Source organism: Callithrix jacchus, chromosome 1 (assembly GCF_049354715.1).
Source record: "Callithrix jacchus isolate 240 chromosome 1, calJac240_pri, whole genome shotgun sequence".
NCBI classification, from domain to species: Eukaryota; Metazoa; Chordata; class Mammalia; order Primates; family Cebidae; genus Callithrix; species Callithrix jacchus.
The window spans coordinates 102,953,681-103,097,859 of NC_133502.1; the positions used below are offsets into that span (position 1 = coordinate 102,953,681).

At 38.1% G+C, this 144,179-nt stretch overlaps 1 long non-coding RNA gene across 2 annotated transcripts; it reads right to left on the minus strand.

The window, feature by feature from the left end:
* Window positions 1–46,220: 46,220 nt before the first annotated feature.
* On the minus strand, window positions 46,221–109,988 carry LOC118154521 (uncharacterized). 2 transcript variants are annotated; one of them, XR_004744516.3, is made up of 10 exons: window positions 109,849–109,988; window positions 101,643–101,818; window positions 99,835–100,111; window positions 87,291–87,607; window positions 85,690–85,847; window positions 79,467–79,664; window positions 73,019–73,138; window positions 50,866–51,013; window positions 49,872–49,996; window positions 46,221–47,206 (listed from the first exon to the last, which is right to left on the minus strand). It is a non-coding gene; the product is annotated as an uncharacterized LOC118154521 (long non-coding RNA). The 2 variants fall into 2 exon arrangements; XR_004744515.3 differs by having other exon boundaries at window positions 85,690–87,607.
* Between the last annotated feature and the right edge of the window lie 34,191 nt (window positions 109,989–144,179).

Below are 144,179 nucleotides of genomic sequence, written 5' to 3' on the forward strand. Positions count from 1 at the left end.
TGTGTTACATTCCTTTCCCACCTCTGCCCTTTACAGGGTCTGAATTTAGGTGTATGATCTTTAAAGCAGTAAATACCTAGAGAAAAGTGGGAAAGAGTCAGCTCACAAAGGTAGCAGCAATTCTGGCTATCTGTATTATGCCCTGAATGGAACCACTGAATGGTAATTTATCAAAATGTTGTAATGCTTCTTCTTTGTACAAATACAGGCCATCAGAGTGGAAGGGAGAAGTCTGCCAGCAAAATCATTCCATTTGGATTTTTTGTCCTCTCTTGGGCACAGATACCCAAGTGGGTAATTTACTAATTCATTTATTTCATACTACCTTAGTGAGATGATTAGAAATGGAATTGAATCATGTGTATGAGTCCATGGTAATAAGGAAAATAGTATATTTTCACTCTTTTTATAATTTAGAAAGCACTTCTATACACATATGTTTCCTAGTATCAAAATTGTGCTTGAAACTAGACAGGGAAAATATTACTATACTCACTGTATGGGTAAAAACAACTGAAGTCCAGAGAGACCACATGCTTTGTCTGAAGTTACATGATTAGTAAAAAGATAGAGTATCGAAACTCAAATTCGGACTCTAAATACTGTTCTTCTTCACTTCACCTGCAGTTCTCAACCCCAGTTGGCTGTTAGAATGACTCAGAGATTCTTATTCCATTGCTCTGGGATTAGGTCCAGGCAACATTTTAAAAACAAAGCCAGATATATGTGCAGCCAGGGCTGAGCAGCAAGTGCACTACGTGATTCTGTCTGTTAATGAATGGCACCATTGGCCAGGCACACACTGGGATTAACTGTTTTGTTACCCTAACAGAAGCATCTCAATTATCACCTAATACTTCTGGAATTATTGATATAAGATATTAGCTTCACAAGGGCTATTGATTTTTAAAGACATCTTACAGGTACTTTGCCATTCTCTTGCATTTGCAAAACTGAAAATTTAATTATTGAGTTTATGACCATTCTCTCCATTACTAACTACACACAGAAAATTTCCCGAGGCTAGAAACCATGTCTAATTAACCTAAGGGTTATTTCGACTAAAGAAAAGAAGACTGAAAAGCAACTTAATGAGTCCAATTATTTCCTTCAAGCCTAGGGAGGGCATTGGCAACATGCCTCCCTTGGATACAGAGCAGATGGGCCTCCTCCCCGGCCTCCTTGTAGTCGTTCCCCCAACAAACTGAGGCTTGGCTCAAGGGGGACTGATTGAATAGCTACCAATAGTTTGTTATTATTTTACATGACTTCCAAAAAGTAAAAAGGATATGCAGAATCGGAATCATTGAATACAGAGAATAGTCAAGATTTGTGAAGATTGTATTAGATTCACAGTTGATCACAGTGTTAGTTAATTGTGTTTGTCAAGAAAACTAGCCTGTGCTGCAGAAGCAACCAGACAAAATCCTCAATGGTTTGCTATTTCTCCAGGACAGTATATGGCCCACGTTAGTTAGTGAAGAGCAGTGGGAGGGACTCTGCCCCAGTCTCCCTGACACACAGAGGCCCTACCTTCTTGCGGTTGGCCATCTGTAACAGGTAGCCTTCTCAGTCACCATGTTAGTGGAAGAGAGAATGAGACAAAATTGTTCATGGGCTTTTCATTCCTTCACTATGCAATTGACACACATGTATTAATGTTTTCCTGACCAAGGCTAGTTCCGTGGCCCTTTTCTTATTGCAAACACACTGGGAAATATAGGGCAATTAATACAGAACTTGGTGAGCAATATTCTCTTGGCCACAAATGCCATATATATATATATGATTCTTCCCAATATTTGACCTAGATTACTCCCCAGGACACCCCAGAGTAGAGCTCTTCTGCCTTTTCTTATTAAAAGGACCAAGTTCTTCCCCCCTGTTTATGCTGTAGATGGAAGCCATCGATGAGCTATTGAGAAGATACTGTTTATTTTCAGAGAATAGGATGAGTAAGGAAATACTCATTCATGTGGAAAAGCTGACTACATAGTGGTCCTGGTGCCTTTCACATCTATTTGTTCATTCATTTATTCCTTTATCAATCATGGATTATTTCCCATGATTCAAAATATAGAATAAACTTGTATTGTATGACTTATGCACAATCATGCCTAAATTTGGTAGCTTCTTGAGTGCCCTTCTAATTCCACTAAAGAACTGGAATTAGAAGAGTCTTTAATTGAGCCAGGTTTTGCACAGTTGAAGAAAATCCATAACAAAGAATAAACTAGACAATTTTGAAAAGAGCATTACAATAGTTTCTCCAGAATGCTAAAGGCTGAGTTCTCAGGAAGCTATCTGCTTAATGAGGTGCCCTTAGGAGAAAATAAGAGCTCCTTTTCATAGTATCTCCATTTGGCAACACTTGTTCCCAGCATCCAAATTTCTCTTCATAGAAGTCATCAGGCCAACAGAAAGTAAGCAAGCCAATTTCACAACTTAAGGATGGTTTTTGAAATAGTCTACCATTATAACGTACAAGTTTTAGGACAGCTCCTCTTCAAAAACTCTTTATGGTAGCTTTTCTACTATGAAAATTAGGCCTAAGACCTGTGTTAAGAGCAGAGGATTCCATATGGAAGAAAAAGTAAAACTGAAAAGAATTCAAACAATATTGATCAATTTTTAGAGTATTGAAGAAATATTAAAACTTTGCCTCTTTACAAATTCACATTCAAAAGCAGATAAAATCTGTATCCATTATAAATGAGAATTTTTTTACCTTCTGTTTCAATGTGCTAATTAATGTTATTTTGCCTGCAGTGCCTTATAGGAACCAAGGTTCCTATAAAAAACAAATTAATATAATTTGTTAAAATATACAATGAAACAATCTCACAAACTAAAACACTTGTTTAATGAAATCTTTTAAATAAATTGATTCATATCAACTCTGAGAATATATAAAATCTATGTAGGATATTCCATCAAGACATTTTCTTTTTAATTTAAAATATGATGTCTTACACATATTTACACTTAAAATTCTTACACTTAAAAACTTTCAAAACCATCCAGTTCATATTGACAAGTATTTAGAAGATGAGTTTTCATCCCCGGATGCACATTAAAAGTCACAGAGAGTTTTTAAAACATGGTGATAATGGAGCCCCAGCTAAACTACTTGAGTCAGAGTCTCTGAGGGTGAGGCCCAAACACTGATTTTTTTTTTTTTTTTTTTTTGGTGCTCCCCCGTGATTCTGATCTGCAGTTCAAGGCTGGCAACCACTGATACGGAATACTTCTTTGTCTCACAAGCTGGGAACAATATTCAGTTCTGCAAAATCTCCATATTTACACTTTCTACCCTTTATACAAAGTAGATGTGTAAATACCACCTCTCCTCTATTAAAGAGTAAGTTCCTGGAGGGCAGAGTCCCTGTCTCACATCTTTATATGCTCAGTTTCTAGCAAGGCACATGGCAGGGATCATGTTGAATAAGTATTAACTGATTGAGTGGCACACTGATCATCTGAGTAAATCTTATTACAGATTTTTAATTTTATAAACTCTAAAAAGCCCCTTTCAATGGAGCAGCAAAGTAAGGATGTATGAGGAAGTGAAAAGTGAAACATCAAGATTAATAATTTGGTGATTCTTGTTTAGATGACACCTAAAATCTAATTATAGGGGATTTTCCTGGAATGTTCTTGGAGGCAAAGAAATAAATGATACAATGGATTTCTTCTAAGACATTCTGTCTTAGAGTTCTGCTATAAGTTTGCAGTTGTCCTCAAGGCAATAATATGAGGAGTAGAAAGGCAGTATTTAGCAGCTAGAGAAAAACCTACCTTTATGTCCTTTGGGAAATATAATAAAAAGGTGATTAATATATAATTGTGTTTGCTATGGGAAGCTAAAATGAATGAATGAATGAATCAAAATTAACATAAATAAAAGAAACTGCTTGTTTTTTAGTTCTCTTCCATGTATACATCCAATAATCTCTTCTTTGTTGTTATCAGCTTGATCTTGTCAAGGCAGCTGACTTGCAACACAGCTCAATACTGATGTCTTAGTCAGTTCTGGCTGCTATGACAAAACACTTCAGACTGAGGTGGTTTAAACACAACACAAAAGTTATTTTTCAAGTTCTGGAAGCTGGGAAGTCCAAGGTCAGGGGACCAGCATAGTTAGGTTCTGTTGAAGGCCCTTTTCCAGTTTGCAGATGGCCAACTTCTTGCTATGTCCTCACATGAAGAAGAGAAGACTAGGGAGCTCTCTCGGATATCTTTTACAAAGGCAGTAGTCTCATTTATGAGGGCACCAACCTTATGACCTAATTAGTTCCCAAAGGCCCCCACTTCCTAATATCAAATGTGCATTAGGATTTCAATGTATAAATTTTGATGGGACACAAACATTCAGTCTATTGCAACGGGTAACTCTAATCAAACTCTAACAGCATGTTACCTGATGGACCAGCTTACCCAACCAAGGTATCTGTATGTGTCTACAGAAAGTGCAACGATTCTTTCCTTCACAGTTATGACTGGAGAATTACCAATTTTTACTGACAGCGACAGGAGGCAATCAAATGCATAGGCAGACAGGAGCTGGTCCCTGGCAAAACCCCACCTCCAAACCAAGACAGTTTAATGCCTGAAAGCCAAGGTACAAGTTAAATCCTCCAACTGGTTTGAGAACCCACCTTCCCATTTGGTGCACTTTCCTCTGATTTATCTCCATCCTTTACCTACTTTTGCATACTCTACCTTTTCCTAATTGGTTTTCTACACTGTCATATCCACCTTTGAGTGGCATCTTCACTTTGACCTTTTTTGCATACTCACAAACCATTCAGCACACACTCCCTATTCTGAGCCCATAAAAAGCCCCAGGCGCACCCATATTGAGAACTCTCCTGCCTTGCCTTTAGGTAGAGGACCACCCCCTTGTCCCCTTCCTGCTAACATGTTTTATCACTCAATAAAAATTCCTGTCTTGCTCACTCTTTGAGTGGCCTCGAGCCTACTTTTTCCTGGTCCTGAGACAAGAACCCAAACCTACCCAAGCTAAGGAACAAATCCTGCATCATCACTATTTTATAAAAAAGAAAAACTATATTTTTGCAGTGTAGTTGCTCATATACTAAGAAATCCAAGTACCATACTCAATATTTTTGCCATACATTTACAGCTTCTATACCATTCATAACTCACTTAATATTTCTAAGACAAATCACTGTCTTTAGTTAAGTGAATTTGAAAGAAACTTCAAATTATTGTCATAAATAGAAGGTATCTATAATAGGGCATATATAAAGATTAAAGCAAAATGTGTTTATCTCACATCCCACCAATATTATAAGAACCACCACACAACAGAAAACACTGTAAGTAAAATCATATTATTTAATTATCAGTTGCACTGTGTCTACATGATGTTGCCAGCACTCATAGCATTAGAAATACCTCTAAACTTTAATTAACAAGGGGTAAACTTAGATGGGTAAAGAAAGAGTGCAACTCTGGCTATTTCCAGCTGATTATACACCCCTTGAGGAAGTGAATAAACTGTGATAAATTACATGAAAAGGAGGATCATTGCACTGTCAGCAAGCCTCCTTGGAGGTCATTTTACCAATGACCAAGCTGAATTTACAACATCCAGGCAAAGAGCTATAAGGATATGGACCGCAGCTCTTTAGAATTTATTAGAGTGTGTAATTGTTTGTTTTGTGCCTAGTTTTTCTTTGTTTATTGGTTTACTGTGTCTAGGCCACCACTCTAAGTTCTATGGGAGTGAGAACCACAGTCACTGGTAGGGGACCACATTCACTGTTGGAATCCCACTGTTGAAATCAATATTTATTGATTGCTAAATTAACACCTGTTACATAAATGACTAAACATTCTCTTTCGCTCTGTAGAAATCTACCCTTCCAAAGTGACAGTACCCCTGATTGATGTTCTACACCAACTGTATTTCAGCTGTGTCTAAAATACACAGCTTTAACTCTACTCAGTAACATTTCTATATACCTCTTATAGCACCCCCAAACCCACACTTTCTCCTACTCCCAAAATCCCCCATGACCATTTTCTTCCCTACCTATGAAATCCTCACCTGCTAGCCTCGCCACTCTATGGCAGCTTACCTTTCTACTCAGGCAAGCTTGTATCAATATCTGGGGACCTGGATCTTAGACTCTCAGGAGGCCATGATACGGGAGGGGTGATGACTGTAAGATAAATTTTGTCATCTTACTTTATAATCCACAGTGGTACAAAGGACAGGATTGGCTTCACTTTCTGACGTCAGGGAATAAAAATGATAGAAGACCTGGCAAGTATCCTAAGTGATTTAGCAAGGAGCTTCCACTGCGAAACAGTACCTTAAATGTTTCTTCGCCCACCCTCTTTCCATTCATCCTGTCCTGTCATCACTAGTATCACCCTAACAAAGAATCTAAGGAAACAAGGGCAAGGAAAAAGCTCTGTGAGAGAGAGAGGGAGAGGGGGGAGAGAGAGAGAGAGAGAGAGAGAGAGAGAGAGAGAGAGAGAGAGAGAGAGAGAGAGAGAGGCTGGTGGGTGGGGGATGTGGTTAGGAACACCCTGCTATCCAATACCCATAAAAAATTTGTTTTTAATTTCCTGGCTATCACAGATAGCGGCTGCTGCTAGCATTTAAGATAAGATTAGTTGGTGTTGTGCTATCAGCACCTCCACATTTTCCCTGCAGGGATTCCTTCTGGCAGGCTGAAGCTGGAGGCATGTCTCAGGATTAACACAAGCTAATGATTATACACTAAAGCTTTGGAACTGTCGGACTAATAGGATTAAGCAATAGCAGATGCAGGTCCCCGTTCAGGTTAAAAATGCACTTTTTACATTACAAAGTCAGACAGATCCCTTTGAACATGCAATGAATATGGATGTTTTCAATTATCACAGTCTTCCAGGGCTATACGATATGGTAAATTAATCCCTTTAGAACATCGGAAACAGGACAAAATAGCCTTCTTGAAGCTGAAATCCCTCGTTTTAGATTTTCTTTCATGGGGATAAGCAGCAGTGCACCTCACATAATTAATCTTATTACAAACAGAGAGAAAGGGGAAATTTTTTTTAAAGTGTGTAGAAATTGTTTAAATATTTGAGAAACTTAGAAAAAACACTTTGAAATCAACATCTCTTAATTAATTTTCAAACAGTCAAAAATACAAACAGAGAGAAAATGTCTGGATGTGTTTTGGGATGGTTTGTATTTCTGATGCCTCAGGCTGTTAGTGCAACAAGGAGAGAAAAAAAAATTAAGGTAACTTTAAAAATGAACAAAATAATAACTGCCAGTAGAAAGCACTATTTCTAAGAGATTTGAGTTGATCTGATCTCAAGCTCTGGGCCCTGGGAGGAAAGGAGAATGAAAAGGGTATATTGGGATATTTATATTTTGCTGCTGCATGAAAGGGTCTCTGCTGCCCAGTAGATAAAACCATCCCTCAGAATAGCTCAAAAGTAAATCTCCATTACTGCAATTAGATAGGGCTGGACTTGGACATTGGTAGGGAATGAACCTAAGAAGTTTCATGTGTTTGATTGAATTAGGGTTGGTGTGGGGAAGGGGGGAAATGAGATTTAACAGGAGGACGTCCCAGAGAAAGCTGTTTTAGCGGCCAGCAGGGAATGGAAGTAGTTTTGTTACAATCAGAATAAAACGGGTTTAACACCAATGGTTTGTTTGATTCTCTGAAAATTCTGAAGCCAAATATCTTTACATTTGGACCCAGCAATTGGTATTTACCTTCATTAACAGGCCCTAGAATCATACTGCCTAGTATTGCTCCTCACTTCACAATACAGACAAATAAAGCACATGGAAGTTTCTCCAACAAAGACTCTCATTTTTTTAAAAAATGCAAAATGAAAGAGAGAAAGCAAAAAAGTAGGTTATGCCAGGTTTCATTACTGAGTCTACACTTTGGTTTTTATTATGTCTAACATCGTTATTGTATAGAAAACTGCATGAATACTTATAACCTAGAATCTGAATAAAATTTGAATGAAACTAACAGTTACAACAATAGAAGAAAAACATAATCTAACTGTGGACCATTCACTCAGGTAGCCTTACCAGTCAATCAAAAACACCCAGATGTCAACGTGACATTTAAGTCCTGGTGTTTCCCTGATAATCCAGTACATTTGTATACCCCTTGAACAGGATTTTCTATGCATATCACAAGTCTGAAGTACCTGCTCTGTAAATACTGTTTGGGCAGACTAAAATATAATACCTAAATTAAGGATGCTAGCTAGCAAACTTTCATAAATATTCCTACTTTTTTAAACTTTTGGTTGCAAATGTCACTTCTTGACAGAATGAAATAAAAAAATTGTTATTTTAACTGGACTACTTTGTATTCTGTACAATAAATTCCAGAAGATATGAAATGATTTTCAGATAAAAACTACTATTCTCGTAAAAGGTATCCAGAAAGCTGTTGTGTTAAATATGTATGTCCTTCTTTTTCTTGGAAGACAATCGCAATTGATTATTTGTTCTAATGGCCTTAATCTTCCATGATCATCATGCTTATTTCAATGGCATACATTAAGACAGTGCTACTCAGTTTTAATGTACATGAGAATCACCTGGGACTTTTGTTAAAATGAAGCTACTGATGCAAAGGTCTGGAGAGGTGCTCTGGGGTCTGTGTTTCCAACAAACTCCCAGGGGTACAAATGCTGGTGGTCCAGGAGAACACACTGAGCATCAGCACATCATTAAGCTAACAAAGTTGCTTCATGAATGATGTGTTATAGAGTTTAGACTTGAGGAAATTAAGCAAGCCAACTCCATGCATTGCTTTTCTAACAAAGTATTACAGTTATCAACATAAGAGTGAATTTAATGATAACCAAAACACCCTATTTCTTGGGCTTTTTTCTACATAGCAATTCCTTACCCATTCTACTAGGTTTATTTTTAATAGGTTTAGTTTTTCATCCTCTAAAACTATCTTATGATAGGTTTGTCATACAAGTAGCTTCTAAGCCAACATCTGAAATTCTTACAAGTTCATTACAATTGTTGTTACTCCTCAACCATCCTGAAAACTGGCAATATTAATTATATCATTTTGCAGTGAAATTTATTAAAATAGTATTACATTTAGAGGCATTTTATATATTATGTTAGTTTATCCACAATAATCACATTACAACTTCCCATTAACTGTGAGATTATTTTCAACAGAAAATAAACTACAATTTTGGTATCAATGCTGAATCATGTTTCCTCTGAAATTTTTAAAGAAACTCTTTTTTTTTTTTTCCCAAATTCAGTACACATTACAATGCTTATTGAATATTGTGTGGCTCTGTATATATCCTTGGCAGCGAGAAGGAAGAGAATAGAGAAGGAAGCATTGATACAATGACAATTACAGACTTCATTTTTGCCATTCAACAGTTCATATACTTGTAAAAGAAGCACACATTTACAAATCAATAATACATTTACAATAGCCAGCCAAAACCAAAGTTTTATTAGAACTAAGGCAGGTAAATTAACAAATGTTGATTAGAAAACTGGGGAAACATATTGCAATGAAAATAAAGTATGAGAAAAGTTTTGAAGGATGTATAGAAGTCCTTATGTCATAATTTGGTTTCTGGTGGGTGGGAGAGAAGAGAAAAAGATGAATAGAAGTCCAGAGAAAAGAAAATTGAAAACATCCTGTTAACACACTTAATAAAACATAGAAATACATTAAACATCATTGCATCATAAGCTCAGGGTGACATCAAAAGATACAGGATTCTACATTTACCACAGCACAGAATCCCTGCTGCACCAAAGAAGGAACAAAATAAATGAGGAAATTATCTGCTTTCCTAGGATAAAACGAGGGCTCTAGATCCACGTTCCTTTGACTTCCCTACGTCTAAAGCACTCATTTTGTACAACATTTAGCTCACAAAATTTTTATACCAGTTTATGAATTCTCAAAAACTTAAGAATACAGAAGACTGCCAAAACATGGCACGCTGGGAACTCTCAGGGCACACGCTTTCTGTACCAATGCCTTGTGTTCATAAATAGGAGGGGTGGAGGTTGAGAAGAATCGTAGTCTCTCCTCCTGCCTTAAACTTAGGGCTGTGTGGCAAATAGCAATAATAGTCATGACAATAGTTTAATCCTATGTCCAAAGGAACTCAAAAGTGACTTTAAAAATTCATTCATCAGCCACCGACCATGTTCTCAGCATGTGTGTGCCGGGTGTGAGGGTGTATAAAGGTAAGAAAAGAAATGTGCTCTGCCTTCCAAGGAAGTACAGATTAGCTATGATGGTAAGACTGGAAACACATAAAACAGGATACATAACAAGATTTGAAAGATCATAATTTAGAAATATTAAACGTAAATCAACTGCACAGGTGAAACTTTGCACACTTTGCACTAACATCAGCACAAAGTTTAATATAAAATAAGAAACAAGTTATTAAGTTTTTGCAATAGGCATGCCTTAGATATAATGGCAATCACCAAACAGTGAAAAGAAATGTTATTTCGCAAAAAGTGTTTTAGAGTCCTGGATGTAAATGCAGGCACACGGTTAGAAGAGCTATGCTCGAAGACTAGAAACTCTGCAGTTAAGAGTATGTTCTTCTGTCATAGCCACTTTAAATGCATGCAGTTTTTAAGCAAAGTTTCATTCTTAACCAATGTGTCGTATTCCATTTCCCTAATTGCCATCCCATTCTACTCTCATGCTTTCTGTTGCAATTTGCTTAGGCTGTTTTCTTTGAACTATGTGCATTTTCAACATGAATTTTATGAAGCTGGAAATTACTGAGTCCTTGGTGATTTAAAACCTCTGAACCTTATCTTTTCTAGTGCCTAAATCACTCCTTAGGTGGCTGGCAGACACTTATTTCTAATCAGAGATGTTCATTAAATAAGCAATTGAAAAGCATGGCAGACGTGGCTAATTGTTGAAGGCCCAAGGACAGGACATTAAATGTATCCTCTCTGAAGGTTCAGTCGATTGTTGGTAATGCATTAAACGGTGCCCTGGTGTCTTGAACTAGTTAATGGTATTAAGCTTGTAAGTAGAGTGACTCTGACCCTGGGGAGAAACTAACTCAATATTATTTTTCCACAGGGCTCAAAACCTTTACACAAAAGCCAGCCAAATGTTCCTAATTCTAGGGAACACATTGTTTTAGACTTGGTGATGATGACTCAACACAGCCTTACTGCTGTAAGATTCCAACAGAGATGACATTTTGCAATCCACAGCAGCAACATGTCCCCTGTCTGGAAGCGAACTGAGAAATAGTTCACTTCAAATGGGCCTCTAAACAGCTGTCAGGTCAGAATAACTTTAAGTCATTACCTATCTGAGCCATGTTGAGCCAGTGACTTCTAAGTGGTGAAAATCTCTGTATCATGTTACTAATCTCATTGGCCAGCAGTGGCTGTGTCAACAACCAGTATTCCCTCTTAGTAAGCAGGCAAAAATAATACACTGCTTATTATTTGGAAGTTAAGGGAGCAGTTGAGAGGTTGAGAAGTTCAGGAAGTGAGGAAGTTGAAAGTAGGCCTCCTCAGAGCTTTGTCTCCAGAATGATGACAGCCTTTAAATCACAGTGTGCCAGAAAAGAATTCACTCTGACTTCTGATCTGCTAATAGTTACCAGTGCAGACCTTCCCACAAAGACCCCTAAGCCGCCTTCCTCTAGTCACCACTCTAGAGCTTAGACCCAATTTCCTGACCAATTAGCAGCTCAAGAGGCTAAAATTAAAGAAGGAGGGAGCAGCTGTAAGTCTCTATGATTACTTATAAACCCTTCAAATCTAGACTCAAATAGCTTCCCTGTAGCTTTGCTCAATTGATTAACTCTGACTGGTTTATCACTAAACCATTCATTTACTTTAACAATCCACTAAAGCCTCAGATAAAATGCATTTCATGTCCCTTCTTGGGCCTTTAATAATTAGCTGTGTCTACCATGTCTTTTAATCTCTTATTTAATGAGTGCCTCCAATTTTAATAATTTAAAAGGATATCAAGCCAAGTATCAATTAAAGAAAACTGTTCTAGGCAGCATAAACAATAAGTATTAAGTCTGAGAAAAGCATATAGAGCCCTGTTGCTTTCTATTGCTCAAGAGCACTTGAAAACTATGGGATTATTTCAAAACATTACATTTCACTGCTATTTATTTTACCTAGCTTGCAGGCAAAATTAAATACAAAAAACCGAGCATGAATCATTTTGTACAGATTCAAAAGAGAATCATACATGGCAATATCCAGCCCAACTCTTATTTCTGAATACATTATGACTTGCTCAGCTCATCCCCACTGCCCAAGAACACCAGCTGGCTTCAGCTACAATTTAACTATTTGTTTTTTATCCTTCCAATTTCTGGATCCATCTTAAAACTCTTGATTGTTCCAAAATATCCAACTCATGGAACTGTTTTATACCACCTCAGAGGACATGACCTCTACACCCATTAATGGATTTTGTTAGAGATAAATATTAGACCACTAGTATTTCCCCATTCCTGGGAGATCATTAGAATAAAGTTAGGTAGGCTGGGTGCAGTGGCTCACACCTGTAATCCTCACATTTTGGGAGGCTGAGGCGGGCAGAATGCTTGAATCCAGGGAATTGAGACCAATCTGGGCAACATGGCAAAAAGCTATCTCTATAAAACATACAAAAAGTTTGTCTGGGCATTGTGGTACATATTTATAGTTCCAGCTACTGGAGAAGCTGAGGTGGGAGGATGGCCTAAGCATAGTAGGTCGAGGCTGCAGTAAGCCGAGGTCACACAACTGCATTCCAGCCTGGATGACAGAGCAAGACTGACCCAGTAATAATAAAGTTAGCTCAAAAGGTTGGTTGTCTTTTTGGTAGACCTGAAAGAGCCTGGGTAATACAGACCAACCTAAACTTCAGTCACCTGAAGGAGGCCTATGGTAGGCTCTAAAAATGGCCACAATATTTTCCTTTCTAAGCCACAGTCTTTATAATGTGACTTTGTGGTATTTTCCATTTTGAGTTCGAGTCTAGTTTCACACTCCTTGAATCTGGGTAGACTTGTGATTTTCTCTGGTGAATAACATGGGGTAGAAGTGACATTGTGCCTCTTCCAACCCAAGACCACAATGTGTCTCATACATGTCTGCTTGCCCACCTGCCTTGTGAGAAACCTGAGGTGCCCTGCTGGAGGATGAGAAACTGTAGAGGAGTTAACTGTCACAGCTGAAGGCCATCCTCAGGAGTCAACTCAGCTAACCTAGCAGCTGAATATAGACGTGTGATAGAACTGACCCCAAAAGCAGAAGAACCACCCAGTGAAGCCCAGTTCAAACTTTTGGCCCACAGATTTATGAGACAAATAATTAGTTGTTATTGTCTTAAGCATTTAAGTTTTTGGGTACTCTTATCTAGTAAAAGCTATTTGACATAATGCCCAAATTTTACTACTTAACTTGCTGGTAGCTTTCGGTATAAACCTAGGCCCTGTATTCCCTAGCACTAACAAAATAAAATCAGATTTTCAAAGCTAGACTCAATTTTCCAAGTTACCCTTGACTTAGGGGATCACTAAATCAGTGCTTGAACAATTTCTCAACTACTTCCAAATGCGATTGTCATACCCATTTCTATGTTCCCAAGATAGATGCACAATAATTATCCATATTACTAAAAATCTGAAATCCTAACATTTCCCATACATGAGTTTCCTCCATTAATTGATAAGTACATGGGTTAGATTAAAAATTTTGATTAAAAATGTCACCATCTTTGTCAATAATGTTAATACCCCACATGTATTCCTTTGGATATCTTGGTAGCAGTCAGAGGATGCTTCTGGAACTTTCAGAGCAGCAGCCTGTTTAGCATTATTTAAGTACACATGCAGATCACGCCATCAACGTTTTCATAAGCAATTGATTTGCAAGATAATAGTAGGAGTAACTCATACGCCTCTTCCTTAATGCTTCAACAAATAACTACCGCATAGTTCTGACACTTTCCGATGACACTAGGAGATACAGCCCCATAGCTCTGGGTGAAGCCACACCACCACATCATCTGGCTTTGCTTGCTGGTGAAGATAACAATGTTCAGATGTCAGTCTTGATGTCTGTATCTTAATATGTTTAAGCACTGATATCCTTGGGCACAGGTCAGAAAGAAGAACGTGAAACAGGAGGGAAAGGTGAAAAAAAATATCCTTTCTTTGTTCCACCCAGCCCCATGAGTTCGGTTGAAGACAGACCCATTTGTTTCTCTATCTCTTAATCAGCAACTATGGTGGCAGCGCTACCACTGCAAACACAGGCTCCTCTATATCTTCTCCCTCATCTGCATATCATGCCATCACTTCCAAAAGATTAATTCAGATAATATACAGCCTGGATTCATATTTTTTACTGTAAGTCACTTAGAATATAAATTTCCAAAACTGTCAAGAATCCCTAAACACTATTTTGTTTGGAAGGCTAGTCACTATTCAAAGAATCCGAAATACCAATCTCTTTTGAACATGGATATTAAATTGCACAGTCCAATTTTGTTTTGATTCCTTGTTGTATTGTTGTATTTTCTAAGAAATAAATAGCAATTTTCTATTTGTTTAGAAAATTAGCAACTCTTAATAGCTTATTTTTTTCTAAAACAGAATTATCACTCTTGATATTTCCACAGTAATGTAAAAAACAAGGCATTATTAATATCATTGTGAAGATGAGAACACAGAAGGATGCCAGTGGTCATGTGTAAATCGAATAAACTACGATGCAGATTGTTTTGAAATTTGGTCTTACAGTGATCATTAGCTATTCAATAAGCCAAACTAAGACAAGGAAAATGCCAAATTTACTACTTACAATAATATGTGAGCCTATATTTGAAACAGGAAAAAGACTAATATCTTCTTAAAATCGCATACTCTTTTTCCAGTTTTGTAAAAATGGATGTATTTTTACAATAGAAGCTATGATTTAAAAAAAAAGGCTGTGTGTGGTGGCTCACACCTGTAATCCTAACCCTTTGGGAGGAAGAGGAAGGAAGATTACTTGAGGCCAGAGGTTCAAGACCAACCTGGGGGACATAGTGAGAACCCCATTTCTACACACACACAAAATTACCCAGGCATGGTGGCACACACCTGTAATCTTAGATACTCCAGAGGCTAAGGAAGGAGGATGGGGTAAGCCTAGCACTTTGAGCTTGCAGTGAGTTGTGATTGTGCTACTGCACTCCATTTTGATCAACAGAGTGAGATCACATCTTAAAAACAAAAATAAAAATAATTCAGTGAACACTTGCTAGGACATATTCAAGCACTATATTGTACCCATCAAGGACACTATCTCATTTAATTTTTATAACAACCCTGTGATATAACAAACATTATTTCTGTTTTTTAAGCAAGTAGTAGTAAAAGTAACCCAGAATTTGCTCACTGTCACACACTCAGTTCTTTGGACCCCAAACATGCCTTCTTAATAGTGAGGACGCTGAGCACATAAGAACATTTGTGCTTTTGAGACTAGATAATATAAATGTGGTTGATTTATTTTGCTTCCCCTGATGTTGATATATTATTTTCTAAAAAGAATAATTTCTAAAATCCAGCTTTCTAATATATATACGGAATAAAATGAGTCAACTGATTTCCTTCTATACACCAAAGTCTTTAGCTATGTTGGGATTGGTTATAGTGCAACTTTTCATAATGCCACACAACAAGCTACTCACTGGCCCAGAATGACTGGGGAATGGATATGTCATGTGTTGTTGTTTTTTTTAATAAACTCAAGACATCTATCACAAATATCTTTGAAAGTCAGGGGACATTATATATATATTAATGTGATGTGTTGATATATGTATACATTGTGAAAGTGTTACCACTATTAAGCTAATTAACATATCCATCACCTAATATGATTACCATTTGTTGGTGTGGTAACAGCATTTAAGATTAACTCTCTTAACAGATTTTAGTATGCAACATAATATTATTAATTATAGTCACCATTCTACACATTGGATTGCCAGGGCTTATTTATCCCACATAACTGAAACCCTTTGACCAACATCTCCTCATTTCCCCACCCCTCAGTCCTTGGCAACCACCATTCTACCCTTTTCTTCTATGTGCTTTACTCTTTTCGATTCTATGTATAAGTGTGGTCATGCAGTCTTCCTGTGCCTGGCTTCTTTTGCTTAGCAAAATGTCCTCTAGATTATTTCATGTTGTCACAAATGACAGGATTTCTTTCATTTTTTGAGGCTGAATAATATTCTATTGTGTATGTACCACATTGTCTTTCTCCGTTCATCTATTGACTGGCATATAGATTGATTCCATATTTTGGCTATTATGAAGAATGCTGCAATGAATGTGAGAGTGTAGATATTTCTTTTTCATACTGATTTCATTGGCTTTAAATATATACCCAGAAGTGAGATTGTTGAATCATAAGATAGGTTTATTTTTAATTTTTTGTGGACCCTCCATACAGTTTTTCATAATGGTTACCTCAACTTATATTCTAGGATTTCCCTTTTCCCTTTTCTCTACACCCTCACTGCTACCTTGTAATCTTTTGTCTTTCTTATTATAGCCATCCTAACAGGTGTAAGACAATATCTCATTGTGGCTTTTCTTTGCATTTTCCTGATGATTAGTAATGTTGGGCATTTTTTCATATACCTACCTGTTAGCCATTTGGGTGTCTTTTTTTGAGAGATATCTATTCAGGCCCTTTTGCCCATCAGGCTTAAGAGTGGGGCTTTTGCAGGGTAAACTCCCTCTTTATTCAGTATTTCCCTATCTCCTGTTTGTATCAGTGTAATTCAATTTGTCTATTTTTACTTTTTTTGTAGGTGCTTTTAAGGTTACAGCCAAGGAATCTTTGTCCAAACCAATGTCATGGATCTTTTCCCCAGATTTTCTTGCAAAGTTTCAGTTTCAGGTCCTACATTCAAGTATTTGATCCATTTTGAGTTTTTATATCTAGGTATGACAAAGTGCTCAGGTTTATTATTTTGTATGTGGATACCCAGTTTTCCTGGCACCATTAATTGAGCACTTATCCTGGCCCCATAGTGTATTCTTGGTACTTTTGTCAAATATCAATTGACTGTCTAAGTACATGGGTTTATTTTTGGGCTCTTTATTGTGTTTCATTGGTTACATAACTGCTTTTATGTTAGTACCATGTTATTTTGATTATTTTAATTTTGTACTATATTTTGAAATCAGGTAGTGTGTTGCCTCTAGCTTTGTTCTTTTCACTTAAGATTTCTTTGTATATTTGGGGTCTTTGTGGTTTCATTCAGATTTTAGAATATTTTTCTATTTCTTTGGAAAATGTCATTGAAATTTTGATATGAATTCCATCAAATCTTTAGATTTCTTTGGATAGTATGAACATTTTAACCATATTAATTCTTCCAGTTCTTGAAGATAGAATATCTTTACATTCATTTATGTCTTCTTCAAATTTTTCATCAATGTATAATTTTTATTGTGCAGATCTTTCACTTCCTTGGTTAAACTTATTTCTAAGTATCTTTATGCTACTCGAAATGGAACTGTTTTCTTTATTTTTTGGATAATTTCTTGGTAATATATGAAAACACAGCTAATTTTCCTGTTGGTTTGGTATCTTGCAGTTTTACTGAGTTCACGTATTCTGACAGAGTTTTGGTGGTGTCTTTACGGTTTCTAGATAAAAAATTATGCTATTTGCAAAAAGAGACAATTTTACTTCTTTCTTTCCTATTTGAATGACTCTTGTCTTTTTCTTCCCTAACTATTCTGTCTAAGACTTCCAGTACTATATTGACTAGAAATGACAAGGGCATCCTTGTCTGGTTCCTGTTTTCAGAAGCAAAGCTTTCAACTTTTGCCAGTGAGTATGTTAACTGTGCGTTTGTCATGCAAAAGCCTTTATTATATGGAGGTGCCTGTCTTCTATGCCGAGTTCATTGAGATTGTTTTTTATTATTAAATAATGTTGAGCTTTGTCAAGTGCCCTTTCTGTATTTATTGAGATGATTCTGTTAATGCAGTGTGTCACATTTATTTCTTTGCCTATTTTAATCATCCGTGCAGCCTAAGGTTAAATTTCACTTGATCATGGCATATAATCCTTTAAATTTCATGGTATATAATTATTTAAATTTGACTTGATCATGGTGTATAATCCTTTTAATTTATATTTTGTTGGGTATTTTTGCAGCTATGCTCTTCAGGGATATTGTCCTGTAAGTGTTTGCTTTTGTGGTATTCATGTCTGGCTTTGGTTTCAGGGTAATGCTGCCTCATAAAATGAGTATGAAAGTATTCCTTTCTCTTCAATTTTTTTGGAAGAGTTTTGGAAAAATTGGTATTTATTCTTTAAATGCTTTTTAGATTCACCAGTGAAGCCAGGTCCTTTCATTCTTGTGAGTTTTTTTATTATGGATTCAATCTCCTTACTCTTATTGGTCTGTTCAGATTTTCTATTTCTTCATTATTCAATTTTTATATGTTCCTAGGAATTCTTCAATTTCTTCTAGGCTATATAGTTTGTTGGCATATTATTGTTCATAGCAGTCTCTTATAATACTTTGTATTTTTGTATTACTGTGGTATTAGTTGCAATGTCTCCTCTTCCATTATATTTTGTTTGAATATTTGCTTTTTTTTCCAAAAAAAACTCAGTTTTATTAATCTTTTTAATTGTTTTTCAAGTCTCCAATTCATGTATTCTTTCCCTAATTATTATTTTCTTCCTTCTGGTAATATAGGGCTTAATTTGTTCCTTTTGTTTTTAGTTCTTTGAGGTATAATGTTAGGTTGTTTATCTGAGATCTTTCTATTTTCTTAATGTGCCTGTTTATCATCAATATAAACTTCCCTCACAAAACTGAGTTTGCTGCATCCCATAAGATTTGGCAAGCTGTGTTTCTATTTTTGCTTGTCAAAACATATTTTAAAAATTTTCCTTTTAGTTTCCTGTTTGATTCATTGGTTGTTCAGGTGTGTCAGGTTAAATTTTTGCATATTTGTAAATTTTCTAATTTTCCTCTTGTTATTGGTTTTTAGTTTTATATCATTGTGTTTGCAAAAGATACTTGATGTAATTTCAATCTTCTTAAATATATCAAGACTTGTTTGTCACCGAAGATATAAACTATCTTGGAGAATATTCCATGTACACTTGAAAAGAATGTGCATTCTGCCCCTGTTGGGTGGAATGGCCCACACACGTGCATTAGGTACATTTGTTCCATAATGTTGTTCTAGTCTACTACTCCTTATTGATTTTCTGTCAGATGATATATCTATTGTTGAAAATAAGGTACAATCAATCTATTGTCAAAAACATTGCTGTTCACTTTTTATTTTTTTTTTCAAATTGATTTTTCTCGATGTTAGTAGAATCACCCCTGCTCTGTTTTGGTTGTCATTTGCATGGGTATCTTTCTTCATCAGTATGTTCTTAAAGGTAATATATTATTAAAGGTAAAGGAGGTTTTATAGGCAGAGTATACTTAGATCTTGCCTTTTATCCATTCAGTCACTATCTTTTGATTGGAGAATTTAATTCATTTACTGTTTAATTACAGAGGGGTAAGTACTATTGCTACTTTGTTTATTTTTTCTTACTGTTTTGTCATTCCTTTGTTCCTGTCTTCTACTCTTGCTGTCCTTTTTTGTGATTTGATGAATTTTTGTAGTGGTATCTTTGATACATCTTTGATGTATCTACTACAGGCTTTTTCATTGTGGTTACCATAAGGTTTACATAAAACACCTTATAGTTATAGCAGTCTATTTTAAGCTGATAACAACCAAACTTCAACCACATTAAAAAAAAATTCTACATGTTAACTTTTCCTCCCTTCTCATTTCATATGATTGATATCACAAGTTATATCTTTTTATATTGTGTATCTATTCAGAAACTATTGTGGCTATAGTTATTTTTTATTCTTTTGGTTTTTCAACTTTTATGCTACAGTTAAAGTGATTTATATACCATCATTACAGTATTACACCATTCTAAATTTTACTATATCCTTAACTTTACAGTGAGTTTTGTACTTTCATATGTTTTTATGCTGTTAGTTAGCATCCTTTCTTTCCATATAAAGAACTCCATTTAGTATTTTTTGTAAGATAGTTCAAATGGTAATGAACTCCATCAGCTTTTCTTTTGGGAAAGCCCTTATGTCTCCTTTATGTCTGGAGGAAAATTTTGCTGGGTAGAGTGTTCTTAGTTGGCAATTTCTTTTTCCTTCAGCACTTTGAATATCACATCCTATTCTCTTTTGTCCTGCAAAGTTTCTGCTGAGAAATTCACTTACAATCTTACAGAGCTTCCTTTGTGTGTGATGAGTTGCTGTTCTTTTGATGCTTTTGAAATTCTCACTTTGTCTTTGATTTTTGAGAATTTATGTTTCTAATTTAAAACCTGCTTATGATACATTTATTTGAGGCTCTTTTGGCTTCATAAACTTGGGTGTTCATTTCCTTCTGTAATCTTGAGTAGTTTTCTGGCATGGTATTTTAAAATAAACTTTCTCTTTTTTTTCTGCTCTTTTGAAAATTTCATAGTGTCTATGTTGGTTTGCTTTATGGTATCCTATAAGCCCCTTAGACTTCCTTCACTCCTTTTTATTCTTTATTCCCCTTTGACTAGGTAATTTTTAATGACCTGCCTTTGAGCTCACTGATTCTCTTCTTCTTGAGTCAGCGGTTGAACTTCTGGAAAGTTTAGTTCAGCCATTGGTTACTTAGCTCCAGAATTTCTGTTTGGTTCTTTTTTTATGGTTTCTCTTTGTTGAACTTCTGATTTTGTTTATATATTATTTTTCAGATTCCATTTGCCTATTTATATTTTCTTGTAGCTCATGAGCTTCTTTAAAATTATTATTTTTAATTTTTTGTGAGGCAGTTTCTCTTTAAGGTAAGTTACTGGTGGTTTATTTTGTTTCTTTGATCATGTCATGTTTTCCTTGGTGATTCTTTTGGTCTTGCATTGGTGTCTGTGCCTTTAAAGAAGTAGACACCTTTTTCAGTCTTTACAGGGAAAGCCCTGCACTAGTTGTCTCCAACAGATTCTGAGCAGACTGGCTAGCAGGATCTATGATGAGTTTGTTGCTGGAGTCTGAGAGTGGGATGACCTGGTTCCTTGATCAGTGGTCTGATGGGCTGGGCCTGGCACCTAGGCCCACAGAGGCTGGTCTGGAAACTGGGGCTGCAAAGACCAGTCTGACTCTGGAGTTCACTGAGGCAGGCCTGGCACTGGGGTACATGGTAAAGTCAGGTTCTCATTTCACTATCCTTTCCTTATGCAGATGGTATCTCTCTCGATGCTGCACTGTGTGACTTTGAGAGCGAAATCTCATAAGTAATCTGAAACTGTTCTTCTTACTCTCTTAAATGTACCTTTTATTATTTGTGCACTTCCAGGTGCAGTGATCTCTCACATGAATCCTTTAATTTTTCTGAAGGTAGTTTGTGCAGGGATGATTGTTCAAATTAATGTTTCTGTGAGAAGGCAAGTGCTGGAAACTTTTATTCAGCAATCTTTCTGACATTAGTCTCTCCTAGAGATTATTAAGATAAAATGGTCAAACAACCCAGAACACAAATGGAGTACATGATATCAGGATGTGTCCCTATTCCTCACCTCACATAACTATTATACTTTTAACTTGCAGGATTCTACAGCTTATTTTATCAAAATATAGAGAAGGTTTTTCAAAAAATGCTTTCTTTAAGAATGATATTTTCATCCAGTTGAATAGTTACTATTACAAAGGTAATCATGTACCATCATAATAAGGAGATATGAGAGTCACCAACTTAGTCAAATGATAATATGTGTCAACATCAATAGAGGAACAACCTGACATTAAAAGTCCCTGGTTGTAAAGCAGTACAAAACACTTACAAGAACTGAAGATTGTTCTTACCGAAAGCTTTTACATAAATCTAAGCATGAAGAAACACCAATATAGCATATGGAATGCTCTGCAATGCAACCTACTCGGACCGTTTTTAAAAAGTTAATTTTATTAAAAACAAATTAAAAGTTTAGTAAATAATATTCTAGATTTAAACAGACTAAAGGCAAATATAATCAAAGCAAAGAGTAAATATTGATTAGTTTCAGAGCTTAAAATAAGTGGTTATGCTTAAAGTTTTTTCTTCAGGCAAATGAAAATTATGCAAGACTGTGTATTAAATGATATCAGTGAATTAATAATTTTTAATATGTAAAAAATAGTGTTTTGGTAAATAAATGTTTTTATCCTTAGCATATATTGAAATATGTTGTGTAATGTTATGTTTATCACTTAATTACATATGGAGCAGGAAAAAATCTGTACCTAGAGAGACATGTATATATAGAGATAAACATATGCATAAGCAAATATGGCAAAATAATAACAGTTGGTGAATTCTCCTCTCCAGTTATCTCCTTAAAGCTATCGCATGCAAAACTCCCAATGAAAAATATTAATTAATGTTAGAGTAACCATCCAAAAGGGGATTCTGTGCCTAGCCATGCTATACTTCACTCCCTCATTTAAAAAATAATAAAATGATAATAAACTGTGTTAAAATGTAAGGAAGAAAATATATGACAATTTGGTATTTTATTGTTATATACTCAGGCTGCTAGTACTTGAAATACTGGAACATGTGTGGGTTCTGGAAGGCATTTATATCCTTGTAGGTTTATAAAGTCCCAGCTGGTAAGTCATGAAGACCACAGGAGGCAGCAAAATTGGTCTCCTTAGTGGTCTCCTTAGTTCATGTGCTCTACCTCAGACAGAGAGGGAAAGTGAGTCCTCTGTCTTTTAACTTCTCTGGGATGAGGGAGATCTCCAGACCAAAAGGGGTCAAAGCTGCCCTTCCTCTCCGCAACACCTGAGAACCACGGACTCAGATCTCTGTGACTAGCCTGTAGGCTTACTGCTATTCCAAAGGGGAATAGGGTTCTGGAGGTCTGCTCTCTTTCTCCTTCTTTCCCTCAAAGGCATTTACTATGTGAGCTAGAGGATTCTCACAATCAGCTCATGAATGGCTGTTGATCAGATTGAAGCTTAGAAGGGAGGATCATTGCGGTGATCCTCAAGAAGAGTGTGTTCTCAAATTCCCCAACAGTTGGTGTGGGCTTGAATTTATACTGTCCTATATTTTTGTCATTTCTGCAACATTCCCACCCTGCACAAGTATTACGTGGCTTGTATCCATAGAATGCTTTAAGTGAATTAAATTCTCTCTAATGCAGATCCCTGGGGATCACTGGGGTAAGGAATCAGTTTAAGAATTAGGCACAAGCCTTCTGATGTTCTCTAAAACAAAATGAAACAAAAGTGCCCATAATGTTAGGGTACTAGACAGTGATTTCCAGGAGCACCTTCCTGTGAATTTCAATTGAATATAAACAAATCGCAGTTTCACCCCTTCCAAAGCCTTCAGACAAATGGCTGTTTATTTCTTAGATTAACCTGATTGATTATACTCATCCCATTTTAGAAACAGGAAACTAAATATCACATCCAAAAATCCACCCTCCCTTCCCAGCACTCACACATGGTATTACCAGAAAGGCAGGAAGATATGGATCACAGTTGCCTTCAAAGCTTTGAGAAATCTGTGGAAATTCATAGCCATGGTTTCCAGATCATATTTTTAACCTGATTCTGAGAACTTTAAGTCACTGTTATTCAGAAGAGTGTGGGAACAAAAACACTTCTAACTTTCTAAACTTGGAAAAGTTTTTTTTTTTAAATAATCCAACTTTCTTCCAGCTTGGAAGGGCCTAATTTACATAAATCCCCTCACCCCCACCTTACCTCTGACAGTGGAATTCTAAACAAAGCAATCAAGCTGGCAGATGAGTCAGATTTGCTTATTGTATTGTATGCACGCCTGTTAAAGAATGGTACTAGCTCTCTCTTGTTATTTATTGATGTCAAGAGGTACAATTTTAAAATTCTGCTCTTTAATTTTCTTTCTTTCCTATGACAGGCATATTGCTTCCCCCTACTCCTCCTTGAGAGCTTGCTAAATATTTGAGCATTAAGAAACCCTAATTTCTCCTCTTAATACTAACTAGAAATATTTATTTTGATTTGACTTTTTAGACAAAGAGAACCCTTTGATTTGGGGGCTTTTAGGTTTTGGAATAAAATGATTTTTGGTAAATTAACTGCTTAAATTACTGTTATTATGTGTATGAAAAGTTGCTAAAAATAGTCAGTTCATTGGGCAAAAAAATTCATATCTATATTTTCTTCCTGACAGATATTTCAGAAATTTGGCCTATAATAGATGTGATTTTTTTTTAACTTGCAACAGAATTAAATTACCAAGAAAATGACTGTTGCATCTATAAATCTTGCATAGCACTGGTATTTACATAAGCTGGGCTTTTCAAGCACTTAAAATGATAAATGCCCAAAGACAATTTGAGCCATGACTGTCTGCCTTTGTTTCTGATCCAACTCAAGAAATATAGGGAGGCAATAACAAACACCACATTACAAATTGCTTTGCTTTTACTCTTAGGCATTTTTTGTTTTGTTGAGCAAATGTGTCCACTGGATAGTGGCTGTCCCCCATCTCTTCTCAGTCCCCATTAGAGCAGGAGCTATTTGAACATGAGAAATAGAGCTCTTCCAATTAACAAATCTTTGCTCATATTTTCAAGCATGGAAGCAAACATTGGCAGCAAACATGAACAGCAATGAAAAAAAGTCATTTGAAATTTATTTTTCCTCTATTTAGAATCAGCAGCACGTTGACTGGTGCAATCACCACAGCAAAGGGCATCCTGGTGACTAACGCAGATGATCTTGACCCTGAAAAGGATTCGCAGAGGTTGTTCTCCTCTCTCTCTCACCCCTGGAAGTAGAGTGGCCCATATGCTCTTCCTTTTCAAAACATCAGCTATCTGCCTTTTCCTGTTAAATATACAAAACCTAAGACAATGAAATCTTGCTTTATACTTAATGTCAACAATTCCTAATCCAGAGATTGAAGAAACTCTAATACCTTACCTAAATTCCATTTTTGACAATTCTAGCCTTTTTCCTCCTGTCTGCTGAGTAAAAACATAAACTTGGGCTATGTGACACTCTAAAATTATTTTTTCAAGAAACAATAGTCTAAGTTAAATGTGATTCTTTTGAATTATTAAAGATTGCCTTATATTTGAATATTTCATAGCTTATAAAAATTATTTTGTATAGACTCTCATCTGACTTGAGTAATACCCTCCCAAGTAAGGCAGAAGAGATACTGTACCCAAGTGCTAATAGAGAACCTAAAGTGTCGGCCGGGTGTGGTGGCTCACGCCTGTAATCTCAGCACTTTGGGAGGCCGAGGCGGGGGTATCACGAGGTTAGGAGATCGAGACCAGCCTGGCCAACATGGTGAAACTGCATCTCTACTAAAAATGCAAAAAATTAGCCAGGCATGGTGGCACTGCCTATAATCCCAAATACTCAGGAGGCTAAGGCAGGAGACTCACTTGAACCTGAGAGGCAGAGGTTACAGTGAGCCGAGATCAGATCACACATTTTGAGACTCCATCTCAAAAAAGAAAAAAAAACTGAGACTCTGAGAAATTTAATAACTTACCTCAAGAAAGTAACCATGTACATTCAGAGTCAAGACTAGTATTGACTCATCCCATTCCCAATCTAGTGCTATCCACTATAGCAAATTGTCTTTCCCCGTTGCATTTGGTGTTTATTTCCCTTGAATCTTCTGAAACTTCTTTCACTTCAGATAGAAAAACTGGAACAGAATATGGTGGGGTTTTGTATTTCTTGTTTTTTGTTTTTGAGACTGGATCTCATTCTTTCACACAGGTTGGAGTAAAGTGGCTCAATCACAGCTCACTGCAGCCTCGACCTGCTGGGCTCAAGTGATCCTCCTGCCTCAGCCTCCCAAGTAGGTGAGACCACAGGTGTGTGCCACCATGCCTAGTTAATTTGTTTATTTGTTGTAGTGATGAGGTCTCCCTGTGTTTTCCAAGCTGTTCTCAAATTCCTGTACTCAAGCAATCCTCCACTTCACCCTCCCAAAGTGCTGGGATTACAGGTGAGAACCACCACGCCCAGCCTAGTGGCTTCATATAAAGGGCATTTATATATAAGAATTAACATACTTTTGAATAATGACTTTATATTTTAGTATATCAATGGTGATGTCAATATAGTTTGAAAATCATGATGCTTGTAGATATTTTTCTAATGTATTTATAAAATATTAGTCCTTGAGCGATCAACAATCCCTAAATTTTGTTGTTGTTTTATTTGTAAATAGTGTTGATGTTGATCTGAATGGCAATATCAGGAGAATGCAAGAGCTGACAATGAGAGGGCTAGTTTTGATACAGTTTCATCATAAGTGATTAGAAAACATTTATGTGAATAGTGATGCCTTTCTGAAGGTATATGTTTTTACATAGTCCCCTTGCAATGCCCTACAAAGAGAAGGGATCCTTTTATGAAATGAAGATTCATCCTGTACCTTTGAAGCTGCCTTTCCATTTGGTGTGCAGTCAACTGTGTATTTAATACAAATATTGCTTCAGGATTTCCACAGCAGATAAGAAGGCTGCTGATGTCAGAATGCAGTACAGAGAGAATCTGCACACAGGTAGCCCTGTGAAATTTAGCTTGGTGAATAGTTACCATGATGATCATAATTAATAATTATCTTGTGCCAGTGGAGATTTGTACTAATTGGTAATTTCTTCTCTTAAAAGTCCTAATATTTTATTTCTGCTTATTGCTAACTATCAAGTGGAATGCTAATGGAAGTGTGGATGACTGCTATTGTAATAATTATAACTGTAATCACATTCAGTAGCTAACCTCTAATTAAAATAAATCAGATGATGTAGAAAATTGGCTACATAGACTTGTGTTTCCAATAATATATCTTATTGGGAAAAATTATTTTTTCCCACAGAAAGCCTTTGAAGATCAGATTAAAAATTATGTGGATGTGTTGTATTTTTAAGGAGATGTTTTCTGTGGTAATAAGTAGGTTAATTGTGTATTCATCAGGTGGTGGAATTTCAGGACAAACACAAGTTAGCATGTAATAAATACGACTGTTTCTAATGGAATTATAATATTGTGATCTTGCAATTATATGCAGGTCACTCTTAGATGTTCAGCCAGTAATGAATATATGTATGCAAACCTCAAATTTCTTGACTGAATTCTGAAAAGCAGTCAGATTAAACTATTCATGTGATTTTTAAAATTTTGAATTATGTGATTGGGGGTAATCATATTTTTTTTATATCTGAGCATTTACCAAAGAGGCAAAAATTAACAATAGTATATGTCATATATATGTATACATATGTATGTGCATATATGTGTGTGTTTGTGTGTATGTGGGTGTGTATACATGGATGGATGGATAAATGGATGGATGGATGACTAGATATCCCAAATATCAGTTCAAGCTATCTTGGACTGATCACTATTATCATCCACCATCAAATAAAGACAAGAAAGCTGACAATAAATGCACATATTCCTATCTTCATGTGGACGGATGGAGGACAGGTAAAATCTGAAATGACAAATGTGAGTAATAACTAAATACTTTTGGAAACATTTTATGCTGCCCTCTGATCTTGCATCTCCCTGCTACACACCCCATTTTCATTCATCTGATCAGAAAATTTTCTGTGGAAAGTGCCATATAGTAAATATTTAGGCTTTGTGGGTCATACAGTCTCTATCTACTCAACTCTGCCATATAAAGAAAGCATCCATAAACAATGTGTAGAGAAATATTTGGCTGTTGGCCAGGAGTGATGGCTTATGCCTGTAATCTTAGTACTTTGGGAGGCCAGGGTGGGCAGATCATTTGAGCCCAGGAGTTTGAGACTTGGGCAACATAGCAGAACCTCATTTCTACTAAAAATACAAAACTTATCTGGGTGTGGTGGTATGTATCTGTTGGCCCAGCTACTCGGGGGTACTGAGTCAGGAAGGCCAATGCTTCAGTGAACCATAATTGTGCCACTGCACTCCAGCCTGGGTGACAGAGTGAGACCCTGCCTCAAAAAAAAAAAAAAATATATATATATATATATATATATATATATGTAGTTATGTTTTATTAAGTCTTTATTCATAAAAATGAGTCTCAAGCTGGATTTTATTTATAAACCATAGTTTACCAACCCTTGATATATTAAAAATATTTACAAGCATTTCTAGGTCAAATGCTCTTCTAAGTTCAAGAGATACAGAGATAATTTTAAGAGATATAAGCCAATTCTTATCTGGCTTCCATGCTACCAAATGAATGCCAACTATATTCATGGTAGTATTTTAGGGATATCTAATAGGGAATGAGATACATTTTCTCTGCCTGTAGCAAAGTGAGAATTTTAAGGAGTTAGATACATACCCCAATGGCAATATTTGTGGAGTAAATAGCATATGATTATAAAAGTGTTTAGAAAGTGTCCTAACACTTTCTTGAACCCTAACACAGGGTTCAAGAAAGGAAGATATAAACTGCTATTGCATAAGTAAACTTCATGAAGATGTTGTCTTTTGAAGATTTGCAGCCATAGTCATATCACAGGCAAAGGACTACAAAAGACGAGGGCATGTTTGAGACCCAATACGTGTCCAAGGACAACACTAGTTAGTAAGAATCAATGATGATGGGCCTGGAAACTTAATTTGGACTGGATTGTGGATGCCCTCAGTCTTTATATTAAAGACTTTAGACTTTACCTGTGGTGATTGGTGTGGAGAAAGTAGAGCATCATAAAATGTTTCTAAGCATTAAAGGGCATGATTCAATCTGAGTATCAGAAGAATGAGTGTGGAAGAACAGGGAAAGTAGATTCGGAGGAGAGCTTTGTGGAACTACGAGTTAACACTACAATTCAAGAGTGTAATATAATAGCCTTACAAAATACAATGAGGGCCTGAGGTCATTTGCTATCCAGGGTTATGGAAAAAGAGATGGCTTCTAGAGGCTTCTTCTAAAAGGGGGTTAGAAGATCTGGGCCTAAATCAACTCATCTTGCTCTAATCACAGCCTACCTAATGCTTACACTTGAGTTCAGCTGTCTTATTACACTTATTGTTAGTTTTCAATGAAAGAAAATGAGGAGCCAGTAAGTGATGACAAACAGCTCTTAGAGACAGGTGCAAAGCTTAATGTACTTTTTTTTCAAGTCTGAGTGGGAACAGGGGAAGAGGGTCACAAAAGCCAGTAAATACCATCCATTTTTAATATGTTTGCTTTCTTTCTAAATATGCCTGAGTTCATCTTCACTGCCTTTCCTTTACTAAAAAAAAAAAATATTCTGGGTATTCTTGCCTGTCAAGGAGAAAGCCACATGATCTAAGGTAGTTAGATCCTAGGATTAGTTTAAAGAAAGACCCTGGCACCTGGACTTGCAGACACTGTGATTTTAAATGTCTACAGTTTTAAGTGGTTTCTGGGTTCTAGAAATATGATAAAGATGTCTGAGATTCACTGATAAAATGTATCACTCCAAAAAGTAACCCAATGGAATGATAAAATATGGAAAACTATTTGAGTGATGCAATATTTCACTTCCATAGATTTGAATTCAGGTATTGTGTATTGATCACATCTATTCACATTATCAGGTTACTTTTATTTCTCTACTTTTCTATGGGAGCCAAAAAACCCAAAGTGTTACATGAACATGAAAAACTTGCCAAAATGGTTGTAATTCACATTCTACAACTACATGAGGAAACTCACTCCCAGGTACACACATGCATGAATATTCATACAAACTGTTCAAGAGAAAAATTAGAAACTCCCCACTTTTAATCAATGGAATAACAAAGAAACAAAATGGAATAATATATAGTAATCGAAAGAAATGAAACAGATATATATCAACATGGCTCGATTTCAAAAAGTATAGCGTTAAGCAAAACAAGACAAATTACAGAATGGCATATTTTATTTGACACCATTTATATGTAACTCTCAGGACACAGTAACAATATTATTGTCCAGACATACAGATTAATTTATGTATGTAATTATGTAATTTATTTAAAATGTATTAAAGCAATTGTCTGTGGAATGAGAGATGGTAATGAAACTATTGAGGACTTCAAATTCATCTGTAATATTTTATAACTTTTTATTCTAAAAAGATTTGAAGGAAATGTTACAAATTAGCAGTTCTGTGTGGGATTATTCTTTGATCACAGTCAGATTTCCTGGAGGCAAGAAATACATTTTCAATCATTTTAAAAATAGTTATGTTTTAAGGGCATACAAGCTTATTTCAAGCTAATTTTTGTCAAATATATATTTTCTTTGTATTTATTCAGTTTGTGACATGTTCACACATTTTACATAAATATTGCTGATTAAATAGCAATTTTTTTCAATTAAATGCTGTTTTTCAATTATAACTTTTAAGATCAAATTTTGATTAGCAGTAAACTTTTGACCAGCAATCACCTATAAACTTGCATTTGACTCAATAACATGGACAATGCTTTGGAATCTATAGAGGTGATGGTTCACCAGTAAAATCAAGGTATGTTTGCATCTAATTGAAAAACACACACCAGAGCTAGGACAGCAAAAATGAAAAGGCTAAGTATATGTAAAGCACAGGCCAAAGAAAACCACTGAAGCACTAACGTCTGTGAAAAAGTTTTATACAGATATGTATATTTCCATATATATTTACATATATGCTATATATGTGTTTGTGTACATGTATATGTAGGGGAATGGGGAATATGATACATATGAGAAGACATCAAAAAATTTGTGGAAAAATTGAATTAAAACATAAAAATTAAAAATATAAACCTTATTTCTCAACATAAACCCCATCAAGTTCAAGACACTTTGGTATGCAATGATATCAGCTGTTTAGTTCATCCCTAAAGATCTGAAAGTCTTGGGAATTTAATTATGTCAATGCAACTTTTTTACATTATTAATGGAAGAAAAATGGGTGCGCTTTAAAAAATTAAAAATAATAATAATAAAAAAATTAAAAAAAAATTTAAGAATAAGAAACAGCAATGTCAATAAAACCAGAAGGAGCCAAATCTTATATTCTTATAGCAGAGACTAAAGCCTAATGCTTTCCCTTTGAAACTCAAACAAAATTACCCTCGATTATAAGAGGAATGAGAAGGAGCATTTTCATGGTGAAAGAGTCCCTAGTGAAGCTTTCCTGGGCATTTTTCTGCTAAAGCTTTGGTTAGCTTTCTGAAAACACTCTCATAATAAGCAGATCAGATCATTCTTTGGGCTTCCATAAAGTCAACAAGCAAAATGCCTTGAGCATCCCAAAAAACTGTTGCCATGACCTTTGCCTTTGATTGGTCTGCTTTTGCTATGATGAACCACTTTCCACCTCTTGGTAGCAATTGTTCTGACTCTGTTTTGTCTTTAGAATAACATTGGTAAAGCCACGTTTCATCTCCTGTTACAGTTCTTCAAAGAAATGCTTCAGGATCTCAATTCTACTTGTTTAAAATTTCCATTGAAAATGCAGCTGATCTGGGCACAATTGAATCAAAAGTTTGCTCAACTTTAATTTTTCTGTCAGAAATGTGTAAGTTGAACTAACTGAGATATTTGTGGTATTGACTATTGTTTCTGCTGTTAGTCAACCATCTTCTTCAATTAGGTCACAAACAACGGGGGGCACAGTGGCTAATGCCTGTAATCCCAGCACTTTGGGAGGCCAAGGCAAAAGGATTGCTTGATCCCAGGAGTTCAAAACCAGGCTGGACAACATAACAAGACCTTGTCTCTATGAAATTATTTTTTGAAAAATTAGCTGGCTGTGGTGGTATGCAGCTGTAGTCTCAGCTACTTGGGAGGCTTAGGTGAGAGGATCACTTGAGTAGAGGAGGTTGAGGCTGAAGTGAGCCATGATCATGCCACTGCACTCCAGCTTGGGTGACTAAGTAAGACATGATCTAAAGAAAATAAATTAAGAGCACAAACAAGATTAACGTTTTTCTGGCAAATTGATGCAGATGTCATCTTCAACATCATCATGTCCCTTCTTAAAACAAGTTATCCATTTGTGAACTATTGATTTCATTAAGGCCTTGTTTCCATAAACTTCATAAAACATCAGTCATTTCAGCATTCTACCACCCAAGCTTTACCACAAATTTGATGTTTGTTCTTACTTCAATTTTAGCAGAATTTATATTGCTATGACAGGGGCTCTTTTTAAACTGATACGTTATCCTTCTTAGTGTCTCAAACTAGATCCTGTTGAGACATGTTGTTTCAAGTTAGTATGAGTTTGTTTTGGGGGAAATAATTGAAATTTATGCCTGATTTTTTTATAATATGCATTTTCCATGAACATTTTGAAGGCCTCCATATATATATACACACACATACACATTTGGAAAGAATTAGAACACTGTTTGACTTCTTCATATATATTTTACTATTTAGATTTTTTAAAAATTTGACATCATACGATTGGTTGTTTTCCATCTTTTCAGTATTTTGAGCATCTTAATCTAGTTCCACATATGCTTTTTGTCTCTTCAGCTTTACCTAGGGAGAGACTCTTCTGAACTTTTCCAAATCTCATTGCAAAATGGTCTCTTATCAGGGATCAACTAGCTTTCTTTCATATCAATTTGAACTTTCAGAGTCCAAAGTGAATGCAGAAACATGGGGCAGGCTGCGCCCACAGACTCCACAGAAGTGACCTCTAATTCACAAAGCTGAAGGAGGGTCTGCTCCCTAAAGCGAAGGGGATTGTGGGAAAGATGAACACAGTCCAGTTGGCCCATGCAGATGCCAATCAAAAGGCAAAAAAGCTCTTCACCAAATGCTGCAACCTGGGAAAACAAGCAGACACTTGAGAGGTTTGACTCCAGCACGTCTGTTTTCCACTTTGCCTGAGATCTCATGGAGGCTGCTCTTTGTTTTTCCCTTGGAGATCATGCAGACATCAACTGCCAAGCATGCCTTACACCTCCATGCCATCTAATTATAGCCTGTAACACTCCGGAGTGCTGACAGTGCTGAGCTATTGACTCTTGACACTCTCTAAAGCTCTTAATTATCTTTTCACATAAGCCCCTTTCAGACCTGTCAACTTCTTTGTATTGTTTATGGAGGAAAAAAAGTAGCATATTAAGATTTGAGGTCTATGCACTCAGATGCAAACTTGCAGTTACACTTGCGAGTGCTCTTGAAGGTCTGTGCACTCACACACACACAGACCAGCAAAAAGTGCGGAATACACCTGCCGGATACAATTCAGATTCCAATTTGCAATAGGGAAAAGTAAACGTAATCAGGCAAAATAAAATTAACTCAAACTTTACTTCATATATTTGAAGTCATTTTAACCTTTTGAAAAATTCAAATATATATGGATATAAATATAGATATACCCATACACACACCTTACAATGACTAAAAACGTTTTTAAAAGTTTATTCAAAGCCTCACAAAGTTTTTTAGCTCATCATGGGATCAGGCAATTTCAAAAAGATACTCATGCTGTACACTGTTTTAGAAATTATTTTTATTTTTCTAAATAAAATAAAATGTTTTCTATTTTATTTAGAAAAATATTTTGTAATGTTTTAAGTACTTCCTGAATGTTTAAGTACTTAAAAATATGTACACATTGCCTTAGGCAAAAGGGAGAATTAACTGACTCATGTGACCAAAATGAAGACAGGGCAGGAGTCAAGCTATCTTTCAGGATGAGCACAGGGATTTGAAGCCATCAGGCTCTGTGTGTTCATCTCTACACTTCTCATGTTTGTTTCCTCTGTACATTGGCTTTGTTCTTCCAGCTAAAGATGGGCTTTTTCCACAGGGCAAGTCCCATGCTTACTAAAAGCATCCAGTAAAAAGTTCCAATTTGGAAAACCCGAGAAAGAAAGTTCCTTTTTTTTTTCTGTTTTTAGATGGAGTCTCACTCTTGTTGCTTAGGCTGGAATGCAGTGGCACGATCTTGGTTCACTGCAACTTCTGCCTCCTGGGTTCAAACGATTCTCCTGAAGGCAATTTGAGATGGATTCCCGTCACTCACAACCAAGGGTCTTGTATTGGGAAATCTGTCTTCAGTTAGACTAATAGCTAATTAATATGGTTCAAATATTAACAAGAAATAATGTCTAGACACTCAGCTACCTTGGAGAGATCTATCACTACTGAGCCTGGCCTACCTGGACTGGGCTAGGCTCTACAAAGTAGTAGTGATGGAGGTGATGCTGGATGTGACCTCATACGCCAGCCAATGCCAGTGATCACAATATGCAGAATGTGCTCGCGGCTGTGGACTTAATGATAGGCAGTGCTAAAGACATTGGCAACACCCTCTAGAAACAGGATACTCAAGTAGCCCTTTCTTTTTAAAAGAGCAAAATAATTAGTAATATAATAATTGAATTACTTTTACCAGTAATGTAATTACTTCATGATAATCTACTTCCTACAAATTATTCAGCAGTCCTCAAAGGGCAGTGTTCCAGAGTCTACTATAAAAAAAGGATCATCAAGAAATCAAAGGTATAGGTCAGGTGTGGTGGCTCACGCCTGTAATCCCAAAGCTTTGGGAGGCCAAGGCAGGGTGGATCACTTGAGGTCAGGAGTTCGAGACCAGCCTGGCCAAAATGATGAAACCCTGTCTCTACTAAAAATATAAATATTAGCTGGGCATGGTGGTGCGTACCTGTAATCCGAGTTACTCGGGAGGCTGAGGCATGAGGATTACTTGAACTCAGGAAGCGGGGGTTGCAGTGAGCTGAGATCACACCACTGCACTCCAGCCTGGGCATTAGAGCAAGTCTCAAAAAAAAAGTTAAAGGTGTAAAGAGAACAGAAATCCACATAAGTTTTTTATGCTTTTGATAATCATCCAGTGAAATTTGTGATATGTGCTATTAGAGAATAGCATCAAAGGAACAAGATAAAGTTTGAAATCAGAAAAAAAATGTTAAAAAGCCAAGAACGATTGCCAGCCCTGGGCAGATGGGTAGGAGCTGCCCTGATCTGATGCCAGTGTTAATGCCTGCACTTTGCAGGGATGGCCACTATCATCAGATCAGAAGTATAGGGCATGTTTGGTTCCAAGAACCACAATGTACTAGATTACGTACTCCTCTTAAAGGTATAAGGAGACCCTGTTCCACAGAGAAGGGATGGGAAATCCTTAGAACCCATATGTGGGCTTGTTAAGAAACTCTAGGAGCCACAGACTCTTCAAAATTACATGCCTTTTATATTAGGGCTCAAGGCATCTAAGGGTAACCTAGGAGCCTTTAACTCTAAGGGCCAGAATACCAATGTATAATTCATTTTGAAATGCTCTCTAACAAGACTATACATACTTCAGCTACTGATAACTTCATACTCCTCCATTGTAATATTGTCACATCATCCTTATGTCAGATGAGAATGAATTTTATTATTAAAAATATGTCCAGAGAAAGAGATTCTACCACTTTCCTCAGTTATCCATCCAATAAATTGGAAGAGAAAGTGGAAAATAATTGTAAATAAACATAAAGAAACAGAGGCTTACAGGGCAACAAATGAGGGCATAGCAAGTTCCTAACTTGCTGCTCTACTCCACAGTTCATTGCGTCTATAAAGGCTTTTCATTTTCCTTTATTGCAAGTTCTATCCACAGATTAAATAAAAATGCTTGTAGAAAAAAAATGCACACATATTTTCTCTTATTAAATATTCAAAAACTCTGAAAGACACAGAAATTTGGGCATTACTACTAACTGAAGATTTCAAATAAATTGTAGCTCAAAGATCTAAAGTGATTTGACCCAAATGGAAAAATGAAACTACATTTTGGCTGGGCATGGTGACTCACATCTGTAATCCCAGCACTTTGGGAGGGTGAGGCAGGTGGATCACCTGAGGTCAGGAGTTCAAGACCAGCCTAGTCAACATGGTGAAACCCCATCTTTACTAAAAATACAAAAAGCAGCTAGGCATGGTTGCATGTGCCTATAATCTCAGCAACTCAGGAGGCTGAGACCGGATGATTGCTTGATCCTGAGAGGCTGAGGTTGTAATGACCTCAGATCACACCACTGCACTCCAGCCTGAGCAACAAAGTGAGACTCCATCTCAAAATAAATAAATAAATAAATAAATAAATAAATACTTCATTTTGGCTGCTTTGCCTGTTGAGTAGCCACTCTTAATTCCTTTCCTTTCTTAATAAACTTGCTTTCTAGAAAACAAAAACAAACAAAAAAGACTACATTTCAACTTAAAAGAGTTTATGTCCTAAAGTAGCATGTATGGTAAAAATTGTAAATATTAAAGTTACCTTTGAAAAATATCATTTACACCATTTATAAATAGAAGGCACTGATGCACTGTGCTCCAGTTAGCTGGCTGGTGTTGTCTTGGATGTTGCTGCCACTGCTATCTGTTTCTCTCACCACTGGAATTGACTCCTGCCTCCTTAGCAGAGAATTCGGTAATGTCATTGGTTGGCATTTAGATACCATGTTGAATAGAAAATATATCTGCAAACCCCAGAATTCCCGTCCAGATGTGGGGATGCTCACATCATGAAAGGTAACAGGAAGTAAGGCCATTTTGAAAGGTCAGGGGATTTACATTCCATAGCACACCCTCCTTCTGGGGCATACCAGCACCCTCCAGCATCATTGGAATTATTCTGTTCCCCTAACTTTCTTGCTATTTCCTTACTGATGTATATAATTGAAGCCAAGTAAGTTAAATAGATGTATTGTGTCCCTCTGCCAGATGAGGCTTTGGGGACCCTGACTTCAGTCCTTTCCTCATATGCTCTTTCATTCATCTCTAACTTGCTAAGCTGTGGAAGCAAATGGAATAAAGTCTGACACTAAAAGAACACGAGGCTGAGCAACATAGTGAGACTCCATCTCTACAAAAAAATTAATTTAAAGAAAATTAGCCTGGCATGGTAATGCACCTACTCAGTAGTCGCACCTACTCAGGATGCTGAGATGGGAGGATTGCTTAAACCCAGGAGGTCAAGGCTGTAGTGAACTGTGATCATCCCACTGCACTCCAGCCTGGGAAACAGGGTGAGATCCTGTCTCAAAAACATAAAATAAAATAACACAAACTTCCTGGTTTTCCAAGAAGTTTTATTGAACAGAATAAGAGTGAAACTTGCCACTTTCAGCAGTGACCCTAACAAATGCTTCAGGCCTGAAAGTAGAAGTGAGCAAAGACACCATTGACCATGAAATGGGAAAGAAACGCTCATTTAAATCTCAGGATTATGCTTTCTTAAAGGGTCATTTTTCATTTGATGGTTTAATGCCCCAGAGACGATATAAATGAAGAGCAAGTAGCTTCAGCTAAGACAGCAATGTTAATAACACACCTAGAATGAAGTCCAGGTCCTTAGCTAAACTGTGGCACTTTGGACTAAGATAGTGAAGGATTCCCAGCAGACCTAGGTGTAAGCAAATCTCAGACTCCCATCATGAGCAGTTAAATGAATTATCTAACTCCTTGGGTATCAGTTTTCTAATCTGTAAACTTAGAATCATGATACTTAGTTCACAATGTTGCTGCAAAGATCAAAGGTGGAAATATGTATAAAGTATCTGTAACAAGAGGTTTGTCATGTCAAGTGTCAGCTTTCACCAAAATCTTGCGAAGGCAAAAGGGACACAGAAATTCACAATAAAGTGACCAAACTATGGTTTGGTCAAATGCATCAATTCTAATCTCACAATTGCATTTAATATTGATTGAGAATAAAATTCAAAAATCACTGTTAGGTACAACTTTATATTCTGGGTTAGAAGAGGAGGCCTCCAGGCAGGAGTCAGTAGTAGGGAGGTAAAGAAGAGAGGTAGCAAAGCTCCAAAGATCAAATCGCTGAGCAGAACATGCAAAGCTCAGCTTTAATTTGTATCTACCACTCAGACTTTAGCTCCCACGCAATCTCATTGGATATTAAATGAAACATTTTCCAGAACCACTTCCTAGCAGGGGTATGGAATCTCCAATAGTCCCACATTCCACAAGTTGCTTTCATATAACATCAGGTAATTTGGCTTTATGGAACATTTGATATAGAAAGATATAAGATAATATGTGTGATATTCAGAAAAAGTGACAAGAGCAAACGTACCAGTTAGGATGATTATTAACACTGGTAAACAGTGGCTACCCTTCATTTCACAAGGGTGTTAAAAATAATTCTGTAAATCAATATTTAAAAATTTAGAATATATTTTTCTCATAGACAGCAGATCACCAATAATAGTCATTGTTGAAAGTAGCTAGTCTCCACAGCCTATATTACCCACATTCTAACACATATTTTGCAATGTGCATGGTAGAGGGGACACTATAAGAAAATAGAATATGGCCTTTCTCAGAGAAGATTGCGCTGTAGGACCAACTCAGGATTGCAGCTCCCAGCAAAACCACAGATGGTGAGTGGATGCCGCATTTCCAGAGAGATCTTTATTGCCCACAGACCAGAAGATTCCCAGGTGTAGGAGCCCCACGGGCCTCCAGCACGGCTGTTTGGGCCAGCATGGCTGTTTGGGCTGGCGCAGCTGTTTGGGCTGGGGCTGCAGTGCAGCGGCACTCCGTACAAAATACACTGGTTTGGTTGCCCCGTTAAACTGGCAATTGGAGATTTTGGAAGGCAGATTAGCACATTTATCTGATTCAACGGGACTTAAACAGAAAGCCAGGCCAGGAGATTCCCAGTCAGCAATGTGGGTCCAGCCAGCGCAGTGGGTCACTGCACTGAAAATCACACAGATCCCAGTGCTCTTGCAGCAGGTGACTGGAATACCTGGGAGAGAGTCAACCATTCAACTTAAAAAAAAAAAAAAAAGGGCTCTGAGGCAGGGAGCCAGGTGATCAGGCTCGGCGCGTCCCACCCCCACAAAAACAAACAAAACAGCAATTGGAAATGCTCGGGATTGAGAGTTTCATGGCAAGCACAGCAGAACCCAGGATGGTGCAGCTCTGAGAGGGAGGGGTGTCCACCATTACCGAGGCACTTAACCCTTACGGAGGTACACTGCTGTTGCTGACGCAGCCTGCTGTTGCCAAGGCAACCCGCCATTGCTGAGGCAACCCGCCATAATAGAGAGGGTCCGCCACTACAGAGGCAGGCCATCATCACCACGACAGCTCTAACCACACCCATATAAACAGGAATACAAGGAATTACACATGGCAGCTGGTGGAGCCCATGGCATCAGGGCGGAGCCCATGGAACAGGGCAGAGCCCACGACAGCTCACCATAGCCACTACAGGCAGGCAGAGATTAGACTGCCTCCTTGCTGGGCAGGACAGTGCAACAGATACTCATAAATAAAGCCCTAACTCCCTGGGACAGAGCACCTGAGGGAAAAAAAAGGGGCTTTATGAGTTATGCTACAGCAGACTTAAACGTACCTGCCTAGCAGCCCTGAATGAACAACGGAGCTCACAGTTCAGCACTTGACCTCCTATAAAGTACAGACTGTCTCCTCAAGTATAAAGTACAGACAGTCTCCTCAAGCAGCTCCCTGACCCCTGTATATCCAGAGAGTCACCTCACAATGGACTGATCAGACTAACATTTGGTGGGAATCATTCAGGGACAAAGATAGCAGAAGAAGAAATGGGTAGCAACCCTCACGGTTCCACAGCTGCTACAGGAGTGGAACACAGCTGCTACAGGAGTTCCCCAGGCAAGCAGGGCCTGGAGTGGACCTCAGTAGTCCTACAGCAGAGGGACCAGACGGTTAGAAGGAAAATTAAGAAACAGAAATACTTCATCATCAACAATCTGGAAGTCCACTCAGAGACCCAATCAGAAAATCAACAACTACTCAAATGACAGGTGGATAAATCCACAAAGATGGGAAGAAACCAGCTCAAAAAGGAGGAAAACACCTGAAACAAGAACACCTTGCCTCCTACAAGGGACCACAATTCCTCACCAGCAAGGGAACAAAGCTGGACGGAGAATGAGTGTGATGAAATGACAGAATCAGACTTGAGAAGGTGGGTAATGAGAAACTTCCGTGAGCTAAAAGAACATGTTCTAACTCAATGCAAAGAAACTAAGAACCTTGAAAAAAGATTAGAGGAAACGAAAACAACAATCGACAACTTAGAGAAGAATGTGAGTAAATTGAAGGAGCTGAAAAACAAAACACTAGAACTTCGTGAAGCATGCACAAATTTCAATAGCCGAATTGACCAAGCAGAAGACAGGATATCAGAAGTCGAAGATCAACTCAATGAAATAAAACAAGAAGCCAAGATTAGAGAAAAAAAGCGCAAAAAGGAATGAACAAAGTCTCCAAGAAATGTGGGACTATGTGAAGAGACCTAATCTATGTTTAATAAGTATACCTGAATGTGATGAAGAGAATTAATCCAAGCTGGAAAACAGTCTTCAGGATATTATCCAGAAAAATTTCCCCAACCGAGCAAGGCAGGCCAGTATTCAAGTCCAGGAAATCTAGAGAACACCACAAAGATATTCCACAAAAAGAGCAACCCCAAGGCATATAATCATCAGATTCACCAGGGTTGAAATGAAGGAGAAAATACTAGGGGCAGCCAGAGAGAAAGGTTGGGTCACCCACAAAGGGAAGCCCATCAGACTCACAGCAGATCTCTCGGCAGAAACCCTACAAGCCAGAAGAGAGTGGGGGCCAATATTCAACATCCTTAAAAAAAGAACTTTCAAACCAGAATTTCATATCCCGCCAAACTGAGCTTCAGAAGTGAAGGAAAAATAAAATCCTTTGCAAACAAGCAAGTACTCAGAAATTTTGTCACCACCAGGCCTGCTTTACAAGAGCTCCTGAAAGAGGCACTACACATAGAAAGGAACAACCAGCACCAGCCATTCCAAAAACATACAAAATGCTAAAGAGCATCAACAAAATGAAGAATATGCAGCAACTAATGGGCAAAACAGTCAGCTAGCATCAAAATGGCAGTATCGAATTCACACATAACAATATTAACCCTAAATGTAAATGGGCTAAATGCACCAATCAAAAGACACAGACTGGCAAATTGGATAAAAAGCCAAATCCCATTGGTGTGCCGTATCCAGGAAACGCATCTCACATGCAAGGATACACAAAGGCTCAAAATAAAGGGATGGAGAAAGATTTACCAAGCAAATGGAGAGCAAAAAAAAAGCAGGAGTTGCAATCCTCATCTCTGATAAAATAGACTTTAAAGCAACAAAGATAAAAAGAGACAAAGAAGGACATTACATAATGGTAAAAGGATCAATACAACAAGAAGAGTTAATGATCCTAAATATATATGGACCCAATACCAGAGCACCCAGATATAGAAGGCAAGTTCTTAATTACTTACAAAGAGACTTAAACTCCCACACAATCATAGTGGGAGACTTTAACACTCCACTGTCAATATTAGACAGATCAACCAGACAGAAAATTACCAGTGATATTCAAGACTTGAACTCAGACCTGGAACAAGCATACCTGATGGACATTTACAGAACTCTCCACCCCAAATCCACAGAATATACATTCTTCTCAGCACCACATCACACCTACTCTAAAATTGACCACATAATTGGAAGTAAAGCACTCCTCAGCAAATGCAAAACAACTGAAATCATAACAAACAGTCTCTCAGACCATAGTGCAATCAAGTTAGAACTCAGAATTCATAAACTAACTCAGAACCACACAGATTCATGGCAACTGAACAACTGGCTCTTGAATTTTGAATGGATAAACAATGAAATGATGGCAGAAATAAAGAAGTTCTTTGAAACCACCGAGAACGAAGACACAACATACCAGAATCTCTGGGACACATTTAAAGCAGTCTCTAGAGGAAAATATATAGCTATAAGTGCCCACATGAGAAGAGTGGAGAGATACAAAATTGACACCCTATTGTCAAAATTGAAAGAGTTAGAGGAGCAAGATCAAAAAAACTCAAAACCTAGCAGAAGACAAGAAATAACTAAGACCAGAGCAGAACTGAAGGAGACAGAGACAAGAAAAACCCTTCAAAAAATCAATAAATCCAAGAGCTGGTTTTTTGAAAAGATCAACAAAATAGACAGACCACTAGCCAGATTGATTAAAAAGAAAAGAGAGAACAACCAAATAGATGCAATAAAAAGTGATAAAGGAGAAATCACCACAGATTCCACAGAAATTCAGACCATCATCAGAGAATATTACAAACAACTTTATGCACATTAACTAGTAAACCTGGAAGAAATGGATAAATTCCTGGACACTTGTGTCCTCCAAATCGTAAACCAGGAGGAAGTTGAAACTGTGAATAGATCAATAACAAGGTCTGAAGTTGAGGCAGAAATTAAGAGCCTACCACACAAAAAAAGCCCAGGTCCAGATGGGTTCACAGCCGAATTCTACCAGACACACAAAGAGGAACTGTTACCATTCCTTCTGAAACTATTCCAAATAATCCAAAAAGAGGGAATCCTTCCCAAATCATTTTATGAGACCAACATCATCCTGATACCAAAACCCGGCAGAGACTCAACAAGAAAAGAAAACTTCAGGCCAATATCCATGATGAACATAGATGCAAAAATCTTCAATAAAATACTGGCAAGCCGATTGCAACGGCACATCAAAAAGTTTATCCACCATGATCAAGTAGGATTCATCCCAGGGATGCAAGGCTGGTTCAACACATGCAAGTCTATAAAAGTAATTCACCACATAAACAGAACCAAAAACAAAAACCACGATTATCTGAATTGACGCAGAAAGGCCTTTGAAAAAATTCAACAGCCCTTTATGCTAAAAACCCTCAATAAACTCAGTATTAATGGAACATATCTCAAAATAATAAAAGCTATTTATGACAAACCAACAGCCAATATCATACTGAATGGGCAAAAACTGGAAGCATTCCCTTTGAAATCTGGCACTAGACAAGGATGCCCTCTCTCACCACTCCTATTCAATATAGTACTGGAAGTTCTAGCCAGAGCAATCAGGCAAGAAAAAGAAATAACGGGTATTCAAATAGGAAAGGAGGAAGCCAGATTGTCTCTATTTGCAGACGACATGATAGTATATCTAGAAGACCCCATCATCTCAGCCCAAAAACTCCTGAAACTGATAAGCAACTTCAGCAAAGTCTCAGGATATAAAATCAATGTGCAAAAATCACAAGCATTCCTATACACGAATAACAGGCTTAAAGAGAGCCAAATCAAGAACGAACTGCCATTCACAGTTGCTACAAAGAGAATAAAATACCTAGGAATACAACTAACAAGGAAAGTAAGGGACCTCTTTAAGGAGAACTACAAACCACTGCTCAACGAAATAAGAGAGGACGCAAACAGATGGAGAAGCATTCCATGTTCATGGTTAGGAAGAATCAATATCGTGAAAATGGCCATACTGCCCAAGTAATTTACAGACTCAACACTTTCCCCATCAAGCTACCATTGACTTTCATCACAGAACTGGAAAAATCCACGTTGAACTTCATATGGAACCAAAAGAGAGCCCACATAGCCAAATCAATTCTAAGCAAAAAGAACACAGCAGGAGGCATCACATTACCAGACTTCAAACTATACTACAAGGCTACAATAATCAAAACAGCATGGTACTGGTACCAAAACAGAGATATAGACCAATGGAACAGAACAGAGGCATTGGAGGCAACACAACATATCTACAACCATACAATCTTTGATAAACCTGACAAAAACAAGCAATGGGGAAAGGATTCCCTGTTTAATAAATGGTGTTGCGAAAACTGGCTAGCCATGTGCAGAAAGCAGAAACTGGACCCCTTCCTGACACCTTACACTAAAATTAACTCCAGATGGATTAAAGACTTAAACATAAGACCTGGCACCATAAAAACTCTAGAAGAAAATCTAGGCAAAATCATTCAGGACATAGGAGTAGGCAAGGACTTCATGACCAAAACACCAAATGCATTGGCAACAAAAGCCAAAATAGACAAATGGGACATAATCAAACTCCACAGCTTCTGCACTGCAAAAAAAAACAGTCACTTGAGTGAATCGGCAACCAATAGAATGGGAAAAAATTTTTGCAGTTTACCCATCTGACAAAGGGCTGATATCCAGAATTTACAAAGAACTCAAACAGATTTACAAGAAAAAAACAAACAAGCCCATTCAAAAATGGGCAAAGGATATGAACAGACACTTTACAAAAGAAGACATACATGAAGCCAACAAACATATGAAAAAACGCTCATCATCACTGGTCATCAGAGAACTGCAAATCAAAACTACATTGAGATACCATCTCACGCCAGTTAGAATGGCGATCATTAATAAATCAGGAGACAACAGATGCTGGAGAGGATGTGGAGAAATAGGAACACTTTTACACTGTTGGTGGGAGTGTAAATTAGTTCAACCATTGTGGAAGACAGTGTCGCGATTCCTCAAGGACCTAGAAATAGAAATTCCATTTGACCCAGCAATCCCATTACTGGGTATATATCCAAAGGACTATAAATCGTTCTACTATAAGGACACATGCACACGAATGTTCATTGCAGTGCTGTTTACAATAGCAAAGACCTGGAACCAACCCAAATGCCCATCAATGATAGACTGGACAGGGAAAATGTGGCACATATACACCATGGAATATTATGCAACAATCAAAAACGATGAGTTCGTGTCGTTTGTAGGGACATGGATGAATCTGGAAAACATCATTCTTAGCAAACTGACACAAGAACAGAAAATTAAATACCGCATATTCTCACTCATAGGTGGGTGATGAATAATGAGAACACACAGACACAGGGAGAGGAGCACTACACACTAGGGTATTGGGGGGAATAGGGGAGGGACAGCAGTGGGGGGAACTGGGGAGGGATAATATGAGGAGAAATGCCAGATGTGGGTGAAGGGGAGGAAGACAGCAAATCACACTGCCACGTGTGTACCTGTGCAACTACCTTGCATGTTCTGTACATGTACCCCAAAACCCAAAATGCAATTTAAAAAAAAGAAAAGAAAATATTATATGAGGATAGCTTTGGGTTAATTTAATTTTTTGTTAGATCTTATTACAAGATAAGTCAAACTTGTTAGATGGCACATTTGAACTTTGTGCAATTTACTATATGTCAGTTTAAATCCAGTGAAACCGTGTTTACTTTTTAAATGTCCGGCCGGGCACAGTGGCTCAAGCCTGTAATCCCAGCACTTTGGGAGGCCAAGGCAGGTAGATCACGAGGTCAAGAGATCGAGACCATCCTGGTCAACATGGTGAAACCCTTTCTCTACTAAAAATACAAAAAGTTAGCTGAGTACGGTGGCGCGTGCCTGTAATCCCAGCTACTCAGGAGGCTGAGGCAGGAGAATTGCCTGAACCCAGGAGGCGGAGGTTGCGGTGAGCCGAGATCGCGCCATTGCACTCCAGCCTGGGTAACAAGAGCGAAACTCCGTCTCAAAAAAAAAAAAGTCCAAGAAGAGTTAAAGGATCCCTTTCCTTTTCCTGCCTTAGACATCACATAATAAGAGAAAAGAAGACAAGGAATTTCAGTTTCTCTTATCAGTGCTGAAGCTAAACTAAATGAAAGTTTCAGAGGTCTTTGTGAGCTGACCTCAAATCAAAATAGAATTTAAATTGTCATTTTTATCTAAAAACTTGGTCTTATCTACAATCAACATATTTGCCAATGAATTAGGCTTATTCAGAATTTGGGAATTGGCTGTATCTTTTTATCAACAATTATCTCCTTTAATTTGTTTACTAATCTGTGTTAATTGTAGAACAATCAGGAAATAACAATGTACAGACAAAAATCACATTTAATCTTATCTCTGGAGATCCTCTTACAATCAACTTTTGATTCTTTTAATTCTAATTAAAGGCTATGGATAGAAATTATCTGAGGTGCTACAAAAGCCAAAAATAATATATATTTGGCTTTAGGAATTCCCTTGGATTTGATTTTTATATATTGGGAAATCATTCACCTATCAAATTACTACTATCTTTATGCCTTGAAAAAGTAATTATTTCATTATAAAGGACTTCTTTGCCAGCTCCTTATGAACTAGAATAAGTAGTAAGATTTATGCCCTTATTATTAATTCACATAAATTAGATACAGTTATAATATGATTTTCTCAATTCAGAATTTACTTCCTGTATTCATACTGATAGGTAGAGATGACACCACAAAGATCCCCTGCCTGCCCACTCATGCACAGACACACACTTAAACAGAATATCTTACAGTCTAGTTTGCTAACATTGTACTACTTGTGGCATTAAAAACAGATTATTGAATTCTGGTTATGCCTTTATTTATAAAAAATACAAATATTTGGAAGCAAGTTTTATCAATATTTCTTCAAAAAGTTACTACCATGATTTTTTAAATCTTCTGATGCCTAAGAATGGTGGTGGTAATAAAGCAAAATGTAACGGATGATCTGTTTTTCCTTTCACTTTGCTTTGGCTTCCACTATTGTCTTTTCCTTGCCTTATCCATTTCTTTTTCCTCATTATTTTCTCTTTTCCTTATCTTCACAAGGACACAGCCTGTTAGCCAAAATCTCAGTTGCTTCACATATTCAATTACATGGTCTTTTCTGAGTCTTGCCTTCAATTCACCACCAACAAGAACTTTTATTGCAGGTTATACTCTAATTTCACTTTTATTAATCTCACAGAATAAACAAATTTGGAAAACACTGGTATGGATTGTACTAGGGAAAGAGCATTTGTGAATCAGAAAGATTGGTCTCTGAGATCAAACACACTTGGGTTGTAATCCCAACTCTTTCCTTAACTAATTAGGTAACTCAGTTAATAGCTTAAATGCACTGATTCTCATCTATAGAAAACCATGACAATGTATACTTCATAGGCTTCTTCTTTTCTCTATCATTCATAGAAACAGAAGTAGAATCAAAAACCTAAAATCAAAATCTCTCAGAAGGATTTTCCCTTTGACCAAGAGTAACCTCAGAACTTCTGGGTAAATCACTTGTCTTCTCATCTGTAGGCTGCTCTGCTCCTCTTGCTGTCTCCTACCTTTTCAGCTGCCTCTACAATCTCCTCAGCTCCAGCACATATTTCCTGCCCTTGACTTGCTTGAGATACCACTCCCAGCCAGAAGTTCTGGTTTGATCTAGAGCAAATGAAAAGTCAGAGAACTGGAATCAAGCAGTGGGTTACAAATCTAGACTCTGCCACTTACTATCAAACTTTAGCAAGTGATATAGTTTGGAGGTTTGTCCCCTCCAAATTCATGTTGAAGTATGATTCCCATTGCTGGTGGGAGGGCCCAGTAGGAGGTGATTGGGTTGTGAAGGCAGATCACTCGTGAATCACTTAGCACCATCCCCTTGGTAATAAGTGACTTTTTGCTCAGTTAGTTCACATGAGATCTGGTTGTTTAGAAGTCTGGGACCTCCCCATTCCTCACTCTCTTGTTCTTGCTCTCACCACATGATGCTTCTGCTCCCTCTTCACTTTCTGCCATGATTGTAAGCTTCCTGAACCTCTCGCCAGAAGCTTGCTGGCACCATGTTTCCTGTGCACTCCTCAGGACCCTGAGCCTGTTAAACCTATTTTCTTTATAAGTTACCCAATCTCATGTGCTCCTTTGAAGTAGCATAAACAAACTAATTACAGAACATTGGTACCAAGAAGTGTGATATTGCTATATAGATACCTGAAAATGTGGAAGCAGATTTTGAACTGGGTAATGAGAAACGATTGGAAATTTGAAGAGCTCAAAAGAAGACAGGAAGATGAGAGAAAGTTAACCCTTCTGAGAGACTTGTTAAGTGGTTGTGACCAAAATGCTATTGGAAATTTGGACAGTGAAGGCCAAGCTGATGAGGTGTCAGATAAAAATGAGGAATTTATTCATACTCATTTCCATCTGGGACCTCGTCAGCTTGACCTTCATTGTAAAGATTACCCATGCTATACCTTAGCAAAGAATTTGGCTGCATTGTGTGTATGACCTAGGGATCCGTGGAAGTTTGAACTTAAGAGTAATGACTTGGAGTATCTTGCAGAAGAAATTTCTAAGCAGCAGATCATTCAAGGTGTGGCAAGTCTGCTTCTAACAGTCTATGACTAAATAATAAAGCAAAAAAAAAATGACTTAAAGTAGGAGCTTATATTTAAAAGGAAAGCAGAGAAGAAAAGTTTGGAAAATTCACAGCCTGGCCATGTGGCAGAGGAGAAAACAGCAATTTAGAAGAGAAATTCAAATAAGCTATGGAGCAACCACTTGCTAGAGAGATTAGCATGACTAAAAGGGAACCAAGTGCTAATAGTAAAGGCAATGGGAGTAAGTTCTCGAAAGAAGTGCACACAGATCTTGGAGACAGCCCCTCCCATTACAGGGCCAGAGGTCTCAGAGGAAAGAATGATTTCAGGGATCAAACACAGGGTACTGCTGCCCCATGAAGACAGGACACTGCTCCCAGCATCCAGGTTGCTCTGGCTCCAGCCTGGCTCAAAGTGCCCCAAGTACAGCTCAAGCTGCTGGTTTGGAGAGTCAACCCACCACAAGCCTTCGTGGTTTCCATGTGGTTTTAAGTCTGGGGCACACAGAATGTAATTGTGAAAGAGGCTTGGCAGATTCTCCCTAGATTTCATAGGATGTATGGAAAAGCCTGGGTGCCCCGGCAGAAGTCTGACACAGAGGCAGGGATTCCCAGGGAAATTCTACTAGGCCAATGTCAAGGGAAAATGAGTTAGAGCCCCACACAGAATTCCCACCACAGCACTGCCTAGTGGAGCTCTGGGAAGGGGGCTACTACCCCCCAAACCCCAAAATAGTAGATTCACTAGCAGCTTGCATCCTGAGCCTAGAAAATCTGTAAGCACCCAACTACAACCATGAGACCAGCTGCAGAGGGTGTACACTACAAGGCCACAGGGGTGAAGTTGCTCAATACCTTGGGAGCCCACCCCCTCGCACCAGTGTGCCCAGGATATGGGAGATGGAGTCTAAAGGGATTATTTTGGTGCTTTCAGATTTAATGACTGCCCTGATGGGTTTTAGACTTGCATGGGGCCTGTAGCCCCTTTCTCCTGGCCAATTTCTCCCTTTTAGAATGGAAATGTATACCCAATGCCAGTACCACCATTGTCTCTTGGGAGTAAATAACTTGTTATTATCTCACAGACTTATATATGGAAGGAACTTATCTCCAGGTGAGACTTTGGAATTGTAATTAGGGAATTAGGACTTTTGAGTTAATGCTGGAACAAGTTAAGACCTCAGGGAACTTTTGTGAAGGCATGATTGTATTTTGAAATGCGAGGAGGATATGAGATTTAGGGGGACAGGAATGGATGAAATGTGACTCCCAGTGTTACAGGTGGGGCCTAGTGGGAGGTGAGTGGATAATGGGAGTGGATCTCTTATGAATGGCCTAGCCCCATCCCTTTGATAATGAGTGAGTTATTTCTCATTAAATTCAAGTGAGATCTGGTTGCTTAAATGTTTGGGACCTCACCGCTCTCACTCTGTCTCCCACTCTCAACATGTGATGTGCCCACTCCACTTTGCCCTCTACAAATTTTAAGTTTCCTGAGGCTTCAGCAGAAGCAGATGCCGGTGTCACACTTCCTGTACACCCTGCAGGACCCTGAGCCAATTAAACCTTTTTTCTTTATTAATTACCTAGTCTTTGGTATTCCTTTATTGCAATGCAAATGGACTAATACCATTTAACCCCTTTTCATTGTGGTTTTCTCAACTATAAAACTGAGTGAATGATAACCACCTCTCTTGGTTATTTTGAGATTTAGACATGAATATAAGGTACCTTGTGCAGCACACTTTAGTGGAAATAGTAGGTGCTAAATAGTTGGAGTGGTGTCAGCATATCTCTTCCAATACCCACAAGTGATATTATCCATTTAATCCGTCTGTTGTATGCTCGCTGACTTCCTAAAATTAATAAAAGGAGCAAATATTCACTCGACAATGATAATCATGAGACAGTGTGTCATGTTAAGGTTTACAGAAAATTTTTTGTGCATACTTTTGCACAAATATGAGCAAATCATATTAAATCACCAAATATATATTTTCTAAAGTAGAAGGACTAGCTGCATTGGAACTATTTTGTATGAGGTTTGTATTAAAATTGACATTCCCAGATCCCATACTTACTGATTCAGAATTTTGTCTAAGGCCCATGGAGCTAGAAATATGGAATTTTCAGGTGCTTACATGTTGATTTTAATTTTTTCTGAGGTTTACATACTGCTGCTAAGTGAAGGTCACTCACTAAGCATGAGTATTAAATTTATTTGAAAAGTTCCCAGTGCATAGAATTATTCTCTGACCACATATATGGAGGTTTCTTTTCTTTTGAAAAATAAAATAGTCATGGGGAGTAAAAATGTGTGGAAGCCTGAAACTAACAAATCCATAGCCAACAGTGTCATATTTGTTTACAAAAATCCTGGTTGAAATGCAATTATGTGGTACTTGGAGGTGCTTGTAATTCAATGCCGGAATGCCTTTCTTTCTTGTCCCCACCACCAACCCAACGGGGTCAGTTTCCCTCAGTTCATGGTCCTTTCACATCATGAGTTCTTATATCCACATACCTTTAGGAACCATAGAATTATTTATTCATTAACAAGGCTTATTTTCTGAGGCTAGCCCTTGACCATGAAATCCCTTCTGCTTGAATGTTAGACCAGGAGATTTCTGTCCATACATAAATGGTTTTATGGTTCACATTATTTTCAGAAGAACTAGAAAAGCTTGCAAAGACAACCCAGTCAACAGAGCCTGTGCTCTCTTACAGATTTTTTGTCACATTCCTGGAGCAGCAATTTTCCAGAGAGTGTTTCAAGGTAAAACAAGCTCAGGTGATCATTGAAGCATTTTTGTGTTGAGCACTAGGGATCAGGGTCTTCCTCCTATGTAGAACTAAGCCAACTCAGCGAGCTCCTATGAAAAGACAAAAGGGAAAACACTACAGCTGAATTGGGACTACCCTCTCTGCCCATGCTTCACACAAGCATACACGTGTCCACTACTGCTGAACACGGCATTTCTGAATGTCTTCTGAGATTCATGAAAAGCCTGGTCTTACTGTTCTTATTCACTGACACTTCAATCAAAACGATCAACTTACCTGTATTGCAGTCCAGATACTGCATGAGTTGTTCTGACCCAAAATTTTAGCAGATGTCTACCAATCCCATTTTATCTTCTCCTTAGGTGCAAAAATCAACTGTATTCTCTAGCCTTCCTAGCAAAGAGACATGGCTGTAAGCCTGAGTCTTAGCCAATAGAATTAAACAGAAGGGATGTGTGTCACTGAGCTGGCTCATAAACAGCCTTCTATACCATATTCTCTATATTCTTTCTCTATCCAGTGGCTTCACACATAGCTGTATAGGAAGCTATGTGTTAAAGATAATGAAGCCAAAAAAAACCCTACCAAGTTCTTGAATCACCACTTGAAGAACAGCGCACTGAACAATAATATCTATTTTATATGTGCAAGAAATACACTTCTATTCTACTAAAGAATTGCAATTTTAGCTTTATTTGGTATGGTGGTAGCACTACCCTAATACATAAACCTACCATAGGAGTATATTGTATGTTAGAAAGAAACCAGTTATAGCCACCAATGAATCCTCCAAAACACACTTCCAACTCAAATGCACACAAAAAAGTTTTACATAGTTCTCACATTAAGAATTCTTTTTCCCATAGTTTACTTATCACTGAGAAAGGAATTCAGTTTTAAAATAATAATAATCCTTGATAAGAGTTTACAAAACCTTTGCACACTGTCCTCAGATAAAGATGACAGAAAACATTATCTCCAAGAGGAGATAAAATGACATTTCCAAAATAACCCTGGTTAAGTGAAGAAACTAGAAATCAGACCTTGGTCTTCTGACTCCAGATGAGACCAATATTGTAGAATTCAGACTTTGGTCTTTTGATTCTTTCCCTCAAACCAACTTTGTCCTTTGCACTCTTGATGAAAACTTGTAGCCACTTCTCATAGAGAGCAAAATCAGTTCAAGCCTGTTTGCCATAAGGCAAATATATACACAAAACACTCCTATTTAGTGTTGGGGTCTATTTGTAACTTGAATAGAAACCAGGCATTGAGAATTCCTTGCCTCCTCCTAAAAGTCGATGAGGTCCTATTTCTAACTCCTAAGTGCCTTTTTGAGTTTCTAGTGTTGTCTTAAAAATCATCTGGTCTGATTTCAGGCTCCTAATTCCAAACTCTGACTCCCAAATCATATTGTACTTGCCTCAAGCCAACATCCTGTTTCTAAAGCGATTTCATTTCATTTAACCAAGTTTTCTCAGTTGAAATTACCTGATTTTGAATCTTTTCTCATGTAAGCGGTCAGAACAAATGTAAGCAACCCAGTCTGTTTTGCTGAGATCCAGTAGAATGACCACAGCTGTATTTGTTCTGATTCTAGACTCAGAAGAACATTTCTGTCTGTCACTAATTTTTCACTTCCCTTAAAACTTCTGCTGGCAAAGGATGAGATGTTAGTTTGTGTTGTTCCACAGACATTTTTCTTAAGCCCAACAAATTTTCTCTCCATGAGTTGCATTGACTTCTTAGCAGACTCTAGGATAATCCATCCCACTGGAACACCCACTCTGCATGTCAGTGTGAGAGCAGCCCTAGCATGCCAGCGCGATCATGATAATTTACAGCTGAGGTTGCTGCATTCTGGCCCTTTTAATGTAACTGTGCGTGTACAAGTATAAATATGCCCAGAGATGAGGAAAATGTGCTCATTATTTTATTGCATTATTCTACAATGTACATCTTGTCTCTCCAGGCACTGAAAATAGCCTAAGTAAACCACAAATAAGATAAGTCCTGTGATCATCAAAATGAGGACACAATCTAGAATATGACTTTGGTTTGTGGTTGAGTATGTTTGAGTGGAAGATCTGTTTCATCTTGAGACTGTTTCTTTTATGTTTTATTTAAATTAATTACACATGGAAATACTTCTACAATGAGATATGGTGATGATTTCCTAAGAACAAAGTGGGGTGGAAATCCCTGGCTTTATCTGGGGGGCATTTGATGTGAAATTACTTCACTTTTTATTTAGTTATAACTCTGAAATCCAGCAACAACAATGAAATGCTGCATGTGACAATTCTCACTGTCAATCTTGTTTTCTCTTGTTCAAAAAGAAGAAAAGAAAGAAGAAAATGAACAAAAATCAGTACTGGAATGATAGAAAGGTCAATTTAAAAATATATATTGTATGATCCAGGTAATTGGGCTTGCCAATCATAGTTTCCTTTCTCATTTATTACATTATTTAGTGTCTATTAAGCATCCTTAACTCACAATATGTTATTTACCACATAAGAAAGGCATGGATAGTTTACACACTAAGTGGAATACAAGTTCCTATTTTATGCTTTGTAAATATAGTTTCTAAAAGCATTAGGTCCCACTTTGAAATGCCTATGTGAGCCATATATGGGGTGAATGTTTCATGTCTAAGATAAAGAGACAAAGCATTGAACCGCACAAAGCTTGAAGGGAAAAGATGTTCAGAGAACCAGACTGGACACCCAGTAAGAAGAAAATAGCCAAATTATTTCATTAATATATTTCCTTAATTATCATAAACAATAAAAAGACTAAAGAGAATTGCTAGGCTTAAACAGGGCATAGGTGTACCATAATTAATTGTTGAATGAATGCATGGAGGGATGAATTGATGAATAATTGGATGAAAAGAGACAGATTACTGCTGCTGGGTAGGTCCATGTCTGAGCTGATGTCAAATGTGGTGATAGAGCTATGAGGAAATTTCCTATGGAGACCTTGCTGAGGCGGAAGGGGACCAACGTGATGGTTATCATCAGTATTGAGCTCTCACAAATCTAAATAAATTTCTTTCCATGAAAAATATCTACTATTTTTCCTTACATGACCCTTTACAATGACATTCTGGGAGAAGAAGACTTCATAGAGGAAAGTGTTGACATCTTCTTCCATAAAAAAGTAAATGTCTGAAGGAATGAGGTTTGGTGAGTGTCACCATCAGAAATATCCATGGTGACACAATGAGAGACTACTCTATACTGGTTAGGATGATTATCTTAAATAGAAAAAGAAAGAAAATAGTAAGTGTTGGTGAAGGTGTGGAGGACTTTGAATTTATGTGCATTGATCATGAAAATATAAACAATGTGCCCATTTGAAAAAAGGATGGTGATTCTTTAAAAACTTTAAACCTATAATTACTGTACAATATAGGAATTCTATTTCCGGGTATATACCTAAAAGAACTGAAAGCAAGGACTCGGGTATTTACACACTGATGTTCACAGCCACATAATTCACAATAGTTAAAAAGTAGAAGCAACCTAAATGTTCATTAATAGATGAATGGATAAGCAAAATGTGGCAGATAAATATAGGGAATATTATTCAGCCATAAAAAAGAAGAAAATTTTGACACACAATACAACATGGGAAAATCTTGAAGACATTATTTTACATGAAATAAGCCAGTCACACAAAAAGACAAATACTGCATGATTCTACTTACATGAAATAACTACAGTAGTCAAATTCAGAGACAGAAATTAGAAGGGTGGTTTCTTGGGGTTGGAAAGTGTGGGATAGGGAGGGAGGAATGTGGAGTTAGTGTTTAGTGGGCACAGATCTTTGTTTGGGAAAGATAAGGTTCTAGAAAAAGATGGTGGTGAGGGTTCACAATGTAAATGTACTTAATGCCACAAAATGAAACACTGAAAAGTTATGTGTATTTTACCATTATAAAAATAAATATTCATTAGAGCAAAAGTACAATTATGCTATTAAGTACTCTACCTGAAGAAATCCACAAACTATGAGAAAAAGACTAAGATTTAATGACCTTTGTAAGAGTCACTGGATCTTTGCGTTTTCTTCTTAACACTTTTTCTCTTTGACCTCACATATTATTAATCACAGAAAAAAACTGAAAATTCTAATGCATTGTTTGTTGATCTTTAGAAGGAAGAAAACTGCCAGACTCTCTTTAACACTGAAACAAGCAAAAAAAGGCAGAAAATGCTGAAGGAATTCGTAACTGTTCTTATAGACAAAAAGGAAAAGAAAACTAACACTAGAACACTATGACAAGAACGTAACAGTACTGGACGACATCATGTTTTACATGACTTTTCAATAACAGTTCAGATAGAGCCTATAAGAGACCAAAGCCTCATGATCAGGAGAAATAGGAGCAGAAGGAAGAAAAAGGGCACGGAAGAAGCACAACATATAACTGAGCTCTGGCAGATCCACCAGCTCTTTGCTGTATCTCAGTTGTATCATTCTTCCACACTAAATTCTATTTAGAAGTGTTTGTGCCCATCTTGCCTACTAGGCTTGGAATTCCCTCAGTTGGCATGTAGTAGACATTCAATAAACATATGCTGAGGAAATGCATGATGAATAAATAAATATGTGAATATGCTAACATCAGTTGGAATTCAATTCAATCCATAAAACCTTTTAAGTGCCTTTGATGTGCAGTGAATGTTCTTCTCCAGGAATTACAGTGTATCAGGCAAGCCAAATACATAAATAATTAATAGTAGTGGACTCTGATAAATGTATAATAGAGTTGAAAAGAAGTTAAAAAAAAAGGAAGACCACAGGAAGGCTGTTCAGAGGAGGTTAGATTTTAATGGGCCTTTGAAAAATGGGAAGATTCTGGATGGTAGCTAAGAAGCAATTCGAATCCTGGAAAGGAGGAAAGACCAGTGTGCTTTAGGACACAGAAGCAGGAAATATACAAGCTGTCATTGGAGAACTGCAAATACATTTTGTAGTCTCATAGAATTAAGAATGTATTAATGAAGGTCTCTCTGGAATTTGTGGAAAATTGTAAAAATTGAGTTAGAAGCATGAGAAACTATGTTATTTTTCACATAGTAGGAAACTATTGGAAAATTTGAGATAGGAAATAAACTTAGCTCCTGTGATGGTTAATATTGAGTGTCAACTTGATTGGATGGAAGGATATAAAGTATTGTTCCTGGGTGTGTCTGTGAGGGTCTTGCCAAACGAGATTAATATTTAAATCAGTGGACGGGAAAAGGCAGATCCACCTTCAATCTGGGTGGGTACCATCTAATCAGCTGCCAGTGTGGCCAGAATAAAGCAGGCAGAAGAATGTGAAAAAAACAGACTGGCTTAGCCTCCCAGCCTACATCTTTCTCCCATGCTGGATGCTTCCTACTCTCAATCACTAGACTCCAAGTTTTGAGCTTTGGGACTCAAACTGGCTTCCTTGCTCCTCAGCTTGCAGACAGCCTATTGTGTGACCTTGTGATCATGTGAGTTAATACTATTTGTTCTGTCCCTCTAGAAAACCTTGACTAATACAGTCCCTTTAAATTTATAAAGGATAGAGCTGGAAGCAATGTGGATTATGAATCTGCAAGAGGGAGTAATTAGAGTGATTATGAACAATGAAGAGGATATTTCAAACAGCCAGGGTAAGCATCAAGGATCCAGCTAGGGTAATGGCAATGGAGATGGGGATGCACATGGGAAATGCCTACAATTCTATCTTCTGAATGGTTTTGAAACTTTGTGAAATGGAAATATAATGGGCATGAACACCTTTGTAAGAAAAGATGGAAAATAACGCATGCAAGAGAAAAAGGTTGAAATAATATTTTTTATTATGTAGCAATTTCATCCTCAGAAAATTCCTTTAATTAGCCCCCTCCAGTGTTCTCTTGATTTTTTTCACTATTCATGGTTTCTCCTCTGATCTTACTTGCACAATCATCAGTTTATCAGCACAACCTTTCTCAGACAGCATAATCCACCTGTACTGATCAAAAATAAGTGCAGTCCCTAGTTTCAGTTTTGAGTACTGTGAATATTATCACAAGCTGGAACAGGGACTGAGATACTGAGTGGACATTGGCACAGGCTTATAGGAGGAACAACTGGCAAAAAATGGGAACAGTTCACCTAGAAATGGAGGGAGACGTGGAGAAAAGAGTCCTAACAAATGGGCCAGAAGAATCTTGGTTTTGACTCCTTTATTTTAGCTGAATCTCATTTTCCTTGCCTGCAAACAATTTTCCTTACCTTGCATATCAAACAAGATTTGTAAGTGGTCCATAAAATTATTTTTAAAAACAAAGAAATGAGGTTTGTTTTTATTGTGATAGGTAATGTCATGAGGGTTTCTGAAAGCTCTATGTGAAAGAAACAGGAGACATTTTCATATCCTCTTGGAAGGTACAGGTAGGATCAGAAGCTTTGCACTCAACAAAGGAACAAGTTTGGTCTGATGGGAAATGCCATGAAGATAGAGTAGCTTGTTTCAGGCTATGGAGAGTGGTCTATTGTGTCTTCAGGAAAGTATGCCAGTCTTGTGGTTGGTGGGATTGAAGCATCAAATGGGGAAGTGAACTATGTGTTTCTTAGATGCCTCCCCATTCTACAATTCCAAGAGAAGTTTCTCTCTCATTATGACTGAGCAATGTTACATGGCACTTTAAAATGAGGTGCCAACAGATTTCAAACAAACTAAACAGTAATGTTGAAATGACTACTTTCTTAACAGTAAAACAAAGAAACAAATAAACTTCTCTGTGAGAAGCTGGAAGAAGAGGAAAGAACTCTAGTTTCTAGTGATTCTTGAATCTAGAGAGCTTGGATGCGACTCTGTTTGGAAAAAACTCTCAACCCACTTTTCCTCTGCTTTCTTACCAAAAAAACAACAACCATCAACACAGAAGTCATCTGTGATCCCAAAGTATGTGGTGATTTCTCCCCATCAGCAAGAAAGCAATCAGTTCTGCAGTAGAGACCAGCTGGGTATCTTCCAATTCAGTTCTGACCTTACCAACCCAGAGGTAGTGTCAGATCCCACAGGTTGAGGGCTCAGTCCCCAAAACTGCCTCCTGCCTTCAGACACCAGTCACAAGTTTAGGCCTCCAGAACTTCTGACTGGCTACAAGTTGGGGTTCCTGTGACCCCTCTTTGGGTTCAACTAATTTGCTAGAGCAACTCGCAAAACTCAAGGTAATGCTTACTTTATGTTTATTGGTTTATTATAAAGGATATCACAAAGGATACAGTTAAAGAAATGAATAGGGTAAGGTATGGGGGAAGGGGCACAGAGCTATTTTGTCCTTCCTGGGTATTTTAGTCCATTCTCATGCTGCTAATAAAGACATACCTGACACTGAGTAATTTATGTAAAGAAAAAGAGTTTTAATGAACTCGCAGTTCCACGTGGCTGGGGAGGCCTCACAATCATAATGGAAGGCAAAGGAAAAGCAAAGTCACATCTTACATGGTGGCAGGCAAGAGAGTGTGTGCAGGGGAACTGCCCTTTATGAAGCCATCAGATCTCATGAGACTTATTCACTGTTATGAGAACAACATGGGAAAAACCCACCCCATGATTCAATTACCTTCCAGCAGTTTCCTCCCATGATGTGGGGATTATGGGAGCTGCTGTTCAAGATGAGATTTGGGCAGGGACACAGTCAAACCATATCACTGGGTGTGCCACCTTCTAGGAATAGCTTCTAGGAACAGAAGCTCTCTGAACTCTTTCCTTTTGGCTTTTTATGAAGATTTTATTTGTTGTCCATAACTGACAACCATGTAGAAATGTGATTGGATAAAAAGAGTATGATCTAAACCCAGTGGGACCTGCCTGTTCAGATTCTTCTTGGCCTCTCTGTGCAGCATGCCTTTCCCTGGGGTGTGGGGTAGGATTCTCTTTGGAATGATAGACTCAGGTGTAATAATGAAAGTCATATAGGGTCTTGCCTTGGGCAGGTGAAAGGAGGGCAGAAGGTCAGAGAAAGAAATGCTGTTTCCTGAGATTTAAAGCACACCAAAATTATAACCAGGGCTCTGGGAGTTATAAGCCAGGAACCATGAACAAAAACCTATAAAATATCACCGACTCACTTCCTGATAAATGAGAGAGTAAACAAAGAGGATGGAGATAATTTCTCCTATGTCTTTCTAGAAGAGTTTTCTCTAGAAAATGCTATGCTTTTTATGCCATATCCCAGATTTAATGGAATAACAAGGTGGAATAAATATGGTCTGGCTTTGGAATCTGTACTACCTCTCACTGGATGTGAGGCCCTGAGCAACTTCTGTAAACTCTTTAAAGCCAAGTGTAGTTAACTGTAAAAATCAGGTAATAATTAAAACCTTTAGACCTAGTATGAATGTGGCAAAGTGTGGAGGTATCCAGCTTTGTGTCTCAGTGGGATTTGTATATAACTCATCATGTCTAGCAGATAGTTCGCCCAGCCTTCCAGAAACACATTGAAGTAGAGGCTAGGAGCTGCCCATGAGAGAACCCAACCTGAGTTCACCCTGAACTGATATACAGGAGCGTGTCTCATAAGCTATTGAGTTTGTGCAATCAAAGCCAATAATAGGACGGGTGCAGTGACACATACCTGTAATCTCAACACTTTGGGAGGCAGAGGTGAGCAGATCACTTGAGCCCAGAAGTTTGAGACCAGCCTGGGCAACATGGCGAAACTCTGTCTTTACAAAAGAATACAAAAATAAATTAGCTGGGCATGGTGGTCTGCTACTCAGGAAGCTGAGGTGGTCGGATTGCTTGAGCCAGGGAGGTTGAAGCTGCAGTGATCATGCCACTGCACTCCAGTCTAGGCAACAGAGTGAGACCTCCTCAAAAAAAAAAGCCAAGGTTATTTATTGAGAATAACAGTCTCATGTTAAGTGAAATTGGAGCCAATGGAAACAGTATAACAAGAACAACAAAAGTTAATAAATAAAAAGAAAACCTCCATTTATAGAATAGACAAATGAGATGTGAGCCACAAAAATCTATTTGTAACAGCAATTATTAATGAGAGGCTCCTGGGGAACATGACCTTAAGTGGCAACAGAACAAAGGGTTATGAGTTGGCCACTCACAAAACTTAGACTTCTGAATAATGTCTGCCATTCACAGTGTCTCCTAACCCAACAAGAAGAGTGGTTAGAAGGATGAAAACTGAAATAGTAATTTCTTTTAAAACTCTGGCATATATCTGGTTGCAGCTATGCTTTGTGATATTTTCAACACCACAACCAACAGAGGAAAAATGTTTTATTTCACTTTGCCGTGGATGGCCATGTAGCTTTATCATCACCAGGACTCCAAGGAATCAGTTTGGAGGCTCCTAGTAAGAAAGTATGGGTGAGCATATTCAGTGCAGCCCAGAGGTTCCCTGGCAGGTTCCCAGGAGACAGAATGCGCCACAAGAGAGCATGATAGCAAGAGGGTACCCAGCAGGAGGATCCGGTAGAAGACTGGACTGCTGGGAAGGGTAATGTTCGTGGTAGAACAAGGCAATATCCTGTCCCAGAGTGAAGAAGTCTCTGCTTAATGAAATTATTCTTTCAAACCCTGAATGCATAATAGTCAGTATTTAGAAACCAAAAAAGGAAAAGTTATATATCAGGGATGAAAAGTCACAAAATGTTCTCCCATCACCTCTTAAAGAATTTTTAAGATGTTACTAATGTATGCAAAAGTTGACTGACAGACTAGGGGTCCTTTCATAATGCAATGCTCCAGAAGTCAGCCTGATCACACAGAACTGACAGAATCAGAATAGCTAACACACTAAGAAGCCTCAGGGTTGCCAGTTCTTATGTTTTGTGTGACCTTCAAGTGTAACTTCAAATCTCAGATTTATAGGAACTTTAAAACAGAGTCATGAGTTTCATTTTAGATCACTGTGATTTCCATGGGTTTCCTAAAAAGACCTTAGCACCAAATCACTCAGGGCTCATTTCAGTTACACCCCAGTCTTTTGATACTTCCAGAACCTAAAGTAGCAAGAAAAGTTTGCTTCTTTTGTGTTCTAATGTATTTATATTTTTTCTGATAGACACAAAATCGCCCAGGAGAAAGGATTCAAGTTCAGGTTTGTATAACAATGGTTTTAAAAAAACTCTAGCTCTGATTATAGTAGAGAGGGGGATTTATGGGTTGATAAGACTTCACTAATCAAACGCATACTTCAGTATTTAGTGTAAGAATTGAAAGTGAACTCCAGATGTGTTTATGTGAGCCAGACACCCTGGTAACCAGACTGTGAAATCAACCTGCTTCGGCAATGTCTAGGTGAGGGCAAAACAACTGGTTGGCTCAGAAATTTCAATTATCAGACAAGACATTATAAAAAAGAAAAGCCATCAATTCATTACTAAATTTAGCTAGCCAGTTTGGTCAGAAAGATCATTTTGTTAGACCCAACCTTTGAATTATGAAATATCTAATAAGAAAAATTGTGATATAATAAAATATTAAATTTCTTGGGTAGCTAGAGAATTGCCTACAATGCAGATGCAGTTTTGAAACAGAAAATGTAAAATAGATCGCAATCTCCAGGAGCAGCATCAACAATTTCAGCAATTGCTAGGGAAGTAAACTAAATGAAAAGACTTACAAAAATTATTTAGGTAAGATCCAGAAACTATTCTGTAGTACTCCTTGATTAAAATAGCATTTCCATCACATAGAGCCAACAGAAGAATGCATTTCTATAATGCTGGATATCTCTCCCAGTCCTACTTTTGGAAATTTAATGGATGGAAAGAACGTAGGCACTGCAGGAAAAGGAAACTCCATTTAACTGACTCTCCATTTACAAGGAAACTCTACTCCTTGAGGTACATGCGGTCTAGGGTATGCTGGATGCTAGAGAGAAGAGGCTGGCTCTGGCACATCTACTCTTGTCTTCTAGCATCTATGGGGCTACATGTTTAACAAGAGGGGTAGTATTTGTTCCTAAACCTATTACAGCTACTTTTAAGGGGATGAAATTGAGGAAAATAAAAGGATTTCAGAAACACTGTCATTTCTCTAAAAGCCAAGTTGAATGCTTAGTAAAATCTCAGTAAAATTGAGTACTAAAAAAAATTCTGTAGCATTAAATTTGAGGAAGAAAATTGTCAGGTGTCCTGTTTTAAGTTGTTCTGCAAATGTCTTTAAATTCTCATTAATCTTTAAATAACCCAAATCTGGAAAATGTATGTAACGGCGTATGGGCTTGATCTACACAATAAATATAACATTCTAACTGATGATGCCAAATTCCAATCAGTGCAATAAAAGAGGGTTTGACTGATGCCAAATAAGATCTCAAAGTATATTGACTGATTGGCAAAAGCTCTGCAAGTATATAGTTCCCATTAAAATAAAATGTGTAAGATATGGGAATACATTGCATGATATTGTGTATAAAGGGGTATGTATTACTGTATGAATCATATTGTATGATTCCCTGCTTTAACTGAAATTTCTACTTAGCTGGCCAAATACTTAGGGAAATCATTTTCAATAAGAGGACTTCTACAGAATAATCATGTACCCTTTTAAACTATCAGCCTAAAATGATAGAAATTCAAGAAACCCTTGAGATATAAGACAATTTATGTCACTCAAGTGGATTTTTTCCACTTAAAGGAAAAAATAGAACTTGCTCCACCCTGCTTTTCCAACATATTGTAGAGTGGAACTTTGTACAAAAGTACAAAAATGAACCAATAACAAAATTCTGAAAAATTGCAAGATCAGAAAGAAAATGTGAACACAATGCAACTGAAGAAACTGAAGTGCAGTATAACTGAGTAGATAGGAGGAAGCGCAGACTGAAAGGACAGTTGATTTTGTACAAATAAATGACCTTCTCTGTCTTACTTTTCTGTTCTGTTAAATAGCAAATGAAAAAAATTACCTAATCTATGAAGATATATGACATATATAATACATATATATGGTGAGTGTTTGTATATGTAAAGTGTCTTCTGCTGGCCTTAAACCACCAAACATATTTTGCCTATGCAGATATGATGCAGACTTTAAAGAGCACTGCATAGCTACTCATTCACAGGTGCATCTGTCTCTGGAATGGGATATGCAAAGAGCATAGAAAACACTCAAATCAGGGTCTTATAAAAATAGAACCAATAAAAGAAAACAATGAAAGATGAACACAAGATGCATTTTCCCCTACAATGAAAACAAATATACAAATCTAATTTTTTCTTATTTTATGGAATTACTATGTCTACCAAAAGTTCATGAAACTCAGTATTCAATTTTTAAATGCCTATTGAATAATTTATATAGAAAGTTATTAAAATAAATGAGCACAATGGTTATCAGGGAATGTGTTCTCTTTCTGGGTCCACAGGGGGGCATAGTTTTAAGGGCAAGAACTTCTCAGTGCCATGCCCCGCTCCCATCTCTCTCCATCCCAGAGATTTAACAGTTTATGTTTGAATTTCACAGGCGCGAGAAGAAACTTAAGAGTCAATCACTCCAGCGGAAGTTCTAAGGAACTCCTTTCATTGGCCAGTAGTCTTAGAGAAGGTAGGGGTTCCTCCCAGGTTAAAAGTCTCCTTCTTCCACACCCCTTCAGACTCCATGTTTGGGTCCCCATCCACGAACACTCCCTTTGTGGAAGCCATCTTTCTCTCTCCTGGATTTCCCCTTTGGGGTCCCCTTCCATACTCTCTTGTGAAAGCCCATCTTCCCTCTGAAACTCCATCTCTCTCTCTATTCCCTTCCACTCACTGTGGAAGCTGCTTTTCTCTCCTGGATTCCATCTTTCTGGATTCTCTCACTCAGTGTGAGAGTTCGTTGTTTCTTTCTCTCTCATCCTGTTTCTCTCTCTCTTTAAATAAAATCACTTTCTACAAACACTTTTGAGTCTGGCATTTACTGTGCACTGTGCCGTGGTCCCCTCTCTCATTCTTGAGAGGGCAGGAGACCAAGAACCTGGAGAAATGTCCTCTCAGGGGAGCTGAGGGTACCCTGAATCCCTGAACCCCAATATTACAGTTATACTGTAATCCTTTTCTAAAAATATATATATGTATATAAGTTTGTGTATGCATATATAAAGGTAAATATAGAGTTATACATACTGGAGATTGGCTATTTTAAGGGACAGAGGTTAGTCAAGGAAACGAGGAGAGAAATTATTGCTTTTATTAACATATTTTATATTACTTAATAAAGTAGAGTAGATATATATTTTTCTTAGCTAATTTTTAAAATCCAATGTATAAAATGAGTAGAATAGAATCCAGGTTGTTTTTTACAATGATTGACTAGGGTAAACTAATTTCACATTCTTAGGTGGCAGGAACAAAATAACTGATACTCCCCTTAAATAATTCTAGGGTGTTCTATTGCAGTAATCATATCCTAGGCATTTTATACCAAATCTCCCATTGAAAATATGAATGAGATCAAAAATTTTCGAAGGCAATGGAGAAGTAACCTTTCCATGAAGAATTACAATGCCAAGATCCAAGAAAAGAAGAAAATCTAGAAAGTTGAACTTAGCATTTCAGGTTGCTTTTCTTTGGGTATCTTCCAGTTTCTTTCTTTTTTTTTTTTTTTTTTTTGAGACGGAGTTTCCTTCTTGTTACCCAGACTGGAGTGCAATGGCATGATCTCGGCTCACCGCAACCTCTGCCTTCTGGGTTCAAGCAATTCTCCTGCCTCAGCCTCCCGAGTAGCTGGGATTACAGGCACGCGCCACCATGCCCAGCTAATTTTTGTATTTTTAGTAGAGACGGGGTTTCACCATGTTTACCAGGATGGTCTTAATCTCTTGACCTCATGATCCACCCACCTCGGCCTCCCAAAGTGCTGGGATTATAGGCGTGAGCCACCGCACCCAGCCCCGAGTTTCTAATAATATAGTTAAGAAGCCAACTTGTTGATCTATGTAACCAAACCCTCACAGGTCTAGGGATATAAAAACTAGAATTTGGGTCTTGGTAATATAGGTAATGGGTCCCTGGAAAACTCTCTAAGTTTTCAATTAGGATTCTGAAGAGCCACATAGTCCCTTCAGGTGAAGTAAGCCAAAAATAAAACAATCCTAGCAAAGTCTAAAACTTATCTTGGCATCATCTCAATTATTGATTGGACTAATGTGACCTGGGATGGCTAGTTTCCCTATCAATATATATATATATATATATATATATATATATATTTTTTTTATTTCCAGATGCAAATATAATTTTTTTCAGAAGGAAGATACCATTAACAAGAGTCAATTTATCTCTTCAATTTTTCATATACGATGTCCAACATTCAATCAAAACTTATAAGTATATGACAAGACAGTGTGATTGAAAATCCAGAGAAAAAGACCCTATAGAAATACACCTACAAGGATGCTAATCAAATAGCGATAACAGACACAAACTTTAAAATAGCTATGCTTAATATGATCAAGAATAGAAAAGGAAAGGGTTAAAATTTCAGTGGAGAATGAAAAACTATTGAATAAAAAGATTCTCTGTAAAATAAATTGCTTTTTTCCATTTTATGACTTTCAGAATCCTTTGAATTAGTCATGTCAGTAGCTATGACACCAATTAAGCCAAACTTAACTACCTTATAATGTTTTTCATCACAGTATCTGTTTTTCTAGACATTTTACTATTTGGAGTATCAAAAATTTCTTTAACAATATTAATTTCATAGTTTTCAAAGATTATGGTTCCTTCTGATCACATTATAGTCTGGAAAGACTGTTTTACTCTTTTTGATAAGTGACTCATTTCATCCAATTTCTGGTCTCTCCCTTCTTATTCCTACTTAATTTTCAACTCGATTCCCTTCCTACTGAAAACATCTTCTAACAATTTCCTAATTATAAGTATTATGAATATAGATGAAGCGGTACAGAAAAAGAGCTATATAATGCATGCACTACGGAGAATATACCATTAAACTATAAAAGCTGAGAATTTAATGACAGAATAAGGAAGTTTTGAAAGGCACAAAATTACATGAAAATAAATTAAAAATTAAAATCAAGCTTATTGTTCATTTTATTTAGGGAACAGCAGCTGCTTCTGTGTTATTTTTATTTGAAAAGTTTTCTTCTGTATTGATATCTCAGCTTTCTCTATATATGTATGCATACATACACATTCATCATATTTACAAACCGTGGAATATATAAAAAACAGCAGGCTAAATAGACATAAATTTCATGTTCTAAAATATCTCCCTTGGCCCAAAATTAAAAATGGAGAATTTCATCCAAGAAAATTCTAAAATTATGAAGTTTTGACATGTTTTTAAGTACAAGTTTCCTTTCTTCAAACAACTTAAATGGGTACATTTCAGTCATAATCATATTGAAAGAAAGTAACTTTTGATAAAGATTATATGTTAAAAGGTTGACCCGGAGAATTCTGCTGCTTCTTGATCCTATGCCTTATAGCATACCAGTGCGCCCACTGAGAAAACCTTTAAAAGCCCTCAAAATATAAAACATCTGTTTGTTTACATGAGCATGGTACTGTGACAAAAAGGACTGAAGGACCCAGAGTATACATCAAAGGAAAATGTGTTGAAGTTAGCTCAAATTCTGCCTGCTGATGTATCTGATGGCACTTGTTGAGCCCTGGCATGGGATGATGGCCTAGTAAAGAAGGCAAAGGTTAGTTGCCAAGACATGGGAGTGCTTTAGGCAGTCTCATGAGCCTAAAGCGCTTTTGAAGTTCAAGACTGCAAAAGCCAGATATTAATTAGCCAGATATTAAGGATTTGAAATGTAGGACAGAGACCAGGCCTGAACATGGGAAGTCAAAACTTGAAGACCATCTCATGAGCATGGGAAGGCAAAACTTGAAGTTCAAGACTGCAAAAGCCAGATACAAATTAGCCAGATATTAAGGATTTGAAATGTAGGACAGAGACCAGGCATGGTGGCTCATGCCTGTAATCCCAACACTTTGGGAGGCAGGTCACTCGAGACCAGGAGTTTAAGCCCAGCCTGGGCAACACGGAGAAACCCCATTTCTGCTAAAAATACAAAACATAGCCAGGTGTAATGGCACAAGCCTATAATTCCAGCTGCATGGGAGGCTGAGGCAGGAAAATTACTTGAACTTGTGAGGTGGAGGTTGGAATGAGCTGAGATAGCTCACTGCACTTCAGCCCGGGTAACAGAGCAAGACTCTGTCTCAAAAAAAAAAGTAAGATACAAGTGAGGTGTAGAGAACTAAGACTAATATTTGGAAATCATTTTCTTCTTGAGTCACTTGCTTAATTTGAGAAAGACAAAAGACTAAAATGTCAAGATTAAGATGGCTGAAAAGCATAAGAAAATATTGTCCCTTTTTTCTAGGGAGCAAAAATTAGAGTTCATGACCTGCAAAGTTGGAAAGGGCTTAGGAAGCTCCAGGCTGTGAGTTGACTCCACTGAAGGTGGATAACTGGAAGAAAACCAGAAGTATAATAATCCTTATAAAGACTGCAAACCAGCTTTGAGTCAGGACAGTCTGAAACTTAGATTGAGTTGATCTGACCTTCTGCTGTCTGCCAGAAGAAAGGATGAATCCCCTCTGGAGGAAGATGACATTATTCAAAGCCTCTACAATTTTTCATCATAATGTTCAATATTTAATCAGAATTACTAGCATACCAAGAAATAACATGAAGGGAAAATAGAATCAACACAAACAAATCCAAAGGAGACCTAGATATTTATATAATCAGACATGTATTTTACAATAAGTAAGTTATACATTTCAGAAAATGGAGAATAATATGAAATACCTCAGAAAATAACTTTAATATATGAAAAAAAGTTATGTTCATCAATCCATACATTTAAGAGTTATGCATCTTTCTGCATGTAGGTTATTCTTCAATAGATATATTTTTTAAGTTTGGTGGCTTAAAATTTTTGAGTAAGAATCCAATATGAAGTTGTTGATGTTTCCTCTAAATATCTTCAAATCCCAATTGAAAAGTACTATAATTTGCCAGGCACTGTGATAGTTATATTCACATATTATCATTTACATTTTTATCCCAGTTCTGTGAAGAAATCAGTCTCAATGCTTATGCCAATGAGAAAATAGAAACTCATGAAGATATTTGGTCAAGATTCATCCCCAGGTCATAGAGCTTTAATTTCAGTGACTTTTATTCCTCTTTACAGAGCTCTACATATTATGTTACAATTAACTTTGAAAATTACTTTAACAATAAAACGTAAAATTTATTCTCACCATTTATCTAAAATCACCCTGCTAGCAACTCTCTACCAACTAGGTCTTCTGTCTATTGTGACAAAGCCAACAAGCTGTCACCTAAATCACTTTGCTTATTTGTGTCATTATTTAGACTGCTCTTGTCAGTGACAGCAACTAAATACATCACCAGCTTGGAAGAATGAGTTAAAGAAATTATGGAGATTATTGACTAGCCAGAGAAGAAATGAAATTTGGTTGATGCAGAAAAAGACTTAAACTATGAATTTCTAAGGTTAAATGTTTCCTTAAAAAGCTTTGGCCATGGCACTGAAAAGTTAATTCGAAAAAATTTACACTTTGCAATCAATGGTGCTTCCTAGTTAGAATGAGTATTTAAAAAGAAAGAAAACGGCTCTGAAATTTGTCCAGGTAAAATAAAACAAACTTCAAAATGCTGAGTGGGATCTTTTCTATTAAGGTGGAACATTGCCATATTATAAAAGGCTTCTGCCTCACACCTGACATTCTACTTAATATTTAAAGTAAGCATTAAATAAAATGTGTTAAGTGGGCAAAGCAAACTTCTTCTCTACACTACTCCTTTCCTCTTACATGATAGCCAGTATTATTTCCTCTTCTATATCTCCATGCGCTCTTGAAAATGATCTCAAATTAGGCATTTATACCCCAGAAAGAGCACATGTATGCCTTTGGAGGCAGATGCCTCATCATACAGTATCTTTTCCCCTCAGTGAAAACATCTACAGCAGCTCTTTATGTAGACAGAAATAAAATGCTGCCTGGGTGCATATCATAAGTAACACCATTTGACAAAGGTGAGCAGAACAGCCCCTGGGCTGGAGAGGGGAAGCATTAGTTTGAATAAGCAGACAAAAGCATGCATTGTGAAACGATGGCATCTGAGGAAGGGGGAAAATGTCAAAGGAAGTCAGGGGTGCTTCCAGGAGAGAAGAGAGTTTTCTCCAGCAAATCTCTCTTCTCTCTCTGATGTACAGTGTAAGAGATAGGGTAGGACTGTCAAAGCTCAACAAATGTCCAGAGGAAAGGAATAAGAACCTCAAAATTAAGACACTAAGTAAATTGTGTGTATTGAGAAACACGATACCAATGGCTTTCTTTCTCATCACTGCTGCAACCAGAGCATTCTACATCTGCTAGAAGAAGCTACCTATTATAGTGACTAGTCAGCTCCAGACATGACATGTGGACATGACCTCCAGAGGCCAGCTCCACGACTGTGAACAGTGTTGACTTGCTAAGCCTCTAATTCAGGATCCAGAGTGTTCTGCTCACTTCATGGCTTCACTGCAGAGGCCCTGCTACCTGCTAGAGGTGACTCAGGCTCCTTTCCACCCTATCTAGTTGCTTCTTCCCAAGGCAGGGGCATATCCAGTGTGATTGCTCAACATCAAGGACAATCATGAAGAGGGACAATACAAGATGACAAAATAGAAACAAATAACAGATCTTATATGACTTTGTAGTTACAGTATGAATTTCAGCTTTTATTTTGAGTGAGATGGGAAGCCATTGGCAGTCTGTGTCTAGAAATGACATCATCTGATTTATATTTTAACAGGGTTAATCTAGCAGCTGGGGTGAGAATAAATGACAGAGGAAATAGTGGAAGCAGAAATAACAGTTTAAAAAGTAATGACTAATAGAGGGAAAATATGATGGTACTTTGGAATAAAATGCTTGTACTGAAGGTGCCAAAACCAATGTTTATATACATTAATGACTACAGCTTTTTTAGTATATTATAATATCTGGTCTCTAATCTTACTTTAAATTCTTTCTAGATTTCTGTTGGTGCTTTTTTCTTCCAGATGGACTTAGGTGTTCACCAAGCAATTTCAAACACACAAAAAATTCCTATCTAGACTTTAATTAGAATTATCATGAATTTGATCCATTTTGGAAGAACATTCGTCTTGATAATACTGAGACATCTTATTCAAAACAATTTCCATCTTAGTTTGTGTCAATAAAAATTGTATTTTAAAATAAGTCATATATATTTTAGTTGGGTTTATTTATACATGGAACATAATGATTATTGTATAGTGCATTATTTATACAACTCACTAAGTTGTTCTCACTAGTATTAATAGCTTTAAGGTTGATTCTCTAGGCAAATATAGATTATCTGAAAATAGTGGTTTCAACTGTTTTTACAACATAAAGATGACTCCTAATGTTGAATAATAGACAACATGTAAAAGTTATGATAAGTATGTTTAAGGACTGAAAAAGTGATCTCAATAAATGAAAAGATGGAAGAATTCAGCAGAGAATTAAATACTATGAAAAACAACTAAATGCAATCTAGAACTAAAAAGTGTAATCTTAAAATGAAAAACTTCCTGGATAGGCATAGCACATTGAAAACAGAAGAATGGGTCCGCGAACTTAGAAAAATTATCCCAGCCAAAGAAAAGAAGAAAAGTGAATTAAATTTTAAAAACTCGTTTAATCACTTATGAGCCAGTATTGAGTAGTATAATACATGTGTAATTGAAGTCCCAAAAGGAGAGAAGAGAGAAAACATGATTAAAAAAAAATTGGAAAAAGAAATTGCTTTAAAAGTGTCAAATTTTGCTCCAAAAATATGAACAAAAAGATTTAACAGTCTCAGACCTCACGAAGTAGTATAAAATTAAGAAAATCATAACCAAAGACAGCAAAGTCAAACTGATAAAGCCGGGTGCGGTGACTCACACCTGTAATCCCAGCACTTTGGGAGGCCAAGGTGGGCAGATCACAAGGTCAGGAGTTGGAGACCAGCCTGGCCAACATGGTGAAATTCCATCTCTACTAAAGATACAAAAAATTAGCCGGGCATCGTGGTGTATGCTGTAATCCAGGAGGTGTGCACCACCATGCCCGGCTAATTTTTTGTATCTTAAGCTACTTGGGAGGCTGAGGCAGGAGAATTGCTTGAGCCCAGGAGGCAGAGATTGCAGTGAACCGAGATCACACCACTGCACTTCAGCCTGGGTGACAAGCTGTCTCAAAAATAAAAATAAGAAAAATATATATCTTGAAAACAGGAAAAAGATACATTCTGTGCATAGAACTGTATGAAGATCAGCTAATTTCTCATTAGAAACAATGGAAGCCAGATTATGATGAAACAGTGTCTTCAAAATGCTAGAATTAGAAAAAAAATTGTCTCAAGAGAACAAGAAGTCTGGGAAAAAATATTTGCAAAAGACATATCTAATACAGGACTGTTACCCAAAATATACAAGAAACTCTTACATCTCAGCAATAAGAAAATAAACACCCCAATTTAAAAATGGGCAAAAGACCTGCACAACTAATTAAAGAAGATATACAGATGGCAAATAAGCATATGAAAAGATGCTCAACATTATGTCATTAGGGAACTGCAAATTAAAACAACAATAAGACACTACTACACACTTATTAAGATGGCCAAAACTTAAAACACTGACAACACCAAATGCTACCAAGGACATGGAACAATGGGAACTCTCATTAATTGCTGGTGGGGATGCAAAGGGGTGAGCTGCTTTGGGAGCTGATCAATAGGACAGAAAGCTGTTTTTAAACAGTTTTAAAGTTGAATAAAATGTAGAAAATACTGATAAACAAAGTCAACCTTCGATACTGACAGTTCCAAAGTCCGTTCAATGCATGAAGGATGCTGACAAGGAAGGCGCAAGAGAAGGAATAAGCGGTGATCTTTGTATTTATGCATTATGTTTTATAGGCAACGTGTTTGTGTCATGGTTTGTCTCCAGAAGCTATTAGAATATTGTCTTTATCTTTGGAAATCTGAAATTTTACCACATGATATACTTAGATACAGATATTTTTTTCTCTGTTTTCATTCATTTTGGTAGGCACTTGGAAAGCACTTTTATTTCAAGGTTCTGTGTTTTACTTTATCAAGTTTTTTTCTTAAATATTATGTGTTTATTTCCTGTCTTCCAGTTACTGCTTTCTCCTTTTGTAATTCTTATGAAAAGAACATTTTAAATTCTATATCTATGCTCTCCACCTTTTAACTATGATTTCAAAGTTCTTACTCTTTTGCTCTTTGGTGGTAAATGTTGGACAATTCTCTGGCTCAATATTTCTGTTCAACAGTTCACTCTTCTGCTGCCTCCGTTCTGCTGTTGAGAATTAAGTTTCTGCTTATACCCATAATGATATTTTTTACAGTCTAGTTTTTCCTTTTTCATGGAAAAACTATTCTTTCTTCCAGATGAAATATGCTTTATTTTTCTCTATGTATATTAGTTGTCTTTGTGTTTTAATGTATTCTTCAGCCAGTGTTAGAGGAGTGATTTATTCAAAGAGTCATACTCACTTGACTTTCTCACTTCATTATTCTTTAAATTACCTAATCCACTGATGACATTTCTATGTTTCCCATAGCTACATATTGTAATTCTAAAATATCTTTTTCACAATTTCTAGAGTGTTTTGAAAATGAGTGTGCAGATACACAAATCTTGTCTTGCATTTTAATCCATTTCTTGTATATGTTATAATAATAAATTTATTCCAATAGGCAAGACTCATATTTATTAAGTGTGTATAATGCAGAGTTTTTGCTTGTTGGTATGGAAATATAAAATATAAAAAGAACTCAGAGTGAAGGGAGTTGGACAAACATATAAACAGACTGTTATAAGTGGCATGTATGAAGATACTAGAAACATGCAGAAAGTATATAGTGTGAGCCTACTGTGTGTCAAGGGAAGGGGTGGAAACAGTTTAGAGGCAAGGGATATTTTATTACTAACATTGCTTAATGGTGATAATTAAAGCAAACCAACAGTTTTATTATTGTTTTAGAATTCTTCACAAACAGTAACAAAACAAAGACTTCTTACCTGCACAGGTGACAGATCGTTCCCATTGTTCGCCCTTGTTGTGCCAATTGTAGGGGCTCCAAAAGGGCAGTGATGCGTTCTGCTGGGTCTCATCACTTTAGAGATGGAATTCATTAGAAGCTGGCATGTTAGAAAGGTGAGGTTGAAGAGGAGGTGATAAGACACAAGAATTGTTAAAGCTAGACGCGAGTGCTCTTATTTATGATTTGGGTGCCAAGGATGAGCGTGTGGGCAGAGTCTAGGGTGACTCTTAGGCTTTTGATTGGCAAGACAGGTGAAAAAGGAAGTTCAGGTTTAGTGGTATGAAGCATGTAGTGAATATGAGATACCCACAGAGCCCTCAAGAAAGTTAACAAATAGCTCCCTCTAGAAACAGATTCTCAATTTCAAGAAGGAGATCCGCGTTAAAACACACATGTTGTTTTATTAACATGTAATCAACAAGTGATACTCAGGTGTTTTAATGTGAGAAGAATAACCTGAATTGCTTGCTTAAAATGTGGATTCTAAGGCCCTCTCCATTTAGAAATTTTTATTCAGTCAGACTCATATGGGACACAGGTATCTGCAATGTGTAAACATTAGAGTTGATTCTATGAAGGTGGCCCTCTGACAACACTTTAGAAAATTCTGCTATAAATACATCAAATCAATGAGCTTGTCTAAAAAGACCCTGTACTGCATGGCACAAGCAACGCAATAAAATTTGTCAACCCCATGAATAGTTATTAACTTAATCTAACTCACACAAATCTTCACCAATCCATGAGTTGTCCTCTGTCCCTCTTTTTTACACCCGCATTTATAGCATTTTGCTACATTTTAGAAAAAACAATAGAGAATATGCATGACACATGATGTCTTTTCAATAAAATAGAATGTGTAAATACATATTTACATAATTGATATTATTCACAAGCTAAATATTTGCACACTTTAAATAAGGTCAAAGTGAAAAATTCAAGTTATCGACAGAGAGACCAGTATAGCTACCTTACTTTTATACAGACAGAAAAGAGGTGAGCTCACAAGAATGTATTCGAAAATGTGAAGGAAACATTTTGGAAAATTTGGAAGAGAAAATGAAGACTTTTAGGGACAGGGACTTGAAAGGATGGGCAGGATCGAAAGTGAGAATGCCAGTATTTTAGCTTTTTTATGTGTTGCTATAAATTCTTTGCAGGCAGAATTCGAATTGCCTATAAATAAAATAACTTATGCCCTCTCATTTCCCTCTGCAAATATCTATAATGTCTCGATGATGAGCGATCCTAAAGAGTTGCTGCTACACAGGAGAGATGAGTATTGCCACTGACAGGAAATGATACACTGTCTTTATTTTCTCAGACATCTATTAAAACTATCAATGGATCAATTTATTTTCTGTAGATTCAGAAGAGTAATGTTAAGTAGCAGGCTCTGGAAGCTGTGGGAATCTTCTCCATTTATTATTTCTGCACTACCTGGAAAATATGTTCCTGTGTTATATTAAATTGTGGTACTGGAGTTAAGTCTTTCAATTGAAAAGAATGCTGAAAAAGGAGCTTGGGAAAGTATTTCAACAAGTTATTTACATATTTTCCAAAGCAATTGCCAATGTCTGGCAAAGGAAGGCAAAAGTATTTTTATGTATTCTGGAGGGTTTAATGGGAGGCTTTATATGTTACATATCAAACCAATTTTGTATAAAATGCATAGCACTATTTTAACAAGTTCTAAAAGGTTCTTTCCAGCTACATAAATAAAACTAGAACTTGCAGGAAATAAAATATATTGATCCAATATCTGAATATTGCTCGGTTTTGTTTTTGTTTTGTTTACAAGAAAACTATTTCTGTTTCTTGTCTCTTCAGCTAAAATAGTTTATAGGCAAATTGAAGCTGGACAGACAGAATAGTATCACTGAAGTTGATATGCAGTGTCCATGAGGAAAACTTCACAAAACTAGAAAGTGTAGTTCTGAGAATAGAAGACTAAAAAGGTTCTCTCTCAAATACCTCTAGGGAGTGGAATGGAGGTAATGCCTTAGTGATTTATCTATTCTTGATTTAAATTTAAGGAAATGGACCAAATAGAAATAACAGCCCACAGTTATGCATGTGGAATGATTTAGTAATAAAATGATTGATAGTTATTCAAATATTTTATCAAGGGAAGTTATTAAAAATAGGACAAACCACAGACTCTGCATTACCCATTGTTAAAGCCTAAGGTGTAATATTTTAGAGGCAGAAAAAACTCGATTACCTGCTATATTTCCTCTAGACCTAAAATTTTATGATTATTTATAGCAGTTTTTCATGTACAGAAAATATTAATGCTTGTTCCAGAGATCTTTCCTGACCTCCATCCCTATAGCAGGCCACATGCTCTTCCTTCATGATTTTTAAATTCATTTGGCCTCATTCATTATATACAGTCTATAGTCAGGTGCTATTGATTCTCCCTGCAGAGAATTTGTCTTGTCCAGTTCTCCATCTCTACTCTACAGACAATTTCTCATCGCAGCCTTTGTGTTCTCCCCTTTGCAGACATCAGCATTGCTTTCCTACCCTACAGGCTACTTCCAGCTGGCAATGGTATCAACATTCTTCCAGTCACTTGAAAATGAAATATGAATTAGTTTTGATGTCTTCCTTCCTTTCCACTCATCGCCTCCATATATCATCAGAGACTAGGTCAATTCTTTCTTCCTCATGCTCCTTGAATCTGCTATTTGCCATTTTCTCTGTGTACAGGCTGAACTTTTGTCCCTTTAATATGGATTTTCTTAAAATTGTTTAATGGTTCATAGCTTTCTTAAAATTGCTTAATGTTTCGTGGCTTAAGTCTCATCAAAATAAAAGTCATTAAAACCCATCTTTTATCCCATAAACAATGGTCTACTTATTTCAAACTATGTATGATGGTTTAAAAAAATTTAAAAATTAAAAATCACAGGATCCCTACATAATTTAAATAATAAAACAGTGAAAAATAAGCTTAAAGTCAAACTTTCTAGCTTCCAGTCTTGTTTCTGCCACAAACCTGCTTTGTGGTCTTGGACTTTCGTGTACTCAATTGTGCTATGAGCAGGTTAATAAGCTTCAAGGACCCCTTTCTCTTAAAGTCTAGAATCCTCTGATAAATTTCTTTGAAATTGGATCCATTAACTACTGAGACTTGCCCTTCCTGGCTCATTTTTTCTATGGCAACTATCTTATTTCATTTGTGTTGCTATAAAAACATACCTGGGGGCCGGGCGCAGTGGCTCACGCCTGTAATCCCAGCACTTTGGGAGGCCGAGGCGGGTGGATCACGAGGTCAAGAGATCCAGACCATCCTAGTCAACATGGTGAAACCCATTCTCTACTAAAAATACAAAAAAATTACCTGGGCATGGTGGCGCATGCCTGTAATCCCAGCTATTCAGGAGGCTGAGGCAGGAGAATTGCCTGAACCCAGGAGGCGGAGGTTGCAGTGAGCCGAGATCGAGCCATTGCACTCCAGTCTGGGTAACAAGAGCGAAACTCCGCCTCAAAAAAAAAAAAAATATATACACACACACACACACACACATTTGGGTAATTCGCAAAGAAAAAAGATTTATTTGGCTCATAATTCTGCTTGCTGGACTATTGGCCATCTGGTGAAAGCCTCAGGCTGCTTCCACTCATGGCAGATGCTGAAGGGAAAGTGAGCAGGTGCAGAGATCACATAGCCAGAGACAGAATGAGAGCTGGGAGTGATGCCAGGCTCTTTTTAATAATAATCAGCTCTCACAGGAACTAATAGGGCAAGAACTCTTTACCATGAGGACAGCAGGACAGCACCAAGCAATTCATGAAGGATCAGCCTTTGTGGCCCAAACACCTCCCATTAGACTCCACCTCCAACGTTGGGGATCAACCTTCAACATGAGGTTTCAGGAGATAAATATCCAACCATAGCAGAAACTATGTCCCATGTCTTCTGGCCCCATTTCCTTCTAGGACCAACAATTGTTCTTAGCTTCCACCTTAAAGTTCTTTCTTCATTTACTTTGGTGTTCTTGCTGTACTTTATTTCTCTCGTATTTTCTCTTCCTAGACTGTATATACTCAAACTGGATTTGTCTTTTTTTTAATATCCTGCACATTTACCCATCAGAACATTTATCACAGTGTGTTGGAACGATGTTTTACTCATGCACATTTCCAGTGCCTGGCCCAGGGCCTCAAACATAAAGATGGCTCATTAATTTCTTCAAGGGAACTAAGCAGAGAAGGTAAACACTGTGGCACCACAAATGATTGCATCTGTTGGGCATTGTCAGTTTAAATGGATCTATGGCAATTGTACTATAATATAAGCAGAAAGCTGGTGCTTCTTTCTCGTGGGCTTTTTTTTCCCCAATGAAACTGTCCCCAAGGTTTGATTTTAAGTGATCATTCTCCTCTCTCCTCTCCAAAGCAACATGATGACAAACACATAATTTGGGGCCCCAAAGGAGGACATCAAATCTAACAAACAGGAAACAGAGTAAACATTCTCAGGCTTATCTTTCTCCATGTTTTATGTAATCAGAATTTTTTAAGCAAGCCTTAAGTAGATGTAAATTCTACACCTTTAGATTTTTGGTTGACAGGGTGGTAAGAGAAAGTTCTACATTTTATTGACTGATTATATTACATTTCGACAATAAGTATAGGGTAATTCTGAAAATTTGGTCTCTTGTCTCCTCAAAATGATAGTTTTATCATTTTGATATAAAGAATATAGATGGTTGGGGTTTGAAAGAACCTTAAGAACCTTGTAGTGACCTTATCTAAAGTGTGTTACTACAGAACACTTGATTTGCAAGATTTCATAGGTGTTCTGAGAAAATGTTTGAAGGATTTGTGAAGAAAAAAAGAAATAAATATTCTGTGAGTAACAATATTTGGGAAAAGGCAAGTTTTTAACATCATATTTGTTTTTCTTATTTTTTTAATTCTTTAATATAATATTTTAATAAATTTTCAAGACTACACCAGAATATTATATAACATACACCCCAATTTTTTTATTATTGAAATCTTTCTTAGTGAAATGCATATGAATATCCTCCAGAGAGTTTGCTGAAAATGTGTTTGGAAATTCTTAGACCCAAAGGAGTATAGTTTATCTATAAATGCAGATGATTAGTGAGTCCTAGAACCAAAACCAGAACACTTATAATCTCTCTTTCGTTCTTTTTTCCATGACATCATGCATTCTGATCCTATCTATACTGCTTTCCCATATTTCATGCTACTTTAGTTAAAAAGACAACACCCAAGAACAAAAAATACTCTGTAACAATAATCATATTTAGACAGTATTTTTAAATTTTTGACCTGTTTCTAGTTTCAGTACTTTTACCTGAAAAAGAAAAAACTGCTACTCAATTAAAAAGTCGTAAAGGTTTCTGACAAATGATTTATAAGATTGGAAAAAACATAAAAAATAAGTCTAAGTAATATTTTATACTTGAATATATATATATATATATATATACATGCTTATATATGGTGTTTCTAAACTGCCCAATTTTTATTTTTTAAATGCATACAAATTCTTGATTTTAAAATAAATATGTCAATTAAAATTGCTTCCATTGTATAAGTGAACCAGAATCTTTGGTAGTTTCTAAATGCACAGAAATTTATCATTTTTATTTTCTGTGAAGAGTAAATCAATTAATTTACATTTTAAAAATATTCTTTGGAGACAAAGTATCAGACTAGTCAAATTTTCACTTCAACAATGACATGTGATTTGATGTATCTTACTACTCTAAATTTGAATTTGCATTAAATTTTCCAAATAAGAATATTTTTTAAATGGAGTTATGATGGCTTAGCACCAGGAATTAAATAGATAAATAAATAAAACTACACTTTGTTTTTGCAATGGCAAAATCCTTAAAGTTCACCATTAACAGATAGGGAAAACATGTCGCATAGTTCAAGAGAAATGGAAATGAATTTGGCCATGAAAATGACTTCTGCTCTTGTACATATGCAGAAATCTGGAAGACAAGTCAAGTCAAGACATCCGCTTAGCTTTTGACTCTACTATGTATAGAAGACAGTTTACATAAACACCGTTAGTAACTCCTCCATATTTAAGTAAAGAAAAAAAATGTAAGAAAAAGAGTCTTATAGAATCCTATGCCTAAAATAAATGTAGAAAGAACATTTTCTGTCTTGATAATAATTCTCTCCAATAAAGTAAAAATACCTATACCTATTGAAATATGTTTGGACAAATAATTGATTTAGGAAAAAAAAAACGAAAACACCCATTCCTTGCTTTGAAATCTTACTAGGTCAATATGTATATATTGGCCCAAATCCCAAGACAGACTCGTCCAAATAGAGTGGGGTGGATTTGAGGTATGGAGGAGGAGAGTCCTTTCCAGGAGCAGTACCATGAAATGTCCTGCATCACTCATATGTTCACTCACCTAAGAATTAGGCTTTGAACATCTAGGTGCCAGTCTGAAGTCTTATATTGAACAGATATTTGCTGAAAGAGCAGTATGTGCCAGACATTATTCTGGGTATTGTAGATTCAGTAGAGAAGTAAACAAGCATGGTTCCTGTTTCGGGAGCTCACAATTTACCAGGAGATATTCCATAAACAGTCTCACACGGTGGAAGTGCTGTGAAGAAATAAAAGAGAATGATGCGATTCGTGGTTGACAAGGACAATCTGAAGAGATGGCATCTGAAATGACAACTAAATGACAAGAAGAATCCATCCATGATATCTTTCCTGGATGAAAGATATTCCAGGCAAAAAAGGATGGCAGATGAAAAAGATTTAAGGCAGGAGTGAACTTGATGTGTTTGAGAGACAGAAAAAAGGACTATGGGTTGAAAACATACTCAGGAGGCAAGAGGGGCTGTAGGATCGGGGGTCAGACAGGCAGGACCAGATAATGTGGGGCTTTAAGCAAGGAAATTTTATTCTATGTATCTGAGAAGGTATCCAATGTTTTTATGAAGAAGAGTGGCATGATCAGATTTACATTCTTAAGAAGACTGTTTCCACTCCTGTATGGAAATTTATTATAGTCAGAAAAATAGGCCGGGTGTGGTGGTTCACGCCTGTAAGCCCAGCACTTTGGGAGGCCGAGGCAGGTGGATCACGAGGTCAAGAGATCGAGACCATCCTGGTCAACATGGTGAAACCCCGTCTCTACTAAAAGTACAAAAAATTAGCTGGGCATGGTGGCATGTGCCTGTAATCCCAGCTACTCAGGAGGCTGAGGCGGGAGAATTGCTTGAACCCAGGAGGCGGAGGTTGCGGTGAGCCGAGATCACGCCATTGCACTCCAGCCTGGGTAACAAGAGCAAAACTCCGTCTCAAAAAAGAAAAAAAAAAAGAAAAGAAAAAGAAGGAAGGAAAACAGTTAGGAAGTGAGTGGTTTAATCCATTTGCAATGGTGTCTTCCCGACTTAGACTAAGGTGTTAATAGTAAAAATGGGGAGAATAAGATAGATTCTAGATAAGTTTTAGAGATTGGATTGCCTCAACATGCTGATAGAATCCATTTTGGGGAGAGTAAAAGCGAAAAATAATAAATTTCTTCTAGCTATTTGTCTTGAACAATTAAATGAATGGAGGTAGGATGGAGCCTTTGCTGATATAGGAAGTCCTAGAAAAGGAAGGGATGTTTGTGTGTGTGTGTGTGTGTGTGTGTGTGTGTGCACGTGTGCACACACGTGCACATGTGTGTATGTGTATTGATAGAGAGGGGCAATTATTTTAAAAATATGTTAAGTTTAAGATGCCTGTCAACATTTAAAAGAAGATGCCAAGTAGCATGTAGATCTAGAAGCCCAGAATATATGAGAGAAATCTGGTTTGGAGATATGAATTTGGAAGTTATTATCATATAGACAGGTTATTTAAAGTTACAGACCTAAAAGCATTCACCCAAGGAAACCGTGAAGGCAAGAGGACTCACTCTAAAGTACCAAAACATTTGAGCCATCAGGTAGGTGAGGAGAAGCCAACACTGAGGCTGAGAAAAAAAAACATTGTGCGCCCATTTGTGATCACAAGTAGGAAGTGTGATCAGTCAACAGAGAGGGTGCTTCTCTTCAGCAGTGTTCACAGCATGAGTTTTTGTATTTTGAATGCAGTCCTCTGGGTCCTCAGTGGAGTAAATCATCTAGGATTTCAGCTTATCACACAGCTCTGAAATAAAGAGGTCGGTCCTCATGGAAATCTATGGACCAGTCTGTCAAGACTAGATGGATCAGATCCATTTTTATGTCCACTTGAGGAAAAACACCAAGAGTGGCTGATCCCCGTGAAGGGGAGAAGAAGAGAGGGAAAGAAAGGGAGAAAAGATGAAGTTCAAAGTTGAAGACCTTGCTGGCCTGACATTTTTAATGGCCTTGGCTTTTTCCCTCCTGTGCCTTACTTTATAGTTTCTCTTAAGCAGATTACCTTCAGACACAGTAAGCCAGGAAGGACCCTTTCTGTCACAAAGATAATACCCATTTTCATGTGATCTCTTGTGTTTTTAAGTTCTCGTGTCCTTGAATCAATTTTCTAATAACTAATTAGCATCCCTTTCAAAGTTCAGAAGCCTTGGAAAGGGTAGGCTATAGGGCAGTAGCTAATTTCTGTCTTCTGATTTTCAGTCCACACATCTGCTACTTTGCAATCTATCAGATACCATGCCATCCAGCGAAGATGTGATTTAACTAACAAATATTCAAGCATAAGATATGGTTTATTCGTGTTCTCAGCTATGACATTTGAGGAAGAATGTATGATTAGAATCATATGATCATACTGATACTGGATTAATTTTCTACAACTATTTATTGAGGTAAAGGTTTATGAAAATAATCCATTAGCTTTGGCTGTCTCCCTTTTCTTTAAGGTTCTTTAGGGGGCTGTCAGGAATATTAATGTTTACTGTTGCCAGTTAATTCTTCATCCTGTACCATTTCCGTCTCTGCTGCATCCTTTTTGAAATTCATAGGGCAGTGGCTTCTCACCAAATTCACCTAGAAAATTTGTCATTCTCAGGGCAACATAGATGTTCTGTTGAATTAAGTGTTCTTATTAACAAGGGGTTAACCCAAAACAAAGCAAATAAAATGGTGAAATCCTCACCACTCTTATTTAAAACAATAATCCACACAGTGATAGTACTGGCTATCTAAGGAAAGCCTTGGTGTTTGACACTAAATAACACAGAGGGCAGAAGAAGAAAGGCTAAGAGTCCCGACAAGACAGCCTTTGGTGTTGGAGCAGACAGGAGTGATTACATGACTCCACCTAACAGAATACCCTGCCAGAATAGTTTGAATATTTAGGAGTTTGTTTTTCTCACATCACAGTGGGTCAGGAGGTAGGTGATTCCTATTCTTAGTTCTGGATTTAGATCTGCAGAGATCTTGCAGTTTCCATTTTCCCTTTAGACCCTGGCCATCATGTAAAGACCTGCTGCTATCCTTCTGAAGCAGAGGCCATGTGAAAAGAGGCATGAAGAATGAGAGAGAAGCCAGGTAGAGAAGACTGAAGAGCTCCAGCCAACAGTCAGCACTGAGTCCCAGACATGTGAGTAAGGCCAGCTTGGCTCCTCAAGCCCAACTGAGCTGCTTTGGTTCACACCATATGAAGCAGAAATTAGCCAGCCCCCACTGCTCCCAGCCATAATTCCTCACTCACAGATTATAGCAATAAATTGGTTATTGTTTTAGGCTACTAAATTTTGGAATGGTTTGTTATGCAGTAATTGAAAACAGAAACAGTTAAGTAAGTTCTTATAGTGATATATTTCCCGTGGTAGAGCTCAGTGCTTCACAGAACTCTGTTTCTAACTTTTCACATCAACAATGTCCCTTTAGATTGTTGTATTTAGTGTTATCAGACTACCAGTTGCCAGAAATATCAATGTGTGCATGTAAATTTCCACACAATGCATATATATTCTTTGAATAAAGACCAAATACCTACTGATCTACCAGTGAATGCTAATAGCAAGGAAACAATAATGACAAAATCCATATATTTATTTCACCCTTATATATCTTCCTAGTCTTGGAAACAAATTATTTACTTAAGAATTACAATCTTGTTTACATTAATAGTAAGATTTGGCATGTTTCTTTGAAACGCCCCATCCTAAGCTCTGTTCTGCATGAGGTAGCACTCTATAAATAACACTAATGTTCACAATCAGGCTTGCATCCTCTACTTGAACTTTTTCAACATGTTTTCAAGCTGCTAGTTAATGTAATTTAATTTTTTCAAACAATATCAAGTACATAGTACAGGTTTCATTATCTCTAGTTTACATATAAAGCAACTAAGACATTGACCATTGCATGAAAAAATCTAAGCATATGTAGCGATATACCAACAAGACTCACTAAAGAAAAGTTAGTCAAAACTTTAATTCAGATATTCCTCCTTTAGTGTTTTGTCCTTTGCAAACCATAATTAAGAAACTTATGACATCTAAGTGTGCTGATATTTCATGGTGCTCTCTGTGTGTCCAAGAGAATCAAATTTTTAAAGAACCTTCAAAAAGTAACATACAATTAATTTACCTCAATGGGAAATACCTATGAAAGTAGGTATCTTACAGCTCAACACTCAGGGTCTAACATTGTTTTAGATGCAAACAAAATCAGCTCAGCCTTACAAAAAGCTTTCCAAGACCATTGGGCCTGCCAAAATGCTGAGCAACCTTCTATCAGCAAATTCCTATTTTACCTACTTACATTCATCTAATCTACACTTTCATTTTGTCCCACCACAGATTCATAAACTGAGAGAGAACTCTGATCCCAAGACAAATACAACTCTGACAAAGATTTCCACCTCCCCCTGCCCATCCCCAACAAATAAAGAAAGAGAAAGAGGGTCTCTATTAAATTTCCTATTGGCCTACTGCCTGCTGCTTAGAGCCCCACCGTGGTCACATGATACAGGAGAAGGAATATATAAATATTCAGCTTTCATTTTACAACTATGGAGAAGAAACATAGCCTTGCATTTTGTGACCCAGATGTAATTAAGAAGATTACTGCTCAAATGTAAAACTGAAGCTTGTTTTTCCACATCTTTATTAGTCATATGAAAGAAAATGATTAGGTTTGCTTTGATTTCATTTAGGCGCTGGGAACGTGGACTAGTGTTTGTTTTTAAGGCTGCCAACGTTTAAACCTTCCAAGCAATTTTGGATTCAGCAACTGAACACATTAAGCAGCTAATGTATAACACACTATGTCCTCAGTTGAAAACCCACGGCAACTCCTAAAACATTTTAAGCCATAGTTTTTGTCACGAAACTACTGTAAATCTATGTTCAAAATCTTGTTTAAATTTTGTTTAAACCTTTCTGCAACAGGATGCCCTTTGAGAAACAGTTTCCGGAAGTGTTTATATCAGAGGCACTTATTAAAGTCTGAACTGCAGCTATTGCTAGGGATTTACTGAGGCTAATCACTTTATTTCAGTTTCGGAGTCAATATTCCTTGATTCGCTAACTACAGTGCTAAGTGGAAAAATAAGTCTTCTGATTAAAGGGAATGGAAAAAGAGATTCTTAAATTTTCAATAGAATGACTTTTCTCTTTTTCTCATCCTTCCTCTCATATTCTTTTCCTTGTTCTCTGCCAATTTCAGACAAAAGTTCAGTGCCATGCAGTTCAGACAAAAGTTCCCGGAAGAAAGTCTACTTCTGGAAAGGATGATCATAAGACTGATTTCTCAGAAGAATGTCAGAATGCTGATCATTGAAGTTGACTGAGGGGTCTGTGGCAAGAGGGTACCTTATACTAATGTCCTATCTCATATATTTTTGAAAAATTGTGTAATGAAAAGTAAAAAATGTTTTCTTAGGCAAAAATTAGTAAACAATTAACCAAAACAGTTAACATAGGTAATGATTTCTAAGTAACAGAATCAATGCTAAATTTTCTACTTCCTATTTGAAAAAACAGACACTAAATTTTGACATTCCCTGGTCTGTGCTGTCAAAAGCCCTAAGACATTTTAATGTAAAAATGACTTAAAGATTTGGTAAACTTAAGCTATTTAAAGGATACACTAGCTCCAAAAGCATAAGTTAAAACTTTTTCATATAGGTGATGAAGAAAATCTGTGTGTGTGTTTTTTTTAGAAGATTGCCTTTTTAGTTTTATCAGCAAATAAAATGCTAATGTCTGTGTTTCAGTTATCTATTGCTGCAAAACAAACTCCCCCAAAATTTAATGATTTAAAATAACAGCCATTTCATTTACTTGTGAATCTGTAGAGCAGGAATTTGCATAGCAAGAGTTTCTCTGCTTCATGAAATCTGGAGTCTTAGCTGAGATGTCACTGATGGCTGGAAACCTGGTGGACAGCTCCGCTGGGGTCACAGGTCTGGGGCCCTGCTTCTTCCTGTGGGCAGGGCTTCACAGTACTCCTCCCCATGGCCTTGCCAAATATATATCTGAACATAGTCACAGCCTGGTGGTCTCAGGGGTGGCTGGATTTCTTACATGGCAGCAGGCTTCCCAGGAGAAAATGAGAAAGCTGTCAGGCCTCAAAAAGACAGCTCAGAACTGGTACACTATGAATTCCTGCTGCAATCTATTGATCAAAGCAAATCACAAGGGCCAACCCGGTTTTAAAGGAAGAAGAACTAGAAGAATTAGCACTCCTTACCTTAGCAGGGGTAAGGGAGGTATAGGATGTGGGCAGCCATTTTTGAAGACTATTGCATAGTGGCTTTAAAAGAGCTTCATGTTTGAATATATCTTGGACTTTGAATTTAAAGCACATTGAGCACCTAGTGGCAAGGTGTCCTCAGTTTTGGCAAATATCTAAAAGGGGAAAAGGGCTTTATGTCAGTGAAATGGAAAATATCTTTAGTATCCTTTCTCATAAATTAAATAAAAATTACTAGTACAGTAAAGGCACAGAGTTTAAGTCATATTACAATGCAGATGTGGGGAGAAATGTGATTTATTTATTCAGTCGCTAATCTGGATTTGTTCCCCAAATAGCTATACACTGGTAAGTAGGAGAAAAACTACATTGAGTGTGCATTTTAGCTTAAAGCAATGATCTATAACCTAAACAGTCTTCTAGCTAATGTTCAGCCACGACCCTCTCCTCTATTAATCTTCCAAAGAGAGCATCTGAGTGCATAGAAACAGAAGGACATCTTATGTGTTCCTTCGATGTTGAAAGAAAGGGGCCCCTGAGCTTGTTCTAGTCTTTGTATATTTACCAAATATCCAAGGGGATATCCCTTTCTGTCCTGGTCATCATGCCTCCTATTTGTGCTGTTATGTGTGGCTAATGAACTTACCGCTCGTTGTTTCTCCCTCGGAAAGGTTCTGGATGGTATTCCCCGGACAATTTGGTCTCTCCTTACTCCTGCTGGCTGCAGATCCTAACTGCTGAGCTGTCCACCTGGACCAGTGATCCCCACCCATCCCAGCCTGTCCTGCACAATCAATCCCATCACACAGCAGACTCTACAGCAGTCCCACGGTGGTTTCATACAGCAATGAGAATTGAAGGCTACCAGGAAAGTCTATGCCACCTGAGAATTGAAGGCTACCAGGAAAGTCTACCCTAGAGCCTCTCTGCCTGATTACCGTCTGTGCAGAAAAGAGTCACAGCAAGCCTACGACTGCTATCCTTAAGCCTGCTTACAAAGTTATCTCATGGCTAGTGTATAGGACTTGGATTGTGGGAGGATTCCCACCATATTAACTAATAAAAATAAATCACTGTCTCTCAATTATTTGTGCAAACAATGTGGTTTTTGCTGACGACCTGTTTTCCTTCTGGGAACCTGGAATTTGGTACCCACCAGGAAGAGGATACCTTCATGAGAAGCTCCCAGTAAAAACTCTGAGCACTGAGTTTCTAATGAGCATCCTGGTAGACAACATTTTACACGTGGATGCCTTACTGCTGAGAGAATCAAGTACATCCAATGAGAGTCCACCAAGAGAGGACTCAAGGAAGCTTGGGTCTGGTTCCTCCAAACTTTTTCCCAGGCCCCTTTTCCCTTTGCTGATTTTACTTTGTATCCTTTCACTGTAGTAAACCATAACCATGAGTACAAAACAAGCTGAGCCCTGTGAGGCCTCCTAGCAAATCACTGATCCTGGAAGTGGTCTTGGAGACCCTCAGCACATTCTCTGCCACCATGAGGCTTTGACATGGTGGCACCTCAGATTCAGAATGCATGGTACAGCCTCCAAGATAAGGTTGGAGGAAAGCCAGAAAAGATGAAACTCAGAACTCACTTATCTTCACTTCTTTCTTCTTTCTCTCTTCTCCTTCCTACCATTGCCTGAGTCTGGAAGAGGGATCACATTACTTATACCTCCACTGTATCAAAAGTTTACTACCTAAGGCAGGTAAGCCTGTCAAGGACATCAAGGGCGAAAGAAGTAGCTTTTCTCCACTGGAATAGATAGTCTTCTTACAGACCAATAGCCTGTCGTACAGGTTTTTTCTCACTGCATAGTCATAGGTTGCATGTTGAACATCATCCATCTTCTTCTCGCCACAGTTCCTGCGTAGATGGATGCTTTGGGTGGGATGAATTAAGAGCTTATAACTGCAAAAGTGAAGGAGTAAAGCACAATTAAACATTTCAAAACATTACCTCCATTATATTAGCTTAAAATTCGTTGCTTTTGTTAATATTAAGGTTAATAAAACTATAGTATGAGCAAAAACAACTAAATGTCTGTGTGTACATATACTATATATGTGTGTATACATACATATATATATTCAGTTTTCATGTGTTTGTATTACATTGCTACAAAACTAATTGAGGTTTGCCACTATTTTTAATGTCAAAAACCACAATTACTTTTGCACCAGCCTAATAATTTTACTTCACAAATTTTATCTTTTGTTTTTCAATCTAGAAAAGAGCCTCACCAATCAGAGCAAACCCATTGGCAAATTTTCTCTTGTAAAGCAATTTTAAATAAAATTCTAAATTTCAGACATCACTAAAAGGCAAAGTTTAATATTGTACATGATCCAACGAGTTTTTAATTTATTGAGTCAAAAGTAAATTTTACCAATAATCCAAAAATAATAATCAGGCTGAGTGATCAGTTTTCCCAGAGATGGCCATGAACATGAAGAAAAGGACATTAAAATAAAGCAACTAGTGATAAGAACATTCCCTTAATGGCTCGTGCCATGTCCCAGAGCACGTATCCCTGTAATAACCCCTTCCTCAAACTCAGGCTCTCCTTACCTTCTTTGCTTCCAAAACAACCTTCTCCCCTGCATACTGAATAAGAAAGTAAATGCACTCAAGCAAGCTAGCATTACCTGGATTCCATGAGGTAAAAAAATCACACGGTGAGGGTCTTTTGGAGGAGGGTAGTTGTTCTCAAGCAGCAGAGTCTGATTTTAGTATCACCTGCTTTCATTTGGAATTAAGGAGAATCCCAAAAATAAATGAACTGGCTCAGAACCACTTGATGAAAATAGCATTGAAAGGCCCTGTCTCCAGCTGGCCACCACACTGCAGAACTGTGGTTGGGGTCTCCACCTCCCTCCTATTTCCTTTCCTATGTGAGAGCAGCTCATTCCTGCTGCCAGTGCATATTTAACATGAAATTCTTCAAGTACCACTGCAAAGCATCCAGCAAACACACCACCTCTAAAGTTAGTCTTACATATGTAGCCAGAGACATGGATAAATATAGAGACCTAGAAATACATACAGAACGCCAGGAAAACGTGCTCTGGGCCAGAAACATATTGTGAATATGCAAATATCTCAGTGTCTGGTACTGACGCTCTGCCCTTTAGCACTTGCCTAACTCCATCTTTCTCTCTTTTTCTCTTTGCACCATGTCCCCCCCCACCAGTATCTTCCCATCTGTTTATTTTTTCCAAACTTTCATTTTAAAAAATATGGTACCACCGCTTAAAAATAAGAAAAATATGGTGCCACAAATACGGCTGCCAGGTGTAACATATGATGCTGCTTCTGGGAGTCAAGGAACAAAATGTATAAAGGAGGCTGCATTCAAATTTTCTTACAAAGGTTACCGGAAATGGATTTTATCCATTTTATCTGAACTCTGTTCATTCCTGGTTAGATTTCAGGGCTGCTTTGTACTCTAAAGAAATTGTATAATCCAGGCCTTGTCATCAGCTTTCTTAATTTATTTCCCTGAAATGACAGGCCTGGCAGAAGCAAGCCTGCCTCTCAAATGTCTGGATTACAGTGTAGCTATGGAAACAGGTGTTAAAGGGGCATGGATGTCAAGTTACACTGGTACTTTGCACATCGCGTTCTATGCGGACAGCATGTTATTTTACATGCTGACTGATGCAACTGCATCCCTGTTGTTGATTTACAGGAGACAATCTCAAAGAAGATCTGCCTCGAGGAAACTATGAAACTGGCCCAGGCTGGAGAAGGAAGACAGCAATTTGCTGTTTTCTCTAAAGCTCTGATTCATGTTCTCTGGTCTGCCAGAAATAAATAAATTGACACAAAAGACATTAACAAATAAATAAAATTAGGAGAGAGGTAGGGAAATCAGATACATTTTTACATATGGGGTAATTTTCATTTTCTTATCTAAAAAGAAGAAAAATGAGAAGAACATTTTAAGAAATAATCCTGCTCCAATTCACATGCCCTCTCTATAACTTTCATGAGTATCACTGTTTACAGTACTAAAGACCTAGTGAATCTCGGCATCGTTATATAGAAGGAGCTATTTTCAGTGACTTGCGAAAAACAATGACCTGCATTAATCTGACCTACCCAGAAAGACAAAGAAGCAAAGGAATGAATAGTTCTGGAGGAGCCACTGTGTGCTGGCCTAGTGATCAGACATGAGTTATTGTATTTCATTTCATCTTTACAAACAGCACTGCAGGGGAGGTATAATCCCTGTTTTATGGGAAAGGAAACTGAGACTCAGAGAGGTTAAGTAATATGCTCAAGGCCTCAAGGTTACAAGTGCAACAGCCGGAATTCAGTCTGAGGTTTGTCGACAAAGCCCTTGTTCTTTCCACTAATCAACCTAAGCAGCAAGTTTAGGGCACATAAGGCCAAACTGGCATGCCCTCTCCCTGGCATGTTTCCTCTCACTGCAGTTGGTTTCAGAAGACAAGGCATCACATCTCGGGCTGGGTCACAATAATTAGGTGTGGTCCCTTGGCACTCATATTATGTTGGCCGGGCTCCAACTTTTTTCTACATTAGCATTACTCAATTGAAATTGTATCCAACCCTTGATGAGTTATTAAATCAAAGTCCAATTTAAAATGATATGGAGAAACTATACTTCTAAAAAGTAGTGGCATAAAACCTAATGGATCCTATCTGTTTCCTTTATAAATACTTATTGTGATTTTTGATGCATCATCGATCTTCTGACAGGCAAAAACAAGAATAAGAGCAGAGATCTTCCGAAACACACATATATGTAAAATTTTTAAAAATTAAATTTATGCTTCTGAAAAGGTTTGGTGAGATACATTTGCATTCATCTTAATGTGATCATTTACATGCACAAAATGATGAAGCTAACTGATTTCCAGGTGTCTATCCATGTCTATCTTATAAGCAGATAAAAAGAGGCTCGAATAAAACAACCCAAAAGAATAAAGAAGGATGTTGCGAACTGACTATTGAAACTAGCAGCAATTGGAAAGTTACAGCAAATTCTGCTTTACTGTCATTGCCATGCTTAGAGTTTCTTTTGAAAAATCTGTACTAATTCATAGGAAAGATGTAAAGCAACATTACCAGTAATAGATTTTGGCCTCAAGTTCCAATATTCAAATTGTGCGTCTTCCAATCCTGAAGAGTTGTTGCCACAATCTAGGCAATGACCAGCCAGTTCAAAGATGCAACTGTACCTCTTCAGTGAGATCCATCTTCCCCTTCCTTGGAGTAGGGGTGGTTTTAGAGAGGCTAACCAGCAAGTCTGAAAGAGTCGTGTTAATCCAAGACAGAGGAAATGCATCTCAGTTTTCTAAATAAGGAGCTTCCTTCAATGTATTATTTGAGATTCAATTTCTATTGATTGGGATACAGGGGAACATTTAAGAAGCATATGTGTTATATGTTAAAGGAGAAATGGAAATTCATTCGTTTGTAATGACATGGCTGGCATTGAATGACTACCGAGACTCCCTGAAAGTTCTTTGTAGAATAGGAACTTGGTGGAACAGAGAAGGAGAATTTGAGCAGCATTCAGAGCACTTGATAGAATCCAAACCACCTTCTGAGACACAGAGAAAGAGAACTAATACTCTGTATGTGCATTATCCCTTTGGACATTTAAAATACCATGGAAAATTGGTCTTATCATTTCCATTATCCAAGATCACAGAGTTAGTAAGTGGTGATGGCAGGACTTGAACTCAGGGATACCTGCTACCTCCAGGGCTCCTGCTTTGCTTTAAGACCATAGGGATTATCTGTCCTGCCTTGCCTGGATTGTGGTCATGCCCAGCCTTTCCTTGACAGTTGAATTAGTCAAATTCACAAATGAGCCCAGAATCTAAGTCTACAGCACTCAAAATTAGCAGAATTCTATAGTCTGTTACTCCTTGGATAGTCTATTTTCTACCATTTATCAACTAGAAATATATTCCAACTTGATAAATATGATTTTCTTTTCTTTTTCACCTCTGCTTTGAAATAACCCTTTTACACCATTTAGGAAACAACAGTCTTGGAGATAGTAGACACAACAAACTTTTCCTTTGAGGTTCAGAAGGCTATATTTGTAAACATCCATTCATTCAACATTATTTGAACACCTATCGATATGGTTTGGCTGTGTCCTCACCAAAGTAAAGCAGAATTTGCTGTAACTTTCCAATCTTGAATTCCCACATATTGTGGGAGGGACCTCAGGGGAGGTAATTGAAACATAGGGGCAAGTCTTTCCCATGCTGGTCTCATGATAATGAATAAGTCTCACGAGATCTGATGGTTTCATAAACAGGAGTTTCCCTGCACAAATTCTCTCTCTTTGCCTGCTGCCATCCATGTAAGATGTGACTTGCTTCTCCTTGCCTTCCACCATGATTGTGAAGCTTCTCCAGCCATGTGGAACTGTAAGTCCGTTAAACCTCTTTCTTTTGTAAATTGCCCAGTCTCAGGCATGTCTTTATCGACAGTGTGAAAATGGTCTAATACACCTACTCTGTGTTCAGTATGTTCAGTGCCGTGGAATGCAAATTATTTCAAGTAATTTACAGTCTAATTGAAAAGACAAGCCAATTATTATTTTGACAGTACAATAGCAGAGGCATGCACAGAATATTTTGACAATAGGAGAAAGGGGTAGATAATTCAGTATTCAAAGATGGGGAAAAGTGGATGAAAGCATTAAAGAAGAGTGGATCATGAGGTCAAGAGTTCAAGACCATTCTAGCAAACATGGTTAAACCCTGTCTCTACTAAAAATAAAAAAATTAGCTGGGCATGGTGGTGGGCCTCTGTAATCCCAGCTACTTGATAGGCTCAGGGAGGAAAATAGTTTGAACCTGGGAGGTGGAGGCTGCAGTGAGCTGAGATTGCACCATTGCACTCCAGACTGGGTGGCAATATGAGACTATGTGTCAAGGAGAAAAAAAAAAGAAGGTTTCTCGGGGAAGTCACATGTAATTCATAAGTAGGGGTTCTTTCTGTAGGTTAATAATTGCATAAATTGTGTTCATTATTCACTTCCAAATTATATTATCCCATCATATTAGCATAAGAACAAGTACTCTGAGGTTGTATGTTTTTTCCTCAGTCTCCAGTTTATGGGGAAAAATGTTGGATTTATGGAAAACTTTACTCATACACATTCACACTCACGTGCACACGCAGACACCCTGGGTGGGGCAGTGTGCTGCTGCAATTGCTTCAGTCCCACATTAGCTCACGGAGGGCACTGAGAGGATGAGCATCCACTTCACCCAATGTTGCTTCCAGTAAATATCAAGTGCTATATGTTTAGGCAAGGCAACATGGGTCTGCAAATGACCAAAGTCAGAGAAACAATAGATATGCCGAGGAGTTCTGTTAAATGCACACTTCAATTAACTCTTGTGTACAAAAATCCAGGTCTTTTCCCCCAAGTCTTAACCTTTGGTCTGTGGCACAAACTTTCTAACGTTTCCCTCTAGACCATCCCCCAAAAGTAGACCTGGCTAGACCCATGGTTGGGCTTCACCTCTAAATTAGCATTCATTCAGGTATCATTCTATCTGAGTAAACTTTTTGTTTTGTCTTATGATAATAGCTTTTTCATAAAGTACGGCCCCAATGCCCAGAAAACCAGAGAAAGTACAGTTTGATACGTATGGACTTTCTCTGCATTTGATTAAATCCCAAGTGAATTCTTGGCTTACCTCATTTCCTTGTTAACAAGAATGCACACATTCTCCGGTCTTTCTTCCTTATTTTGTCTGTTTCCCCAAAGTTCCTGATGACTGGCACACATTCCCTAGAGATACTGATTTCACACATTCCACTGGGCTGTATTACCCTGAAATATTTCCCCTTTTCATGCAACAAATACTCCACCCCATCTGTACAAACCACTCAACATATGTAGGTGTTCATACATCAGTAAGTAATGAATACAGGATATATATGCCTCTGTATACTAGATTATGACAAACCTATTTACAATTATAATCCCCTTGCCATTTGGTATCTGAAAATCTGTTGGTGTCTAGAATAAATTTTCATTCAATGCAATGATACATATAATTGGTATATGGGCCAAAAAGTTGTGTCTTTTTCAGATATATTAAAAAATAAATATCTTGTGATACTTTTGATAGCATTTAAATTTATATGTTCCCCCCTTTTTATTTTTAAAAATAATGTTCTCTGGAATGATTTCCACTGACTGAGGATGTGAGTTCACAGGAAAAGATGATCTTAAACTCAGCCAGGACACAGAACTGTTCTGTTCTGTTCCCTGGATTCTTTTTCGTATTTTAAATTGGCTACACTGGATTTACTAGCCTGACTTATGGAGCGCTTTCTATTTATCCCCTACCTTTCAATCCCTCTAAGGTGCAACTGCACAAACCTTGTCCTTTATACGGAAAAACACTTTGCTGTCCTGGTCAAATGGAAGGCTGCAGTGCATACTTATGTCCTGGTCAAATGGAAGGCTGCAGTGCATACTTTGAATGGCTGAAATTTTCTCTTAAATGAAATATAGGAGCCATAACTCAGTTTCTCTGGCAATGAACCATAGAGGCCATTCATCAGGATGTGGCAGACATTTATCTCTTCAAATACTCCAAGGCAGATGGAAATAGCATCTAGCCTCCTGTCAGAATAAATAACCCAAATATTGCCCCCTTCCCGAAAAGACCCAAACAGATCAGCAGCCATAGATCAGCAGGAGGCAAAACCAAACCAGTCAGCTGTAAACCTTTGCTCCACTCCCACCTCTGCTTCACTGGCATGGCAGTCTCATTTCACAATGGGTGGGCGTTTTACAGCCAAGGCCTTTGTTCTGACCCTCTTAGTAAGAAGTCCAAAGCTAATGTGTTATTTTTCACTGTAAAGTTCCCATCTTGCCTTCTTTTGACTTTATTGGGAAAAAAAAAGGACTTTTTTCATTTTCCAACCTAAATACAAACATTTAAAAATGATCTTCTCCAGGGAATAGTTTGAGACAACAAGCTTTTTTCCTCTATTTTGAAGCAAATTAGGCCTGTAGACTTAAAAATGTTCGAGTGATAAATTCTATGGTATGTGTATTTTTACCACAAATTTTAGAAATTAAAAATTTTAAACAAAAGATATTAAATGCCTTAAACTCAAGAATAGATAAAATTAATACAGTTTTAAAAGACTCATCTTTCTTAATCTTATCATACTTATAATACATTTAAGTCTTCTGGAAGACAACCAGAATGTAAAATAGTTTTTTCCCCTGTAATGCTGGCCTTATATTAAAACTGTTTATTAAATTTCTGAGGCACTCAAAGCTTCATGGTGATGCTTTCATTGGCAAAGTTTATGAGCAGGGCCAACTCTATACCCTGAAGAGGCTAACTTCAGCCTAACCAGACTAGCCTAAGAATTCTATCTGGTTTTTCTTCACTACACATACAAAGAGAATTTCTGATTTAAATGTTGTACTTTTTAACTTTCATAAAAAAGTTAAAATGGCCAGCACAGAGGCTTACGCCTGTAATCCCAGCACTTTGGGAGGCCAAGGCAGGAGGATCACCTGAGGTTGGGAGTTCAAGATCAGCCTGACCAACATGGAGAAACCCCGTCTCTACTAAAAATACAAAACCAGCCGGCGTGGCAGCACATGCCTGTAATCCCAGCTACTTAGGAGGCTGAGGGAAGAGAATCTCTAGGACCAGGAGGTGGAGGTTGCAGTGAGCTGAGATTGTGCCGTTGCACTCCAGCATGGGCAACAAGAGCAAAACTCTGTCAAAAAAAAAAAAAAAGTACTAATTGGACCTCTAATATCTTAGCTGAGAAATTTTTAAAACTGAGACGTCTCAAACAACTAAGCCACTTGTTTTGCTTTATTTTGTGTAAAAATATGGCTTTTTCCCCAGAAGTTCTCCCTACCCCGTTTTAAGTAGCCCCATCATTTTTCCTAGGAGATTACAAACTTTTTAAGAAAATAACTTGATGGCGTAGCCTCTGTAAGTCCACCTTACATAGCAGACTTCCATGTCTTCACTAAGCATTCAAATTACATTGATTTGGACTGGCAGGACAATAGAACACTCCTGAAAAATATATTTCAGAAATGACCAAAGTAGAAACATTGTCTTCAATGAATTGGTGGTATCCATTAAATAGCCAAACACCATTTTTGGAAAGGGAAACATGCAGAAAAATAGGCAGAGAGCTTTGTCTGTTCTAGGCTCAGCTGCTTAGCCAGCAGTAGAACATTTTTGGCTTTAGTGTCAAGCCACACTTGAGCATCTCCTTGTAAAGAGAATTTAGAAGTATGAGAAACAACTTAAACACATTTTCTGCAAGTGAAGTGAAAGAACATCTGTAGGTATACAACCATGAAGTTAAGGAACCTCAGACTGTTCCCTTAGAGAGTAGATCCTAGGATATTTACTGAATATTCTCAGCAGTTTGTGGTTTTTACCCAATGATAGATACACACATGTACACAAAGAAGACTCAAATACTCCAGAAAAGCAGAATCTTTAACATAGAGTTTGAAATCTAAGTCCAGCATTAGCAGCTGGTTTTCTTCTGAAGAGCTAAATAATTCCCGAATATGATAGGAAAACTGAAAACCCTTGAATGGTTCCCCAACACCTGTAAGATAAGGTCCAAAATTAAGGCTTTAATTAGTGTCCATCTCTCTAGCCTTTTACCTGCAATTCCTTCAATATATAGCCAGGCTTGTTGCTTGCCATGGAAGCCATATTCTCACACTCTATGCCTTTGCCTAAGATGCCCTGTCTATATTGAGGGCAAGGAGTACTTGATGACAAATGACTAATAAAATACACAAACATACAACACACACACACACACACACACACACATACGTCCCCACCCTCACCATCACCACCACTGCCACCACAAGAACAAACAGGCCCTTTTCTCACATGATGCTAATTTTCCTCAACCTGCCTCCTCCAAAGAAAACTTTATAATTTTGTATACTTTACAAAACTCCTGTACAATACAAGAAATAGCCTTTTTTTAAGTTATCTCCTAATAAGAATTGTGACCTCATCATTCAACAGAAAAGTACAGCTGCTATCACAGGAGGGTTATAATATCTCAATATTGTCCTCCTGGCAAACACCTACACACAGCTTAACACACTCAGGTCATTGGAAAGGCTCTCCTGGCACTACCAGGGGAGACTCACAGGACCCCTGCTTTCTCCCTCTGGCTTTTGTCATGTTGCAACCAGAGCAACTGCCATGTTACAGTGTTTATATCATTCTCTCTAGATTATATAGTGTCTACAATGCAGAGTATCTATTTCTGGCTTATCTTTATATATGCAGGGGAAAAAATGGAGGACAGAAGCTGCAAAGGAAGGAAGGAAGGAAGGGTGGGAGGGAGGGAGGAAGAGAGGGAGGGAGGGAAGAAGGAAGGAAGGAAGAAGGAAAATGATGATTCACACACACTGGTACTAAAATATAGTAATACACTCATTCGTTCACTCACTCATTCTTTCATTCACCCGAGGGACCTGGTTGGAGAATGATGCTCAGAGGAATTGAGAGAAAATGCTAACTAGTGTCTTAAAGCCTAAAGATAAGATAAAGTCAGTGAACCACTGGTATGAAAGTCAAAATCAAGCTTAAAGTCCAGAAACCAAGAAGAGAGTAAAGTTGAGATGCAGCAGAGGGGTTGAAGTGCAGAGCATTCTGCCCTCTTCAGAGGGGACAGGTATGGTTTCCAGTCTGTGGCAGTCCCCATCATTCCTTAATACTTTGTCTAGCTAGACTCATTCTGTTTTACCAATCCAGATGCTGTAGGTATTTGGGCTGTGAACCTATGACCTAAGGGATTTATTTAATAAATGAGTTTTTGGAACTCATCTGATCCACTGCTTTGGATGCCAAGAATTTAGACACTTCTGAAAGAAAAATAGCTTATTACTGACAATGTTTTTAAACTACAGAGCCATAAAGCCTTTGGTAATATCTCTAGCTTCATTCATCAAACCAGGCATTCTAATAGTTGCTTGAGGGCAAGGAGCACTTGATGACAAATGACTAACAAAATACACAAACATACAACACACACACATCCCCACCCTCACCATCACTACCACCACCACAAGAACAAAACACACAATTCCCCCATGATGCAAATTTTCCTCAACCTGCCTCCTCCAAAAAAACTTTATAATTTTGTATACTTTACAAAGTTTCTGTACAATACTAGAAATAGCCTTTTTTTTTTTTTTCAGTTTTCTCCTAATAAGAATTATGACCTCATCATTCAACACAATAGTACAGCTGCTATCACAGGAGGGTTGTTCATTTTCCAGCAAAGCTGAAAGGTGGCTGTGTTTAGTTCATAATATTTTCTTTTAATGAGGTGGTATCTATGTTTGCTCCTTGAGAGGCAGAGTCAGAGGAGAGATGGCAGGGAGCAGGAAGTCCTTGAAATCAATTGGCTCTGTGGAAAACTAAGGGTCTAAGATATCCTTCATTTGCTCTAACTATAATCCATTGGACTTGCATTTCGTGCTCTGTCTATCAAATCAAACCTTCCCCAAGGAAAACCTGATTCTTTTAGGCTCAGTCTGTATTCTGAGAGCACAAGCCACATGGCCTCCTTCAATAAGTCCCCATTACTGCCGACTGCATTGGTTTCGGAGCCAAATCCCAAGGGCTCCAAAGATGGATCATTCAATCTTCTGAGTAATCAATCCCAAGGGCGTGCCGCTCCAGCCTGCATGGCTGAGCTACAGGAGCAGCCAGCCTCATGGCCAGGGCAGCATCGGGCCTGGGGACGTGGCAGCAAATGCATAACCTCCTCTTTAAAAAGCCTCTACACGGATACTTGGAAAGGGCAGGAGGAAGGTGTGAAAACAGAAGCAGGGGCTGGTGTAGGAGGGTGGAAGATTCGATCCTAAACAGGTTTAACTTAAGACAAAAAAACAAAAAGCTTACTTGACCCTGTGCAAAAACCTCACGCCCCGCAGTGCCCTTCGGGAAACTCAAACCACCCAACTCTGTTGTCACATACTGAACCCACACCCAGAGTGTTAAGTATCACTGGAGCTCGCACAGAAAAATATCATCATTCCCTCCTCCTGGCTGGTGTCTTTAAATAGCTCCTCTTATTTACGGTGTACATAGTGTTAATGTCCTTCAGTTGCTCTGTTTTCAAGGATGGAAAAGCCGTTGCTAAGCATTTCTAAATGACAGCCCCAGGGTTCATTAAAAATATGGCAAACATTTGCTAAGCTCATTAAGTGCAATTTTTGTGTGTGTGTATCAGATTCCTCCTCTGCATGTTCTGCGTGACCAAACATCTATTAACCCTAATCCCATTGATGAGTCTGATACATTCAAACCGGCAATTAGACAAAACAAAAGGGATATTTATGGAGAGACTCCTAAATGGGCTTTCATATTGGTCTAAGCTGTTTCAAAACGACAGTTTAATTCCCCTCTGTTAATCCCTCGCTTCCAGAGCACTCCCTTTGTTTGATTATAGGCTGTCAGGTTTAGGAATTCTGATTGAATCAAAATTCGAAGCAAACTAGAAACACATAATAATTACACTATTTAAGCACTGTTGCCTACTGTATAAGCAAATGAAATGCTCCACAAATGAAGACTCCTCAGCACAGAGCGTTTCTAAAATGTACTGCTTGCACAATTAGCAGCCATAGAATGTGAATTAGGTGGTTGTTTTCCCCGATCCTTTTAAAAATGCTCCAGTTGATGAATCTGGTGGTAAAACATCATGCATTAAATCCGTTGACTAGGCAAAAATATTTTAAGACGGGCTCCCTCTGCCCTTCCTCCATGCCACCCCCTCACCTCCCTCCTGCCTCCCCCGCCGCAGCTGTGGACTGGTCTGACCCACAGTGGTTAATCTGAGCACCAGCTCTCATTTGGCCACTCCAGCTTTCCATTAACTCAGGGCCACGGTGGTGTTATTATTAGAGGCGGAAAGGATTCCGCATCACTTACATGGTGTAAAGCTGGGCAAATAAACAAGTACTGACTGTGGGTGTCTCCCAGTCGCACCGGGCCTCAATTTTTGAATGCACTCTTTCAAACAGCAAAATGACCCTTCTCTAGTTGTAAAACCTCTCTTTGTTTTCCCTTAAAGAAAAGGAAACTCACCAAGAGGAGTGGACTTTTGACAGAGTTCCCCCACAGGAACATCATTTTCAAGTGGCTCTTGACCAGCTGAGCTTTTTCAAAGTGTAACTTTTATAGCCACAAAGGATCATGTCTTATTTGCGTTCATTAAACTTCCTCTTACTTTGCAAAGGGCTGACCAAACTCACAGCTGCCGAGAGAGAGAAGCCAACCCTTCATCATTCTTCAAGTCAATTCAGCACTGGTCAGGGCTCTGTTTTCAAAGCCCTCCACAGAGTTGGACTTCATAATTTAGTCTCTGTTGGATGAAAAAAACAAACAAAAAGGATTCTCTTATTTGGGTAGGAAATGGATCTTTTGTGTTTTCCTACTGGCAAAAGTTCTGGGGTTGCCATTGTTAGCATGGCAACAAGGTGATTTATGAAAGTACTGTCTGAGTAAGGCAAGAGTGCTGGGACTCGCAGGACTGGGTGAGAACATTACCTGATAAATACCTGCAGGAGGAACAAGAGATCAACTTGCTAGACTGTCTGTTGTCACAGAGTCTTCCCCACCTCCCTCCTCTCCCTGCCCAGAAACTATGCTTCCCAGCATTCCCTACCACCAGGATTCCAGGTCAGATGCTTCCAAGGAAGGGATCTCACTAGGCTTTGGAAGATGAAGAGAAAGAGAAGCTACTCTTCTCCAGCAGTAGCTGGGACGGGTCCCAGTGTACTATTGAAAATTGCTGTGAGGCTGCCCAAGCTTCCCTCTGCTTCCTGCACTTCCAGATTTCTTGAACAGGGAGTTCCCGCCTGACCCTGGCTCCTAGCCCTCCTCATGGATGTGCGAGGCTCTAATTACCCATGTTAACAATTCTTTCTGCTTCACCTACCTGGCTGAAACCTGACTGATGCCAGTAATAGGTGCCTGGAACTGGGGAAGACAGCAAAGTTGACTGAAGCCAGACCACTTTGAAAATGGGATCTGAAGCTTAGTGTGAGGAGTCTGCCATTTCATTCATGCATGCAAGCCTCCTTTCAACAGATTTTTACAGGCACCTAAAGAGTCCCAAACCTTCTGGTAGAAGCTAGTGTTAGAGCTATGTACCCGAATCCAGAGATCTTATAGCACAATACAATAAGGAAGTGAGAAAAGGAGCTGCAGCTGCCATTTATGAGGAGACTGATAAAGGAAAACAAGAGTAATGAATTTAACAATAACAACAACAGCAACAGCAAAAGGTTAGTTGGGAACCAAACTACATAATCTTTCTAACCTTGTAGCTTTGAAGCATCAAATCAGTTTACTCTCCACTTCCCAGTTCTTGTCTTCTTTTACACATGATGTTACGAAATTAGAGATAACAAAGGTAAAATACCCAGCACAGCAGCCAAAGCACAGTAGTTACCAAGCAAATGGTCCTTGTATCTTTTGTTCCTCACTAGGCACTAAGTTTCTAACAGCAGCTGCCAGGTTTTACTGTCTTGGTGTCCCAAGTATTTACTTAGCACAGTGTCTTAGGTTTAAAAGATGTTCAATAACTCATGAATGAATGATGAATGCTGGAATAAATGAATACTTGAATAAACTGTGTTGTACATAATACATGCTTGGCAATTGAGCTGTTCATGTTATAATTGAGTATAATTAGTATCCTGTAAATATGTACAAAGCCCAGTGGGAACAAAGGGGAAAGAACTCTTGGATGAGTTAGGAAAGGAAAGGAGCATTAAAGCTGAAACTTGAAGGATGAGGATGACCCAAAAGTCCTACCATTTGGACAAATGATGGCACATCATTAGAACCAGTTAAAAAGTGTGCCCAGTATGCTGACACAATCTTCTTACCTGGGCTTCTCCAGGTCTCTCACTCTGAATGATGGCCAAGGCTTCCCCACTGGAGCCAGGGTGAGCCTCCTGTGACCTGTGGCGTTAACTCTGAGCTCTGTGATTCTATGAGTTCTCGGGTAGGGAAACCCACACATCACACAAGTATGCCCCATGAGTGACGCAGGCTCTCATTTCTGCTGAAGGAAATGAATTCAGAAAGAAAATGATAATCTACAAGGAGTAACACCCACACAGTTATCACTCAAATGATCCCAAAAGGCTCTGAATCTGATTGGAGCAGTGCTTCATAAACTTCCTTTCAAGGGGTTTCTTTGTCATCTTAGTAATTATGAAAGACTTTTAGAGTCTGATTATATATGCTCAATCTCCGTTCAGTTTTATACTTATTTTTAAACTTTAACCATTGTTTCTTTTTTTCTAATTTTTTTTTGCCTATGCATTTTTAATTTAATACATTTTCTCCTTCTGCCTCCTTGCTACCTCCTTCTCATGTCTCCTCCCCAAACGTCAATAGTATTATTCCAGAATCATTTCTGGGTGGCCTCATTCTTTATTTGTGGTATATTTTTCCTGATATTCTTGTGGGAGAGTCTCAGATCAGTGATGGTTGTAGGCCTTGTTACTTTCTCTGCTCATTCGATCATTTAGTCATTTGTTCATTCATTCATAAATAGCTACTGAGCATCTGCTATGTGCCCAGCAGTGTTCTGGGCACTGAGAACAGGTCAGACAGGTCCATGCTCATGGAATTCCGCTTCTGGTAGGAGAACACAGGTGTCTCCTGGATATATCATAAAATAATTAAAGGGTATAAGTAAAATGTGACACTGAGGTTTCTCACATTCCCTTTTCAACAACTCTTTTGTCCTATGTTGCTCCTTTTACTCTGCTCACCGAAAAAAATTTTTTCTGCTGGGTTTCCCACAGCTGCCTGGTCCTCACCGGAGGCCCCCAGTAAAGTAGACCCACTCTGTATTTAGACCTAAACCATCTTACTCAAACGAAGTCAATCTATCTAACATCCTAATGCTTCTCAAATTAGGATATGAGCATCGTATACCAGGAATTTACAGAATTGCTGGAAAAATCCAATGCAGCTTTCTGGAATATCAAGTCTGCTGGAGGATAAAGAGGAATATATCAGCGCATAGAATATAAAATTTACAAAAAAAGTTTTAGATAAAACAGAGGAAAAGAGCGATCATGCTTGTGGTTGATTGCTTTTAAACTATGCCCCAGAGTCCTAAAGAACAGTAAGAGAGAGACAAACAGGAAGAGAGAGGGAAAACAAGGCAGAAACAGAGGTGAGCCGAGGAGTGGGAGGTGAACATTCAGATGGATGACGTCAGGAACCCACTGAGAATGGTGCTGGATGCTGCTTCCATAGGGCGCGCGTCTCCAGCGGCTCTCCTGCTGAAAATCCTGCAAAGCCTTCCCCTGGCAATCAGGAACGCCCCTCTACCCAACCCCCACCCTGCACTATCTGTCCTTGCCCAGCTCTCAAAGCTCACCCAATACTTTTTTTTTTTCCTTCCTAGGTACAATCATTTGGTTCCTTCTTTAGGGTTTTGCACTAGCTGCTGCCCTTGCCCTCAATTCTCACACACTCCACCCTCTCCCCCTTTTTCTATTCTCTGTATCTAAAATGATCTTATTTGTGTATTTGTATGCTTAATGTCTGTCTTGCCCAGCATGGATCACAAGTCTCCTGAAAGCGAGATCTTGCCTGTCTTATTTCCTGATGCATCAATTCTCAATGGTGTCAGGGATATAGTAGACATGCCATTAATGCTTGTTTTGTAATTGAAGATTGAAATAACACCTTGCATAAGCCTTTTCTGAAAGAACGTGATGGGAGCGGTGTTTTAAAAAGAGGAGAAAGACAGGGAGCAGTGGCTCATGCCTGTAATCTCAGCACTTTGGGAGGTCAATGTGGGTGGATCACCTAAGATCAGGAATTCAAAACCAGCCTGGCCAATGTGGTGAAACCCCATCTTTACTAAAAATACAAAAATTAGCTCGGTGTGGTGGTAGGTGCCTATAATCCCAGCTACTGGGGAGGCTGAGGAAGGAGAATTGCTTGAACCCAAGAGGCAGAGGTTTCAGCGAGCAGAGATTGTGCTACTGTACTCCAGACTGGGCAACAAGATTGGAACTCCATTTCAAAAAAACAAAAAGAGGAGAAAAGGTTGTACAAATGAGAGTGGTCTCTCTTCGTACTTGTCATAGCGCTATATCAACATAGCCACTGAAATGGGCAACTGATTATATCCACTAATTCCTAAGAATGGTTTATGTATTCAGCCAGTCAGCTTTCGCATTTAGATTTATTATTCTGGACATTGTGTAAGCACTGAAGACCTAGAGATGAATGCTGCATTATTGATATCTTTGAGAAAGTTGGGGAGAGGGTTACTTGCAGGATGGAAAGTGCTTTGATGGAGGTGTGTACAAATTATTCTGAGCAGGAGAGACCAACTAAGTCTCATCTAAAGGAGTTACAGAAACAGCATTCACATACGATCTGGGTTTTGGAGGATGAGAGAAAACTTTACAAGCAGAAAGAAAGGGAAAGTTCAGGGTAGGTAGAGGGGCAGCAGCATATGCAGTAAGTTGAAGCTGTAAAATGTTCTTTACAATCAGGGGAAAGGTGGTGCCCCTATCGTGGGAAGCCAGGAAGTCAGAGAGACAGGTAGAGGGAGATGGGCCTCTGAAGGGCTTTCGCTATCAAACTACACAATTGAATCCATCCTGAGGCCACTAAGGAGTTAGGGAGAGGCTTAAGGATAAAGGCAGTGGTGTGAAGAATGCATGCCCAGCAGCCACAGCAAAAGACCATAAGGCTACTGCATGAACACAGGCAAGAGCTCATCAAGGCAGTGCACTGAGGTGAAAAAAATTAAGCCAGAGGCAGGAGCAACAAGACTCACTAATTGGATGTGTGTGGTGAGAAAGTGAGAGAAACCATTGACGAATGAGAAAGTTGTTACAGTGCATGGCAGAAGCAGCAGGAACACAGGAGAGAGACAGGTTTGAAGGGAAGTCTCTCAAATCTTCACACGGTTTAATGCGCAACTCACTCCAGCAGCCCTGGCGTTTTATTGGTTGTTAAAGACGGCTAAGGCTTAGCCACTGGGAATTTAAAGGCTGAGATAAAAGCATTGTGACAGGCCAGCAGGAGAGGTGTTTTTAAGAAGAGTGTCTGTCCCAGAGTCCTCTCTCTGGTCACCCACAAAGACCACTGCCTTCATTAATGGAACATGGGCCATGGCTGCTGCCAGCCACCACTAACACCCCTCTACAACCCCATTGTCATACATTATAAGTTATTTCAATCCATCTAACATAATGAGACCACTTTGCAATTCCATTACGATTTGCTCTCAAGTTTAAAAGCTATAGCCAAACCACGATGGAGGAAATGCACTGTGGCAGGGCTGTGCCATCCTTTGGGGTTCCACAACCTTCCCAGGCAGCCAACCCAACCTTCTGAGCATATAGAACTCTTAGAGGGGATTTGCCTATCTCTTTTTCCAAGAGTATTAGTAAATATCTATAGCTCCCTGTTGGATACCAAATGCAGCTGCCACACTCCGCGTTGGTGCCAGCAAAGTACTTCACATAGACAAGACAGCTTTCTGAGGCTGCTTTCTTTCTTGTCAGCTTTTCAAACCTCATGCCAACAGAAATCTTTTGTATTTAAGCTAGTGGCCACAAAACCAGAATGTGTCTTCTGGTCAAATGTGCCTTTTATATGTTGTGCCACCTTTCTTCTCCTCCCTGATTTTTTTTTTTTAAGATGGAAAAAATCGCAGTGTGCTCTTTCTAATTCTACTTTCATTATGGCCACAAACTTCCTCACAGAAGCATATCTGTTCACATGGAGCCTCCTTGTGCCCAGAGAAATGCCATTCACAATTCAATAAATGTATCAGCCTCATCGCCTTTGAATACAGGCTTCCTTGGTTTAAATTTTCTGTGAAACCACTGACACATTGTCAGGGTTTGATTAGTTAAATGAACCAATAAATTTCTTTTTTTTTTTTCAGCAACATTTTGTGCAGTCCAGTTCTCAGCCTCTCTGGGGTAATGTTTGTGCAGTTTTAAAATTGGAGCCTAGAGCATTCTTCTTTAGCCCAACACCTTCTTCTACCACCATATTGAAAGTGAAGGTTACAGGTTTCCAGATCAAAGCTCTGAATTGGCACGAAGCCTAGCTAATTACTCTGCTGGCACTGAGCCCCTTGGGAGATCAGATAGGCCTCCCTCACCTTCAATACAGCTCAGTAATGGGGAATTAAATACTGGATAAGAAACTGAGAGGAATAATTCACTGCAGACAGAACTGAACAGAAGTATCTGTTGGAGGACAACGGCCTCTTGGCACCATATCTGAGGTTCACAAATGACAAAGCAGATGTGAAACACTATTGGGAGCAAATGGATTGGGAAAGACCTGGGAGAACTTTCCCATAATGCTAACCCTCCCTGAGAGATGGTATAATTCAGAGAATGGAGAAAACATCCTCCAGCCAGAAAACTAGCAAAATCAACATACTCAGATCTGTGTTTGAGTCATAACCTTCCCTTTAAAGAATGATTTTGAAGAGCATCTCTGTAACTTCTTTGGCTAGTCCTTAAAGAAAAACCTCAAATATACAATAAAACAAATATCTGCTCACATTTTCTAATGAGCAGCACATGGTGTTAAGCACTATGAAGTCTTGAAAGTTAACAAATTATGGTCTCTGCCCATCAGAGCTTCACAGTCTGTAGAGACAGATAGTCACTCCATGGACGCATGCAGAGGTCTTTGGAAGGTAAAAATGTGTGAAGACAGCAGGGATCTAGGTGTTATGGAAGAGGAGAGATTTGACTTGAGCTCTGAGTAACAATTTGAACTTCAATTAACAAGGTAGAGAAATAGAAGGACATTGTCCCTTCTTTACTGAAATAACAGTAAAAGCACAAGAAGAAATTTGTAAAAGTTGAGGGTACATTGAAGGAATAGCAAGTAGAGTTGATATATGGAATATATGATGTATGGTTGAACCCCGTGGAGGGGTGAAAATGGAAAATAGGAAAGGTCAGCATTAAAGTCTGAGGTTTGAGGGTTTTCTCCTCTGTTCAGTGAAAGGCCATTGAATGACTTGGATGAAGGGAGATGTGTGGCCAGATCCTAGCTGTAGGATAATAATGGGAAGCAGTGTGCATGCTGAACTGGAGGAGTGAGGTATTAGAGACAGGGGATCTGGTTATGAGACTACTGTAATATTCCAAGCATGAGGTAAGGCAAATCCAATGGTAATGAGAGAAGGGAATGGTGGTATGTGTAGTAGGTTAAGCGATGGCCCTCTAGAGATGTTCGCATTCTATTCTCCAGAACCTGTTACTTTTCATGTCAAATGGGACTTTCCAGGTGTGATTAAATTAAGGACCTTGAGAAGCAAGGCTTACTCTGGACTATTGGGGTGGTCATAAGCTAATCACGAGAGTCCTTATCGGAGGGAGCCTGAAGGATCGGAGTGAGAAAGAAAGAATGAAAAGAAGGAAGCAGAGGTCAGAGAGGAGAGAAGAAATTACCCTGATAGCTTTGAAGATGGAGGAAGGGGCCATGAAACAAGGAGGCAAGTGGCCTCTGGAAGCTGAAAGGTGATGAAATGGATTCTCTCCTAGAGGCTCCAGAAGGAACTCAGCCCTGCTGATACCTTGATTTGAGCCCAGTACCTATTTTAAACTTGTGACCTTCAAAAATACCAATTGGGGTATTGTTAAGCTGCTAACTTTGTAGTAATTAGCTATAGCAGCCATAGGAAACTAAAACAAAGTGACACACATTTCTCAGGAGGTATTGATATTACTACACATCCACTGATTAAATTGGGAGAATAAGAAAAATAAACAATTGCAAGTGGCTTAGTGAAATCATCGATGAATTAATTCACCATTAACAGAAACGTGAGCAGAAGAGAGCATGGTGAAAGAGGATGAAATTCAAAGGGAAAGAAGATAGAGGAAAAGAAGGGAGCATAGAATAGGACCTTTGAGAATGGGACACCAGTCCCTTAGAATGAGGTTGACAGAGGTCTCCAAGGAGGGGAGGTGAGGGAACATTATAATGTCCTGGATGACACTCTATGCTTTACTATACTAGGCAATGCACATTATTCATTTTATTAAAGAGCTTATAATTAATCACTCTGGATCTTATAAAACTTATGCCAGGACCATTCACAGCTTGATTTTAGGTAGATTTCTCTGCATTCTACGTGTCCCTTTGCTAGAAGACCTGTTCTAATTTATATTAACCCTGTTATGTGTATTACTTAGATTTTAATTTCCCGTGATTATGAGCTCTTCAAGCTTACCAGAAAGCCCACAACAACCACTTGGTAGTTCTGTCTAAATCCATCCTCTCTCCAAACTCTCCACTATGCCAGGTCCAGCTCTCCTGGCACCTGTTCCTTCTTATTTGGATGTTCCCATAGGAAATGTCAGTATCTCCCTTTCATTAGGTACAGCAGCATCCCAACTCTGAGACCTGGGCATCGGTTGACACTCAAGACTGCGGAATCTCTGCTTCATTTCCAATAGCTTTTCCAAAAACTTTCCAAACAAAGACCTTCTCTTCCTCTAATGAAGTATAAGAAAATAATGTTTGCCCAGGTGCAGTGGCCTGTAATCCCAGCACTTTGGGAGCCCAAGTTGGGTGGATCACAAGGTCAAGAGAGGGAGACCATCCTGGCCAACAAGATGACCCCGTCTCTACTAAAAATAGAAAAAAAACTAACCGGGCATAGTGGTGTGCACCTGTAGTCCCAGCTACTCGGGAGACTGAGGCAGGAGAATCGTGTGAACCCAGGAGGCAGAGGTTAAAGTGACCCGAGATCAGCCCACTGCCCTCCCAGCCTGGTGATAGAGTGAGACTACATCTCGAAAAAAAAAGGAAAATTATGTTTCCTTCATTAGTGTTATGTCATAGTGTTACACATGTATTTGTAATACATGACTTCAAATTCTTGTGGAACAAGGTAACATGCAAGTAAACAAACACTATTCTGCCTTAACAAGCAGTGCCCAGAACTTTCAAGTGTCTCTTAAAGTAAAAATCACTTGCCCGGCCGGGCGCGGTGGCTCACGCCTGTAATCCCAGCACTTTGGGAGGCCGAGGCCGGTGGATCACGAGGTCAAGATATCGAGACTATCCTGGTTGAAATGGTGAACCCCCGTCTCTACTAAAGATACAAAAAATTAGCTGGGCATGGTGGCGCGTGCCTATAATCCCAGCTACTCGGGAGGTTGAGGCAGGAGAATTGCCTGAACCCAGGAGGCGGAGGTTGCGGTGAGCCGAGATCGCGCCATTGCACTCCAGCCTGGGTAACAAGAGCGAAACTCCGTCTCAAAAAAAAAAAAAAATCACTTGCCCAGTGATCAGAAAATATTTAACCCTTTCCTTTCTCTTCAGTTGGGAATGCAATTAAGCAAACTTTAGAAACAATACACCATTCTAAAACTGAAGTTAAGATAATAGGTCATTTGTTCATATCTTTCAAAAACCTTTCTTCCAAATTGTACCCAGCTGTCTACGCGGGCTTAGCAACTGTCTTCCTTGTGGTGGGCTCAGCTGGGAACAGCTGCCTTATCCAACTGGCATGCTAAGCACAATGACAAGAGCCTGGGAGCTCTTCAGGAACCTATAAAAATGCTAGACACCTGGAAAAAGTTACTGCTTCTAAAATAGAAAAGAAAGACTGAAATTCAAAATTAATAAATGTTTAATTAAATGTCTATAATATATTACACTCTTCAAATTTACCAACGATTAAATTTGATACTGATAAAATTTCGCTACAGCTTGAAAATAATCAGCATACATTTTCTCACATAGGGAGAATTTTGAATGCACAGTGATTTCAGATAAGTCACAGCAAATCGTAAAATAAGTAAGTTATTTGATGTCAAATAATTTTGAAAGTCAGTTATAAAAACCTTGTCACTTTGCAAGAAAATTTATATTTCATTTTGAATGTGAGTATATATTAATATTTGATGTTGTGTGGCATAGAAACTCCAAAATACCTTTTCTAGTGGTTTGTGAAGACAAAAATGGCCCTGACTGAAGACATTTTATGAAAGATCCTCTCTATGTTCATCCTCTCCACTAGTGCTATTTCTAAGGATTGCTCCCCATTCATTCACTCACTCAGACTTGCCGATGTCTTATTGAAAACTCTTTTGAATCTTTTGCTTGCCCTCTGACTACTCCTAAGAACATTATCTCTTAATTCATCTATTCAGCCTTGCTCTGATCTTCTGAGTCATCTTGAACTCTTTTTTGAAATCACCTGAGATACATAACAGGCTGTACTCTGGACTCTTCAAAAGAACTTGACAAGAGCATTGTGATTGCTGTAGAGTTCCAGAACTACTCTCCTGTTACCTTCTCTCTCAAGCTACAGGTGCAGTCTGTACATAGGGACACAATGGTACAATGTCGTTTATAATCTGAACTCAGAATCTAGTATATTCCATTATCATCAGCATCAGCAGAACCACTCAAGGAGGAATTCATCTCTAGTCCTGAGCTTCCATTGGGTGGCTCCATGCTCCAAATCCTCTGCCCTTTTGGAATCATGTGGCTTCTCTCTATGCCAATTCCCTATTTTGTCTGGCTTTCTAAATCTCACCACTCTTTCCAGGTTCCAGCGGAGCAGCGCAACCAGAGCTAGGAAGCCACACTTTTTCGACATATATAGCTGAGCACCAAGTGGTGTTTGAACTAACTGCCCCAGTTTCCTGAAAAAAAGCCAGACTCCAGGGAACAGCAAATAACCTATCTCCTGTATTTTGAAAAATCCTGAGAAGGCTACAGTTTTTACAGGAAGTTCTGAGGAAACTCCCACCCTTTAAACAGAGGGCCCAGGATTCAGAAAGACTGTGCCCTCATTCTATCATTAAGCTTTGGAGACTACAATCACCAAATTCTCCTAAATATATTGAAACTTTCTATTGTCTAAAAGCACACAAAGGAGCTGAATGTGTGGTTTGTAAATGGACCATTTAGTGCAGTCTAGGATTTTGAACAATCCCTCATATTCCAGGGCCTCCACAGTAAGTAAAGCACTAAGTACATTACTTGCTCCCATTCAGAACATCCTGGAACCCAGAAATGCATTTTATGTGGGATTTATTGGTAAGCTTTGCAGCCTCCCTGACCTGGGCTTAGTTTTGTCACTGCTTTTATTCTGCTGGTTTGCTGGCCTCAAGCACTTGAGAGAAGGAAGGTTAAGTCACAGCAGCCTGGAGACCTCCACCTGGACATTTGGCTTTCTATTCTGGTCACTCTTTTGCACTGGTTTCCTTAAAGTGGCTGGCAAGCCTTCTTAGAACTCCATCTAATTTCTCCTCCTTCCGAGATTCTTGACATCAAAAACAACAGAGCTTTTCCCCCTCTAAATCAATCTTCATTTTCATAACCTGCACTACATTCCAAAGGTGGTTAGACACGTCTGTTTCTATCAGAGGTTTAATATTACAGTTGAAGGCTTGTCAGCTTGTTAAAATGTGGAGCGTTTGTTTACTAGTTCGGTTTGGGAACCCTTGCCATCTGGACTGAGGAGACAGTGGCCTTCAGACTCCTGGACTAGCATCACGGGTCTTTCTGTCTGTGAAGTGGTTGGAGTTAGCAGGCCTCATGCGTGGTCATTTCTGTGCCGAAGTCCTGCACTAGAGATGTTAAACCGATAAACAACATCTTAAATAAAAGCCTCCTAAAACCCTCACCGTGCCCAAGGCCTAAGGCACGGACGACACAGTCGCTCTCCTAGTCTGTCTTTACTTCTCCCTTTGGTCTCCACCTCGCCTACTGGGGAAAGAGGAAAGGGGAAAGGAGGGAGCCATGTTGATCTCCTAAGGCTGACCAATTTGCACAACAGAGAAACATCAAACAGCTGTTGCTTGTGACTCACTCATTTAAAGGCAGTAATTTATAAATTAGGTACAAATATATGTATGAAGCAAGGGAATGATGTACTCTAAAACATTTTATCATGAATGAGGCAATGATTAGCACCTCCAGAAATGATCCCCAGCGTTCTTGGCTTATATGGCAAGACTCTGGAAGCAGCCACTGCCTCCCAGTTGCATAATCTTGATGAACCACGGGACAAGTAATTACTGAGGGCACTTAGGGGTCCAATTTTTCCAGCACTATTGACATGATGCTTGTCTCAAGCTTGAGCAATGTTTTCATGAGCATTCTATATTCTTTATAGTCTCATCTTTTCTGTAAACATTAGAAAGTTTGTGCACCTACTTTGTACAGGCAATCTATTCATCCCTATAAGACTTTTCAGAGTGAGAGTAATATAAGTGAGTGGATAATATAAAATATGCCGCTAATGTTATGCAGTGTTATATTTAGAAATATAGGTAGACTTTCCAAATTATACTCATTTGCATTAAAATGTGAAATGGGTCTTTGTTTAACGAGTTTTTGTGCTCTTTCCACAGAAAATCTTTAGTACTTATTTAAATGGTTAAATTGAAAACTTTTAGAGACTCCTCCTAGTATCACCAAAATATTTTAACAACATCTGAAATAAAAGCCTCCTAAAACCCTCACCAAACTGTTAATGCAGTGCCCAAGGCCTAAGCCAATGGTGTGCTTTGTAACTTGTTTTGTAAATTCTGATGCTATAGACTAAAAAGAAAAGAAGATGCATTTAGAACTTGAATTACATAACAAAACAATTGGTGTTTTCAACTTGTGAATTTCATAATAAAGGAATTCTTATGGGAAAATAAAAATACAGCATTGTGGCAGGTGTTATAAAAGAAATTTTAGCCTCATACCCAAAGTTTGGAAATAACATCTTTCTAAAATCGTAAGTGGAGAAATAACATGTTATAAAGGAAGAGAACGAATAGTCGAATTTATCTGTGGTGTTTTACTGCCAGTGGTGGAGGAGAAACAAAATATCTACATTAAAAGCATGCCGGTCTAGCCAGTCATGCCTCCAGCCCCAGAGGCCTTCAGGATCAGTGATCCCACAGGACTTCGTAGATTTTCCCACTGACTTGCTGAAGCTGATGCTAGCATGAGTAGCCTTCAACTTGCATTGCTCTCATTTAAATGCATATCCTATTACAATGGAACAGCAAGTTTCTAGATCTTGACCAGGCTGGCATTTTGTCCTTAAGAAAAACAGAACAAAACGGTTTACAAAGGGGCCACTGATGTCAACTGGCCCTGGCTAAAACCACAAGAAGCTTGTTAGGAGCCAAGCAGACGATTTGCTTGGGTTTCTTGAGCATGTGTCAGCATCAATCTGTAAAGGACTTGAGGCCAAAATGAAGGAGGGATGAATGGCAGCCTCTTGTCTGTGACACCTTACACAAAAGAGGAACCCCTGTATCCACCTTTGCTGTTGTCTTGAGAAAATTAAATTGCTCTGAAGAATTCTTTCAAAATTAGTCTTCAAATTTTCAGCCTCATTGCAAACATTGAATAACATTTTCTGTAGCATTTGTTTTTTGCTATTTGCCAAGCATTCAGGCTGAACTGGCATTTATTGAACACTGTTACGTGCTAGCAGCTTCGCAAATATTATCTTGTGTCATCAGCAAATAAAACTATAAAATAGGTACTCACATTCCTGCTGTGTAGATAAAATATAGAATTTCAGAAAGATTAAATGACCTGCCCAAAGTTCACAGCTAGTAAATGATAGGAGCAGGGTGGATCTCTTGTCCTTAAGGTCAAGTCTTATGTCCTTTCATCTGCAGCCCAACTAACTACCTCTAGAAATCAGTGTACCAGAATATATTAAACTGCATCAGCAATATTTGAGTCCCAACAGTCCTGTAGGCTGTAAAATACCTTGAATTTTTACAAGATTTTTTTCCCCAGAGCCTCCATGGATCTCTTGTGCTTTCACAGAAAACATGAAAAAGCATCAGATTAGAATTCCAGCTGTGGCACTAGCCATCCATGGGACCTTGCGCAAGTACTTATCTTTTATGTACTCCAGTTCTGTCACCTGCAAATTGGGCATAGTGATTGTGACTAGATGGGATTGTCGATTCTCTTTACCTGTCTGTTCTTTTCCATTCCCACACCTGGTGTAGAAAGGGTTTGCAATGTACATATCCATGTTAGGCTGTGTAAGACAGCAAATGTTACTAAGAAAGAGATTTGTTTGATTTGCTGTTAAGAAAACAAGTATCTCCCTAATTATAGCAAATTATCTGGAAAATATTTTAAGACAATACAGAAATTTGGAGAGTACCTTCATTTTTAATAATATTGAAAGAATTATGGTTAAAATTTTTGGTATGTTATGGATTGCATCAGTGTAAATTTCCTTGTGATATTGGACCGTAGTTAAGCAAGATGCCAACACTAGGGAAAACCGAGGAAACAGTATATAGAATCTCTTTGCATTATTTATTACAACTATAAGACATTTGAATTTACAATTTTGTCAACATAAAACATTTTTTTCTAATTTAGATGTGATTATTTTAGCTGTGTTATTTTGGTTATGCTACAAAAACTCTTTTAGAGATAAACAGAAATTTCGTATGAAATAAATCATTTTAGAAACATATATTTAGCAAAAAACATATAGTTTAAATGCTGCTATCACATGATACCAAAATAAGATCAGATTTTGAAAAGAGGACTTAAAGAAATTATCAGTATGTCTATTAAACTACTTAAAACTGTACCATAATCCTAAAAATAATTGGTCTTTGATCTCAGTGTACTCATTTTTGTGCATTCATTATAAGCAAACTATTATTACATATGTAAACATATATATTTATAAGAAATGTGTATAACACAAACATAAAATCAATCTATAATCACTTGCAAGTGTGTCAAAATTAAAAGAAAAATAAGTGGTATGAAAACAAAAACATGTCCAAAATCTTATTGGTAGTACAATTAGAAATGTTGAAAGATGGAGATATAAAAATAAATTTCAACAACTTGCAGCAAAGAATTCAGGGAAAATGAAATGAGACCCTCAGACTCAGTCATGAAGTGATGCTGACCAGCACTTAGGTCCCAAGAGAAAGGAAACAAAAAAATGGGTAAAGATCAGGCTCAGAACTAAAAGCTTTCTCAATCCTTTCATGTAAAATGCTTTTTTTCTTACATGGAATTTCATTTACATAAAATTATCCTCATTTTATTCTCACAACACCATAAGGTAAATACTATTACAACTACACCCATTTCACAGATGAAGAAACTGAGGCATTAAGAGGAGAATCAGCTGGCCTGACGTTACAAAACTAGTAAGTGATGGAGCTAGGATTCAAATCCAGGCAATCCAGTTTCAGAGCCTGCACTACCAGTCAAGGCAGCCAATATAGGTAAAAGGTGTGCTTGTTTTGTAGATTTTCCTCTCAAGTATGTGAAAGACCTAAAGCCTCATCCTGCAATGCACACAAGGATGTTGCACTGTAATCTAAACTAGAATCCATGTATCAAATGAAGTAGAAATTTCCAACAGGAAGATGAAGCACACTTACAATTAAGGACCTCTGTCTCCCAAATCAATAAGAATTGATTGAAAAATAAGCAATTGCCCTTTATCTGTTACAGTCAGCTGCCATCCTTCTTCTGCTAAATGGTAATGAGAAATGTAGATTGAGCTCAGTGGTTTCTCAGAAAATAGACACATTTCCAATGTGGATTGGGATGATGAAAATTCAGGTAACCTACTTGATTTGAATGCTGAGTGTCTCTAGGTTTCCATTGCAGTGAAAGTTAGATAAAGCCTTTCCAGAGGGAGGAAGAGACAAATCCCTGCCTTTTGACATTCACTCACCAGATTCTTCTGCCTGGATCCTAAACAGCAGGGTGAAGTTGGTTAAGTCTGCATCCAAAAATGGTAGAAAAAAAATGGTAGAGAACGAAGACTAAGTCCTCGGTCTTTTATGCAGTGCCTCACATGGGGCCCTGATCCTTTATGTGTTGTAGAGACACTTGGTTTTGCTCAATTTCTTGTTCCAGCATTCTCCTTTTTTTAGGGGGCTACAGGAGAAAGCACCCCTTACTCAGGTAGAAACCCAAAGTTTCCCAGTTGAATATTCCCTCCTCCTTCCCACCATTAAAAACCTGCTCACAGGAAATTTTCTGACTGAGCCGTTTATCCAAACTATAACCAACCAATAACCTTGATTATTGCCTTGACAGTGTTTATATTTTTCAGTCATTTGTCAGTTAACAAACCTTTATTAAGTATATACTCTGTGCTAGGTTCTGTTATGTGACTAGAATTTAGACCAAACAACAAATCTATAATTGTGGTACTTTGTTTTCAGTGATTTAGTCAATATTTTCGGTTGCAAATATCCAAAATATATTGAGCTAACTTGAATAAATAATAATAGACTTTATTAGAGAATGCAATACTATATAGAAATAAAAATGTTATGAAACCTGAGAAAGGAAACATAGCTAAGGCCTTGGGAAGTCCAGAATGAGGAACCCATCAAAAATAGGCAGCTATTTTCTCCACTCTTCCTCTTTAAGACAGGCTGTCCAGCCCCTTGTTTCTGACCCACTAAGTCTGCATTCTTCTTTTGGCAAATTAGCTTTCTCTATTTCTCCATGCCTATGCTTGTCCACAGCTCCAGAAGTCTAGGTTCTTAGGAAAAATAAGCTGCTTTCTCCAAAGGGGTTAGGTATGTATGCCACTGAATAAGCAGGGTCAGGGGAGTGGAATCACTGGTACAAACAGGGCCACAGGATCTCACATGGGCGAGGCTGGTGGCAAGCAAGCTGTAAGAGAAGAGGGTATGGCTCACAAAAGCCTTTCTAGGGTCCACAGAAACACTTGTGCAAGAAGATTCACAGCAGCTTTACTCATAATAGGCAACAGCTAGAAATATCCTGGTATTCACCAATTGGAAAATGGATAATCAAACAGTGTTATGTCTATGCAATGGAATTTTATTCAGCAATTAAAGGGAGTGGCCTATTGATAATAGCAATGTGATGAATCTTGAAAACATGTTGAATGAAAGGGACCCTACAAAAGAGTATCTAATTTATGATTCCACTTATATCAAATTCTAGAAGAGAGAAATCTGTCTCTAGGGAGGTGGGAACAGTGGTTACTTGGAAAGAAAGAATTAGAAAATTTCTTTTTTTGTTTTTCTGTTTTCTTAACCTGCACAGGGGTACATGTGCAGGTTTGCTATACAGGTAAACTGCATGCCATGGCAGTTTGAGGTACAGATTATTTCATCTAGGTAATAAGCATAGTACCTAACAGATACTTTTTAGCCATTGTGGAAGGCCATGTGGAGATTCCTCGAAGAAGCTGAAACAGAATTACATTTGACCCAACAATTCCATTATTGCATATGTAGCCCAAAAAATATAAATCACCCTACTTATAAATATGTATTAGGGAACTTCCTAGGGTGATGATGATAATGTTGTATATCATTAGAGGGATTCAATTTATATAGATATATGCATTTATCCAACTCTTTTAATGGCACAGTTAAGATTTGTTCATTTCATATCATTTAATTTATACCTCAAAAATAAACTATAAAAAATTAAACTCTAGATAATGATATGCAAGATGAAGTGTTTTGGGTTGTAGTTACTTATGTCTGCAGTATACTTTGTCATATTGACAAAGGATAAAATGATTGATGGTTAGATAGCTATATTATAAAGGAAATACAGGAAAAATACAAATTGTAGAATCCATATGACTATCTACTGTATAATTCTTTCAACATTTTATATAATAGTAAACTTGGCAGAAAAATCTAAGAGATTTCCAATTTCAAATATTATGTAAAACAGGAGACAACTGTAAGGGGCTCTCAGTGTTCAAACTTGGGTCAATTTGAGTCACAAAATAAATAAGATTATAAATGAATATCCATGAGTATATAATGACATAAATAGTTTCATAAGTAAATGGAGAAGTGCAAGCTCTTGCTATAGCAAAATTCCAACGAACAAAAGTAGATACAGTGATGGAATAAAAAATTACCCATTTAGTAAACACCACAGTAATAATTGTGAATAAGAATAATTAACAGGCATTAAAATTGTTGTCAATACTATGATCAATGAAGGATAAAATTAGTGGCAAAAATGGGAAACAGGATCAAAGAGAACAGGACAAGGAAAAACTAGCAATCCCTTACACGGCCTGCTCCAGCAGTTCACCAGAAACTCAAAACTAAGGCCGACAGCCTAAAGACCTGCTGTGAAGACTGAATGTGACGATGCATGCAAGGTGTTTACTTATGTCTGACCAATGGTAATAGAGAAAGTAGTGGTAATTATAATAATCATAATAAAAAATATAAAAGCTAACATTCGGTGCTTACCATGCAGGAGACACCAGACATGAATTATCATGTTTACTTATGACAACTCTATGGAGCAAGGTACACTCGATAAATGCCAACATTCAAAAATGCTAATGTATTTTCAGCTACTGAAAAAAAATTTAATGGAGGCAGGGACCATGACTTTCTTGTTTACATATGTGTTACCAGGATGAAATACAGTGCCTTGCACATAACCATGGTCTAATATACATATTTGTTGAATCAACTAATTAATAAAGTAAAAAAATATAAAATCTCGCCATCCTTTGTATCATGGCTAAGCAGTTCTGCCCACCCTTCAAAATACAGGGGGACAATTTTCACCCTCCCACAACTGGCTGGCAATCTGTTTGCATCTTTTAAAGAATTTGGTCATCTCTGTACTGTTAGCACTTGGCTTACTCCTTGCTGCATCTTTTTTGTGTCTACCAAGAAACCACTGGTCTCAGAAAACAACAGGTAGAGGAAACATGGGGGAGAATAATGGTATATTCCTCTGTGGGAAGTATTGCCACCCAAAATAAATCATTGTGGATGGACATAGGAAGAATCTGGATGCAGTTCATGTTAAGGAAGTCTATTGTGCATACACCATATTATCTGGAATCTCAGGAAACTGAGCAGTGATCCAGAACAGGAGGGCATTTCACTTTTTTCAACAGAGCAACACTAGATTGCAGCATGCTCAGCTTTTGAACTTAAGCCGGAATTCTACAGGTATTTCCATCTGTGGATGTAGAAAGGGGTCTCAATCAGTGCCCAATGAATGCAGAAGTAAATCAAAGTAATTTCAAATGGCCTGAAGGCTGCTTAACTATGTGGATCAAACATACCACACTTGAAGATATGTAAGAAGACAAAAGACAAAATTGGGCCTATTCAAAACAAAAAGTACTGAAAAGTAAGGAAAAGGTAATTTTATTAAATTACCTAAACAAATTTCTGAAAATGATTCACTATAGGAACCAGAAGAAAATGCTTCAAAGCTTTTGGGAATGTAATGTAGTCAAGCCTCAGAAGGGATTTTAACTGCAAATCCTCCAAACAAAAGCAGTTGTTTGCCTCTCTGCCTTTGCCTCAGCATATACTTCTTTCCACTTTTCTTTTTATACCTACTTTATTTTCTTTTTCCCTTGTTACTTTCTACTCTATGAAGCTTGGGCATATAATGAAAAGGAGCTAGTGGGCTGAAACGTAATTATAGTAGATGCAATGCATAGAATACAAGCAAGATAAAATGTTAAGCAAGAAAGTGTTGCATGTAAACCCAATTTAGACCAGAAAAATTTTTAATGTTGATGATCAAGAGAATGGCATTGCAGATAATAGAAATATCAAGGTAGAAGGCAAACATAAGAAACACTCTAAATTTATAGGGTGTAAAAAGAAGAAGAAAATCTTTGAAAGAACATGACAGATAAGGAAATAAGACAATGGAAATCAGACCTATTAATTATATATGTTCCCAAGGAGAAAAAACTGAATGACTTAAATAGAAGCAGAAATAATAGAAGAAGAATGTGTTCCATCACTAACCATCATTGAAAAAATGGTTGAATATACTTATCAAAAGTGTCAAGATCATAAGACACTGTCACAAACTGGAGGATGTTAAGGTAGCATGAAAATGAAGTGCATTGAATACTGAAAGAGGAAAAAACCGGAAAAACTGGAGAAATCCAAATAAAATGTATAGTTTAGTTAACAATACTGCATTAATGATAATTTCTTAATTTTGACAAATATACTGTGGTTGCAGAAGATGTTAACATTAGGTAAATTTGAGTAAAGAGGATATAGGACCTCTTTGTACTACTTTTGCACCCTTTTTGTAAATCTAAAATTATTTCAAAACAAACTTTAGGGTTTTTTTGAGAAAGAGTCTCACTCTGCTGCCCAGGCTGGAGTGCAGTGGTGCAATCATAGCTCACTACAGTCTTGAACTCTTGGGCTCAAGCCATCCTCCTGCCTCAGCCTATGGGGTACCTGGGACTACAGGAGTGCACCACCACATTTGGCTGATTTTTCTCATGTTTAGTGGAGAGGAGGTCTTGTTATGTTGCCAAGCTGGTACACAAAATAATTTTTTTTAAATAACTGAGTCATAACCAAAGGAATTGATTGTTTTTCGGGGAAAAAAAAAAGAAATGTTAAAAGAAACCTCACATCTATACACATTCAAGCAAATTTTGAATTCAATTAAAAGATAAAAATAAAACCCTATAAACATCCACAAAAATTGTAAGGCAATTAGCAACAAAGTCCAACTAAGAAAACATCAAAATACTTGTTAAAAACTACTGGAAATTTCAGGAAAACTGATAGGAATATAATGGTTGTGAGAAAATTTTACCTACCCCCTTTTCAAACCTTTCATATTTAAAGTAGATTTTTAAAAAATAAATGAAGACATAATTTGAATAACAGTTTTAAAAAGTAAATGAATATTCTGATTTTTCTTAAGATCATGTTTTGTCTTTCACCGGCTGGCATTGAGTGCCTGTGGCTTTTCCAGGTGCATAGTTTAAGCTGTCAGTGGATCTACCATTCTGGGGTCTGGAGGACATTGGTCCTCTTCTCACCCCTCCACTAGGTGGTGCCCCAATAGAGACCCTGTGCAGGGGCTCCTATCCCACATTTCCCTTCTGCATTGCCCTAGCAGATGTTCTCCATGAGAGCCCCACACCTGCAGCAAATTTCTGCCTGAACACCCAGGTGTTTCCACACATCTTCTGAAATCCAGGCAGAGGTCCCCAAACATCAGTTCTTACTTCTGTGCACCTGCAGAGTCAACACCACATAGAAGCTGCCAAAGCCTGGGGCTTGCACCCTCTGAAGCCACAGCCTAATCTTTATGTTGACCCCTTTCAGCCACAGTTGGAGTGACTGGGATATAGGGCACCAAGTCCCTAGACTATACACAGCAGGACCTTGGGCCCAGCCCACAAAACCCCTTTTTCCTCCCAGGCCTCTGGGCCTGTGATGGAAGGAGGTGCCATGAAGACCTCTGACATACCCTGGAGACATTTTCTTCAGCAAACATTAATTTTGAGGGAAAAAGATAAAACAAAATGTAAATTTAAAAAATTAAATATAATAAATAATACAGTATATATTTGTATAACAAATATTAAAAGAGATTAAGAAAATAAAAATACTGTATAATTCTAAAAATTAAAACATCTTGATAGAATGGTTTTAAGGGAAAATATATTATCTAAAATGATTCCATTAAAAAGTATAAAATGTGAAAAGGCTCATGGGGAAGTTAATTAAGAGTTTATCTAAAAATTACCTTTAAAAGTAGCTACAAACTTTACAGACTTTTAAAAACCAGATCATTCTTGTGCTACAGAAGCTACTCAGTTTTTTCATAAGCTTACAAACCCTAAGGCCAACATTAGACAGAGAGAGCACACACACACATAAAAATCTCATTTATTAATATGAATATTCCAAACTGAATTCATTAATACAAAAGAATTAGCTACCATGACTAAGTAGGGTTTATCCCAAGAATTCAGGCATAGGATTGGGAAATCTCTTAATATAATTATTCAAAAAATAGGCCTAATAAGAAAAAAGATCTATAATTTAATTTAATTGTTCAGACGTTTAAAGGCATTCAACAGCATTCACTATCTATTCCTCATTTAAGTTTTATAAACTATAGAATATTTAAAATGGAATTTTTTCAACATTACAAACTTGTATAGACAATTCAGTAGTATAACAAGCAGACAAAGAGAGAGAAATGATTATTGGAGAGAAACTTTTATCATTAATAAAGGCATATTTAATAATTTATATATTCATTCAGAAAGCAGAGTAAATATACTCTACAGTTCTTGAGATTAATAAATTATGTAAAGTGATCAGATACAAGATAAATATACATGGCTCAATTGTTTTTCAAACAAAATATCAACAATAACACATCAATAAGACACACACACACACACAATTTTGGAAAAGCTTTATTTAGAAACTTGAGGTGTTAATGTGAAGAAAATATTAAATTTTCTTGAGATATATGAAGACTACCTGTGTATCTGGCAGACTGGGTACTGAAAATTTAATTCTTATTTCTTTTAGTTGGGAACTTTTCATCTGAATCTAGTCACACCATGGTGATACATAGCAGGTAGTAATTATATCGTACAGACCTCAAGGAGGTACCATGACTAAGGGAGGATATTTTATGCCCATGGCCATGGAAGGTAAATGCTCTCTGAGATTTAAACTACAAACTTGACCACCAATACCATTCTTCTCAATGTAGAGCACAGCAATTTGCCAAGGACTGTGCAGGAAAATGTAGTATATTATTTCTAAAGTATGAGTATGTAGTCAATATTTTGAAACATTATTGTTAGTATAGCGGACTGTGGAGAGCTGTCCTTGTTTAAGAAATATCATTCTAAATCACTCTGATTTTAACAGTAGGGTATTGAGGAAGCAATATGGACACAGATGGGGAAAAGGAGAGAGCTAGACTGTTCCAAGACTCAGAGTGTTCCTACTGACTCAAAGATGAGTCATTAGGAAAAATCCAAGAAGAAGTAGCATGATAGGCAGTTTGAGTCTATAGGGGGTGGAAAATGTCCCGTGAGAAATTCAATTCAACACGATAAGATTCTGATTCATTTTTAGAACACAAATGTCTAATAGTCCATTCGAAAGTCTTTGCTATATAATGCTTGTTATTAAACTCCATGCCTCCTCCTCCCCTCCCATCTACCCCCAACACTCTTACCCCATCATCAGCCTAAACTTTCAGTAATAACCCCACTACAAAGAAAAATTTGGAGTGAGCAAAGTGATGAAAAATAAGAATGTCTTTGTTCCACATGCAGGTCAGGGTGGAGCAGAGAGACCCCCTCAGAAAAGGAGAAATCCTTCAGAAAAAATTAAAATCAAAAATAAATCAGAGCTACTATTAAATAGAAAAATATAAGCTTCCCAGCATCACGTAATACTTGAGCCAACCTTATTTAGTCTTCTGTGTGGTCCAGGGAAACTTACTCAATTTTATACAAACCTCATAGGACAAGGGGTTCAAGAATTGATAGCAGTTTGCATTCTTCTATAGACAAAGGTTTAAGGTTTCAGAATTATGAAGAATAAATAATTAAATTCAAATAAATTATGAACTTCCCACATATTCCTTTGTTTTTCTCCATAAAGGTTTTCTCCTCATATCTGCAGAGGAAAGTTAACTTCCTTTTCCTGTTAAGTTTGGTAGACATTAATGTGATATCCTGAAAAAGATCACAGAGCTATGTGTACAAAAATCACACAACAGAATGACTCAATGTCCAGAGCAAGATCTGCTTGCAACTTGTCTGAATATCTTAATATATTCTGGAAGCCATCTGGTCAATTTGGTTTTCAGAAAAACAGGTAAATCAAGCAAATTGAGTCTAGCACTTCCTAGAGCACTAAGAGGACTGGTGAAAGGGTAGCAGCACTCATGTCCCTCAAGGAAAGCTATCTTCAAATGAAGGCGAGTGCATCACAACAACCTATAGCCAATATTCCTCAAATTAGACTAATAATTCTTATTCTGGGGTCACACTCCCTATCCAACCTTCTGGTATAAGCCGACAGTATTTTGGTTTTTATAGCAGTTTGCTTACTGTAAAAGAAACTGTTGTCTACCGACATGAGAATAATAATTCTACCTGTTGTATTTCTCACTGTACATGAATAAACTTGCATCCAGACTTATTTAACAGTCTCCTGTGTATTCACACTATCCCTGAAAGACTGATCTCAACTCAATGAAACAATAAAGTTAAATTTCTAGGCCTAGAAAACTAAGAGTCAAAATGAAATTAATCATGTTTAAATGTCTCTTTATTTTCTTACTTCTAAATGACACATCCCACTGCCACATGCATTCCTTCAAATATTTTAAAAGGACTCTATTAGCATAAGTCTTGGTTTGAAGGGTTAATAAAGGAAAATGTGACATCTATGGAAAATAGCGAGGGTGGCATTTGGAACAACTTCCTTTCTTCTTTCTATCACAAACTCAAAAAGTTAACCTTGACTATGAATCTTTGTTAGTATCTCTCACTAATTCCCTATTTCTGTTGGATGCCATTCTTGATATACAGCAGCAGTTCTTAAAGCGTGCCCCCCCCCCAGACCTTCAAGATCAGCATCACCTTGGAAATTGTTAGAAACACAAATTCTTGGGCCCTACCCAAGACGTATTGAATCCAGTACTCTGGAGACAAGGCCCAGCAGTCTGTGTTTTCAGTAGAGTATGTGAAGTTGTCATGGCCTTTGAATTTTTTCATTAACTTTGCTAATTGAAAGTGGCAAGAATACCACCGTCTCCACAATATCAGAGTGAACTTACCCTCCCTGAGGTATTTTGCAAGTGTAGGGTCATTAATTTAAACTGATTTGTCTCTTAATGTCATTTGTCACCATTAGCAAACCAAGTTGTGTGCCCCAGTGGGAGACAAAAAATCAATCACCACTGTCTGGTCTTAAGCCAAGTAAGCATTGTAATAAACTATAATCTAAACATCTAACTGATTCCTGAGGTTCAATAGCTTATCAAAATCTAGCTAGAAGATGAAAATTAGGAGCTCTAGTTTTGAGAGGCTGAGAAGTATTGTAAAACGGCCACTGGACAAAAGTCCAGAGAACTGGATGAATTTTACCTTATCTCTTTTGACTTCAGTGCCCTCAGTTAACATAAAAATTAACAGAAAATTAGTCTGAAAGTAACTATTAAAAAAAAATCAGGCACAGGCTTTTGGTTCCTAAGTCACTTATAACTCATGATTTCTGTCAAATGCACTTTAAATGAGTGATTCAATGACTGAACTATTGTCATGTGGTGCTGGTGAATATCAGAGACAGTAGAATGAATAAAGACTGTGCTAGGAAGTATACGAGTAAAGCTAGCTTTACTCTCTACACAGCATTAAAGTTGTGTGACCAGGAGCAAGTGTCAACTTCCATGGGCATTAGCCGTATCATATTTATGCCCAGAATTCTTTCAGTTGCAAATAAACAAAACCTGAATCAAACTGGCATGAAAATAAAAGAAAAGGGTGTGTGGGAGGGTGTGCATGAAGAATTATTTATTATGTGCCCCAAAATCTCAATGAAATCAGTCATAAGTGAAGAAATCAGGCAATATGCAATTGTCTGCCTTCAAACAACTCATTTGAAGGCAACCCTTCTCCACCGCTGGATCTTCTTGTCTCTGCTGTTGCTCCATTCTCCTGCAGGCTGCTCCACTGGTGGCTCCAGCATTTCTAGATTTACATCTTCTCTGTTTCAGCTGTACCAAAAAGAGCGATTGCTTTCCAAGAAAAGTCCCAGAATAGAATCTGATTGGTTGTGATTGTGCCACGTGACTGTGGCTCTATCAACCACTGTGGCCGGGGGTAGAAAAGCTCTTTGGCCAAGCTTGCGTCAAACCTCATCCCTGATGACAGGGATTGGGTCAGCCCTTCTTGTTTTGAACAAGGGTGGTAGTAGGGTGAAGCAAGCAAGGCACCTAGTGGACAACCTTTAAGAAGGCACTGTTTTGGTTGCCAATCTTGTACTTGTACAGCCCTGAAGTGAGCACCTAACCTCAACATAAGGCAGAAATGTAATTAAGTTTTATGATTCGCATGACTAGTTATAAAGTAATAATGAAGCTGAGACCACAGACATAAACAGAGACTGTCTGGAACAAACTGGGATGTCTGTAAGCCTAATCCTAGCTTAACAGAAGTGTACCTAAAGTGTCATGAGAGCTCAGAGCAAGGAGCTTTGAATGGAGTTTCTAGAGCTCAGTATGAATAGTCTTAATCAAGGCCTTGAGCAATGAGTAAAGTGTCCACAATGACAGGGAAAAGATGTAGTACCAACAAAAGCACATGGATGGGACAGAAAGGAGTAGGATATGTTTAAGAAAATATGAGTGCTGGGTGCCTTGGCGCATGCCTATAATCTCAGCACTTTGGGAGGCTGAGGCTGGCAGATGGCTTGAGCCGAGGAGTTCAAAACCAGACTGGATGACATGGCAGAACCCCATCTCTACCAAAAGTACAAAAAATTAGCCAGGCATGGTGGGGCACACCTTGTGGTCCCAGCAAATCAGGAGGCTGAGGTGGGAGGATCCCTCGAGTCTGGGAACAAAGGTGGTGGTTAGCCGAGATTGCACCACTGCACTCCAGCCAGTGACAGACTGAGACCCTATTCCAAAAAAAGGAAATATGAGTAAGTCAGGTGATCATAAATTTAAAGCAGATAGAGGGGGAAAAAAATGAACATAAAGGCAGGTTGGGGCTAGATCAGGAAGAACATTAAATGCCATGGGAATATTCACTTCATTCTAAAAACAATGAGAAGACCTGAAGAGTGACATGACCGGCACTGTGGTAAGGGACACCATAATCTTAAGTAAGTTATTCTAGGACAAGCATCAGCTTCACCAGATAAATGGAATAAAACAGAAGTGATGATTACCTAAAGCAGGGTTACTGCCCTGGCATCCAGTTAAGTCAAACAACTTATTTTAAGTGGCTACTGTGATGGTTAAAAAAAAAAAAAAAGGAAATTTGAATGATTTTAGGCATGACATTCTAGTTCAGCCACAGACTTCACTATTCCCAATTGCCTCACACTGAATAGATAAAACACATTTACTTGAAAGCTTTGAAGCCATTTATGTTTGAGAGAATTACTCAAAATAGGTATTTCTTGCTTTATCCTCAGGTTATTGCTAAATTTTCTGCAGATAAAATAGTTTATTTTCATCTCTCACAGATTAAAAAAAAATCACAATGCCTCTCTTCTTTAATGAGAAACTTATTAGATATAAGAAGATAGCAATAAGGAAATATACATTTGTAAAATTTGTTTCTGCTGATGTGTTTACTGTGCTCTACTCTCATTAAGTATGATACAAAGGAAAAGAGGTCTAACGAAAGAAAGAAGAAAATGACATGAGCGGAAACTATGAGGAAGAGAAAAAAAGATATGGAAAAACAAAAGAAAGGGAAATAAATTTAGTACCTAAGAAATCTGAATTGGCTACATTGTATTTTCTGGGATCGAATCTCTACACAGATGGAGTTTGGATGTCCCCAAATACACAACATGTGTATCCCGACATCCCTATACAACATGTAAAAACAGACACAAGTATGAGCATGAATAAAGAGAGGTGGGGGTGGAAAGCAATCTCGTCTCCCAGATTGAGGAATAGAATGAAAATAAGTTTTTTATCCAAAACGATATTAACCCCACAGTGTAGTGTATAGATGCTGAGAGTAATTGGTCAAGGAAATAAACATATGTCATCAAGAGGACCCTGTGAGCTTGAGAACACATTTCTGCATGTCAAGAAAAGTATGAGCACAGCACTGTGTGCAGACAATATGGGTAGCAAGAGCTCAAAAATCATCCTTAATGCGCTTAGTGGGTTGCAGAAAGTTTTCCATAGCAGCAGAAATCTTACCCCTACTGGTGACTGCCCTAAGGGACCAAGCTCCATGGGCTGAGGGGCAGATAATTGACAGAACACTCTCAGGCCACTGTAGCTCAGGCATATGGGGTCAGGAAAGGGGAGCTCCCTCTGGTTCAGACATGTTCCAATGCTCCAGTTGAAATGGACATAAAGGAAGCCTTCTGCTGCACTGAAACAGCTACTGAGTTCTTGACTCTGCTCAACATTTATTTTTCTTTCCCCAGCCATCTGACAATTGTTTTGTTTTGGATGCTGGCTGCTGGCCATTTTCCTAGTCAAAGCACTGCTCAGAAAAGCTCTACACTATCCATCTTCTTGGGTGGGCCCCAGAACAGCTGCCTACACAGGTTAAGACATCTCAGAAGGGCCATTCTTAAGTCCTTTGAGGACGGTCAATGGATATGGAAACCAATGGTTGTAAAAAGAGCTAGGTTTAGGAATAATAACAATAATAAATTTTTAAAATACTAACAATTGGGTCAGTGCATGTTAAGGAGCAAAGAAACTTTAGAAATCTAATCCCTATGCATATAGATAAACTAATATTCCCAACGTGGCACAATCAATCAGCAACACATCTGACATTAAAGCTGAAGACCCTTGTCTCCACATTTAAGGGGGCAGGTTGTTTGGGGAACAGGATAATTCTAAGCATCAGGGTGGGTCACTCAAGAATTGTGTGAGCTTGGTCAAGTCACTAAGCCCTCCTGAGTTTCCGTTTCCAGGTTTTGAAAATAAGAATCTTCAGTTAGATGATTTCCACCGTGCTTTTAGCCTCCAAATTCCAGTACATCTTACTGGATGCACTGTGCTCCTCACAACGTTTCCCCAGGCCCTGCCACACATATAAACACACTTTCATCTGGGTATTTTCAAATGGAGTCCCCTGCTTGATGTTTCATTGGACTGAGTTTTATCAGAGGCGTGTGACATTTGCTCAGTGGATCATGGGGAACCATGAACTTTGTACACTTTTAAAGGGAGGTCAACAGGGACCTGCTTCCCGAGAAAATGGCCTTCTGTGAGCCTCATCAGTTTATTCTAAAGCTAAAGGGCTTGAATTATCCCAAGCCTCTTGTGGGTTGAGTTGTTGTAGAGTTTGCCCAATGGCATTAAGCTCCACTATTATATTTCTGAGTAGGTAAACTCAGTTGCCTCCCTTATTAAAAAGATAGGAATGGGGTGTTTGCTTCAAACCTTAAGTGTACATTTGCTAACTTTTCCTTCCTTTATCTCCACCTCCTTTTCCATGTCCACCTGCCTCTAAAAACAGTACTAATAGTAGCGATAGTAATCAGATAACGGTGATACAAACAGTAATTAGCATCAAATTCATTTAGTGGAGGAAATGAAAACAGAAATTCACAGGTTTAAAGAGCTGAGAAAAGTGCCCTGCCTTTAGTAAGCACTCAGATCAATGTTATGATTACATGTATTGTGCAACACCCTCGAAGGTAATTGCATTTTAAGAAGAAAGTAAATGATACATATTTTTTTTAAACGAGAAATGGGCTACATGGTCACAGAAATTACCTCAGGCATTAGAAATGCTTGTGGAGCTGTGACTCTGACTCACAAGTTTTATAGAAAAATATGAATTACTTCTTCCTGTCTAGAAGGTGACAAAAGGGCACCAACCAGTTCACTGAATGAATAAAGTTTGAAGACAAATGTCATAAACCAGAAAGAAAAACCAAGACAGCCCAAGGAATTTAGGAAAAAAAGGGGGATAGGGGAGTCGGGGGACTATGTCCTAGACTCAGTCAGTGAGCTAAGGCACAATGGACGAAAGCTAGAGAGGTCAAGATGACAACCGTTATCTTGGCTGATAATCAGAAACTAAGCCTGAATAGTAGCAGGGCTGTCTCATACAGATGTGTGGGTTGAGCACTGCACAACTCTGCAGAGCCACATTAATCACTCACAGCTATAATCATCCCTGATTTGTTTATCCATAATAGCAATTTTCTGGTAGATGGCAGTAAAGTGTCATGAGGAAGGGACACCTTTTTCTAATCTGTTTAAGGTGTACTATGTTCTGGTGGCAGCCCTTCATATTAGACAGGAAATAGGTGAGAATTCTTATCCTCAATTAATAATTAGCAACCTTCCAACAGTCAATAGCCAATAAGCATAGGAAGAAATATTCAACCTCACTAAAAAGAAGAGAAATGCAAATTATAATAACGAGAAATGTAATTTTTATTCATCATCTGGCAAAGATGTAAATGACTGCTCAATCCTTAATATTGGTGAGAGTATGAGAAAACAGGAACTCTCATAAAGTGTGTCAGGAATCTAAATTACCCTAACCTTTTGTAAGGCACTTCAGCAATGTATATCATAATTAGAAAAGTGCATTCCATTTGACCTATCATTCCCACTTGAGGATTAGCAAGAGACACGTGCACTGGTATACTTACACACACATATATGTTAAATATATATCAGGATGTTTATCACAATATTACTTTTAATAGTAAAGAACTGGAACTACAAAATTTGTTTACCAAAGACCAGGTGAATCGATCTGGATCCATTCATACCATAGCCCACACGTCATAGAATGGGGTTGCTCTACAAGTGGCTCTGCTAAAAAGAAATACCTTGAAGATAAACGAATACAAAATTGTTAAAACACTGCAAAGAAGTCTACGGTAACTTCTAGCTTTAAAAGAGAAAGAGAAAGAAAGAAAGGAGAGAGAAAATGTAGAAAGGAAAGGAGAGAAAAGAAAGGAGAAAGTAAAGGTGGGTATAGGGTTTTATATTCTTAGGAAAGCGTCTAGCAGTTGATGTAATGAACTGGTTCAAGTGCCTCTCCCTGATGAATGGGAATATAGGAAGCTTTTGCTCTATTTGCTTTCTATTTTCTTATTTGAATCTTTCACCACATAAATGTGATAATTTCCCCAATATCTATTACCTATGCCCTTGCCATTGCCTTTGCCAGAAATGATCTTTCACTCTAGATGTTTGCAAAGCAACTGCTCCACCCCATTCAGGTCCCCACACGAATGTCACTTGTCTGAGAAGACTGTCCTGACCACCCTAAATAATATAATACCTTTCAACCAGCCCTATCCCTCCACACTGCCTCATTTTTCTTTATGGCTCTTATCAGTAGCTAATAGTATAATATTGTAACATATGTTTGTCTGTTTATTTACAGTTTCTCTTCCCTGCTAAACGTTCACTCTGTGAGGGTAAGGACTTTGTTGTGTTCCCCACACTATCCCCAGAGCCCAGATGCCTAAGTTGCTTTAAGATACTCCAGCAAATACAGTGAGACCATGGTCACTGGTCACTAGGGTTAGCCAAAGCCTAGACGCTGATCGGGAATGCGCAAAGGGCGGCCAATCCAGAGCATAGAGAGGGTAGTCAAATGGCAATCCGATCAGGAAGGGTCACACAGCAAAGGAGGCCACCACATGCACAGCCATTAACTTCTCACCCTTCCTCAAAGTGAACGTCAGGAATGGGATTTTATTGTGAAGTTAGCAGACTGAATATCAGAAACAAGGTCTCTAGCTATTCCAGATACACACAGTAACTAAACACACATTGTCAACACTTTCTAACCTCGTGCATAAAGAAGGTCGGAGAATCCAGTGAGTGCCCTCATATTCACCTTCCGAAATGGCACCCGAGCTTGAGCCCTGCTCAGCCTGCTACCCAGGAGGATTTCTGTTTGATGCCAGCCAGAATGCAAAGTACTGACTCTGGAAGCCTGGATTAACTTATCATGAGAAGAATGCTGGGTGGATCTCAAAGGCAGGAGAACTGTGATTTCTTGAGCTTACAAAAGAGATGATCCAACCCTTTGCAGTGCCATGCAAAACCATTTTGAAGTCTGAAGCAGAAGATGAAAATTGGTGATTTTGATCCCATATTTATTTAAAATTTGTACTTTTTTCATCATGGCTCTATTGCATTGATTTTGGTTTAAAAAATAGTAAAATATTATATATTTTGATGACTGAGTTTTTGGCACCCCCATATATTTTCTGCCCTAGGCAAAGGTCTCACTCACCTCACACTAGTCTTGGCCCTCTCTTTGGTTCCTGCTTTGCTACTGAGTATCTATTTAATAACTGTTCATGTCTGTGACAGAATGTGGTTTGAGGCTTCCTTTCAATTTACCAGGTAGTGGCATTGTAGCGGAGTTGCTAACCCTCTCCACCACAAACTCTTTGGATGGCTCTCCTAACTTCACACCATCACCTATCCGAAAGAACCATCAAATTTTCTATGATCAAATTGACAGATGTCAGTTCACAAGAGCCGACCAAGTAGCTGGCAGGCAGGACGCGTACATCAAGACTGGAGCCACATTTCCTGAAATGCCAAGGAAACTGAAAGCTTAGGACAAGTCTTTCACTTGCTTGAGCTGCTACCAATGTCCTTGCAGAAGACCTAGCAATTGTCAGTTGTAATTCTGTCATGTTTCTTAGAGAGGGTCCCCCACTTGTGTAAACCTCAGGCCCCCTCAAGCTTGGACCCATTCTTAAGCAAACCAATAGTTGAACATTTGGCTTTACAAACATAATAATTTGTGGAGATGATTTACTTCACTTACTTCTCGTGGTGGCAGGTGTTACTGGATTCTGGTAATACTCCTTTCACCTTTGCCCTTCTAGCACCAAAGGCTTTCAGCTGCTGCTACTCCCTGGGTGCCTTAACACGCATCTTACAATGTATGTTCCAAACGCTTCTTATGCCTCTGTTAAGTAGTCCCATCTTTTGAGTCTTCTTGTTTAAACCATCCAAATGGATTCTGTTTTATCCAAAGAATACATTATAATAAATTGCTTTAAAAAGTTTAAACAAATGCAAAGTGTAGGGGGACAGTTAAAATAAATAACACAGATGAGTTAGGCTTATATGGAAAGTACTAAGAAAACATCTGTCACAACCAAGTGTTATTTGTGAACCCTTTTATTGCCTGTTCCATTTAAGAGCTGACATCCCACACTAGGAGGCCTCTTCTTAGCTCCAACTGTGTTTTTACTATAATTTGAGCTTAATTGTGAGCATTCACTATGGGCTGAATTCTGGCAATGCTAAATCTACATTTATCTCTCATTTATCTCTCATTTACCCTTCAAAGAACATTGAAAAAATGTTTTAACATATATGTTAGACCAATATCTACCAATTTTAACACAATTATGATCGTTTTTACTAATATATTAGACATCTTAATAATCTGTCATGTGTGAGGAATATTTACAAAAATTAATGAAACTTGATTAAAGTACTTAATATTTATAATTGGCACTTCTGCAAAAGCATTGACTAGATGTCCTTGAAAGTGTTTTCTTTTTTGATATTGATCTCACAATATTAAATACCCAAATGAGAAGAAAACCCTACACAGGGAACCTTTCTTCAATTCCACAAGATATAACTGTGAATTCTTCATTTTAAAAATCAATAACAATAATTTTCAGTAGTATACTTACTGAGTCAGAATTTATTACATGATAAGAATGTCTTTATTTGAGATATTAATGTTTCTCTGATTTTTTTAATGAAATCTGTAGTATTGCCACGAATTTGCCTTTAAGGATCTGTGGAATTTTTCTTCATCTATCAGTATGAGCTGTAAACAGCCCTGCACATGTATTATATTTCTTTTTTTTTTTCTTTTGAGACGGAGTTTTGCTCTTGTTACCAAGGCTGGAGTGCAATGGCGCGATCTCGGCTCACCGCAACCTCCACCTCCTGGGTTCAGGCAATTCTCCTGCCTCAGCCTCCTGAGTAGCTGGGATTACAGGCATGCGCCACCGTGCCCAGCTAATTTTTTGTATTTTTAGTGGAGACGGGGTTTCACCATGTTGACCAGGTTGGTCTCCATCTCTCGACCTCGTGATCCACCCGCCTCGGCCTCCCGAAGTGCTGAGATTACAGGCTTCAGCCACCGCCCCGGCTCTATTTTTTAAATTATACAAAGGAAATTACACAATTATACACAGGGAAACTCCCATTTCCACCTGTGTGGCTATTGGGTCTGAACAAAATGTATTGCTGAGAGGATAAGTCAGTAGCATGTAAAGTGCTTGCAACAGTGATCCATGCGAAATTCGTGTTCAATAGTGTCCGTTGTGATTGCTTTCTGTCAGCAAAATTTATTTATTCACCACACCAGATGCAAATTTGCCCTGAAGTTAATGAGCTTAAGCTGCAAGGCGTCTCTGACACTCAAACCTGAGTATGTCAACTCCATGAAAGTTGTAGGTTGTTCTATGTCACAGGAAAAGGTCGGCTATGGGAGGAAGTGTTCTATGAGGTCACTTCTGGCCAGTTGCTTGCAAGGATGTCAAAATAAAGGGGCCTGAATCTCAGACTCCAATAGTTTGTTGTGGTTTCTTTTCTCACTCTAAAGAAATATTCATTTTCGTACCTGCTTTCATCTGGAATTCTGCATTATTTTACTTAAAGAGTTCACTAAGTTAAAGAAACTTCAGGTGGGAGATTGTGCTGATCTAGAAATACAGGCTGATCTAGAAATACAGGTCTTACAAATTACTTGTATGAACATAGAGTCTTCCTGCTGAGAAATAATGACTTAATGACTTTATCACTATTTAACAAAGAAAGCACATTTGCCAGCCAAAGAAATGTGACTCAGGAGGCTTCAGCTTTTCAGAAAAGCACTGTTTGCAGGAAGGGGATCATCAGCTAAAGCCAGAGGCCAGTGTGAGGATTAGACCTGTAAGAAGCCAGGGGCAACAGCGATGGCCGCCAAGAGAAAATTAGAATTTTAAACAAAATATTCCTTAAAAAAATACATCTCTTCATTTATGATTCACTTTTTCATCACATCCAATTCATGATAGGGCTGAAAGTCAACAGCATTTTACAATTTCCAATTTCCTTCCTGAGGCAAGAAAAGGTTGCACAATGTTCTTGAAGATCCAACAAATACGATGAAATTTTTACTCACTTTTCTGCTCTACTTCATTATTTCGGACACACATTAAATTAAGAAAGGCAAACATTTCATTCTTTTTGCAAAATATTGTACATCTGTCAAAACTTTCAGTTAGCCATTTATTCTGTGTACATATTCTGAAATATTGATTTCTTTGTGTCACTTTATCCTTAGCTTTTAAAAAATAATTATGATGAAAATGATTGTGTTTATTTCCAAATAAATATTCAAGCATATGCATGTACTTCTAAAATAATGAACATATGTGTTTAAATTAAAACGGGATGTAGGGGAGTCCATGAAAATACATACACTAGCAGCCATTGTAAGGTCTCTCTCATTATGTCTGCCAAACTTTGAAGTCTGGGCGAGCATCCCATTTCTGTGCCCGCTGGAAATCCTGCAAGTAGCTGATTCGTGAGACAATGCCAAGTCATCCAAAAATGGAGAGATGCGATTAGGCTCTGTGTAACACAAATACTGTGATCCTATCAATATAATCTAGCTGCAATCCCTTTGTTTGTACGTCTATCAAATGATTAATATTGCATTTCAAATCTGAAAGAGGAGAGCGACAACAATAACATACAAATAAAGAAGCCATTACAGAGAGGAATAGGAAGTCCAAGATTTGTTAATTAATCATCTGGACAAACAAGACATTGTCTCCTTTCATTTGAGTTAGTTTTCCCATTCAAATGTGTATTTTCAAACAATTATCTTCCAATGAAACAGGGATACACACAGAAGATCCAGAAGGAGTCCTGCCTGATGTTTTTAAAGACATGGCTCCTTTCCTAATTTAGAAAAATGAGAAGGAAAAGGTTCTTTAACAACACTGCAGTTGGAAAGAAAATAAAGTATATACAGTGCTTTTACTTTTTAACAAAGCGAATGCATTTGAAAAACCATGTAAATATATTTGTCAATGTTTTGTTTCTGACTTAGTGACCGGCAAAGGGTTACTGTTTTAGCACCACACTTTTCTGCCTTGTATTTTTCACTAACAATGGTTAATAATCGAATGCTCCAGTATTCTACTGCTGCATTCCAAATCATCCCAAACTTGGTGGCTTAAAGTGATGACCATTTTATTACACTCATGGATTCTCTTGCTCAGGAATTTAGACAGAGCACAGTAGAATAACTTCTCTGCTTCATGCTGTGTGGGGCCACATCTAGCAAAACTCGGGGCTTTGGGAAACTGCAACCTCTAGGATTAGAGTCATATGGGGGCTTCTTGTCTTGCATGTCTGATGCCTGAAATGGAATGACTCAAAAGTTGGGCTTAGATAGGACTATCCACTGGAGTGTGGACAGGTGGCCTGTCCATGAGGCTTGGGCTTCTGCACAGCGTGGAAGAATCAGGTAGTCTCTTTTGACCTGGTAGCTCAGTGCGTCAGGAGTGAGCATTTCCACAAAGCCATTCATGGCCTACTCTTAGGAAACATATGGCATCCTTCCCACTCTACTCCATAGGCTGAAGTATTACAAAGCCACAAAGATTCAGGAATGGACATAAACATCACTTCTTGATGATGTAAATGTCAAAAAAATTGTGGCCATATTTTTAAATTGCCACAACTATATAATTGCCACAATGGACACTGTTGTCAATAAAATAAGGGAAGAAACTACATACCACAGAGGCTTTAGAAACATAGCTTTATTTAATCTTTATAACAGCTTATAAAGAAATTATTATTATCGCCACTGACGTGTCAGGCAGCTAAATACACATGGCACTGTACAAAACTGTGGTCTATTTGATTCCAAAGCCTGGTCCTTTCTCAGTATTCTTTACTAAGATCACCTTATGTTTACTTGCATTTTTAGCGAAATTTTTTCTAATAAAAAAAGTCATTTTTAAAGTTAACTTGTATGAAAAGTACAGGGTTTTAGACATTGTGCTTTCATTTACACAGCAATCAAAAACTCAGCAGACATCAAAAACTAAATAATTTCAATACATTTAAGATACTAATAAATAAAAGGACTGTATCAGTTTCCAATTATCACTATGGGAAATTAGCACAAATTTAGTGGCTTGAAGCCACACAAATTTTTAGAAATTATTATTTTTTAAGATAGGGTCTCACTCCGCCTCCCAGGCTGGAGTTTAGTGACCCCATCACTGCTCACTGCAGCCTCAACCCTCTGAGCTCAAGCGATCTTCCCACCTCAGCCTCTAAAGTAGCTAAGACCACAGGCATGAGCCATTAGGCTCCACTAATTTTTGTACTTTTCGTAGAGACGGGATCTCTCGATGTGGCCCAGGCTGGTCTTGAACTTCTGGGCTCAGGTGATTTGCCTGCCTCAGCCTCCCAAAGTGCTAGGATTATAGGCATGAGCCACAGCACCTAGCCAAGATTTATTATTTTATAGTTATAGAGGTTAGAAGCCCAAAGTAGGTGTCATGGGGCTAAACTCAGGGTTGGGCAGGGCTGAGTCCCTTCTGGAGGCTCTGGGAGTATGCATTTCCTTTCCTTTTCCAGTCTCTAGACACTGTCCTCACCTCTTGGCCCATCAGCCCTTCCATCTCTAAAGCCAGTCATCACATCACGTCAATCTGTGCTCTGTCCTCTCATCTCCCTCTCTGATTCTCTGACTCCTTCTTTCACTTACAAGGACCCCTGTGACTACAATGGGCCCACTCAGATAATCCAGGATAATCTTGGCATCTCAAGACTCAATCACGTCTCTAAAGGTCCTATTGCCATATCAAGTAACATATTCACAGGTCTGGAGGCTGGGGATGTGGACGTCTTCGGGGCCATCAATCTGCCTACCACAGAGAACATTATACACACACAGTATCAGTGCACACAACACCTACGTCCTTCATCCTAACAGCCTCCATATTCATCCACTTGCAGGAATGTGTGATGGTTACCAACTCTCGGGCTGTTAATTACAACATTTCCTCTCTTACATCCAAATTAACTATCCCATCAAGCTTACTAAAGACTCTCACTCTCCAGTCCTACAGGCTACCGGAGAGTCTCAACTAGCTCCACACAATCAGCACCCCAGAGGGGAACAGTGTCCTGTGCTTTGCAGAAGTCAGCATTCCCACTGCCCCTCCCCATCAAATCCCTTGACAGACAGGTGCACCTGAGTGCCCAAACAAACTTACCAACTCACAGAATTCAGCCCAGATTTGAAGACTCACATTAGCACCTTCTCTCACAGTGTAGAGCACGTCTGATTATGCCCAAAAGGCACTGAGGAGATGCGAGATTTCAAGCAGAGTGTCATGTCTAAACATGACAGGTAAGTTTGTGCCCTTTCTCCACACTCACTGCCATCTCTTGTCAGGTGTTGTTTTTCACCCCCCACCCCAAGACCCAGTGAGAATGAAAATGCAGTAAAAAGTCAAAAGGTAGACTCTTTAAGTCCCTGTTTTTATGCAGACATTCTCATTTGTTCAGGCTTAGCATGTAACCATGAGCCATGACTAGAATTTATTAACTTGCTAAAATTGATGCTATGAGGTCTTCAACCCTTGTATGGTGACTGTTTGCTTAATTATCCATATCTAAAGACTGGCTTTGGCTGATTTGTGATTCTTGCAGTTTCCTAGGCCTGGGCAGCCCTCTCTGTTTAGTAATGGCACAGGTCATTGAGTACCTACCGAATAGTGTCCTCTAGAAACACCTGTAGGGCCCACCACTGTGAGCCTGGTGCATCGCACATTCACAGAATGTGTGGCCACTGGTGCAAAACCAAAAATCCACTCTGGGTGGGCAGTGAAAGGTTCAGAAATGCCAGAAAATGCCAAAGAGAAGCTGGGTAATTTTATTCCAATTATACCCTTAGTGCCATGATGTCACAGCATAAATTTGTACTTTTGCATGCAGCTCATGCTGGTGTGATGACAGCTCTTAAAATATTGAGTGATTGTGGGCCCGTCAGCATAAAATTATTCTAACATGGTGCCTTTATTAGTGCTTCAATAAATGCCATTCTTCTTGTGTTCTGAGGTGGCATTTGCAAATGAGCTAATTTCTCTGCAGTAAAATAATTGTGTTGCATTTATTTTGCGGGGGAAAAAACAGTGCTATTACATAAAGGGGGCTCTTTTTCCATCAAAACCGCATAAGCAGTAGTTAGTCAAGTTTTAAAAAGAATGCATTAACTAAATGACTAGGTAATTATTTAAATGAACTCGCTGCTTTAAAAAGCTGTGGATGGGATAAACACCTTAAAAATTCCTTATTATTACAAAAAGCTGTGGCAAATTAGTCATAAGGTTATCCATGCTCTAACTCAGGGAAAGAAGGTGTTTGCTGATTGGTGACGGACATTTCAGGGGTTCATTATGGCTCTCTTGACTTCATGTCACACTGGCTTTACTCTTCAGAAATAGTGAAATGGAAAGGGGAGAGGAGAACGGGTACTACTTGAATTTCACCCTAGGTGTTTGCTGCCTGAATCCTTTGGCTTGCAAGTCTACAATCCTCTTAGACATCACCTGGCCACAGTCTTAGCAGCACAGAGCCATTCTGTGTATCACTGACAGAGGCTGACCATGATACCAGCTCTACACTCAGTGAGGTCTTCTGCAAATTATGCACTGTCTCCTCTTCCCATAATCTAGTGGACTGAGCATTGAGATTAAGAAACAATTAGCTGCCTGCTTAAAGTGTTTTGTAAGACACTCAATGCAAAAATTAAGAGGGGTGGGAAAGAAAGAAAGGAGGTGGGAATGAGGGGAGAATGAGCAGGTGCAAAAACAAGAGAGAGAATTAATAAGAAAAAAAAAGGGAAAATAGGAGGAAAAGAAATACGGAAAACGTCAACCTGTAATTCTCTGAAAGATGTCACCAGGACTGAGAAATAGGAAGTTGTGTTTTAAGATAAAAGCCAAGCAAATCTCACTTCAAGGGTAAACTCTGAAATTTATGGAGCCTTATACTTCCTAAATAAACTAATTAGGCTCCTCCTCACTTCCACACTACTGTGAAGAGCTTTGAATTTTTCTCCTTAGATGTTGTTCCTCCTTTCATGTGGCCTGTGAGCTAACTAACAAAAAAAACTCAAAGGGTGTTTAGCTTTAAGAAGAACTTAACGTGCTTAGAGAAAAGTAATAAAACATAAAAATTTAAATGAGAATTAGGTCATACTGGATATCTGCCATGTAACCAAGCATCAGATTAAGCGATTTGCCCTGCTCCTTTTGCTTACCAGTCACTACCAATGTGTGCAATAGTTCTAGGCTCTGCTAAGCCTCCTGGAGCCCTAAGGAATACTTTCCTTACAATGTGCACTTGGAACCAGCTAAGATTAACATGTCAGCTCTTTGAGTGGATTGGAAAGCTAGATTTACTGTTAAGCTTTCACCGGGTTTCCTAATACTTCACCCGAGTCATACCTGGTCCCTCGGAGAAAACCACAGATCTCCAAGTCAGGGGCAGGTGAGGGCAGGGAGACTCGAAAGCAGGCAGTTCTAAAGACAGAAAGAGCTTGAGCTGGACACACTCCATTCTATCTACAAATTCACCAAGAAGCTGAACTTCCTTTCATCTCTGGGGAGGCATGAGTGAGGGGTGGGGGGAAGCAAAATGTGTTCATTCTGTAATTTCACAATTTTCACTCTCTGGGAAGTAGAGTGGGAATCACATCCCTTTTACAGAAGTAGAGAATGTGTTGCCCCATGAAAAATTCCCATTTTACAAATACAAAAATGGAGATCTATAAAAGTTAATTTTGTCTAAGCCTGTAGAGCTTCTGACTAGGACTATGCTATTTTCAACTATAGTGTGTTGTACTTTTAAAAGCAGAAATAATGTTTATGGGAGAGTGGGAGTAGGAAGTCAAGCCACTTAACAACTGAGAAAAAATTATTTACTTTTCACCATCTACATTTCAGTCAAAGTGTAGGCTTAACAAACTGTAGACAGTCTAAAAGATATTAGGAATGGATTCCCATTGCTGAGAAGAAACAAAGTGTTGCTTATACAATCACTTGAAGCAGAATTTAACTTTTGTGTAGAATGGTGGTTCTCAGCAGTGTTGGTTTTGCCCCTCAGGGACATTTAGCAATGCCTGGAGACAGACTGCCCCCACAGAACGGTTTGGCATACATATGAGAGAGACAGAGAGAGAGAGAGTCTCACTCTGTCACCCAGGCTGGAGTGCAGTGGCATAATCACTGCAACATCCGCCTCCCAAGTTCAAGTAATTCTCCTGCCTCAGCCTCCCAAGTAGCTGGGACTGCAGGTGCATACCACCATGCCCAGCTAATTTTTATTTTAGTAGAGGCTGAGTTTCTTCATGATGGCCAGGCTGGTTGGTCTCAAACTCGTGATCTCAAATAATCCACCCACCTTGGCCTTCCAAATTTCTGGGATTATAGGCATGAGCCAACATGCCCAGGAGGCCAAAAATATTTATGTAAGGTCTTTTAGGCTGACTGATGGCGCCATGGATGCCATGGTGACCCTGATGGCCTCCCAAAATTAGAAAATCTGAAGTAACTGGAAGACTATGAAAAGAGGAAGAAGGATCAACCTCTGTGGTGCCTAAGTAACTTGAGACATCACCTAGAGTTCCTTGTTCCCACTCAGTTGATATAAGGCAATTGGACTTTGTAACCGACCTAGGTCAACCTCGTGATTCTAGACCCTATGACCCCCTCCCAGATTGCAAAAACCACCGTCAATTGTAACTTGTGTAACTTCCCACTGCCTACCACAAACCTATAAAACCAACTCCTATCCCAGTGCCCTCCGCTGATCTCTTTTTGGGCTCAGCTTGCCCGCACCCAGGTGAATAAACAGCCATGTTGCTTACACAAAGCCTATTTGGAAGAGTCTCTTCATTCAGAGCTCACATTCAACAATGAATAGTTCTGAGGCTGATAACCCTTGATGTTGCGAAAATTGGTGGACTGCAAGCTATGATTTGGAGAAGCAGGAAGATCTTTAAGCCAATCTTCTCCAATGATGGACCAAGCCAAACTTTCCGCAGTTAGAGAATATTTGGGATTGTACTCTAATGTCTTCACAAGCCTATATTTAAAGTAACATTTCCTATAGGAATAAATGCAAGGAGATATTGCTTTTAATGTGATAGCTAAGCGAGAAAAATAAGTGGTACTCAAAATAGAAGGGGAGGGGATGAGGGAGAGGCCCAGGAAGGCTCAGATGGGAGGCTGTTGTGGGTCCACTGAGGAACAGAGGAACAAGTGAGAGAGAAATGGGAGAAAAGGGTCTAATTCACAACTTTGCTCAGGGCTGACCTTAAGCCCAACAACAAAAACAACCACCACCACCAAAACAAAACAAAAACCTGTCTATAAGGTTTCCAGACAACTAAAGCTGCATTTAGCCAAATACTGGGAAGCAAGGCAAGATGCTTTGGAATCTGGCAGATTTGAGTTTGAATCACAGTGTTGCCATTTTCTATACTGTTTGACTTTAGGGATTTCACTTAAGCTCCCTGGGCTCTACCCTTCTCATCTCTGAATGTACAGTAACAAGGTTATTGGAATCAGATTCAATGAGATATGTGGAGCCCCTGGCCCATAACAGAGGCACAGCAAGACAGTTGAATTCTAGACAACTGTAAGGCCCCTGCAAAAATAAGCATGTCAGTGGCTTTAAATTCTCTGTGGAATCAGGGTAGGTATAGATAAGTAAACACAAAAACTGAACCTGTCCTTGGACAAGTGTCAAATATAAAAACGCAAAAACATCATGTGGTTTCTAGCAATGATTTTTCTCGAAGGTACTTCAGACAGGAGAATAGCATTGCAAATAGCCTCAGCAGAGAAGACCATATGATCCCCAAAGTTGACTCTCTACTTAATGGTTTGTAAATTGAGTTGCTCAAATGAAGAAAAAATATTCTCAAAATAAAAGGCAACTTGAGTGGACTTTACACTGATATACCTTAATCCAGTTCCATAACACAAATGTTAATCCTCACAGCATGGATTTCCCCAGTCATTGATCTGCATACTATTTAAAGGGGTAACTTTATGTCAGAGAGGCATTACTAAATTTACTTTATAATCTAGGTATTATACAACTTATTGAATAGGATTAAAATAAGTCATTTTTCTTTCCTATATTTCATTTTACTTTATCATAAGTAGAAGAGTAAAATTTCATGAAGATCTCATGAGGATTAATAAGAGGTCCCTTTTTGAGCGATGTAAAAGTTATACATCTTGTTGTGATCTGTTTTTTTGATATATCTCAACATAAGCATGAGGCCATGGGCAACTTTCTGGATCTTTCTGGATCTCATTGTTTTTATTTGTTCAGCAAAGGAGTTGACATATAGAACTCCAAGGATTTGTGATCCTAAAGCCTGAAGCATCCCCTGGGAACTTGTTAGAAGTGCCACACCCAGACCTCCAGAGTCAAAATCTTTCCCAAGGTCCCAGGACGAAACATTTGCAATTGTAGGTTTGGGAAGACTGTAGTAAGGGTTTCTCCAGCTTCATAATTGTAGCAACTCATGACATGGTCAGAAAAGCTAACAAACAAGAGGCCACACATTGTCTGTTATAGAAAAGTTGAAACATATCCTGCCTCCTCCACCTGCCCCTCTCTGGGATTTCTTTGATGTCTCTATCTGATATTCTCCGTAGGACCGAGGATCCAATGATGGCTAAGTCAATGAGGATAGGCAAGTAGAAAAACTGGTAAATTACTGCCCCTTTTACTCTTCTATAGGTAAAGCTATGTGTGTCTTCATAAAACATTCTGCTCAATGTGTTGAGCATTCAAATACTAAGAAAGGCAGCAGAATGTGGGGTTTCCTGGCACTGACCAAGGAGCCTGAGGTCCCGTGTGAATTCTAGTCCTGCCATTGACAAGCTGTGTGATTTGGAGTCATTACTTTATCCCCTTTGTTTCTGTCCCCTCATCTGAATAGAGGGAATAATAAGGACCTCCTCATTCCATTTAAATAAATAAATAAGTTAAAATTTGCGAAATTCTCTGGCCAGTCTGACCCACAGTAAGCACTACGTAAACCTTTGTCCAGTAAAATCCACCAACATGTGAGAAATGCTTCCATTTTCCTGTTTTGTCTCTAACAGCAGGGAAATCGAGTTCAGCCAACACTACCTTGTGGTAATATCTTTGATCAAGGCACAAGACGTTTATATTGGCATTCTGACAACTCACTATGATTTTGCTATTAATTTGTCCCTTCAGATATATTAAATGAATGGGATAGATAATCCAAATAGTTAAAATAACATGTATGCTATATGCACACTTATTTCATAAGCACGACACACTTATGAGTTAGAAACGATTAGCACCCCCAAGTTACAGATGAGAAAAATGAAGCTTTAAGTGACTTACCTAAGATCAGACAGGTATATGGAGATTGGGACTTTGAAATCAGGCAGCGTGGCTTTAGAATATTTGTTCCTAAATATTATATTAGAGCATAAGCTGTATTATATACTAAATGCTGTGCTATGCTCCCTTTCTCAGAGGACTTCATCCTCTCTGGTTTTATTTAATATTTATGTCAGCGTTATTTGTTTTAAATTCATCTCAGATAGCACATCTCTTAGGGGCAGACTACTTCTCTACTTTTTTCTGCGTAAAGTCAACCAAAGCAACTTGTGCAGTTAATCACTTACTAAATTCCTAGTAATAACAATGACATAATATATTACCAAATTCTAATAACATCACAGAAAATAAAACAACGTTGCAAACATTTCTTCACTCTGATGTTCCCTTGAATGTGACTG